The sequence below is a fragment of the Bombina bombina genome, chromosome 3 (assembly GCF_027579735.1).
Source record: "Bombina bombina isolate aBomBom1 chromosome 3, aBomBom1.pri, whole genome shotgun sequence".
Lineage (NCBI taxonomy): Eukaryota > Metazoa > Chordata > Amphibia > Anura > Bombinatoridae > Bombina > Bombina bombina.
The window spans coordinates 527,617,708-527,751,119 of NC_069501.1; the positions used below are offsets into that span (position 1 = coordinate 527,617,708).

The 133,412-nt window shown below is 38.4% G+C and overlaps 3 protein-coding genes and 1 long non-coding RNA gene across 5 annotated transcripts; 2 read left to right on the forward strand and 2 right to left on the reverse strand.

Moving 5' to 3' along the window:
- Nucleotides 1–9,128: 9,128 nt before the first annotated feature.
- FAM110D (family with sequence similarity 110 member D) lies at nucleotides 9,129–12,078 on the forward strand. Its single transcript, XM_053706962.1, has 2 exons — nucleotides 9,129–9,460; nucleotides 10,680–12,078. The coding sequence occupies exon 2, from the start codon at nucleotides 10,800–10,802 to the stop codon at nucleotides 11,955–11,957; it is 1,158 nt and encodes a 385-aa protein (XP_053562937.1). The 5' UTR covers nucleotides 9,129–9,460; nucleotides 10,680–10,799; the 3' UTR covers nucleotides 11,958–12,078.
- Nucleotides 12,079–12,323: 245 nt separating this feature from the next.
- C3H1orf232 (chromosome 3 C1orf232 homolog) lies at nucleotides 12,324–27,232 on the reverse strand. Of its 2 annotated transcripts, XM_053706963.1 has the most exons (4): nucleotides 15,321–27,232; nucleotides 14,166–14,246; nucleotides 13,196–13,290; nucleotides 12,324–13,109 (listed from the first exon to the last, which is right to left on the reverse strand). In XM_053706963.1, the coding sequence occupies exons 1-4, from the start codon at nucleotides 15,402–15,404 to the stop codon at nucleotides 12,878–12,880; spliced, it is 492 nt and encodes a 163-aa protein (XP_053562938.1). In that variant the 5' UTR covers nucleotides 15,405–27,232; the 3' UTR covers nucleotides 12,324–12,877. The 2 variants fall into 2 exon arrangements, 1 of the variants encoding a protein (XP_053562938.1); XR_008401365.1 differs by having other exon boundaries at nucleotides 13,056–13,109; nucleotides 13,196–13,322; nucleotides 14,166–27,232.
- Nucleotides 27,233–46,253: 19,021 nt separating this feature from the next.
- Nucleotides 46,254–75,138, forward strand: ZNF593 (zinc finger protein 593). Its single transcript, XM_053706964.1, has 4 exons — nucleotides 46,254–46,381; nucleotides 53,901–54,102; nucleotides 74,076–74,138; nucleotides 74,306–75,138. The coding sequence occupies exons 2-4, from the start codon at nucleotides 53,903–53,905 to the stop codon at nucleotides 74,424–74,426; spliced, it is 384 nt and encodes a 127-aa protein (XP_053562939.1). The 5' UTR covers nucleotides 46,254–46,381; nucleotides 53,901–53,902; the 3' UTR covers nucleotides 74,427–75,138.
- Nucleotides 73,007–112,675, reverse strand: LOC128653583 (uncharacterized). Its single transcript, XR_008401366.1, has 3 exons — nucleotides 112,394–112,675; nucleotides 77,246–77,341; nucleotides 73,007–77,066 (listed from the first exon to the last, which is right to left on the reverse strand). It is a non-coding gene; the product is annotated as an uncharacterized LOC128653583 (long non-coding RNA).
- Nucleotides 112,676–133,412: the final 20,737 nt, after the last annotated feature.

A 133,412-nucleotide genomic window follows, 5' to 3' on the forward strand; every position in this document is an offset into this window, starting at 1 on the left:
CTCACTGAAATTATTTACAAACGGCTTGTGCAATTATGGCACAATTTGTTGTAAATGCTTCTCTGGGATCCCCTTTGTTCAGAAATAGCAGAAATATATGGCTTTAGCGTTGCTTTTTGGCAATTAGGCCGCTAAATGCTGCTGCGTACCACACTTATTATTCCCAGCAGTGAAGGGGTTAATTAGGGAGCTTGCAGGGTTAATTTTAGCTTTAGTGTAGAGCTCAGCCTCCCACCTGACACATACCACCCCGTGATCCCTCCCAAACAGCTCTCTTCCCCACACCTCAATTGTACCCGCCATCTTAAAGGGCCATTATACACTAATTTTTTCTTTGCATAAATGTTTTGTAGATGATCTATTTATAAAGCCCATAAAGTTTTTTTTTTTTTTTTAAATTTATAATTTTGCTTATTTTTAAATAACAGACTCCTAACCAAGCCCCAAAGTTTTATTTGAATACTGTCGGCTACCTTCTTCAGCTTGCTCCTATTTGTGTAAAGTGTCTTTTCATATGCAAAAGAAGGGGGAGGGGGGAGGGTCTTATTTCCCACTTGCAGTGGGCTTTCCAACTACCTTTTCAACAGAGCTAAACTGAAAGCTTCTAAATACGTTTTTAAACCATTTTATACTGGATTTTTATATCAGTATCTGTGCATCTTATTCTTTATAGTAGTGTCTATTACATGCAGTTATATGAAAATGAGTGTATACTGTCCCTTTAAGTACTAGCAGAAAGTTTTTTTAAAAATAATTATGTAGCTCTGATGGACCCCAACCTCCCTGATCTCCCCCAAACAGCTCTCTATTTGTCGCCATCTTGGGTACTTGCAGCTTTCTGCCAGTACCCATTTTGCCCCCGCCCCAAAAAAGAGTTTTCTTTTGTTTTTTTAACCCCTTAATGACCGGACCATTTTTCAATTTTCTTACCCTTAATGACAATGGCTATTTTTACATTTCTGCAGTGTTTGTGTTCAGCTGTAATTTTTCTCTTACTCATTTACTGTACCCACACATATTATATACCGTTTTTCTCGCCATTAAATGGACTTTCTAAGGATACCATTATTTTCATTATATCTTATAATTTACTATAAAAAATTTTATAAAATATGAGGAAAAAATGGAAAAAAACACACTTTTTCTAACTTTGACCACCAAAATCTGTTACACATCTACAACCACTAAAAAACACCCATGCTAAATAGTTTCTAAATTTTGTCCTGAGTTTAGAAATACCCAATGTTTACATGTTCTTTGCTTTTTTTGTAAGTTATAGGGCCATAAATACAAGTAGCACTTCGCTATTTCCAAACCACTTTTTTTTCAAAATTAGCACTAGTTACATTGGAACACTGATATCTGTAAGGAATACCTGAATATCCATTGACATGTATATATTTTTTTTTAGAAGACATCCCAAAGTATTGATCTAGGCCCATTTTGGTATATTTCATGCCACCGTTTCACCGCCAAATGCGATCAAATTAAAAAAAATGTTCACTTTTTCACACATTTTGTCACAAACTTTAGGTTTCCCACTGAAATTATTTACAAACAGCTTCTGCAATTATGGCACAAATGGTTGTAAATGCTTCTCTGGGATCACCTTTGTTCAGAAATAGCAGACTTATATGGCTTTGGGGTTGCTTTTTGGTAATTAGAAGGCCGCTAAATGCCGCTGCGCACCACACGTGTTTTATGCCCAGCAGTTAAGGGGTTAATTAGGGAGCTTGTAGGGTTAATTTTAGCTTTAGTTTAGTGTAGTAGACAACTCCAAGTATTGATCTAGGCCAATTTTGGTATATTTCATGCCACCATTTCACCGCCAAATGCGAGCAAATAAAAAAAACCTTTAAATTTTTCACAATTTTAGGTTTCTCACTGAAATTATTTACAAACAGTTTGTGCAATTATGGCACAAATGGTTGTAAAAGCTTCTCTGGGATCCCCTTTGTTCAGAAATAGCAGACATATATGGCTTTGGCGTTGCTTTTTGTTAATTAGAAGGCCGCTAAATGCTGCTGCGCACAACACGTGAATTATGCCCAGCAGTGAAGGAGTTAATTAGGTAGCTTGTAGGGCGCTGGCAGGGTTAATTTTAGCTTTAGTGTAGAGATCAGCCTCCCACCTGACACATCCCACCCCCTGATCCCTCCCAAACAGCTGTCTTCCCTCCCCCACCCCACAATTGTCCCCGCCATCTTAAGTACTGGCAGAAAGTCTGCCAGTACTAAATAAAAGGAGTTTTTTTTATTTTATTTTTTTTTAAAATGTATTCTGCTGTAATGGAGCCCTGCCTTAGCCCCCAACCTCCCTGATCCCCCACCAAACAGCTCTATAACCCTCCCTGCTACTTAATTGCCGCCATCTTGGGTACTGGCAGCTGTCTGCCAGTACCCAATTTGCCCCCAAAAATATTTATAAATATTGCCCCCAAAAATATTTATAAACTTTTCTGTAGTGTAGCAGCCCCCCCCCCCCAGATCCTTTTATATATATATATATATATTTTTTTTTATGTTTTGAACTTTTTTTTTTTTCATTGGTGTCAGTGGCTAATATGCGCGCGCGCCCCACGTGCATGCGCGCGCCCGCACGCTGCCGCCTCTTTGCTTCCGTTCCCCCCGGAACACTGCACCATTGATACCGGTGCAGAGAGGGCCACAGAGTGGCTCTCTCTGCATCGGAGGCTTGTTAAAAGGTATTGCAGGATGCCTCCATATCGAGGCATCACTGCAATACCCTGAGAGCTGCTGGAAGCAATTGCGATCGCTTCCAGCACTCTCTTAAACAACTGACGTACCAGGTACGTCCATTGTCACTAACTGCTAGTTTTTGCAGGACGTACCTGGTACGTCAGTTGTCATTAAGGGGTTAAAGAAATATAATTTTTCTGTAGTGTAGCTGCCCCCCTCCCAGATCCTAAGATCTTTATTTCCCCCCTCCCTCTCCCTCCTTCCCACGCTGGAACCAGATGCCGGGTAGCGATGGGCTGCCTCCCTGCTAATGCTCCCACCCACCAATGATCGGCACCATCGCTACCGGTGCAGAGAGGGCCACAGAGTGGCTCTCTTCTACATCGGTTTGTAAAAAAATGGTATTGCAGGATGCCTCAGTATCGAGGCATCACTGCAATACCATAAAAGCGGCTGGAAGGTATCAGGATCGCTTCCACTGCTTGAAACACTAGTGGACGTGCCAGTCGTTAAGGGTATTTTTTTTGTAGGACATTCCTGGCACGTCCTTGGTCGTTAAGGGGTAGGAAAGTAAAAAATTAACTTGCAGGATTCAGATAGAGCATGTCATTTAAAGACTTTTTAAATTCACTTCTATTTTCAAATGTGCTTCATTTTCTTGGTATCCCTTGTGGAAAAACAATGCACACATATCCTACACTAGTGGGAGCTAGCTGCTGATGCTTCTTGTGATTGGTTAACTAAATGTGTTTAACTAGCTGCCAGTAGTGCTGTTCTTTCAGTTAAGAATAACAGGATAATGAAGCAAATCTGATAATAGAAGTAAATTGGAAAGTTGTTTAAATTGGTATGTTCTATCCAAATCATGAAAGAAAATGTTGGGGTTTCCTGTAGCTTCAAGGGCATAACGACCAGCGTCGTACAGGGGTTAAAGGGACAATGTACACTAGATTTTTCGTTGCATAAATGTTTTGTAGATGATCCATTTATATAGCACATTCGGGAGTGTGTTTGTAACAATGTATAGTTTTGCTGAGTTTTAATAACATTGTGCTGATTTTCAGACTCCTAACCAAGCCCCAAAGTGTCAGATGTATACATGTGTTTACAGACTACTGCTGGCCCCTGTTTGTCTAATCTGTCTTTTCGTATGCAGGGAGGGGGAGAGTGCCTGCTCCCAGTCCCTTTCACGGGGGGGTTCCAGCTAACCTTATCAACCGTGCTAAACTGGGAGCTTCTAAGTAAGTTGTTAAAAGGTTTTATACTGGATTTTTAGATCAGCATCTGTGGATATTCTTCTTTATAGTAGTGTCTATTACATGCAGTTGTAAGAAAATTGGTGTATACTGTCCTTTTAACAAGATAGATAATCCCTTTATTACCGATCCCCAGTTTTGCATAACCAACACTGTTAAATTAACACACATTTTACCCCTGTGATAACCTGTATCTAATCCTCTGCTTAGATGCTCTTAGACTGCCCCTTATCTCAGTGAGTTTTACAAACTTGCATTTTAGCCAATTAGTACTGGTTCCTGCATAACTCCACAGGAGTGAGCACAATGCTTCTATATGGTACTCATGAACTAACGCTGTCTGGTTGTAAACAGCTAAAAGAAAACAATGAGATAAGAGGCAGCCTGAAGGGGTTTAGAATCAGGCAGAGATTTAGAGGTTTTAAAGTATATAAATATAATAATGTTATGCAAAGCTGGTGAATGGGTAGTAAATGTGTCATCTAACTTTTTAAACAAATAAAAAAATTAAGTGGACTTTTCCGTTAAGGCCTAACCCATGTTTCTGTGTATATGAAATACATATTTGGTTTACACCTACATTTCCTGTTCCCAAACTGAAAAGTTTCTTAGCAAACAAGATCTTATACTCGGTCAGTGACTTTAAAATCTCCAGGCTTATAGTTATTTGTAACAAATTTGTTATTTTAAACTCCCCAGAAAAGGAGCATGTCACACACCACAGTTTGTTCTGTTTTCCTGTTTTTACAGTCAACTTGTCATTTATTTATATACGTGTGTGTGTGTGTGTGTATATATATATATATATATATATACACATACACAGCAATACTTTTTCTTTTACTGAAGTAAGTTGGCATGCTTAATAAAAGAATGCCTGAACATGCCTTGACAGCCTGCAGGCAGGCGTTCACCTATTAGAAAACCAGATAACCGTAGGTGAGTAATTTATTGTACATGAACTGGCACTGTTTTAATAATCTGAAACTACCTTCAACAAAAATGCATCTGTGTTCAGGTAACTGTGCAAAAATAAAGTTCATAAGGCAGTGCTACTAAATTGATATTGCCCTACATTTGTATAAAGAGCAGTATATTTAAACCTACCCTGATAATCTGTAGTGAATAGATCCCTTTCCTAAGAAAGCCAATAGTGTCTGTGCAGCTGAACATCCAGAGGAAGGTCATGCTACTTTATCAGCTTAGATCTGTTATACAAACAGTGGGGCCCATTTATCAACCCATCAATGGGGCCGAATGTATCTGTTTCCGCGTGAGCCTTTAGGCTCACTGGAAACAGGAGTTAAGAAGCAGTGGTCTTAAGACCTCTGCTCCTTAACTTCTCTGCCACCTCTGAGGTGGTGGACAGCAATCATCCCGATCAAATACGATCGGGTTGATTGACACCCCCTGCTAGCGGCTGCTTGGCCGCAAATCTGCAGGGGGCGGTATTGCACAAGCATTTAATGAGAAATGCTTGTACAATGATAAACGCAGACAGCGTATGCTGACGGCATTTATCGATGTCCACCCGCACGATAATAAATCATCCCCATTGTCTTGATAATATGCAGTACATAATGCAGAAATCAAGTGCTGACTGGGACTGACCCTAAAAGTGTGCTGTCTTGAGGTCAGCTTATAAGACAACACACAAGAATGATCTAATTGCAGTCTGTTTATTCACCTGTTTTACTTGGTCTGCAGACACCGCAATCTGATACCGCACGAACACTTCTGAGTTTCATAACAAGGTCTGTTAACCCTTTCGCTAAAGTATAAGCAACATACCTGAAACACTGAGTCTTTCCATATTTCTTTCTGAAGTGTAGATGTATTAGGATAGCTGTATCCCAGGCATTCTTGAATTGTATCTTACATAATTTGTCCTTACCACATCTGTTGGAAGCTTGTGCCATGAATTAACCGCCTTTTCTGCAAAAACGTTATTTGGCAAAAGATTCCTGAATCTGATACGTTCTTAAAGGGCCACTAAACCCAAAATCTTTCTTTCATGATTCAGATAGAGAATAGAAATTTAAACAACATTACAATTTACTTCCATTATTTATTTTGCTTCATTTTTTCAATTTTTTTAGTTGAAAAAAAAGCAATGCACATGGTGAGCCAATCACACAAGGCTTCTATGTGCAGCAACCAATCAGCATCTAGTGAGCATATCTAGATATGCTTTTCATCAAAGAATATCAAGAGAATAAAACAAATTAGATAATATAAGTAAATTAGAAAGATGTTTAAAATTGCATTCTCTTTCTAAATCATAAAAGAAAAAATGTGGGTGGCATGTCCCTTTAACTTTAATGCTTAAAGGGATATTAAACACCTCTATTTTAATATCAATTGTTTAATTACATGTAGTAAAACAACTTTGCAATATATTATTTATTTTGCTCCACTTTCCTGTAATTTAATTCTGAATATTGCTGTCTTTCCAATTCATGTTAAAAATGGAGGAGTGCAGACACAGTTGTATTCCAAACGTTTATTGGTTGCACACTCTAGTAAGCCATTTATAAGTAATTGGCCTCAGTAGAAAAGGTAACCTAAGTTACAATATGGCGGTGCCCACTGCTTTATGGACATTAACTTTAACCTTATTTTTCCAATATTTAACCACTTAACCCATTATGACGTACTGTGTATATATATATATATATATATATATATATATATATATACATTGTACGGTACTTTGCTTATTGTACCGCACAACGTATATATATGTCGGAGTTGCAGAAAGCTCCAGCAGTCTCTGCTGTTAAGTTACAGCCGAGAGCGGAAGTTCCTGAGTTTCAGGCATTTGCCTGCATATGGAACCAGAGTGCGATCAGTGCTCCGCTTCCATATGAACGGAGATGTCAGATCGTTACAGGCGTGACATTGTGTGAGTCACAGTCTGTAACGATCATCTGTTAGTGCTGATGGGAAGGAACGCGGGTGGGCGGTCCAGCACCGGAGGGAGAGCCCTACACTGTGTGTGTGTGTGGGGGATTAAAGGGAGGGATGGGGAGCTAAACTACAGAAAAAGGTGGGGTGGGGATCCCTAACTAACGATCGTGGGAGTACCACAACACTACACAAAGTTTAAAAAAAAACATAAAAAGAGCATGTTATAGGTACTGGCAGACAGCTGCCAATACCTAAGATGGTGGACCCTAGTAAGAGGGGGGTTAGAGAGCTGTTTGGGAGGGAGCTGTCAGGGAGGTTGGATGGTAAGGGGATCCTACACTGCAGATTTTTTTTTATATAAACTATTGGCAGAATGGCAGTACCTAAGATGGTGGTGACGAGTGTGTGTGTGTGTGTGGGGAGAGAGCTGTTTGGGAAGGATCAGGGGGTGGTGGGAAGTGTCAGGTGGGAGGGTAATCTCTACACTAAAGCTAAAATTCAATTTACAAGCTAACTGATTACCTTCTTCACTGCCAGGAAATTAGCAGCCTTCTAATTACCAAAGGGTAATGGCAAAGCCATTCATGTCTGCTATTTCTAAACAAAGGGGATCCCGGAGAAGCTTTTACAACGATTTATGTCATGATTGCACAAGTGGTATGTAAATAGATTCAGTGAGAAACCCAAAGTTTGTGAAAAAGTTAAAGGGATAGTAAAGTTCAAATTAAACTTTCATGATTCAGATAAGGCATGTAATTTTAAACAACTCTTTAATGCACTTTTATAATCAAATGTGCTTTGTTCTCTTGTTCTTAGTTGAAAACTACACCTAGGTAGGCTCATATGCTAATTTCTAAGCCCGCCTCTTATTTGAATGAATTAGACAATTTTCACAGCGTAAGGGCGTTAGTTCACGTGTTTTATATATATATATATATAAAACATTGTGCTCATGCACGTGACGTTATTTAAGAGTCACACTAATTGCCTGCAATTGCAAGTCTAGAGGAGGAGGAGGCAGTCAACAGAAGAAGAACAGTGTTGTTTATGCAAAACTAGGGCATGGTAAATAAAAGGATTATCTGTCTTTTTAAACAATAAAAATGTTGGTGTTTACTATCCCTTTAACAATTTTTTATATGATTGCATTTGGCAGTGAAATGGTGGCATGAAATATACCAAAATGGGCTTAGATCAATACCTTGGGTTGTCTGCTTAAAGGGACACTGAACCCAAATGTTTTCTTTCATGATTCAGATAAAGCATTCAATTTTAAGCAACTTTCTAATTTACTCCTATTATTAAATTGTCTTTATTCTCTTGGTAACTTTATTTGAATTGCAAGAATGTAAGTTTAGATGCCGGCCCATTTTTGGTGAACAACCTGGGTTATCCTTGCTCACTGGTGGATAAATTCATCCACCAATAAAAAAGTGCTGTCAAGAGTCTGAACCAAGAAAAAAGCTTAGATGCCTTCTTTTTAAAATAAAGATAGCAAGAGAACATAGAAAAATTGATAATAGGAGTAAATTAGAAAGTTGCTTAAAATTGCATGCTCTATCTGAATCGCAAAAGAAAAAATTTGGGTTCAGTATCCCTTTAATAAAAAGATGTAGTTAAAAAAAGGCTCTATTTAAATGGTGTGATAGCAAAAATGCTAACAATTCTCTGGTAAATCCTGGTAGTAAAGGGGTTAAACAACTATTGTCATTTTTAAAAATACATGTACAAATTATTCTCAGGCTAATATGTGTGCTGAATTAATGCAATTATTTAGTGTTTAATATACCTTTAATCTGGTATTACCCTTTTTTGTGCCAAAAAAAAGTGGCTGTTAAAAACATTGCACCCACAAGAAACATTTAATTAAAATTTTTTTTTATCCTAGCATCTTTTTTTCATTGAGGGCAGAATATCAGATATAGTTGTTTATATATATATATATATATATATATATATATATATATATATATAATCACTACCTAAGCAAAGCCTAATATCTCATCTTCCCATCTATACAACTTACTTTTTAAGACTGACCTCTAATATCAAAAGTAAATTGGTAATACAGATATTACTATCAGTACTAAAGTAATGGAAAGCATAGATTATAAATGGATAATCATTTTCAGTCAAAGCATTATGGGTGTGTAATGGGTTAAGGTCTCGTTAGAGGACACAATCATAAAGGGAAGTGAGATTCCATCTGGACTGGGAGGAGATTTCCTTGTGTGACAAACTTATACTGACACTGGCTCTAGGATTCAAACACTGCATTCCGACAAACTTCTGACACTCGCATATACCTCCTCTTCAATATAGCATATATGTCAGCTCGTTCCATAACTAGCCACAAAAACTCACTTCTTACCTCTATAAAACATACATTTCTTTCCTCTAATATCCTCATATGCAACATTTTTGTCTTGTCACACTAGCTATACCTTCATGCATATTCTATAACACATACACAATTTTTAGTTTAACTTTTAGTCATTCCTCTACTGGCAGCATATACTCCAAAGAATATTTGTGATACCACCTTTGTCACCGTCCTAATACCTAGGCTCTTCTATGTTGCCCTCTGGACTCAAGGTGAGTATTATGAGCTACCAATTTTGCCACTTTGGCTAAAGTGATTACTGTGATTTTTTTATTATAACTTCCTTATTGGTCTGATGCATATTTTTCTCTTTGTTTTATCCTGTTTTGTTAACTTTTGTAGTGTGTTAAAAAAAATTGCAAGCCGTATTTTGATATTTGCAGGTTGCGTTAACATATAGGGTACTTCATGTATTTAGATTAAAAAGATTAAAACACCTTACTCTGAAATATAAAAATATCAAAATATTTAGTAGGCTGTCCTTTTTTTTTTTAAGCCTTAGTGTCTCTGTATTCTAACAGTGTCATTAGTATTTATTGACTCAGCTCTGGTTTGTAATTCTGTTTCATATCTTTTCTAGTATTTACTTGTTCTGTGCAGTGGTGGTCACACCTAGTGGTTTACTTCTCTCTTCATGACTCTAGATTTCCTGCCATTGTTGTCTAGTGCTAGCCCCGGTCCCCCTTATTCAGGGAAGTCTTGCTTTGTTGTAACACAGGTTATCTATCCATGGTTTTGGTCTAAGTAGTGCACAGCTCTGGTTCCTGCACCTGGTTCAAGTTCCCCCCTCCTTGTAGATTCCTAGCTATTCATGGATGCCCTCAGCTGTTTATATTTTTAGATCCCTCTGCTGTGAAATGGGGTGTCTGCATAATGGTTTAGGTTGGGGGAAGGACAGTGCTTGGTTTGACAGAAATGGATTATTTGTGTCTGATTTTGAGGAGTAGGGAGTTGTCCCATCTTGAACACTATATTTTGATAGCATGCATGTACACCTGTTACCCAGAGCAGTTTATATGCTTGTTTTATGTTTCATTCTCTATGCCACAGATGGGTGTCCAAATCATGTATCTGAGCACTGCAAGGACAGAGAGTTTAACAAAATTGTTATTTTAAAACTGACAATAATTCAGAAAAATCAGCCACTTGTATTTGGCTATTTATGTCCAAAAAGAGTGATCCATAATTCTAAGCCTCATTAGGACAACAATGAATGTAGTTTGAAACCCCTGCACTTCTCTCTCTGCAATTTCTTCCTTCTCCCACTTTTGTCACAATATTTATTTTTCCTTTCCTATACTATGAATCTCTTGTAATGTAGTTATCTGAAAATTGTCTTTAGAATATAAACTATGTTCCAGAATCCTGTGTTTCCTTGTTGATTTCTCCTCTGAATAAATTCCTGATACTGACACTACTTCTGTTTTGCAGTAATTGTGCCACTCTTGTCAATCCATACATTCCTAAGGATTTGCCGCTGCTTTTGAAATGACTTTCCAGAGTTTATTTTGAAGAAACTGTCACCACTGACTCTCCTATTAGGATATCTTAATGGCAACCATCTCTCCCCCTATATCCCCTCTCCTTTGTAGAAATATTGGAGGGGCCTCTGCTTTTGACCGTCTTGAGGCTGATAAAGCAAAATATGTGAAATCCCCACAGGTGATACATCGCAGGCAGAACCCAGCCCTTAATGCCACCCTTAGCCCTACAATTTCACGAAGACCCCAACTGGCATGTTACAAGAATGGGCAGCAGGAAGATCACTGTCTTAATGGAAGAGACGGTTCTAATACGCAGCAGCAAACACTCCCATTCTACTGTATTTCTAAGCAACAAACAAACCACTCTCATAGCATCCGTTACACTTCTACTATGCATTTCAATTCTCCATCACCATATGGATGCCCTGGGCCAAAGACAGAATGCTTACCTTGCAAGAGCCTAAGTCCTGCACAGCAGCAGAGACCACTTCAACCACATGGTATGAGTGAGCTACAAACTGATCACACTCCTAGACCCAGTTATGCTTCCACCTCACCTCAGTACCAACTCAGAACCAACCAAAGTAATAATGGAGTGCAGGCACCAAATTCTCCCATGGGTGTACCCCGTTGTGGAAGAAAAGTACGGCGACCAGACTCACTTATTATTTACAGGCAGAAAAGGGACAGAACACTGGATGAAAAAGAAAATAATGATGAAAGGGAAGGTTTCTTAGAACGGATACTCAATAGTACTCCACTTTTAAAAAGGAGGACCTCTTCTACTCAGGATCCACCCAAAATGTGTCTTCATTCTGTGTCTGTCTCTTCAGTTGAACAGAGTTTGATAGAGTCCTCTGTATGCAACATTCCCCTTACTGATAATTTCCGCTCACAGGATACAGGGAGTGGTGAGCTGGACAGCTTTCCACCATCTCATGCACATACATTTTTTGAAAGTTGTGGGCTGGAGGGGAGTCTTCTGAACTTGATTGATAAAAATTGTTACCACTTTGAGGGGGAAACGACACCATTAGGGAGCTTAGAATCTGTGGACAGACTGAGCAGTGGCCTTAAACTGCCTGAGGAGGAAAAGGAAGAAAAAACTGCAGTGTCTGTTGTGGAAAGGAATGCAAGAGTTATAAAGTGGATATACAGCTGCCACAATGCACAGAGCACAAAGAAACACACAGAGAACCAAACGCCACGTGAATCAGTTGTGTAAGTCAGGGACCAAAGTCTCCAAATATATCATGTCTATTAAAAATACATAAATGTCTCAAACAGATACTGTAATACAAAATAAGGATTTTTTGCAAATAAATATGAAAAGTTTAAACAGTGAACTTATTGTAGTAAGTCATGGTTTTGTGATAGTCAACACATTTTGGTTTCCTAAAAGAATACTTATCTGTGCTTAATATTTATTGTGTCTTATTTCAATATATATACCCAACTTCTCTTGTAATGTTAATTTACCTACTGGCATGTGTTTATTTCAATTTTTAAATTAATTACCAATTGTCCCCTCTTTCCCTACCCACTCTAGCTAAATGTTTTGTTTACCCATTCAAGACTCAGCACACAGGACTTCACATACATTACTTTACTTCAGAACCTGCAAACAAAACACAACACAAAATTTCAACATAATGGCTCTCACATGTACTGCCTAATGTCCCCATAAAAATATAGAAGGAAGGAGACAATGCTATAAAGGAAGTTTAGAACTTAAAAATTATGGAATAGATGTAGGAACCTTTGATCATGAATATGCTGTTCTGCTTTATAAAGATCCTTAAAGCATTTTCCCAATTAATAGAATGAATTTTAAGTAGTAACCTCAAGATGTCAGGAAATTAGTCAAACAATTCCTTGATGGTCATTTTTGGGGTCTATGGAAGGACTTATTAGAAACAGGCCACAAGATACCCTTGATACTTGACCGTTAGGTTACATGGTCTCTTGTAGTTTGAAGATCAGGTCATATGGCTCTTTGGGGTGTTGCAGGTTTAGTTGAGTGTGAGTTTTCATTATGCTACTACTCAGTTTGTTACATTATAAGGTTAAATAATTTCTGTTGAATAGGACTTAGGTTACACAACACCTAATGGGCAATGTGTCTGGTCTTTTTGTGTAGAGCCTTTAATCACTTTTGTTCCTCAACTCTGATAGCTTGCTTGTCAGGAACCCCCATTTGAACGTGGTTTCCTCATGGTGCTGAGTTTCATTCAGTTCTGCTGGAGGCTCTGCCAGCACTCCTCTCTCTTCTGTGCGCTGTGCAGCACTCTGACGCCACCGATTTGAGAAGACATCCCACAGTGCTGAAGATGAAGTCCTCTCTGGTGTTGTGTCTGAAGGTAGCTGAACAGGGGGCCTGTAGAATGAGGAACATAAGAGCCTTTCTTAGTTTTCCTATTGTCTGTTACCCACTTAACCCCTTTTTTATTCAATCATACTTACTGGTCTTCCTCATGCTCTTGTCTTTCCTCTGTTCTTTGATCCTCTTCTTTACTAAATAGGGATGTAACGCTTCTCCAGCCCAATGATCCTTGAACCTGGGGATAACAACACGTCACACACGATCACCCTGCACCGGAGACAATGATGTATCATATACCAACGTACCATCAGAGTAACACAAAACAACAATCAGTTGGATGGTAGTGATTAGGAATCCATCACAAACATTATAAAACAGAAGACAGGGACCATGTGGAGCACACCTAACTTTAGTTACTCACCGCACACTATCACCAGTAGATGCACATCACTTTACTAGAAAACATGCCTGTACATTGTATGCCATCCCTATAACTTTGGCTGATGATATGCACTAAAGCAATATCATAAACATACAAAAGTCAGCATTGTAACAGAAGTATGTGGCTTACTACATTTCACATAGCTTAAATTATCAAGAATTGTATGTGACTATAAATTTATATAATTTACTACTGTAAACATTTTGCACATATACTCCATACAACACTGTATGCATATAACTCTTTATTATTAAATAAAAAGTATAAACATTATAGTTTTCTAAATGATAGTAAATCTGGTATACGTACCCAAATAACTTTGGATTTGTTTACTCGTAATAACTTTCCACACATTCAGGTGTACATCACTATACTTATACATTAGTAAATTCAAAGTATCTCATCTCAACATACTGATGTATACCTTGACCTGCAGCTACACATAAATCTCTGAAAAAAGATACATAGAGGTGTACGTTGCTGTAAAACCTCTACATCTGTATTTACACTTTTCAACCACAAAAACCTTTTGAGGGCTTGCAATAGTATAAATAAATGCAGCAGGTGACCCTTGCCTAAGGGTTCCAGTAGTTAAAATTCAGTCCCACAGAAGCTATGGGGTGTATTTGCTATACCTATTGTTTACACAGCTGTAGGTTCTTGTGTACCTTACGTGCAAGTTGTGACATATTTAGCCCCTCATCTCCCACATCTGGATTTTCTGGCTCTATCATTTCTGCGGTGTCACTCTGTGGGAAAAATACAGTAGTATAATATAAATACATGATATCATATGTCCTTTAATGTGGTACTATCACAATACACCCCTTCTGTCACTAATCTAGCCTTATCCCATCTAAGCAAACCACCTAACTTTCAACTGCTTTGCTCAAAATATCAAACTCCTTTATTACTAGCTATCTTTTTTTACTATGTTCTCTACCTCCCCTAAAATGTCTTTAATCCTTATTGCATCTTCGTTTCACTTCCTTCTATACATTCTCTAGTTTGTAACCATACCCATTTCCTTCTCATTGCTACCCTTTGCTCTCATCTAAGGTTCCCCTATTATGAACACCACATGCTTATCTGTATCACTCTTCACCATGTATTACCCATTTGCTTTTCCATCCACATTCCATCTAAACCTCTTACTCAATGTCTCTTTGCTTATCTTCCTCTCTGTTCCTTTTTCTATGTGCATTCCACTTTTCACTCTCCTTTGTTAATTTTGCTATGGCTTATTTATACTTACCTTCTCTGTCTATTCTTTTACACTATATATGCGTATATATATATATATATATATATATATATATATATATATATATATATACACACACACACACCTCTCATATATAGGGGCTGATTAATCAAGCTCCGTATGGAGCTTGATGCCCCTGTTTCCGCACGAGCCTTCAGGCTCGCTGGAAACAGAAGTTATGAAGCAGCGGTCTAAAGACCACTGCTCCATAAGTTGTCCGCCTGCTCTGAGGCCGCGGACAGAAATCAACCCGATGGAATACGATCGGGTTGATTGACACCCCCTGCTAGCTGCTGCAATGATAAATGCCGACAGTGTATGCTGTTGGTATTTATCGATGTGTGGCGGACATGATGCGCTACATTGTATCATGTCCGTCTGCACTTTAATAAATATACCCCCTAGCCCCATCTTCCTTCATATGACTTCTTATGTCTTAGTATTAGCTTATTCTAGGTCTACATCTCATATATAGCCACATCTTCCTGTATAAAACTTCTGTCTATAAACCCTTGCCTAAAAGGTCTAAAATTTGATATTAACGTTTAATGCCACTTACCTCCTCTTGGTATTCTGTCTCCTGTTCTGTATTGAATGTCTGTAGAACTTTTGCTTTATAAACTCTCCAGAATCCCTGACTCATGGTGAAAAACAGTGGTGATCTCAAATGTAAAGGTAGAGAAGATGAGCTCAGGGGCTTAAGTTAGATGTTAAGTGTCTCCAGATAAGAAGAATATTACTCAATGTGCAAAGCAAAAAAAAAAACTGCCTCTCCCAATATCCAGTGGGTTTTAATGATGTATAAAGTGCCTTGGGTGTGCTCAGTTTCTCAGGTGCAGGGCTCCTTGGCACCCATTGGCTACTGCCTACATGTGTCGGGTGACCTCATTAAAGTTTCAGGGAGCTCTTTACAGAAGAGAAATGTGATAGTGGATATGTGACAAGACGAAGAACTTCAGGACTGATCTAATCCAAAGATATATTGTGGGAGGGCCTGCCTTTAACCAGTGTCTGTCAAATTAATTTGTTTGTCATTTACCTGTGTCTGTTCCAAACAATAAGCATTGTAATATTATACTCACTAAAGATCTTTTTAGCAGCTGCAGTAATAATTACTTGAGAAAATCTATCTAATTTCTTCTCTGTTGCTTTTTTTTATGTTTGCTATCCACTTGACCAGGCTGGTAGTTCCCAGACTTTGGTTTGTTTGCAATTCAACTCTTTATTGAAACCATTATTTAATATCCTTTCTTTCTATGAGAACATACCTAAGTAGTAGTATGTTGCAAACATAGCTCCCAAATAGTGCTCAAGACACATGCATGCACCTATTTTAAAAGGAAACACAAGTGAAAATTAAACTTTTATAATTCAATAACCAGTTTAAGTTTTTTTAAAATTGACTTCCATTATCAATTTTGCACAGACTTTTTATATGCATATTTTTTGAGTCACCAGCTACTACTGAGCATGTGCACAAGCTCACATGGTATACGCATACTAGTCTGTGATTGGCTGATGTCTGTTACATGGTACAGGGTGCTGGCAAATAGGAGAAAAAAAATTGTCAGAAGAAAAAAATATACTGCTTTTGTGAAATTCAGAGTAAGTGTTATTTCATTGGCTTTTTATTATGCACTTGTTAATTATGCAATTCCACTGTATTTAGTGCTCCTTTACTATGTTCTAATGGAAAGGAGCAACGTTTTAACAGAGGGTATCAAGAGAAATATATACATTTGCTAACAGAATTAAAATGTATTTCTGACGTTCATGTCTCTTTAATAACCCTTTCAGTTATATAGTACCATAGACAACAATCTAACGTGCTGACACTTTTTTTTTCCAGATCACTGACACTTTTTTCCCTCTTTACACTAATGCAATAGTTTATATCACATATAAATGTAACTCTTATCAACAACAAAGTTCTTTATAAACGTAAGTGCAGGCAACATTTTTAAAAACAGGCTATACGTTATGGAGACATTGGGCAAGGTTTGAGCATGTCAGACGTCATTATATTTAAGGGATTGCAGTAAGATATCAAGGCAGAGCTCCTATACTGTGACAATTGTACAAAATTGTGGTCCTTCTGGTTGGCAACTCTGGATTTTTTTGCATAATAACTATAAATGCACAAACACAGAGAAAATGAATGAGTATAGAGAAGTGGACCACTGTGTTGCCAATGGGCAAAGGTAGGTGAGCAAGGGTAGATAGCCAGATAAACAGCACCAGAGGGGACACAGGTGAACTCTGCTCTAGATGAAAAACTATTGAGAAAGATCTTCAAAGTAATTTTGCTGTCTCATACCTAATGTTAGAATGTTTTAGACTAAGTATATTGTATTCTACTACTGACAACCTGCATTATGTATAGCTATAAATAAAATGCATGTTCTGTCTTTCAAGCACCGCACATGGACCATTTCTCTAGAAAGAGAGTGAGAGGAAAAGAACTGCTAGCCAGGCAGAAACCTAACAAGCAGCATGCTCTGCATGACGTGAAAATAAGCATTACCAAGTGCCATCTCATCCCCTTGCTCTATGTGCTGTACAAAGGCAATATAAAAAAAAGTATTTTATATAAGCATATACAGGTGGCCCTTGTTTTACAACGGTTCAATTTACACCGTTTCAGAATACCAACCTTTTTTTCCAGTTATGTGACTGCTATTGAAAAGCATTGAGAAGCAGTGCATTTATTAAAATAGCCAGTAGGTGGAGCTGTCCGCTTGTGTTGCAGCAAAGCCAAGCAAGCTGAAATTAATCAGTTTAACCAGACCTGAGCTATCGAGCAGATTTCAAAGTAACAAGATCTTACGGTCTATAAATCAGTCCAGATTGGAATGCATAGAAAAAACTGTTTGCAGAAAAATGCAAGTGAAGTCTGTGTTGTGTGATTATTTTATTAGGTTTATAATGCTGTTTAGCATTTAAAGTCTTAATTTCAAAGCTTTAAAAATAAATGTATTAGGTGTTACTTCTGACAATTTTGAGAGGGGCCTGGAACCTATCTCCCTCGCTTCCCATTGACTTACATTATAAACTTTCAATATACAACAGTTTTGATTTACAACCATTCCTTCTGGAACCTAACCCCGGCGTAAACTGAGGGCTACCTGTATTTTAAAGTATACGCTATACAGGCATCTGTCTGAAATTCTGTTCAATTGAATACAAAACTTGCCAACTGTATCCAGTACTGCACAGTTCCCATACTCACTATATAACTGGGTACTATTCAGCTTTTTAATTTGGGTCTATTTTATTGTGTAACCCCTAATTACACAAAACACCCCAAAGAAGAACAGTTTGTGAAACACTGCACTAGACCACTACATCACACAAATAGATATATACTGAGTCACTAAGATATGATAATACTACATAAGATATCTGTCTTGCTCAGACTCAGCAGTTTTTTTTTCTGGCTATTTATTTTTTTAAATACATAGACATGAGAAAATAAATGTGCTTACATCAAACTATACAGCTAAAAATTACAAGTAGCATATTTGTTGACTGAAAAAAGTTAAATTAAAAATAAAGGACAATTTACTTTGTTCTTTTGTTACCCTTTGCTGAAAAGCAGGTAGGTAGGCTATGAAGCATGCATGTATCAAGAGCAATATATGGCAATAAGAACGCAAATGAAGGCACTGGTTTTCAAACCTGTAATTAGGTCTCCCCAACAGGCCAGATTTTTAGGATCACCTGATTATTTAACCTTTGCTCTAGATCACATATCCTCAAAATCTGGCCTGTTAGTGAGACCTAAGGACAGGTTTGAAAACCAGTGAACTAAAGAGACCATGAGAATGAAGTAAATTATATAACCAAACTAAGGGTCAAATTACAAGTGGAGCGCTAAATATCCCGTTATGTGAAACGTAGCGCAGCGATGGGCAGCAGATTGTAAATATATACAGTATGCATATGATTATATACATATATATATATTTATGTGTTAATATGCGTATATACACATATTAACACATAAATGTCTGTGCATATAAGCGATATATATATATATATATATATATATATTTAAAGGGAACACACGGTTCCCATAGATCGCAATGTAAAGACACTTTTCAGTGCCGTTCTTTTTCTAACAACCCACACCTGCCAACTTTAGTCCCCAAAAACTGTCTGGTGCAGTTATTTTATTAAAAAATAAAAATGCTACAATTTTTATTTTTAATATAATACACACCACTGTATTTTGGGGGCATTTAGGGCACATTTATAAAGTTAACCAGAGATCTGAGCTTGCGGTAGCAATAACCAGCCAATTGTATTGGCGCACAATAAATTACACTCCACTTGTAATCTAGCCCTAAATTGAAAAGTTGTTTCAAATGAAATAAAAAAAATGGGTTTTGTGTCCCTTGAAATGTGGAACTGCAAAAACATTTTTTAAAAAAAATCGACATACAAAAATAAATGTTTTACAAATTGTGCACATTGTGTAAACAATGCTTGGAAACCTTGGTGAGTTAAAGTTATAGTAAAGTGTGGCACATGGCTTTGTAGCATAATAAAGTATTTACATATTAAATGTGCTCTGTAATTTTTAACTCTTTCAAACATTGCAATAAGTCTTCAGCACTAGGTAATGGGAAAAAATATGTACTAAATTACTACCCAGGTGCCAAATCCGGCTGGCAGCTGTTTTTGTACGGCCACTAGCTAGGAATGTTTTTTACATTTTTAACTGCATGGGAAAAAATATTCATGAAAATTATATGAAATTCACATTTAGTAGGTTTTATTGGAGCACAACCACTCTTAGAGGTCAATTTATTAATGTGCGAGCGGACATGATACGATGTAGTGTATCATGTCCGCTGCACATCGATAAATGCCGACAGCATACGCTGTCAGCATTTATCATTGCACCAGCAGTTCTGCTAAACTGCTGGTGCAATACGCCCCTGCAGATTAGGGGGTGTCAATCAACCCGATCATATTTGATTTCTGTCCGCCACCTCAGAGCAGGCGGACACGAAATGGAGCAGCGGTCTTTAGAAGGCTTGCCGGAAACATGAGGCATCAAGCTCCGTACGGAGCTTGATAAATTGACCCCTTATTCACTTTTGTATGGTCTATGGCTGCTTTTGTGCTGCAACAGCAGAGTTGAGTAGACGCAATAAAGACCTATGTGGCGCTCTCATTGTTTTTGCACTACTGCTCGTGCACTACAATATACATCTGCACAATATTCCAAACTCAAAGGAAACAAACGGAAAAGGAATCCCATCACAGAAAAATTTCTTCACAAAAATAAAAAAATGAAAATGAGGCTGCAACCAAACTAATTTTCTGCGTGGCTCATTTGCTTGTTATATTTATTTAGATTTTTGGCTTTAAAAAAAAATGATAAAAATGTGTTATAAAGTACCTACGTAAATATTATGGGAATTTGCTCCTTGGCATACTAAGCCTAAATATGGCCCTGTACTGAAAAGGTTTGACACCACCTGTTCAAAGCAGTCAGCTGGTTCCCCAATTAGCAGAACAATAGGTTGCAGAATTTCTTTAGGAAGCTTGGAACAAGCACAATTTTTACAGCAAAGGTAATATTTTGCACCCAAATCAAACTAAATGTAAAAATAAAATAATAATGTATTTTATTTAAATAATGTTTAATTTAAAGGGACATGTAAGTCATGCTTATACATTCATTGCACAGACAGAGCAAAATCAAAAGACTTTTCAATTTACTTCTATTATTTTTACTTAGTTCTCTTGGTATCCCTTGTTAAAAAAACACACACCTAAATAGGCTTAGGAGAAACAATGCACGACTGGGACCTAGTTAGTGATTGGTGGCTACACAAATGTGTCTATTGTCATTGGCTCACCAGCTGTGTTAGCTAGCTCCCAGTATTACACTGCGACTCTGTAGCTGACTTTACCTATGTGTTTAACCCATTTGCAGGTGTTGTATGCAAGCAATAGTGTAATAAAATACTATATAACATTATAGCGCATTCTTTTTGAACTTTTCCAGTAATTTAAATTATTTTTTAGGTAAAGACACTGAGTTTGATGTCCCTTTAAACTTTAGTTCTCTATTTCCAGTTGATTTGTCAAAGCACTGATTAGCTTTACTTGCCACAGTCTCCTTACTTCCCATAGCGTCTTTTAAACCCTAGCTGTGGTTCTTCCCGTCTCTGTGGGCCTTTATTATCTCCTGTTCTTTCTGTAACTGATACCTGTGCACAGGAGATTAGACTTTGTCTGAAAATAGAATCAGCAGATAAATAATTCCTCACAGATCACCATGCATGTTTAGAACTCATTACAACCGATACTTAATATGATACAAAAGGTGATACTTTGCTATAGATGAAAACATTAAAAAAAATGGATTTGTAATACCTGCATTAGTCAGTCTGTAGTAAATTATAGTCATTTTTTACAGTTTTCATTCTGTGTAAAAGACTAAATCAAAATTCAATACTTTGTAACATAGTAACATAGTAGATGAGGTTGAAAAAATGACTGAAGTCCATCGAGTTCAAACTTTAAAAATCTAATATACTTACAAAAAAGCTCCAGTTAATCTTAAATTAATCCCATTAAAATGTGACCCATTTAACACAAGCAATCATATCCCTGAATTCTGTTTCAGCCAGAAATGTATCTACGGTATTGGCATTCACTACCTTCTTTGGTAACGAGTTCCACAATTTTATTGCTCTTACAGTGGAAAAACAGAGCTTCTGCCATTTCTGTATATGGAAAATGTAAGGTTATTGTGTGTAGTAGCACAGGATTCCTATATTAGATCCACAAAAAGAGGATTGTGGAGGGTGCTTAGTGCTGGTCAACAGTATTATATCAAATTATAAAAGGAAGCACCAATAGAAGCACTCACTTGCGGGTGAATTATGTGGAGGGGTAGGAAAAAAGTATATTCAAATTTAACTTTTATTCAGTTATAATATAAAACTGTGAGTGACGGAAATATACATAAATCAAAAATAAACATACAATATTAAAAACTGCACAGACCTGTGTGAGACTGCTAACAAAAGCAATGTACAAAATATAGGTGCGCATTTCACCGTAGCTTTTTCAAAGGCCAACCAAAAGTGTTCCCCTTTGAAAAAGCTACGGCGAAATGCGCATCAGGCGACCTCTACCTGATGTGAGCTGCTTGTATGTGTGAAATTTGTTCCACATACTGTTTATAACTATCTTTATAGATTTAATGGAGCTCCCTGTCCTAATATATTACATAACTGTGGCATAAATTTTCTGGGACTGTGTCCCCTTTTGATATGATACGTTCAACAGTTTATATGTAATACAGGTAGCTTTTATATGTGTGAAAGTTGTTCCACATATAATTGCAGCTAGCTATAGTAATTCATACAGGGAACTCTACTGTAGTAATACTTGGTGACATTTGGGACTGTGTCTCTGACTTCTATGAAGCTGAAGTATTCTTACTACTGTATTGTGGGTCTTTCTATCTTACTTTATACCTATATTTCGTACATTGCTTTTGTATGGCAGTCTCACACAGGTCTGATCTTAACACAAAAGTTAAACTTTAATATACTTTTTTCCTACCCCTCCAGCTAATAGGCTCGGAAAAGAGAGTTCTTGTATTGGAGCTTCCTTTTCTTTCTTTTGATATAATCTCTGTATATGGGCCTTGAATATATTTATATAAAGTAATGATGTCACCTCTCAAGCGCCTTTGTAAACACATTAAACATATTACATAATAACACACACATATGATGGCATTTTACATATAAAACCTAAGACTATTTCCTGTATCCTAGACAGCATCCAGCAAATCAATTACTGTACAAAAACTTTTTCTTGTGCAAGTGGCCTCTATTGCATACACAGGTAAGCTTTATGCCCTTGCACCCAGTACTCTACATATTCAAAGTTCCAATGACATCATGCACCACTCTAAACAAGCACGTGACTTACCTGTGTTTGCCAGAGGAGCAGTTTGTATGAGACAACCTATGTACTAACTTTTCTCAGAAGCATTTTTCGTATAGTTATCTAAAACCAATGTGTAAACAACGCTACATACAATGCATAATACTTGATGATCTATATGCATGTATACTGCAAAATACACATGCCACTTGTCTCCCTATTTATATGTGTGCTACAGAAACGATAGATAGATAGATAGATAGATAGATAGAAAAAAAGGCACTGCAGAACAGATACTCTTCTTGTTTCTTTTTAAACACATGCATACTGCAGTACACTCTCCTGACCCCCCTCCCTGTATACATCTAACATGACACAACCTTTGCGTGTGTGTTACCTGTGTTCTTTTGGAATTCAAAAGGTGTAAGCGTGGCAATAATCACACAGTCATTTAAGTATTTTATAATGGTATATTAAGAGATAATTAGACATTTAGATGATAGCATAGATTATCAGATAATTAACAGGCAAACAATATTTAGCTTTAATTTTTAACCCATTTTAATAGGCTGTGGGTTAAAAGCACAACACCAGCTAATTTATATACACAAATAAACCTGAAAATGCAATTTCTCATACCTTTAATACTCTGCAGCTGGTATAACAAGTCATTGGAAATACATTAATGGAAAAACAATTTTACATGTACTGTCCCTTAGAGCAGTGTTTCTCAACCGCGGTCCTCAAGTACCCCCAACAGGTCTTGTTTTCATTATAGCTGAACTAAAGCACAGGTGAAATATTCAGCTGATCAGTAACCATGGTTACTATCCTGCTCTCATCCATCACCTGATTATTGCACCTGTGCTCTAGTTTGGCAATAATAAAAATCTGGTCTGTTAGGGATACTTGAGGACTGTCTTAAAGTATCAACAAAAACCCCTTAGAACATAATTTCATATATTGTAGAACAGATATACTCCAGACCTTAGCTCCATTTCATGACAACATACATAGGTAGGCTTAGAAATATGCACGCCTACAGGGCCGTCTTTAACACAGGGCAAAAGGGGCAGCTGCCCAGGGCCCAGTTTCTGTTGAGGGGCCCAAGAGTCCTAAAAAAAAATAAAAATGGTTCATACCATGTGACATGGGGAACACACACATTCAGTCCTAATACTGTCACAGTCAAAATTACTCTGTTTATATATTATTATTTTTTTTAAAACTGTGCCAGACCGCGCCGGTGTCATGTGACATGCCAAGCTAGTGCCATGTGCTGTTTTAGATGTGCACTGTGCAGCACTGAATGCAAAGCCCTAACTCAGCATCCAGCCATTCCCACTGCATCAGAAAGGGTCCTGCTGGGGTTACCACTGTTACCAGGTCACTGCTCTGGTGGTGGGGATTGTTTCTGGGTAGGGCTGACTGTAGGCGCATGCAGCAGAAACCTGGAGCTGCAAGGACATGAGGATTTGAGCATCTGTGCAGCTGCATACACTGCTCTCTTCAGTCTTGAGGCTGTGTAACTCATCTCACACTGTATCCATGCAGTCTTGGACAGACAGCATCCAGTCTGCTGGTCCCCTTAGCCCTGCTCTTTCTGCTATGGCCACTAAGATCAACTAAATGAAGTTTGTTATGGGAACAGTGCTTTGTAGAAAGGTGTCAGTGGGAAGAATAAGTGAGTGCACACACACCCCTCCCCATGCAGCATTGTCTAGTGCAGGGTGAGAGGGAACTTGTTCCTAGCAAAGAAGTGACATGTACTGCTGTGGCTGATGTATAGTGTCATGCTGATACTTCACACATTATTGTAAGGTTTATTTTTTATAGTTTTTGTTTTCTCTCTGTCTCAGATTTTACAGCTTCCCATAGTAGTTCTGCTGTTCCAGTTAGTAAACTTATATTTGTCTGCACCTCTATGCTTCCTCCTCAGTCTTTACCTTGCTTTGTTCCTGTTGGCTGCCCTAAATCTCTTTAACCAGCTAACCTCACACCAGAATCACATTCAAAAGAATATTAAATTAATCCACAGTGGAGGAATTTATATATTTCTTTACTTATTAGTACTGCTTAGGTCCAGTTTCACATATTGCAATTTATTTAATTTTTTTAAAATGATTAGCCCAGCAGTGGATGATTTAGTTGTTTTTTTGGATGTTGGGGTGGAGAGCGAAATTGCATGGGGGGGGGGCCAAGAAATTTTTTGCCCAGGGTCCAATCAATATTAAAGACGGCCCTGCACGCCTATTAACCCCTTAACGACCAAGGACGTACAGGGTACGTCCTACAAAAAACAAAGCCATATATGTCAGCTATTTCTGAACAAAGGGGATCCCAGAGTAGCATTTACAACCATTTGTGCTATAATTGCACAAGCTGTAAATAATTTCAGTGAGAAACCTATTTTTTTATTTTTTTTTATTATTTTATTTGATCGCATTTGGCGGTGAAATGGTGGCATGAAATATACCAAAATGGGCCTAGATAAATACTTTGGGTTGTCTAATATATATATATATATATATATATATATATATATATATATATATATAAAAATATATATATATATGTGTGTGTGTGTGTGTGAAGGGTTATTCAGGGATTCCTGACAGATATCAGTGTTACAATGTAACGCACTAATTGTGAAAATAAAAATGGTTTGGAAATAGCAAAGTGCTACTTGTACTTATTGCCTTATAACTTGCAAAAAAAAAAAGAAAGAAAATGTAAACATTGGGTATTTCTAAACTCAGGACAAAATTTAGAAACTATTTAGCATGGGTGTTTTTTGGTGGTTGTAGACGTGTAACAGATTTTGGGGGTCAAATTTAGAAAAAGTGTGTTTTTTCAATTTTTTCATCATATTTTATAAAAAAAAAATATAGTAAATTATATGATATGATAAAAATAATGGTATCTTTAGAAAGTCCATTTAATGGCGAGAAAAACGGTATAAAATATGTGTGGTTACAGTAAATGAGTAAGAGGTAAATTACAGCTAAACACAAACACAGCAGAAATGTAAAAATAGTCCTGGTCCCCAACAGTAAGAAAATTGAAAAATGGTCTGGTAACTAAGGGGTTAAAGCAGTGCTTGCAACAATGTTTTACAACCTACTTAGCCAATCTAAGTATGCTCTGATGGGAAGGTGGAGAGTTTCATTAAAGAATACTAAAGATAAATAGGTACATGTGATAACAGAAATCGAATAAAAAAAGATTATTTCAACCTCTCTACCTGAATAATCATAAATGTTTAATTATGACTGTCATGTACTTCTGAAAGATATTCATCTAGTGTAAAAATAAAATGCTTTTCTCACTGTATTTAACCCCTTTCACATCAGCACAACTGGACATAGTGCACTGCTACTCGAGAAAAGATCTGTAATTAATGTATCCTCCAATGATCGACATATTAAGCTTTACATGAATGCAATAGGTTTGTCACTTTATTTTTAGTTTCTATAGTAGAGATTTATTGGCCATTATAATGCAAAACTAACGTGCTTTAACATGATATATAAGCATTACTGACCCTGCAAGTCTGTGTGTTTAACCCCTACGAAGGGATTAAACACAAAGCTAAAGCACTCCTTTAGAGCCACAGAAAAATGCAAGTCCCAAGTGGACATGGCCAGTGAGCAAATCAGCAGAAATCATACATTTGGGTCACATCACAGTTCTCTGTGGCTTCTGAAATATGTGTTTAACAGTTTTGTCGGGTTAAATAGACTTGCAGAAGTTGGTGCTCAGTGTCTGATTCAACGCTGTGATTGGAGGAAGCCGGATTCCTCATTTTAGACCCAGGAAGAGGATTTGCGATGGGTGGAGGGAGCTGAAGCTGCTGTCAAGATTAAAAGGTAAGTTTTTTTCACAACACGAGTGAAATGTAAATTTTGATGAATTAAAGTGCCCCTGTTTTTAAAGGGACAGTCTACACCAGAATTGTTATTGTTTTAAAAGATAGATAATCCCTTTGTTACCTATTCCCCAGTTTTGCATAACTAACACTTTTATAATAATATACTTTTAACCTCTGTGATTATCTTGTATCTAAGCCTCTGCAAACTGCCCCCTTTTTTCAGTTCTTTTGACAGACTTGCAGTTTAGCCAATCACTGCCTGCTCCCAGATAACTTCACGTGCACGAGCACAGTGTTATCTATATGAAATATGTGAACTAACACCCTCTAGTGGTGAAAAACTGTTCAAATGCATTCTGAAAAGAGGTTGCCTTCAAGGTCTAAGAAATTAGCATATGAACCTCCTAGATTAAGCTTTCAACTAAGAATACCAAAAGAACAAAGCAAAATTGGTGATAAAAGTAAATTGGAAAATTGTTTAAAATTGCATGCTCTATCTGAATCATGAAAGTTTATTTTGGCCTAGACTGTCCCTTTAATCGAATTTTTAAAAACCGGGCACTTTAGCATCAAAATTGACATTCTCTTTAATTATTCATGGAAGTTGGTTTATTATTCAAATTTTTTTGTCAGACTGCTTTAAATTGACTTTAAAATAAAAATATAGGTTTTATTTAAAATTACAATATGATTCATATAATGTAGTTACACAGAGGTGAATTCCCTTTCTACAACAATTGGATATACAAACTGGAAAAAAAAGAGCATACGTTGTCACCAATACAAATATTACAATTTTGAATAAGTAACTGATATTTTCAACGGATTAATAACCATTGGGCCATTGATTTCACTATGAATATATACAGGGTAGATCCCTCTCCATGACTTGCAATTGTTTTTAGCCTGGCCCAATGGTGTTTTGGGCACAGAAATTGATGCCAACCCTGGCATAGGTGCTGCAATTCTCATTTTTTAATAAGTAACTGATATTTTCAGAGGGTTAATAACTATTGGGCCACTGATTTCACTATGAATATATACAGGGTAGATACCCCTCCATGACATGCAATTGTTTTTAGCCTGGCCCAATGGTGTTTTTGGCACAGAAATCGATGCCAACCCTGGCTTAGGTGCTGAAATTCTCATTTTTGAATAAGTAACTGATATTTTCAAAGGGTTAATGACCATTGGGTCACTGATTCCACTATGAATATATACTGTCATGCCGCTGCTGCGCTCTTTCTGCCGTGGCGGCCTCTGCCTGTTGCTATGGCCGTTGCCATGGACGCTGCGGTGGCTTCAGGCGCCGGCGATGACGTCATCATCTGCACACCCCTCTTCTGATGCCGGTTCCGGATTTCTCCTGTGGTGTGAGGACTCCCTATGTAAGTGCCTCAGTCCCTCTCACCTATGCCCAAGTATAGGTGTTACTGTGTGTGCTCCTGGGTGCTATTTTCTGTGTATTGCTGGACTGTTATTTTGTTACTGAACTCTGCCTGTCTGACTACTCTGCTTGCTTAACCCCTAAAGTGCTGGATTACCATAACGTTACTGAACTCTGCCTGTCTGACTACTCTGCTTGCGTAACCCCTAAAGTACTGGACTGCCATAACGTTGCTGAACCCTGCCTGTCTGACTACTCTGCCTGCTTAACCCCTAAATTGCTGGATTGTTATACTGTTTCTGAATTCTGCTTGTCTGACCACCCTCCCTGCTTAACTCCTAAACTGCTGGATTGCTACACTGTTGCTGAACTCTGCCTGTCTGACCATTCTATTGGTTTACCCCTGAACTGTTATACTGCTAAATTTCCTTTGGCTGCCGACTCCTGCGTGTTCCTGGTCCTTCTATTGTTTATCCCTAAACTGCTATACTGCTGGATTTCCTTCCTGCTGCCACTAAGAACTACCCTGCCTAATGTGAGTACTGCTTACCTCATTCTACAAACTTTCTCTGCTCTGGGATATTTCCTATCATTCCACTTGACGCCGGGATAAGAAGACTACTGGCCAAGTTTGGTTTGATAGAGGAATAACCCACGAGCATTACATATACAGGGTAGATCCCCCTCCATGGCATGCAATTGTTTTTAGCCTGGCCCAATAGTGTTTTGGGCACAGAAACTGATGCCAACCCTGGCATAGGTGCTGTAATTCTCATTTTTGAATAAGTAACTGATATTTTCAAAGGGTTAATAACCATTGGGTCACTGATTTCACTATAAATATATACAGGGTAGATCCCCCTCCATGACATGCAATTGTTTGTAGCCTGGCCCAATGGTGTTTTGGGCACAGAAATTGATGCTAACCCTGGCATAGATGCTGTAATTATAACTCAAACAGTACCTGTTGTAGCCAATTAGAACAGTAACATTAATACATGGCATGAGCAATACATTACAACTTCTTGAACTCATAGTGCGGTTGCATAGTGCAGCAGGATAACTAACTTATCGAGAACATTAAGAAAACATATCAATACAGCTTACTCCTATGGCATAAATTACATTCCAGGTGCAAACACCAGATAACCTGGTGATCGCTAATCAATTCTAACCGAGAACTTAAAACATATCTTTAGTGCAGAAGTGAAGGCGGACCCATCTGCTCCAGATTGGTCCAGGACCTGCAAAAAAAATGTATCTTGCCTCTGTAGTTTCTTTTAGAAAGTTCTCTTTAGAAGGCATAATATTTGGGGCTATACTACAGCAAAAGTATTTTGTATTATGTGAATGATAATACAAAGAGGAAACAGAATCTCTCTGTGGGGGAAAGAGAAGCACTAGCTTCATTGAGCAACAATTCAACTTTGGTGATCAGGGCCGCGGACAAAGGTGGGTCTGTGGTACTGATGAACAAGGAGGACTTCATTAGTGAAGTCCACAGACAACTCCACAACCCCAGCGATTATAGGGTTTTAAACTCAGACCCGACTGTGCTTTTTAAAAAAAAGCTCATGAGCCTGGTGGATGATGGTGTTGAGGGAGGTTTCATAGATGAGGATACTGCTGATTATCTCCTAGTAACTAACCCCACCATTCCAGTTTTCAATCTTTTGCCCAAGGTTCACAAGTCCTTGGACAATGTAACTGGCCGACCAATTGTCAGCGGCATAGGTTCGCTCCTTGAACATACCTCAGAGTGGTTAGATAAAATTCTACAACCGATGGTATTAGAACTTTGGAGCTACCTAAGGGACACTATGCATGTCCTAAAATTGCTGGAAAACTTAGAGTGGAAGGAGGAATATACTTGGCTCACGGTAGACGTGAAATCATTATACTCATCTATACCCCATAACAAAGGGTTACAAGCAGTAAGATACTATTTAAATAAATACTTTGGTAAAGATCCAGATTACTGCGAGTATGTGACACAAGTGACCGAGTTCTTGCTTTCACATAACTATTTCGAGTTTGAGGGGGTGTTCTACCTCCAGATTTGTGGGACTGCAATGGGGGCCAAGTTTGCCCCCTCCTACGCAAACCTTTTCATGGGCTGGTGGGAGCAGGACCACATATTTGGAGGTGGAAGCCCTCTCTGCTCGAATATAGTTTTTTACAGGAGGTTTATTGATGACCTCCTGTTCATTTGGAGGGGCACTGACAGTGAACTGTTGGCCTTCGTGGAGCTTCTGAACACCAATGATTTGGGACTGAGTTTTACTTCAGAATCCAATCGGACAACCATTAACTATCTGGATGTTACTCTTTCAGGTGTTGCGGGGGAGAGGGTGTGTACCACGGTATACAGAAAGCCAATTTCAGGCAACACCCTGTTACATGCCAACAGTTGCCACCCCAAAGCCGTATTTAGAGGCATCATCAAGGGTCAATTCATTCGTTTAAAACGAAACTGTTCAGAACCGGCACTCTTTGAGAAGGAAGCTGCTCAACTCTCTCAAAGACTCTTATGCAGGGGGTATAAGAAAGATCTGATAGCCTCAGCATTTGAAGAAGTAAAAACCATCGATAGAAAAAATCTTTTGAAACCAAAAGATAAAAATAAATGCAACAACAAGGAAGCAATAAAAGATGATCTTTTTTTTGTTACTGATCATTCGGAACAATACCCGCAGGTGTGTGAAATTATCAAAAAACATTTTGAAATGCTGAGAGCGGATGAGGATTTAGCCAATCTATCCGTGAAATCATGCCATTTCACATACCGGCGCAGTAAAACCATAGGGAATATGGTAGCTCCTACCAGAATTTCCACTAGCAGGGTTTCAGAGACGTCTTCCTGGCTGACCCAGAAAGGCATGTTTAAATGTCATTTCAGAGACTGTGTGGCTTGTGAAAAGGTGGAGCTGGGGAGCACTTTTTGCTCCACGGTAACAGGACAGGTATTCACGAAAAACATGTGTCTTAACTGTAGGTCCACCTATACCATCTACCTTGCCACTTGCACTTCATGTGCAAAACAATACGTAGGCCTCACGACCAGAGAGGTCAGGTCAAGAATTAGGGAGCATCTCTCTAATATCAGGACAGGCATAGCTACCACCCCCTTGATCCAACATTTTACCAATTTACATGGTAAAAGTTCTGATACTTTTCGTTGGACCTGCATTGAACAAATTACCAAACCACCTAGAGGGGTGGACAGGGACACAATTTTGTCCAAACGTGAGATCTTTTGGATATTTAAATTGCGAACTAGATACCCCTCAGGTCTTAACTCCATGTATGATTTAATTAACCATTGGGAGTAAATTGGACCTGATAAACACCCTCTCCCACCCTTCCATTTGTACATTCCCCTCACATAATTATATAAATATAAATTTACCAAGCACACTATTTGTGCTTATCATAGAGGGACTCTGTATTTTAGCATTTCTTCTCCAAAATTAATTTTCCATTCGAATATTTAAAATTTAGTACATACTCCAATTTATTTTTTCCCATATCACATAAAATTTTTTTCTTGTCTGTAAATATTTTGGATATAAATGCAATGGATACTTTTTCTATTTGAAATTGCAGTTTACCTTTAATTATCATTCAGTTGTCTGAAACTTCAGTCTCTTTCTGCTCTGCAATATCAGCAAGAGTTAAAAACAAGGAATTAAAAACAAGAAACAAAAGGCTCTTTGCTGCACATTTCTGCTTGGGGTTTTTTGTCACTGCCAAATAGATGCACACATAGTGTTTCCACATTTTATCTTCAGGGACATGTTTAACTCATGAGTATGTGGAATCTTTCCCAGTTATTGATGCTTACTATCACCTCTATATTTATTTTTATATGTTTAATATTTGGTTTCTTTGCACTCTCTCAGACCTGTGTCAGTATATCATAGAAGTCTCATAGAGCACATTGTACATTTACATATTTGCAATATTTAACACCTAATGTTCTCTTTCCATTATGCTTATTTAGAGATTTATGCACTTATAGGTAGCATTTATATATTTTGTTTAGACCTATCTTAGTCACAGGGCATTATTATTGTCAGTATATCCTGAAGTAAGGAAATGGTTAAAGTTTAAATGTGCAATTAACCATTATCCAATAGTAGTCGTTGTTCATTTCTTTTAAAGGGCAGGATTACACCTGCACAGACAAGCAGCTTTGATAACGGCAACAGCCGAAACATGTCAGCAGCTGTAGGAGCTGACTCCTTTTGGATAATGGCACCCTGTTGTTTTTCTGTTTTATCTTGATTTCCAATAAAGATTATTTTTATTTTACTACATTGGATTGGTGCTCCGCTACCCTTTTTTGCTACTTTTGTTCTAATTGACCCTCCAGCGTGGTAGCACCTCCAGAGGAGAATAATCCTCACTTTCCCTGTCTAACTGCTGCACCGGCAATCACCCGCAGCTACAATCAAGTTACATCACTTCCTGTCCAGAGAGGACGTGTACAAGGATCGCGCTCCCCTCACTCTCGAGTACGTCTGAGGATGGTTTGTTTGGGCACTGCAGCCTTTTGCCAGGACCGGAGTAGCAGACACTGGGACTTGTAGCTTTCATCTACCCGGAGAACAAGAGGGCAGGCTTTAAGTTCCCACACCCCAGGACCGGACGACTACGGCAGTGAGTGAGGGGAGACAGCATACTCCACTTGGTGGAGACCAACACTGAGGAGCGGGTGAGTCCGGTAGCAAAAAAAGTTGTTGCTTATGTTGAACTTTCTACTAATAACCGTCCATGCACACTGTGGGTAACACTAGAGAGAATACCTTTTGCATTCACTATACTACAGCACCCTAGTGACTCAGAGGACGTAACCCTGTGTGGGCCGTCGCAGAAGTTCCTCCTGGAGCCTCTATTTCTACATCGTCAGATGAGGGCAAGGTGGTTTGTCTACGTTTGTGTTGCAGAGCTGGCAGCTCCGGGCCTTGGCGCCTTTGAGGTCTTGGGTTGTTTTGCCCGCCCGAAGGATCACTTTTATCAGGCAGAGAAATGTTTAACAGATTGCAGAATTTCCCCACGTCAGACATAGATGTGCATTCAATATTTTTCCCATTCTTTGTGGTGATTATTGATGTAGGAAATCCCCATATCTGTAAGGGATATGTAAGGCACGTAAGTGAGTAGTCAGAATCAGAAAGTCTCTCCTCTTTTGAAGGGTTCTTATAGATAGATCTTGATAGACCTGTATCCTATGGCCTCTAAATGACAATGCTTGCTGCTTTCTAGCGATGTTATACAGTTCCTCCTTTTGCTTGTAATGTTGGAAGTGAACTATAATGTCTCTAGGAGGAGCATCATCGGATGGTCTAGGGCGTAACGCCCTGTGGGCTCTATCAAGTGGTATAACCAGGCTCTCTTCTTCAGGGCTTTCCATCATCTCTGCAAAAAGGGCTTGCAAGTATTCTTGAAGTTCATTGTTCAGCACCGTCTCAGGGATTCCCCTGAATCGGAGATTGCCTCGCCTAGAACAATTCTCCAAGTCATCAATCTTATCTTCTAGCGCCATCACCAGTTGATTCTGCTGAGATTGCTTGGATGACAGACTTGCTACTTTTTGTGACATAACATATTCATGCTCCTCAATGGAGTCAACTCTGCGCCCCAGGTCATTAATCTCTTTCTTTAAGTCTGCGCACTCGTCCTTAATGCAGGATTTAACCTGCTCTATGAGCGCTTCCATTGCCTTGTAGGTAATCGGGGAGTCCTCCCTGCTCATCTGTGCTGGGGGAGAAGGGCAGCTGGAATTATCAATCATGTCACATTGACTCTCCTCTATATGTACCTGCTGGGTTCCTGAGTCTCTTTTGTTTATAGCCTGATCTGTGTGCCTAAAAAAGGTGTTAACAGTGCTCTGGGTATTTGACGGCAGCTTTTGTACTTTTTCACTCTTTTGAGCTCTCCTTTGAGACATCATAAAAGATAAGCCACAGACACAGAGTTAACAGAGGTATTTTATCACAAGTCCTGCAAATATAGTTGGTAAGTGTGCCTCTGGAACACCACAGCCCCCGGGGAGTTTACCCTCACAGGGTGATCACGGCAAAGGGAATAGATGATATGACCTGCTGTTATCTAGAGCAGCAGGAAAGGGGAGAGGGCTATGTGTTCCAGGGGAGTAGCAAGCAATGCCGTTTGAATAATCCAGAGTTTTAATCCAGAGCTGCAGACTCAGTGGACAATATTTTATGTATTAGAGGATGCAGAAAAAATATATGTGAAGTCTTAAACAGCTGCACAGACTATAGATCAGTGGTCTTGTATTTATGTGCTCCAGGTCTGCAGAGATTGAAGCTGTTCTGTGTCCCTCAGGGTTTTCTCTACTTGCACTGTCTCAGGTTAGGGGTGAAGTTTTTACTGACCCTGTGTAGGTGATAGCAAGCTGAATAGATGTTGTCGCCCCTATAAGTCAGACCTGGGAAATACTATAGCCCATTTAGATAGAATACATGTGGGCAGTGGGGTTTATATGGCACCGTTGTACTCACATTATGAAGCTCCACGTGGCAATCCGTTCTCAAAAGCCCTCAGTCCAGCAAAGGATGTATTGCATCATATTTCTCCTATGTGAGGTGTCCCATCCTCTATTATTGATGGTCAGTGTTAATCTGCAGCCCCAGATACGACAGCCGGTGGCCCGCGGTAAGTGCCCGCTGCTTTAGAATGGGCCTGGTCAGGAGAGTGGGTGCAATAGCATAGGCGCCTTTCTGTGTAGGCCTCAGATCTGGATACTGGCACTAACGATGTTCCGATCAGGTAGGCGATCTGGAGGCAGCTCAAATTGTTTGACGGAGCTTTGCGACCGCTTCACATGTCTTAAGGAGAGGTCTTGGGAGGAATTAGGCAGCTTTTGCTGATTTATACACCCAACTTGTTCACAGAGCCTCAGTGTGTTGCGACCATCTTGGTCGGTCGCTCGCTCCGCCCCCCCGGCATAGATGCTGTAATTACCATTTTGAATAAGTAACTGATATTTTCACAGGGTTAATAACCATTGGGCCACTGATTTCACTATGAATATATACAGGGTAGATCCCCCTCCATGACATGCAATTGTTTTCAGCCTGGCCCAATGGTGTTTTGGGCACAGAAATTGATGCCAACACTGGCATATGTGCTCTAATTCTCATTTTTGAATAAGTAACTGATATTTTCAAAGGGTTAATAACCATTGAGAATTGCAGCACCTATGTCAGGGTTGGCATCAATTTCTGTGCCCAAAACACCATTGGGCCAGGCTAAAAACAATTGCATATCATGGAGGTGGATCTACCCTGTGTATATTCATAGTGAAATCAGTGGCTCAATGGTTATTAACCCTTTGAAAATATCAGTTACTTATTAAAAAATGAGAATTACAGCACCTATGCCAGGATTGGCATTTATTTTTGTGCCCAAAACACCATTGGGCCAGGCTAAAAACAATTGCATGTCATGGAGGGGAATCTACCCTACATATATTAACATTAAAATCAGTGGCCCAATGGTCATTAACCCTTTGAAAATATCAGTTACTTATTAAAAAATGAGAATTACAGCACCTATACCAGGGTTGGCATCAATTTATGTCACCAAAACACCATTTGGCCAGGCTAAAAACAATTGAATATCATGGAGGGGGATCTACCCTACATATATTAACAGTAAAATCAATGGCTCAATGGTCATTAACCCTTTGAAAATATCAGTTACTTATTCAAAAATGAAAATTACAGCACCTATGTCAGGGTTGGCATCAATTTATGTGCCCAAAACACCATTGAGCCAGGCTAAAAACAATTGCATGTCATGGAGGGGAATGTACCCTACATATATTAACAGTAAAATCAGTGGCCCAATGGTCATTAACCCTTTGAAAATATAAGTTACTAATTCAAAGATGAGAATTACAGCACCTATGCCAGGGTTGGCATCAATTTCTGTGCCCAAAACACCATTGGGCCAGGCTAAAAACAATTGCATGTCTTGGAGGGGGATCTACCCTGTATATATTCATAGTGAAATCAGTGGCCCAATGGTTATTAAGCCTTTGAAAATATCAGTTACTTATTAAAAAATGAGAATTACAGCACCTTGCCAGGGTTGGCATCAATTGCTGTGCCCAAAACACCATGGGCCAGGCTAAAAACAATGGCATGCCATGGAGGGGGGTCTACCCTGTATATATTCATAGTTAAATCAGTGGCCAATGGTTATTAACCCTGTGAAAATATCAGTTACTTATTCAAAAATGGTAATTACAGCACCTATACAAGGGTTGGATTCAATTTCTGTGCCCAAAACACCATTGGGCAGGCTAAAAACAATTGCATGTCATGGAGAGTTATCTACCCTGTGTATATTCATAGTGAAATCAATGGCCCAATGGGTATTAACCCTTTGAAACTATCAGTTACTTATTAAAAAATGAGAATTACAGCACCTATGCCAGGGTTGGCATCAATTTCTGTGCCCAAAACACCATTGGGCCAGGCTAAAAAAAATTGCATGTCATGGAGGGGGATCTACCCTACATATATTAACAGTAAAATCAGTGGCCCAATTGTCATTAACCCTTTGAAAATATCAGTTACTTATTCAAAAATGAGAATTACAGCACCTATGCCAGGGTTGGCATCAATTTCTGTGCCCAAAACACCATTGGGCCAAGCAAAAAACAATTGCATGTCATGGAGGGTGATCTACCCTGTATATATTCATAGTGAAATCAGTGACCCAATGGTTATTAACCCTTTGAAAATATCAGTTACTTATTCAAAAATGAAAATTACGGCACCTATGCCAGGGTTGGCATCAATTTCTGTGCCCAAAACACCACTGGGTCAGGCTAAAAACAATTGAATGTCATGCAGGGGGATCTACCCTACATATATTAACAGTAAAATCAGTGGCTCAATGGTCATTAACCCTTTGAAAATATCAGTTACGTATTCAAAAATGAAAATTACAGCACCTATGCCAGGGTTGGCATCAATTTATGTGCCCAAAACACCATTGGGCCAGGCTAAAAACAATTGCATGTCATGGAGGGGAATCTACCCTACATATATTAACAGTAAAATCAGTGGCCCAATGATCATTAACCCTTTGACAATATGAGTTACTTATTCAAAAATGAGAATTACAGCCCCTATGCCAGGGTTGGCATCAATTTCTGTGCCCAAAACACCATTGGGCAAAGCTAAAAATAATTGCATGTCATGGAGGGGAATCTACCCTACATATATTAACAGTAAAATCAGTGGCCCAATAGTCATTAACCCTTTGACAATATCAGTTACTTATTCAAAAATGAGAATTACAGCACCTATGCCAGGGTTGGCATCAATTTCTGTGCCCAAAACACCATTGGGCCAAGCTAAAAACAATTGCATGTCATAAAGGGCGATCTACCCTGTATATATTCATAGTGAAATCAGTGGCCCAATGGTTATTAACCCTTTGAAAATATCAGTTACTATTTCAAAGATGAGAATTGCAGCACCTATGCCAGGGTTGGCATCAATTTCTGTTCCCAAAACACCATTGGGCCAGGCTAAAAACAATTGCATGTCATGGAGGGGGGTCTACCCTGTATATATTCATAGTGAAATCAGTGGCCCAATGGTTATTAACCCTGTGAAAATATCAGTTATTTATTCCAAAATGGTAATTACAGCACCTATGCCAGGGTTGGCTTTAATTTGTGTGCCCAAAACACCATTGGGCCAGGCTAAAAACAATTGCATGTCATGGAGAGTTATCTACCCTGTGTATATTAATAGTGAAATCAATGGCCCAATGGTTATTAACCCTTTGAAAATATCAGTTACTTATTAAAAAAACAAAATGTATGCTTACCTGATAAATTCATTTCTCCTGTAGTGTGGTCAGTCCACGGGTCATCATTACTTCTGGGATATTATCTCCTCCCCTACAGGAAGTGCAAGAGGATTCACCCAGCAGAGCTGCTATATAGCTCCTCCCCTCTACGTCACCTCCAGTCATTCGACCAAAGGACCAACGAGAAAGGAGAAGCCCAAGGGTGTAGTGGTGACTGGAGTATAATCCAAAAAATTTTTTTAGTCTGCCATAAAAAACAGGGCGGGCCGTGGACTGACCACACTACAGGAGAAATGAATTTATCAGGTAAGCATAAATTTTGTTTTCTCCTGTTAAGTGTGGTCAGTCCACGGGTCATCATTACTTCTGGGATACCAATACCAAAGCAAAAGTACACGGATGACGGGAGGGACAGGCAGGCTCTTTATACGGAGGGAACCACTGCCTGAAGAACCTTTCTCCCAAAAACAGCCTCCGAAGAAGCAAAAGTGTCAAATTTGTAAAATTTGGAAAAAGTATGAAGAGAAGACCAAGTTGCAGCCTTGCAAATCTGTTCAACAGAAGCCTCATTCTTAAAGGCCCAAGTGGAAGCCACAGCTCTAGTAGAATGAGCTGTAATTCTTTCAGGAGGCTGCTGTCCAGCAGTCTCATAGGCTAATCGTATTATGCTACGAAGCCAAAAAGAGAGAGAGGTAGCCGAAGCTTTTTGACCTCTCCTCTGGCCAGAATAAACGACAAACAGGGAAGACGTTTGACGAAACTCCTTAGTTGCCTGTAGATAAAATTTCAGGGCACGGACTACATCTAGATTGTGTAGCAGACGTTCCTTCTTCGAGGAAGGATTAGGACACAAGGATGGAACAACAATCTCTTGATTGATATTCCTGTTAGTGACCACCTTAGGTAGGAACCCAGGTTTAGTACGCAGAACTACCTTGTCTGAATGAAAAATCAGATAAGGAGAATCACAATGTAAGGCAGATAACTCAGAGACTCTTCGAGCCGAGGAAATAGCCATTAAAAACAGAACTTTCCAAGATAACAACTTGATATCAATGGAATGAAGGGGTTCAAACGGAACACCCTGTAAAACATTAAGAACTAAGTTCAAACTCCATGGCGGAGCAACAGTTTTAAACACAGGCTTGATCCTAGCTAAAGCCTGACAAAAAGCTTGAACGTCCGGAACTTCTGACAGACGTTTGTGTAAAAGAATGGACAGAGCTGAAATCTGTCCCTTTAAAGAACTAGCGGATAACCCCTTTTCTAAACCTTCTTGTAGAAAAGACAATATCCTTGGAATCCTAACCTTACTCCATGAGTAACTCTTGGATTCGCACCAATATAAGTATTTACGCCATATTTTATGGTAAATCCTTCTGGTAACAGGCTTCCTAGCCTGTATTAAGGTATCAATAACTGGCTCAGAAAACCCACGTTTTGATAAAATCAAGCGTTCAATTTCCAAGCAGTCAGCTTCAGAGAAGCTAGATTTTGATGTTTGAATGGACCCTGGATCAGAAGGTCCTGTTTCAGAGGTAGAGACCAAGGCGGACAGGATGACATGTCCACTAGATCTGCATACCAAGTCCTGCGTGGCCATGCAGGTGCTATTAGAATCACTGATGCTCTCTCCTGTTTGATTCTGGCAATCAATCGAGGAAGCATCGGGAAGGGTGGAAACACATAAGCCATCCCGAAGGTCCAAGGTGCTGTCAAAGCATCTATCAGAACCGCTCCCGGATCCCTGGATCTGGACCCGTAGCGAGGAAGCTTGGCGTTCTGACGAGACGCCATGAGATCTATCTCTGGTTTGCCCCAACGTCGAAGTATCTGGGCAAAGACCTCCGGATGAAGTTCCCACTCCCCCGGATGAAAAGTCTGACGACTTAAGAAATCCGCCTCCCAGTTCTCCACTCCCGGGATGTGGATTGCAGACAGGTGGCAAGAGTGAGACTCTGCCCAGCGAATTATCTTTGATACTTCCATCATTGCTAGGGAGCTTCTTGTCCCTCCCTGATGGTTGATGTAAGCTACAGTCGTGATGTTGTCCGACTGAAACCTGATGAACCCCTGAGTTGTTAACTGGGGCCAAGCCAGAAGGGCATTGAGAACTGCTCTCAATTCCAGAATGTTTATTGGAAGGAGACTCTCCTCCTGATTCCATAGTCCCTGAGCCTTCAGAGAATTCCAGACAGCGCCCCAACCTAGTAGGCTGGCGTCTGTTGTTACAATTGTCCAGTCTGGCCTGCTGAATGGCATCCCCCTGGACAGGTGTGGTCGATAAAGCCACCATAGAAGAGAATTTCTGGTCTCTTGATTCAGATTCAGAGTGGGGGACAAATCTGAGTAATCCCCATTCCACTGACTTAACATGCACAATTGCAGCGGTCTGAGATGTAGGCGTGCAAAAGGTACTACGTCCATTGCCGCTACCATTAAGCCGATCACCTCCATGCATTGAGCTACCGACGGGTGTTGAATGGAATGAAGGACACGGCATGCATTTTGAAGCTTTGTTAACCTGTCTTCTGTCAGGTAAATCTTCATTTCTACAGAATCTATCAGAGTCCCCAAGAAGGGAACTCTTGTGAGTGGAAAGAGAGAACTCTTCTTTTCGTTCACCTTCCATCCATGCGACCTTAGAAATGCCAGTACTAATTCTGTATGAGACTTGGCAGTTTGAAAGCTTGAAGCTTGTATCAGAATGTCGTCTAGGTACGGAGCTACCGAAATTCCTCGCGGTCTTAGTACCGCCAGAAGAGTACCCAGAACCTTTGTGAAGATTCTTGGAGCCGTAGCCAGTCCGAATGGAAGAGCTACAAACTGGTAATGCCTGTCTAGAAAGGCAAACCTTAGATACCGGTAATGATTTCTGTGAATCGGTATGTGAAGGTAAGCATCCTTTAAATCCACTGTGGTCATGTACTGACCCTCTTGGATCATGGGCAAAATTGTTTGAATCGTTTCCATCTTGAACGATGGAACTCTTAGGAATTTGTTTAGGATCTTTAAATCCAAGATTGGCCTGAAAGTTCCCTCTTTTTTGGGAACTACAAACAGATTTGAGTAAAACCCTTGTCCTTGTTCCGACCGCGGAACTGGATGGATCACTCCCATTAATAAAAGATCTTGTACGCAGCGTAGGAACGCTTCTTTCTTTATTTGGTTTGTTGATAACCTTGACAGATGAAATCTCCCTCTTGGGGGAGAGGATTTGAAGTCCAGAAGGTATCCCTGAGATATGATCTCTAACGCCCAGGGATCCTGAACATCTCTTGCCCAAGCCTGGGCGAAGAGAGAAAGTCTGCCCCCTACTAGATCCGGTCCCGGATCGGGGGCCCTCGATTCATGCTGTCTTAGGGGCAGCAGCAGGTTTCCTGGCCTGCTTGCCCTTGTTCCAGGACTGGTTAGGTTTCCAGCCTTGTCTGTAGCGAGCAACAGCTCCTTCCTGTTTTGGTGCAGAGGAGGTTGATGCTGTTCCTGCTTTGAAATTACGAAAGGAACGAAAATTAGACTGTCTAGCCCTAGGTTTGGCTTTGTCCTGAGGCAGGGCATGGCCTTTACCTCCTGTAATGTCAGCGATAATCTCCTTCAACCCGGGCCCGAACAAGGTTTGCCCTTTGAAAGGTATATTAAGCAATTTAGATTTAGAAGTAACATCAGCTGACCAGGATTTTAGCCACAGTGCTCTGCGTGCCTGAATGGCAAATCCGGAATTCTTAGCCATAAGTTTAGTTAAATGTACTACGGCATCTGAAATAAATGAGTTAGCTAACTTAAGGGCTTTAAGTTTGTCTGTAATCTCATCTAGTGTAGATGATTGAAGTGTCTCTTCCAGAGACTCAAACCAAAATGCTGCTGCAGCCGTGACAGGCGCAATTCATGCAAGAGGTTGCAATATAAAACCTTGTTGAACAAACATTTTCTTAAGGTAACCCTCTAATTTTTTATCCATTGGATCTGAAAAGGCACAGCTATCCTCCACCGGGATAGTGGTACGCTTAGCTAAAGTAGAAACTGCTCCCTCCACCTTAGGGACCGTTTGCCATAAGTCCCGTGTGGTGGCGTCTATTGGAAACATTTTTCTAAATATCGGAGTGGGTGAGAACGGTACACCGGGCCTATCCCACTCCTTAGTAACAATTTCAGTAAGTCTCTTAGGTATAGGAAAAACATCAGTACTCGCCGGTACCGCAAAATATTTATCCAACCTACACATTTTCTCTGGTATTGCAACTGTGTTACAATCATTCAGAGCCGCTAACACCTCCCCTAGTAATACACGGAGGTTTTCCAGCTTAAATTTAAAATTTGAAATATCTGAATCCAATCTATTTGGATCAGAACCGTCACCCACAGAATGAAGTTCTCCGTCCTCATGTTCTGCCGCCAGTGTCTGACATGGCCCTAATATTATCAGCGCACTCTGTTCTCACCCCAGAGTGATCACGCTTGCCTCTAAGTTCTGGTAATTTAGCCAAAACTTCAGTCATAACAGTAGCCATATCCTGTAATGTGATTTGAAATGGCCGCCCAGATGTACTCGGCGCTACAATATCACGCACCTCCCGAGCGGGAGATGTAGGTACTGACACGTGAGCCGAGTTAGTCGGCATAACTCTCCCCTCGTTGTCTGGTGAAATATGTTCAATTTGTACAGATTGACTTTTATTTAAAGTAGCATCAATACAGTTAGTACATAAACTTCTATTGGGCTCCACTTTGGCATTAGCACATATAGCACATGTATCTTCCTCTGAATCAGACATGTTTAACACACTAGCAATTAACTAGCAACTTGGAAATGCTTTTTTAAGTAATTTACAATAATATGAAAACGAACTGTGCCTATAAGAAGCACAGAAAAAATTATGACAGTTGAAAATAATTAAGTTATAGCATCAATCTTTGTCAGAAATATACAATTTTAGCAAAGGATTGTTCCCATTAGCAAGGGATAACTAACCCAGGCAGCAGAAAAAAATACACAAATAAACGTTTTTTATCACAGTCAACTACAATCTTCACAGCTCTGCTGTGATGATTACCTCCCTCAAAAAAGGCTTTGGAGATCCCTGAGTTCTGTAGAGATGAACCGGATCATGCAGGAAGAAAATGAACCTCTGACTGAGTTTTTTGATGCGTAGTAAAAGCGCCAAAAATGGCCCCTCCCCCTCACACATAACAGTGAGAGAGATCATGCTTTAATTTAAACAAAAACTATTGCCAAGTGGAAAAAATAGTGCCCAAAACATTTTTTCACCCAGTACCTCAGAGAAATAAACGTTTTTACATGCCAGCAAAAAAACGTTTAACCTCAATAAATTAATTGTTATTTAAAACCTATTGCAAGTCCCTGCAAATTAGGTTAAGTCTATGCATACAGTATAAATCCAGTGAAGTACCATTCCCCAGAATACTGAAGTGTAAAATATACATACATGACAGCCTGATACCAGCTACATCTACTGCATTTAAGGCTGAGTTTACATTATAACGGTATGGCAGGATTTTCTCATCAATTCCATGTCAGAAAATAACAAACTGCTACATACCTCTTTGCAGATTAATCTGCCCGCTGTCCCCTGATCTGAAGTTTACCTCTCCTCAGATGGCCGAGAAACAGCAATATGATCTTAACTACTCCGGCTAAAATCATAGAAAAAACTCCGGTAGATTCTTCTTCAAATTCTACCAGAGAATGAATAACACACTCCGGTGCTATTATAAAATAACAAACTTTTGATTGAAGTTAATAAACTAATTAAATCACCACAGTCCTCTCACACATCCTATCTATTCGTTGGGTGCAAGAGAATGACTGGAGGTGACGTAGAGGGGAGGAGCTATATAGCAGCTCTGCTGGGTGAATCCTCTTGCACTTCCTGTAGGGGAGGAGATAATATCCCAGAAGTAATGATGACCCGTGGACTGACCACACAACAGGAGAAATGAGAATTACAGCACCTATGCCAAGGTTGGCATCAATTTATGCATACCCCCCAACTATCCCGATTTTCGCGGGACAGTCCCGATTTTAGGGGTCTGTCCCGAGTTGCTAGCCATCTATCCCGATTTGCCCCAGGCATAAAAAAAAAAAAATTTTTTTTTTTAATTCTGTTGGGCCCATACTAAGAAGCAGCTGGCTTTGCTTTCACAGGGTTAGATACCTGTTTCCCTGTGGAAAAGGAATGGTGTGTGGGTTAAGCAGAAGTAAGAAGGCTGTATACACTCTGACCATGGTTAATGGTGACCTCTCTAACCTACCTCTGGTAGTGATGATGTCAAACCCCTGGGGATAATACTAGCATGCCTTCAGTTTTATACAATGAGCAGTGCTAATAACAGGGTAACGAACAGTGGCAGCCGCAGACTGCCAGCTAATGTGCTTGCCAACCCCAGGACCCCATACAATGAATGTAGTGCGTGTGTCTATCTGTATCCATAACTGTGTGTGTGTATCTGTATGTATAAGTTTATGCTATGTAGTGTGTGTGTGTCCTCATGTATAAGTGTATACTATGTAGTGTCTGTGTATCTGCATGTATAAGTGTATGCTGCCTGTATAAGTGTATGCTATGTAATGTGTGTGTGCATCTGCATGTATAAGTGTATGCTATGTAGTGTGTGTGTATCTGTATGTATAAGTGTATGCTATGTAGTGTGTGTGTGTATCTTCACGTTTAAGTGTATGCTATGTAGTGTGTGTGTATCTTCATGTGTAAGTGTATGCTATGTAGTGTGTGTGTATCTGCATGTATAAGTGTATGCTATGTATTGTTTGTGTGTATCTGCATGTGTAAGTGTATATGTAGTGTGTGTCTGCATGTGTAAGTGTATGCTATGTAGTGTGTGTGTATGTGCATGTGTATGCTATGTAGTGTGTGTGTATCTGCATGTATAAGTGTATGCTATGTAGTGTGTGTGTATCTGCATGTATAAGTGTATGCTATGTAGTGTGTGTGTATCTGCATGTGTAAGTGTATGCTATGTAGTGTGCTACTGTGCATTTTTGCTGACTTTAAAGGCCAGAATTTAGAATATTAATGGGGAATGCAGAGAGCAGTTTTAAAGAATTTATTATTAAATGACCAATTAAGATAAAAATATTTAGCAATGTCTTTGCAAAGGCTAATTAAATACAGCGCTCACATAGCCATACCAGTGGTTTGAGCTTGTGTTTGATATGCTGCCTAAGTGTATTAAAATCTATAACTTTAATTAGAATTTTATTTATATTACTTTGGTCTTATGATTTTTTAAGCCCCGCCCACCACATTTCAATTTTTTGCTGCGGGGTGGGGGGGGGGTGTCCCTCTTTTGAAATGTTGGGAGGTATGATTTATGTGCTCAAAATACCACTGGGCCAGGCTAAAAGAAAATGTATGTCATGGAGGGGGATCTACCCTACATATATTAACAGTAAAATCGGTGGCCCAATTGTCATTAACCCTTTGAAAATATCAGTTACTTATTCAAAATGAGAATTACAGCACCTATGCCTGGATTGGCATCAATTTATGTGCCCAAAACAACATTGGGCCAGGCTAAAAACAATTGCATGTCATGGAAAGTTATCTACCCTGTGTATAGTTATAGTGAAATCAGTGGCCCTTGTCATTAACCCTTTAAAAATATCAGTTACTTATTCAAAATTGTAATATTTGTATTGGCGCCAATGTATGCCCTTTTTTTTCCAGTTTGTATATCCAATTGTTGTAGAAAGGGAATTCACCTCTGTGTAACTACATTATATGAATCATATTGTTATTTAAATCAAACCTATATTTTTATTTGAAAGTCAATTTAAAGCAGTCTGACAAAAAAAAAATGAATAAGAAACCAACTCCCTTGTCTTAAATTTACATGCTCTATCGGAATCATGCACGTTTAATTTTGATTTTTTTTTAATACAATGTTGTAAATAAAGTGTGTTTAATTATTTAACCATAATAACTCTATAACTACCATTATATAGGCCAAAAGAGATATACTGTTATCATAAAGAATGGGAAAGCTATATTAGTGACATTAAACAGAAAAGTGTCCTTTTTTTCATACATATATAGTTTAACTGGTGTCTGTGTATCACATTCGAATGCTCATAACCCCCCAAAATAATAACATGGGACTGGATACGGCTACAAGAATATAGAGTAATAGGAAACATGACGGGGCAATTCGTGGTACAAGTAGCTGTTGTTACAACTGTTATTATCACTAGGAAAACATTTCAAAAGTCGTCGCAGTCGCACATTCCACAATCTTCTCCCCATGGTAACGATTCCTTCCCATGAGACACTACATTTTATTTCTCCTTCCTCCATTCTCTATGGTATAATTTGCATTATTTTCTATGTGCCGCTCCTTATAAAGTTTAATCTTCTCTGTGGTAACAATACAGCCTCATATACAGAGCGCTCCTCCCTTCGCTTCTAATCTTTATTGTCTATAGTAATAACACCACCATCCTCTAGGGGGCAGTATACGCAATTCATTGCTAAAATCTCACGAGAAGTTGTTTTTACTTCCGGTCTCTCTTTTACTTCCTGAAGCCTGGCATAGATACGTATTGGTGAGTTAGGGTAGCGTGACATGCGGTTGTATACGTTTGTTATATGCTATGAGAACGTTATTTTAGTCTTCTGTGTGGTTCGGTCTGACATATAAGACGTTTATTAAATAAATGGATTCTATTGATGTATACTGTTTCCGTACTTTTATGCCCAGTACATACATATAGGGGGCCAACATGTTTGAGCCTTCAGCGACTTCGTTTCATACAGCTTTCAAAAAAACGTTCAATAAAAGTATTAACATTTGTATTAGAGCTTTGATTAAATCTATCAGTAACAAAACAGGGTCCGAACTCCAATCACCGTTTTCCATATTTGGAAGAGCCAATCTGGGCTTTAGTCCACAGTCAGCAAGGTTACCCACTGTCTTAAATTTAGTATAATTGTTTTGCAGTTGGTATCTGATAAAGCCAAGTAGGGATATACAGGTAGTAGAGTTAGCCATGATAAGCTAGCAGTGTGCATTTTCATTTCTCAGAATTAGAAATCGCTAATTTTAAGAGCTAAATTACATGAAAGGGGAGCAAAATAAAGAAAATATATTTCATAGCAGGACCTTTTATATCATAATCTCAAGGTGTTAACTGTTTCTTTAAACCCATTCTGGCTAAAACGTTTATTAATAATATATTTCTCTCTTTATGAGCTGATATTACTACCTCAAATATCGCCAGCTGTCTGGCCATATTTTTTTTTTTTTTTATAAAAACATCTTAACAAATAGTTAAATAAATACATGTAAGAGTTTGTACTGCTACTAAGTTAAAATATTTTGATTAAAATACTTAAAGTTGTTTATACCAACTATTTGATTTGCAGCATTTTCAGAATATGCTTTTCGGTCTTAGACCTACACATTTTACTCTAAATCTGTGTAATTTAATTACCTTTTATATTAAATGTAAAATATATCAGAACTGTGTTGGCAACAAGACTAGCTTCTCTTTTTTTTTTTTTTTAGAATCCATCTCCCATACATAGACATAGGAGCTAGGTGATTGAAGGGGCTCTTCCATGGGTAGTTAAAGGGACAGTCTAGTGAAAAAAAAACTTTCATGATTTAGATAGAGCATGTAAATTTAAACAATTTTCCAATTTACTTTTATCACCAATTTTTCTTTGTTCTCTTGGTATTCTTAGCTGAAAGCTTAACTTAGGAGGTTCATATGCTAATTTCTTAGACCTTGAAGGCCGCCTCTTAAGAATGCATTTTAACAGGGTTTTCACCACTAGAGGGTGTTAGTTCATGTTTTTCATATAGATAACACTGGGCTCGTGCACGTGAAGTTACCTGGGAGCCATCACTGATTGGCTAAACTGCAAGTCTGTCAAAAGAACAAATAAAGGGGCAGTCTGATACAAGATAATCACAGAGGAAAAAAATATATAAATATAACTGTGTTGGTTAGGCAAAACTAGGGAATGATTAAACAAGGGATTATCTATCTTTTAAAACAATAACAATTCTGGTGTAGACTGTCCCTTTAAAAGGACAGATATGTTTTGTTTTTTACTGTAGGGACAGTAAACACATTGAAATTGTAATATAAATGGGCTATGTGTAGTAAAACAATTTTTAAATACACATTCATTATTTTACCCCCTGTTGATGTAATTTTGCTCTGAAATACTCCGAAATGAAAAAGTGCACTGAAGGCATATCAAGACTAATCCTGCTACATATATTTCCCTGAATTGCTTTAACAGTTAAAGGGATATGAAACCCACATTTTTCTTTCATAATTCAGATAGAGCATGCAATTTTAAGCAACTTTCTAATTTACTCCTATTATCAATTTTTATTCATATCTTTATTTGGAAAGCAGGTTGGTTCAGAACCTGGGTAGCACTTGCTGATGATTGGTGGCTAAATGTAGCCGGAGCATTGAAGCATTCGAATACAGGTGGATTGATTTTCCCAATTTGCACGGCGGACCCCGGCTGAGACCTTTCCTAGGGCTTATACAGCCCATACATACATATAGCGATATGGGGGGGGATTACGATTTAATTGCAATTTTCACATCAGCACCCCCATAAGCCCCCCTCTGTAACCTACATAAGCCCCATCAGCTCCCATTGTAACCCCCGTAAGCCCCCCTCTGTAACCTACATAAGCCCCATCAGCTCCCATTGTAACCCCCGTAAGCCCCCCTCTGTAACCTACATAAGTCCCATCAGCTCCGATTGTAACCCCCCCTTTAACATCATAAGCACCGACTGTAACCACCATCAGCCCCCAACCCACATAAGTCCCAACGCACCCCCTCCCTGTAACCCGCATCAGCCACAGCGCACCCCCCTCCCTGCAACCCGCATCAGCCACAGTGCTCCCTGGTAAGTCGGCCCCCTCCCTGTAACCCGCATCAGCCACAGTGCACCCCGGTAAGTCAGCCCCCCCCCCCCGCCTGTAACTCGCATCAGCCACAGCGCATCCACCTCCCTGTAACCCGCATCAGCCACAGTGCTCCCCGGTAAGTCGTCTCAATGTCGTAAGACAGGCACGGCAAGTCGGCGGCCCTCCTGTACATTATAGTTGACGTCAAATGGTGCAGGGCTAAAAATCGCATACTCTCGCAGTTTTAAAACCGCGGCGATTAATCGCGGTTTAAAATTGCATCCGCGATCGTGCAGCCCATATATATATAGATATATAGATAGATAGATATATAGATAGATAGATAGATATATTTATATATATATATATATATATATATATATATATAAGTCCAAGAAAGAGCACTCTCACCTTAATGTTCAGCTGCCAGGGTGCCAGCGGTTCAATATATGGGACATAAGAACATAGTAACATAGTAGATAAGGTTGAAAAAAGACTGAAGTCCATCGAGTTCAACCTATACAAATCTAAAATACTTTCAAAAAGCTCCAGTTAAGCTTAAATAACCCCATTGAAATGTGACCCATTTAATACTAGCAATCATATCCATGAATTTTGTTTATATACAGAAATTTATCCAGACTATTTTTAAATGTATCTATGGTATTGGCATTCACTACCTCCTTTGGTAATGAGTTCCACAATTTTATTGCTCTTACAGTGAAAAAATGTTTCCGTTGCAGGAGATTAAATCTCCTTTCCTCCAACCTTAAATTATGACCTCTTGTCAGAAACAATTTTCTTGGAATAAACAGAGCTTCTGCCATCTCTGTATATGGGCCTTGAATATATTTATATAAAGTAATCATGTCACCTCTCAAGCGCCTTTTTTCTAAAGAAAACAGACCCAGTTTGGCTAGCCTCTCCTCATAGGTTAATTTCTCCAATCCCCTTATTAGCTTTGTGGCCCTTCTCTGAACTTTTTCTAGTTCTGCAATATCTTTTTTAGCAATCGGTCCCCAGAACTGCACTCCAAACTCAAGGTGAGGTCTTACCAGGGCTTTAGATAATGACAGAATTATGCTTTCCTCCCTTGAATCAATGCCTCTTTTAATACATGCTAGTATCTTATTAGCCTTTGAAGCCGCTGCCCTGCATTGTGCACCCATCTTTAGCTTGTTATCTATTACTACTCCCAAATCCCTTTCCTCCTGTGTTTGGCTAAGTCTTGTCCCATTTAAAAAATACGTAGCCTGCTTATTTTTACTTCCAAAATGTAGAACCTTGCATTTTTCCGTATTAAATCTCATTTTCCATTCACTTGCCAATAGTTCTAATTTTAGCAAATCCCTTTGTAGAGAAGACACTCTCTGGTCTTTTTATCAAGTGTAATTTAATATATCAAGCGTGACGTTTCGGGGACACACTCAGAGTGCCTTCTTATGATATATACTATATATATATATATATATATATATATATATATATATATATATACACACTCACTATCTAACAAAAGCGAGTATACCCCTCACATTTTTGTAAATATATTATTATATCTTTTCATGTGACAACACTGAAGAAATGACACTTTGCTACAATGTAAAGTAGTGAGTGTACAGCCTGTATAACAGTGTAAATTTGCTGTCCCCTCAAAATAACTCAATACACAGCCATTAATGTCTAAACCATTGGCAACAAAAGTGAGTACACCCCTAAGGGAAAATGTCCAAATTGGGCCCAAAGTGTCAATATTTTATGTGGCCACCATTATTTTCCAGAACTGCCTTAACCCTCTTGGGAATGGAGTTCACTAGAGCTTTACATGTTGATGAGAGAAAACTGGGTATGGGTGTACGTAGGTACACACAAGCCCAAAAGGGGGCGCTTACCAATACTAAATCTAAAAACAATCGCTAAAATACAAATAGAAATATAAAATATAATATTAAAATGTATATATAAAAACCATACACCAACAGAACACAAAAGTCCAATATAATCCAAAAGGCGGCACACGCCTCTGTTCTTTTTTCTATAGCTTTACGTGTTGCCACTGGAGCTGATGTATGTTAGAGACCTTGCGCTCCCCCACCTTCCATTTGAGGATGCTCCACAGATGCTCAATAGGGTTTAGGTTTGGAGCCATTTTTGGCCAGTCTATCACCTTTACCCTCAGCTTCTTTAGCAAGGCAGTGGTCATTATCATGTTGGAATACTGCCATTTGGCCCAGTCTCCAAAGGGAGGGGATCATGTTCTGCTTCAGTATGTCACAGTACATGTTGGCATTCATGGTTCCCTCAATGAACTGTAGCTCGCCAGTTCCGGCAGCACTCTTGTCTTTGTATTCCTCACCTGGTTGCCGCCACACACACGCTTGACACCATCTGAACCAAATACGTTTATCTTGGTCTCATCGGACCACAGGACGTAGTTCCAGTAATCCATGCCCTTAGTCTGCTTGTCTTCAGCAAACTGTTTTCAGGCTTTCTTGTGCATCATCTTTAGAAGAGGCTTCCTTCTGGGACGACAGCCATGCAGACCAATTTGATGCAGTGTGTGGCATATGGTCTGAGCACTGACAGGCTGACTCCCCCACCCCTTCAACCTCTGCAGCAATGCTGGCAACACTCATATGTCTATTTCCCAAAGACAACCTCTAGATATGACCCCAGAGGCAGAACTTTTCTTCACTTTCTGCGATGAGATTTTTTTTAGTGAAAATTTTTCTACAGGTCATTTTTAAATAAAATTATATTTTAAATTAGACAGTTACACTAAGGCACCAGTTCAACTGCAATGTGTTGGTTAACTGAAGAATAAAGCACTTTTTAATGCTTTATAATATAATTGCATTGCAAATTAGCTGCATACAAAAAAATAAATTTTAAAATTCAGAATAAACAACTTTGCAGACTGGGAAAGGCTAGGGGGCAGGTTTGAAAAAAATCTCTGAGTGCCAGTAAACAAGCAATGTGCTGCTGCTGCTTTGCAGCGCTACTGCATATTTGACTGCTCACTTCAAACAACACTTTGCTCTGGATGCACTGTGTTAAGAAAAACTTATACACTGCAACTAGAGCACAGCTCTGTTTGAAGAGAACTGTCTCATGTGGAGCAGCACTACAAAGTTCAAGCCCTAACGGTTCCTGCATGTGTCCTGTTCTTTCTGCAGACATGCTGCATTTTCTGTGATGACATCTCAGATCACTGTATGTTCTGCCTTGGGGGATATGACACTGAGCACGTGCACTCAACTTCTTTGGTCGACCATGGCGAGGACGGTTCTGAGTGGAACCTGTCCTGTGAAACCGCTATATGGTCTTGCCCACCGTGCTGCAGCTCAGTTTCAGGGTCTTGGCAATCTTCTTATAGCCTAGGCCATCTTTATGTAGAGCAACAATTCTTTTTTTCAGATCCTCAGAGAGTTCTTTGCCATGAGATGCCATGTTGAACGACCAGTATGAGAGAGTTTGAGAGAGATAACATCAAATTTAACACACCTGATCCCCATTCACACCTGAGACCTTGTAACATTAACGAGTCACATGACACCGGAGAGGGAAAATGGCTAATTGGGCCCAAATTGGACATTTCCACTTAGGGGTGTACTCACTTTTTTGTTGCCAACAGTTTAGACATTAAATGGCTGTGTGTTGAGTTATTTGAGGGGACTGCAAATTAACACTGTTATACAGGCTGTACACTCACTACTTTACATTGTAGCAAAGTGTCATTTCTTCAGTGTTGCCACATGAAAATATATAATAAAATATTTACAAAAATGTGAGGGGTGTACTCACTTTTGTGAGATACTGTATGTGTGTGTGTGTGTGTGTGTGTGTATATATATATATGGCATGGCAGATGTATTTGCAATCTGTAACTCAGGCAGTTAGCCCCACTGATACACACGGCTAGACTAAAAGCATAAACGTTAAGTTTGTTACAGCATTTGGCCGGACAGTGATAAGCCAAGGAACCACTTAGAAACATAGATATTGACGGCAGATAAGAGCCATAGGCCCAGCAAGTCTGCCCGATATTACCTAACAGTATAAACTTATCTAGTTTGTAGGATAGCCTTATGCTTGCCCCATGCATTTTTTAAGTCCCCCACAGTGTTTGTCGCTACTACCTCTTGAGGAAGTTTATTCCATAAATCAATCACTCTTTCTGTAAAGAAGTGCTTCCTCAAATTTCTCCTGAATCTACTACCCTTTCTTGAATTTTCCATTTTATGTAAAATACCCACATCCTCAGTTTTACTAAGCCCTTTAACGTACTTGAAAGTTGCTACCATATCACCTCTTTTCCCTATACTGGTAAGTTTTATTTTTTAGACCATGTACCATTTTGGTAGCCCTCCTTTCCACAGATTCAAGTCCTAACCTACAGCCGATGCTTGTTGGCTTTCAGCAATACATACTAATGGGCCGATTTATCAAATGCATGGCGGACATGATTTACTGTGCAATGCCGCCCCCTGCACATTTGCGGCCATCAGGGGGGGTCAATCATCCCGATCGTATCTGATCAGGATGATTGCAGGCTGCCACCTCAGAGGTGGCGGGCGAGTTAAGGAGCAGCCATCTTAAGACCGCTGCTTCTTAACTCCTGTTTCCGGCGAGCCAGAAGGCATGTGTGGTATAAGCAGCATTGGCTGCTTGATAAATCAGCCCCTACGAATGGTGTGACAACAAGTAAGAAGATACCGTGAAGTGATTCATGGGTTTATAACGGTTTGGCCAAATGCTGAAATAAAATCTTCACTTTTATGCCCCTACGTGCACATAAAATTTATATAATTATAGCCAAAGGCCATAATTTATATGAATATAATTCCTTTAACTATATTGTTTAGAGAAAAAAACAACAATATATAATGTGTGGGTTTCTCATAAAAATTTGTTCTAAAGTAGGACTTAAATGTGAGCAGCATCTAAAAAATTAAAAACAGCTTAGCACAAGGGTAGAAATGGCTCAGCAGTTAAGATGTCAAACCTCAGTAAATTCCCATGCTACAATTCAGAAGAAAACATAGTAAGATTCAATGAGATGACTTTTTGCATATTTGCTGTTTTAGTCTCTACATTTTTACCAACTCCACTTCTGACTCCACAGCTTTATGATTTGACATGTGCATGTAACTGTTATGTTCTGCTCTTTCCCCTCTTAGACATGACACGTTCCAAGCAGATTGGCAATCACAAGAATGATAAGAAGAAAAACATTGCCAAGCAATGGAAAACCAAGCGCAGGTTCAAGGATCTAGATCAGATCCATGTGGATATGCTGCCAGGGAACGCACAGAAACTGCTGAACCAGGAAGTGGACTACACCTTGCCTGGCAACGCTCAGAACTACTGTCTCCACTGCGCGTGAGTGTATAGTTCATCCGGAATATCCATTTTAAAAGGACGTTTTGTCCCATCTACTCAGAATACTGAGGAGTCACCCTATATATATATATTTTTAGGAGACGGTGAATATATGTTGAAGAATCCAAAAACATAGGAGTTAGTAGTAGCATTTTAGGATACTTGTTTCTAGACATAAACATATTTGAGAAGCCTGCAGTTAAGGGGCATGCCATTTTAAACAACTTTCTAATTTACTTCTATTGTCTAATTTGCTTGAATCTCTTAATATCATTTGTTGAAAATCATATCTAAATAGGTTCAGTAGCTGCTGATTGGTGGCTGCACATAGATGCCTTGTGTGATTGGTTCACCCATGTGCATTGCTATTTCTTCAACAAAGGATATCCAAAGAATGAAGCAAATTAGATAATGGAAGTAAATTGGAATGTTGTTTAAAATTGTGTTCTCTGTCTGAATAATGAAATAAATGTTTTGGGTTTCATGTTTCTTTAAGATTGTTTGCACAACCCTCTCAGAGACTGTATTCTGAAGTATTTTAAATAATGACCCTCTAACCTTCTACAGAATGATTGCTTGATCAGTGCAGGAGCTCATTTATGTATGTCCCTAACTACTGTAGACACAGCAAATCAATTAATACTTTAGATGTTTTTCAAGGATTCTGCTTTTGGACTGAAAAACTCAGAAAAATTGGCTACTAAAATGGCAGTTTTAAATGCTTTTAAAAGATTATTTTTGCAATACAGTTCTTGTGTCAAATGTAATTATTTATAATGCATTCATAAAATAAATATCAGTAATGTCTCCATTATGTGGTAAAAAAAAACAACAATGTGCATGAGTTTAGGATTATAAGAACCTCTATAACGTTTGATAGTTATAGAAAACCAGTGTCCTAGAGCAGTGGTCGCCAACCAGTGGTCCATGAGAAGATGTTAGTGGTCCTTGACACCATCAAGCAGGAATTAGTCTCCTCTGATGGTGTCATCCTGTCGTGCCGCAACTCCCTACAGTGCCTGGCTGGGCATCAGTGAAAATGGAGGAGGAGTTAAATTACAATCTCCCTACGCAATCTCCCTACTCATTAGGAAGTATTCTCTGTTTTGTCATTCAGTTAGTTAATTCCAAAAAAATATTCTTAAACATGTAAATATATACACAATGTAAACTTAGCTATGGTTATACTAGTTATGTACAGTATGTGTGTGCTTGTGTGTGTGTGTGTGTATATATATATATATATATATCACAATTATTATTATGTTAGTGGTCCACAGGATTAAAAATTGTGAGTTTAGTGGTCCCTGAGGTCCGAAAGGTTGGCGACCACTGTCCTAGAGTAATTAATGGGACACTGAACCCAAATTTTTTCTTTTGTGATTCAGATAGAGCATGCAATTTTGCACATTTTGTTAATGGAAGTAAATTGGAAAGTTGTTTAAAATTGCATGTTCTATCTGAATCATTAAAGTTTAATTTGATCTGAGTGTCCCTTTAAATTGGAAACCATCCCAGAAATGGCCCACAGTTACCTGACAAGTAAAGACAGCATGTTCCTATTTATACACCCATATAATTAGCAAGAACAAAGTACATCAGGCTGCAGTTATAAGAATAGGAACACATTGGATAGGCATATGAAGTCATGTGCTTATTTATTTAAGTACCTGGAATTACCCTGATTGAAAGAAATGATTATAAGGTATTAATTCAGGGTGTGTTTAACTCATGTATAACTCAGAGTAGTAGAACTGAGACACTAATACAATTAGTACAAAAAAAAGAAATGAAAGCAGATCAGCACTTCAGGTAGATGTACATAAATTAGTATTTATAAAAATTACATTTTATTACAAATGCTTGTTAAAAAAGCAAGCAGATATACTGAAATATGACAGCAACCCGGGAGTTTGGTAAGATCTGCCAATAAATGAAAAAACACTACACTATTGTTAGGTGAACACTAGATTCTGAAAACATATTTCGAATAGTATATTGAAAATAATCTTTTTAATATAAATAAATGGGAAAACCTAGACTATAGTAATATTGTCAAATGGGTTTGGATTTGTTAAAGGACCAGTAAATAAAGTAGATTTGCATAATCAACAAATGCAAGATAAAAAGATAATGCAATAGCACTTAGAAAAATATCTACTACTAATTTAAAGTTCAGCCTAACAAATTTCAAAGTTATGTCTTTTTCCACTCCCCCTATATCATGTGACAGCCATCAGCCAATCACAAATACATATTATACATATATTCTGTGAATGCTCAGTAGGAGCTGGTGACTCAAAAAGTGTAAATATAAAAAGACTGTACACATTTTGTTAATGGAAGTAAATTGGAAAGTTATTTAAAATTGCATGTTCTATCTGATTCATGAAAGTATACTTTTGACGTGAGTGTCCCTTTAAGTATGATAGGGTTTCCTTGGGTATTTATAACACTGAATTTTTTTCTTGTTGCTATTCATGATATTTCTATCGTAAATCATGTTTAGTCCCTTTTGTTGACAATAATATTAGGTCAAATAACCCCACCAGCTTTTCCACGCCCTGTATTCAGGGTTCCCACAAGAACGATCTAGAGTAAAGGGAAAAAAAATAACAAGTGTGTCATTAAAAGGGAGCAAATTAAAACCAAAAGCCCCTGATGTGGTCGCATTTCACTATTTCCTCAGGGAGGGAAGCGGATAGTGAAATGCAACACATTAGGGGCTTTTGTCTTTAAATAGTAAAATAACTTTTCAATACACACATCATTTGTTTAGTCCCACTTTCCTGTAATTTAAATTAAAAGGATATTGTAGTATAAAAATGACATGCTAAATTTTAATTTTAGCTCTATTGACCCTGCAAGTGTTTTTAACTGCTCAGGAGCTGCAGAGAACTGCTGGCTATGAATGGACATTGCTGTACAGCTGCCACTGCTGACTGGCTTACCATTTGTTTCTTCTTGAGATCCTTAGTTCTTTACGGCTGCACTTTAACTATGTGTTTAACCCCTTTTCTGGTTGTAAACACACAGACTTACAAAGGCCTATAGTACAAGTGGAGCGCTATTGATAGCGCAGGGTGATTTAACTATAGCAGTGTTAGCTCTCAATAGAGCTAATATTTTCATTCTCCACTTGTAATCTAGCCAAAGTAGTGTTAACATTTTTGAATGAGGATTAGACGTGCACATAGCAGGCCTCAGAAGCCTAACTTTGCCATATGTTTGTCCTTAAAGGGATACTAAACACATTTTTTTTCTTTCACGATTCAGATAGAGCATGCTATTTTAAGCAACTTTCTAATTTACTCCCGTTTTCTTCGTTCTCTTGGTATATTTATTTGAAAAGCATAAGTGTAAGCTTAGGAGCCAGCTCATTTTTGGTAAATTAGCGCATGCAATTTTATGCAACTTTCTATCTGACATCCTCAAATTTGGCCCTCCAGAGGTTTTAGAACTATATTTCCCATGATGCTCAGCCAGCATATCAGCATCATGGGAAATGTAGTTCTAAAACATCTGGAGGGCCAAGTTTGAGGATGTCTGCTCTATCTGAATCATGAAAGAAAAAAATTGGGTTTAGTATCCCTTTAATTAGCCTCAGCAGAGATGATCAAATAACAAACTGCAAAACAATGGAGCGTTTTTCTAACAAAATGACCATGGCTAGCTGTGTCTGCATCAGTAACAAGTCCTTATCCGATTTTCAAATAAGGCAAGTGGTAGGCGAAGTATATATATATGTATGAATGTGTATATATATATATATATATATATATATATATATAAAATTAAATATGTATTTATGAATATATAGAACATATTCTGCTATGTGAAGAACATTGGAATGTTAAATAATAATATTTCATGTCGGGTTAGTGCACTTGGTTAAACGTGATCAGATTTTGCATGCACTATATTCATAGTTTTGCTTTTTGCACGTGTCAGGTTAGTGCTCGTGCAAATACTTTTTCCTTTTAACCTTTAATACACACACTACCCGGCGCACATAAAAAGTTTACTTCTAGCATATTATCTAATTTTCTTAGTTCTCTTGGTATCATTTGTTGTAAAGGATACCTAGGTAGGTTAGCTGTGAGCTAGCTGCTGATTTGTGGCTGCATATATATGTCTCTGGTCATTGGCCTTCATTCACCAAGCTCCCAGTAGTGTATTGCTGCCCCTTCAATAAAGGTTACTAAGAGAATGTAGCAAAACTAATAAAATAAGTAAATTGGAAAGTTGTTTAAAAATGTATGCTCTATTGACAAGCGATAGTCTTCATAAAATAGGTATTAGAGCTTCAATATCTGAAATTTGTATCTCGGACCATGCCCCTATAATGCCCGATATTCCAGGTGAGAAAGCCAGTGCACGAATGCCACGCTTTTTCTATCCAAAATACCTGAACAAAAATGTAAAATTTAAAAATTGGTTAAAAATTAAGCTTGAAGAATATTTTCAACTCAATATTGGATCAGTTCCTAGTGTCTCGACTATATGGGAGACCGCAAAAGCAGTGTTAAGGGGAGAAATTATTGCTTATATGACTAAAGGCAAACGGGACTCTAGATTAAAAGAAAGAGAGGTAACAGCCGCGGTAACTAACGCTATAACAGATATTTGGGCTCTACCTCGGAGGATAATTGGAGAAGATACATCAGGGCAAAGAGAGATTGCAATATTTTTCTAACCTCCCATACATCACGTACAGATTTAAAATATCAAGCAAATCTATATAAATATGGCAATAAATCAGGCAAACTACTTTCTAAGCTAGTAAAAAATTCCAGACAATCCTCGATAATTGAATCTATACAAGATAACGAGAATCTATTTACTTCACCCATAGAAATCTCTGAGTCTATCAGTATTACAAAACAATTTATTCTCCCTCCTTTTCTGAAATTGCAACACTCGTAAAATTTTGGGAGGACACGGCTGTTACAAGCTGTAGTTCTGAATTTATTCTTAAATTAAACTCCTCAATTTCAGAACTAGAAGTGAACCAAGCCATCCAGCCATTCAAATCGGATAAAGCTCCAGGTCTGGATGCGTTGCCAAACGAGTTTTATAAAAATTTGGCGCTGTCACTTACTCCTCACCTAACTAAACTCTTTAACTATTATTATACTGAAAGCTCTCAAATCCAGCTAATTTCGTAGCATCACAGACAACTCTCATATTAAAGGCTGGGAAAGATCCTTGTAGAAGAGAATCTTATAGGCCTATTGCCCTCCTAAATACTGATTACAAGCTATTCACCTCCATTTTGGCTAAGAGACTTCTAGAAGGGCTATCGGAAATTATCCACAGAGATCAAGCAGGATTTCTTCCTAACCGCACCTCGACTTCCAAAATTAGACAATTACTTTTACTCACTGATTACTTCAAGAATTCCAAGAGTAGTCTGTTGAAAGATTACCCTGATGCCGCGGTCCTAGCGATCGACGCTGAGAAAGCGTTAGACCGCGTGTGTCATGATTACTTGTTGGACACATTATACTGGTTTGGGTTTAGTAATAACTTCCTAAATCTAATTAAAAATATTTGTACTCAGGCTTCTACCAGGTTACTTATAAACAAGTTGGAGTCGAATATAATTAGATTGGAAAAAGGCACTCTGCAAGGTTGCCCGCTTTCGCCATTATTGTTCGATCTCGCAATTGAACCCCTAGCCATTAAAATTAGGCAACAAATTGAAGGCATAAAAATTAATAATAAAAAAAAGAGGTGAAGCTGGCCTTATATGCAGACGACTTACTGATTTACATGTCTAATACCTCTTCAATTATCCCAAAGCTTAAGAAGCATAATGGAGTTATTTGGCCAATTTTCAGGCTATAAAGTGAATAAGCTGAAGTCCGAATTGCTCTGGCTAAGAAAAACAAAAAACTCCTTGGTAGATAATCCTTTTAAGACAGTCTCTAATTCCTTCATATATCTCGGGGTTATTGGTATGCCTTGAACATTCCCCAATTTTGGCACAAACTATCACTTATATGAAGAATTGTCAGAATCTTCCCCTCTCGATATCAGGTCGCATTGCGCTTTTTAAGATGGTGATCCTGCCTAAAATTCTTTATATATTACATTATATTACTCTGCAGTCCGCCGCTTTATTTGGCAGTCAAAAAAAACTAGAATATCTTTACATAAATTGTCTTTTCCTAAACAACTTGCTGGTCTTGCCTTTCTGGATTTATATCTTACAATCTAGTCTTTCTTGGCCGTATTGTAGTTGACTGGATTACAGAGTCGGATCACTTCACAGATAATGGGTTAATATATAGCATGATTTACCCATTTTCGCCTCTATCTCTGATCTATGTTCTTTTTAATTCAATTCCTAAACAGGTGAAATTATACAAAACAATTTACACGATAATCCAGGCTTGGAGCAGGATTAGAGCGCAAGCTGAATTAAATACTAATATTCCCAGATTTCAAACCTTTCTAGGCAACCCAGAGTTTCAAAAAGGCACACAATCCCTACTACTGCAGAATTGGCACAGGAAAGGGCTTTATCTGGTTTCACAGCTTATTAATTCAGAGGCACAAGTTATTAAATCCTTTGAAGAGCTGAAACAAGAATTTGACCTTAATAATCACGATTTTTATGGATATTTGCAAGCTAGACACTATACTCTGCAATTAGTTAGTAAATTTTCCTGGAAATGGTCATGGGGCAAACTTGATAATTGGAAAATGCAAGAAGGAAAAGAGGGCGCCACAATAGCGTGATATTGTTTGGTAATGTGAGTAACAATATAAGAACAGGTAATATGCTTACCAGAACAAGAGGCACTGTACTGTGACCAGTGCGTGACAGCTTGCTAGCACTTAACAGTGGCTAGTACACTGGGGGGAATACGTTCCTTGGAGTCTTTTCAGGTACCCCCTGGGCAAACTTTTCTTGGTGCTTGTAATTTCAAATAGAGAATCGGACTTGGCGTGTTGTTGTATTATGATAGAATACCACAAAGCACGGACAACTTCTTAATTAAAATTGCTTTAATATGACGCGTTTCTCAACCCCAACTGGGTCGTTTCCTCAGATAAAAGCGAATGCAAGTAGTTACATTTGTTAGCATTATATACACATTGTATCTTAAAAAACAGGAAGTTGTCATAAAATATTTGTCCAATGGGAGTGCATTTCAATTGTGAGAACCCAATCTTAAACATCAGCTGTTACAAATTAAGATATATAAAAATTATACATAGAAAAATGATAAAAAAATAATAATATATAGAAAAATAATATAGATAGAGAGATAAACAAATCCTTTATAGGGACTTTCTATATTTTTCCATAAAACTATTAAAACCTAACTAATGACCGGCATGCTAGAAACATGCATCTATTTGTTTCATTAGTATTGATACTAAAATTCCTTGATGTGTGTTCGAGACCTAAGGCACTGCAGAAAAAAACTATTCCTATATGGCCAATATAGGATTTCATATAGTTGTGTGTGTGTGATAAAAAAATCTTGTATGATGGCCCCGTTGATATCCTGTAAATTTGTAAATCTGTAGTAAATATTCCAAACTAGCCTGACTAAAGTGTAATATTTGTTAAGCTATTATAAGATATTCTTACACTTTATTTCCTGAAAAGAATAAACCTGTTTGATCTTTGAATTAGTCGCTGTATTCAATATCCACAATTGTCTGCTGAGTGTGATGTGATATTCAATGTTTGAAAAACTCCAATTTTCTATTGGATCCAATATGGTATAGCTGTTTATTTAATAGTCTGTATGTGAACTTATACTAAATAGTGGAGTATCTGCTCAAATGTAAAAGGATATATATAATATAAATGATAATTGAAATATATGTATGTGTATGGGGAGGTATATAAGTGACTTGTATTGTATGATAAGGATGATAAGGATATTGGAATTCATGGAATGCCTATGAAATCAGATCCCATTGTAACAGTGTGAATACCATTGTTAAAAATAAATCATAGCCTATACACTAAATTCACCATGACAGTGGAACTACCAATTGTGTGTGAAAGCAATGATGTTGCTGTGAGAGAATAATGTAGATACGAGGTAGAAAAGGGGAATTGAATCTAAAATGAGTGAAAACAAATTCATGGATATATAGATAGGTGTACAATGATATTTGAGTGTATGTGATGAATGGAGTATTGTGTAAGACCTGTATATGAGGTGGTGTTGGGGTAATAGTGTGGATGGATAAAAGTTTGGTAAAGGAGAGTGTGAAAAAGTCGGTGGGTTGTGAGGATCCATTAATTGAAGGCTGCCAAATCCAAATTTGCATTAAGCCCATAAGGATGTAGTGTCTTCAATCGATAGATCAAATATGTCTCATGTTGTCTGAGTCTATTGAGTCTGTTATAATCCGAACTTTTGGGAACAAAATCAATGGGAATATATTTGTAAATATATGGATTCCCATTGTGTTGGGTTAAACAATGGTTGTGTATACTATGTTTGATTTTGGTTTTTTTAGAATTTTTGCAGTTGCGATGGTGTTCTCCCCATCGATTTCTCAGCTTCCTGGAGGTGCGGCCTACATATTGGAGGCCACATACACACTCCATGAGGTAGACTGTGAAAGATGAATTGCAATTAAAAAAGATGGGGATCTGAAATAACTCACCCGTTACTGTGGACTTAAATTTTTTTATACCAGATCTTTTTATACCAGATCTTATAATTGTACATGATCCACAACCTGTCTTGCCACATTTATAAATTCCATAACACACAGGAGAAACCAACCAGTGAGCCGACACGATCACCCTGGACGACTTAACCAGTGAGCCGGCACGACCACTCAGGTCTCATGGTCATAACATTGATAATACATTGATTTTTTAAACAGTGCGTTTCGATGTCAGGCTAATATAGAACAACAGCAGACAGAGAGCACTTTTTCAGTTTTACGACAATAGATATATTTTATTGTTTTTAAGTCAGAGATATTAATTTCAAATACAACAGTAGATATATTCTTTTTGAAAGCAAGCAACACAATACACAATCACACATATTTTTGTTTTTAAGTCAGAGCTATTAATTTCAAATACAACAGTAGATATATTCTTTTTGAAAGCAAACAACACAATACACAATCACACATATTTTACACTATCAACACAATATATTATTTTTTCAATTATACTCAATACCAAAAATACATTGAGACGTTCCACATTCTTTTGGACCAATTAATTACTATTCTAACATGCAGTCCAAGGAAGAAAGAAATTCCAAGCGCATGGGCTTCAATTTGTCCAAAGAGATTTCTATTGTAGAAATATTATCTGAAACTCATGATATCAAACCTATTTTACTTACTAGAAGAGGAAATTAACAAAGAAAATAGACATTGGTGGGATCTTACCACCTTAGAGAAATATTTAGAAATTAAACACATACCCAGAGGACTTAGACTGCTGAAACACTGTTCATTCAAGGATAACGCTGAAACCATCAAAAGATGGTATGAAGCCTTGGATGAATGCTCTTTCAGCTTAATTAAAATCCTAATAGACCATAGGAGACAAATGTACAACCAGAGTAGTATTAACATAGAAAAAATCCAGACAGACCTCAAGGTATATCAACAAAATCCAGAATACAATAAAATTAACAAAGACATCAATGATAGAACTGACAGATATCAAGAGAATCTAGTTAATAACAAAAATAAGAAATTACAAAGGGACCACGAAGATTATATCAATGATTGTGTATATACATACAACCGTAAGAATGACTCACAAGAGAACACAGTGAACTATAGTAATGAGAATCAGAACGAATGGACTAGGGTCCAACATAGGGGGAACAAGAACAACAAACAGAAGGCTCCATTTATCCAAACTGACACCAACAATTCACATATACAGACTAACCAATCACATATCACAAACACCTGGTCTCATAACAGAACACTTTACAACAGACCACAACAATACACACACCACAATTACAAAAATGGATTCCAAAGGAATCAATATCAAAATCATCACAGAAACAATTATTACAAAAACTCTTACCAACCAACACCAATTCAGCACCAACACCCATATAACCCACATTCATATCAATACAATCAAGCACAACACAATTCCAACAAATCTTTTCAATCACAACACACACACGAATTGGGAGAAACATCATCTTCCCACAAAGATTTATATTATGGAAGACCAAATTATAGTCACCAACACCAACATATAGACTACGTCCCACCCATTAAACAATCCATATTGGGACCAAGGATCAATGGTCACAATTCACATCAAAATATTACACAACACACATCACAACATGACACATTTGAACATCCCAACAGATTCAGAGCATTGTCTATTGAACACCGAGGACCCTACTCTGACTTAGAGAGCCCTAGTACCAGCAATAGCCCATCACCTTTTTTAGGGATAGGCCCCCAAACGAGAATGGAAAGTCCTCAAATAAGACTAGGCAAAAGACCTCATACCCTAGAAAACGAGGCTCAAGAGGCAGAGCCCTTGCCGCCAAGGAAAAGGAATTATCCAGATTAGATCAAGGGATTTTTAATCTTTCCACATACAAATTATCTATCCCAGAAAAAAAGAGTATTGAAGCGAGGGCTATCTTTATGTCCACCAAATACGCCAAAAATGTTTGACATTTTTGTTGATCTAAATAATTTTACACGCAAACTGACCCTACAGAAGTATTTTGCGAATAAAAAACTAAAAAATAAGCAAATAGAATCTTCCCAAGCACAATTAATTTTGACTGATTCCATGTCATCCAACAAAAATCTAATTTGCTTATATTCAGACACTAACGAGCTCACCACTCACCTTTTTGATGGTTATATACACATCGATGTTAAAAATAAATCTAATTTTAATCCTACTAATGTAGGGAAGGAATACATAGAGTTATATCAAAACATGGTCTTGGAGGACTTTGATAAGTATTTGAAGTCCAAAAAGAAAAAGAATAATTTCTGTCTTTTGAGTCACCAAAGGGCTATCTCCAGTCTCAAGAACAATCCTAATATCATTATCCGCGACGCCAACAAAGGCGGCGGAATTGTGATTCAAGACATAGCCAATTACATTAGAGAAGCAGATAGAATTCTGGGAGACTCAAATTATTATCAAATTTTACATGCTGATCCTACTGGCAAATATTTACATTCTTATACTGAACTCATAGAAAAAGGTGTGTCTTTGAATATATTAAACAAAAATGAAAGAGATTTTTTAAAAATACAAAATCCGGGCATTGCCCATTATTATCATTTACCAAAAATTCATAAAAATAAAATTAACCCTCCAGGACGTCCCATCATTGCCGGCATCGGTAATCTCACTTACAACCTGTCATATTTTATAGACCAATATTTGCAAAAATATGTGGTAACACTACCATCATACATTAAAGACAGTACCCATTTATTACAGCATTTACACAAAATCAACATTGGAAATAGAAATCTCATTTGGATTACATGTGACGTTAGTTCGTTATATTCAAACATCTCACACAATTTAGGTCTAGCAGCCATTTCTCATTTTTTGAAAAAATATATTTTTTTACCTAGTACACAATGTGATTTCATTTTAGAAAGTATTCTTTTTATTTTACAGCACAATTATTTTATCTATCAAGACAGGTATTACTTACAAACCAAAGGGACGGCCATGGGGACCAGGTTTGCCCCAAGCTTTGCCAACCTTTTCATGTGTTATTTTGAGGAGAGGTACATCTACCCTACAGAGTTTGGGGCAAGCCTGGTCTTCTATGGCTGTTATATAGACAATCTAATCTTTCTATGGGAGGGAGATATCACCAGGGCCAACCAATTCATAGAACATCTGAACTGTAATGACATGGGTTTAGACTTCACGGCAAATATACAAACCAAAAATATTGAATATCTAGATCTTATATTAAGTATGGATAAATCCAACATTACCTCCAAAACTTATTTTAAAGATGTTGATAGCAAAAGCTTTTTAAATTACCATAGTAATCATCATAAAAATTGGTTATGCAATGTACCATACAGTCAGTTTCGTAGGATACGACGCAATTGTAGTGATTATAATACCTTCTTGGAACAGAGCCAAATATTGTATAATAGGTTTATAGAAAAAGAATACCCCCCAAGTTTACTTGATAAAGCTTTAACAAGAGCCAAAAACCTAAATAGAGAAGATATTTTATCAGACAAAAAAACCACCAATACAGAAAATACATTTGGAAAAGAAACTATTTTCATAACACAATACAACTTTGATTTCTATCAAATCAAAAACATACTACATAAACATTGGCATATAATACAAAGAGATCCTGTTCTTAAACATCTAGTTAAGGATATACCAAAAATTGTCTATAGGAGAGCGCCCACACTCAGAAATCAGCTAGCTCCCAGTAAGAAAGTCAAACACAAATTAACTAACAAAACATTACACTACTCGAACAGAAACAAAGGGCTTTTTGGCATGTATGGAATTTATAAATGTGGCAAGACAGGTTGTGGATCATGTAAAATTATAAGATCTGGTATAAAAAAATTTAAGTCCACAGTAACGGGTGAGTTATTTCAGATCCCCATCTTTTTTAATTGCAATTCATCTTTCACAGTCTACCTCATGGAGTGTGTATGTGGCCTCCAATATGTAGGCCGCACCTCCCAGGAAGCTGAGAAATCGATGGGGAGAACACCATCGCAACTGCAAAAATTCTAAAAAAAACAAAATCAAACATAGTATACCCAACCATTGTTTAACCCAACACAATGGGAATCCATATATTTACAAATATATTCCCATTGATTTTGTTCCCAAAAGTTCGGATTATAACAGACTCAATAGACTCAGACAACGTGAGACATATTTGATCTATCGATTGAAGACACTACATCCTTATGGGCTTAATGCAAATTTGGATTTGGCAGCCTTCAATTAATGGATCCTCACAACCCACCGACTTTTTCACACTCTCCTTTACCAAACTTTTATCCATCCACACTATTACCCCAACACCACCTCATATACAGGTCTTACACAATACTCCATTCATCACATACACTCAAATATCATTGTACACCTATCTATATATCCATGAATTTGTTTTCACTCATTTTAGATTCAATTCCCCTTTTCTACCTCGTATCTACATTATTCTCTCACAGCAACATCATTGCTTTCACACACAATTGGTAGTTCCACTGTCATGGTGAATTTAGTGTATAGGCTATGATTTATTTTTAACAATGGTATTCACACTGTTACAATGGGATCTGATTTCATAGGCATTCCATGAATTCCAATATCCTTATCATCCTTATCATACAATACAAGTCACTTATATACCTCCCCATACACATACATATATTTCAATTATCATTTATATTATATATATCCTTTTACATTTGAGCAGATACTCCACTATTTAGTATAAGTTCACATACAGACTATTAAATAAACAGCTATACCATATTGGATCCAATAGAAAATTGGAGTTTTTCAAACATTGAATATCACATCACACTCAGCAGACAATTGTGGATATCGAATACAGCGACTAATTCAAAGATCAAACAGGTTTATTCTTTTCAGGAAATAAAGTGTAAGAATATCTTATAATAGCTTAACAAATATTACACTTTAGTCAGGCTAGTTTGGAATATTTACTACAGATTTACAAATTTACAGGATATCAATGGGGCCATCATACAAGATTTTTTTATCACACACACAACTATATGAAATCCTATATTGGCCATATAGGAATAGTTTTTTCTGCAGTGCCTTAGGTCTCGAACACACATCAAGGAATTTTAGTATCAATACTAATGAAACAAATAGATGCATGTTTCTAGCATGCCGGTCGTTAGTTAGGTTTTAATAGTTTTATGGAAAAATATAGAAAGTCCCTATAAAGGGTTTGTTTATCTCTCTATCTATATTATTTTTCTATATATTATTATTTTTTTATCATTTTCTATGTATAATTTTTATATATCTTAATTTGTAACAGCTGATGTTTAAGATTGGGTTCTCACAATTGAAATGCACTCCCATTGGACAAATATTTTATGACAACTTCCTGTTTTTTAAGATACAATGTGTATATAATGCTAACAAATGTAACTACTTGCATTCGCTTTTATCTGAGGAAACGACCCAGTTGGGGTTGAGAAACGCGTCATATTAAAGCAATTTTAATTAAGAAGTTGTCCGTGTTTTGTGGTATTCTATCATAATACAACAACACGCCAAGTCCGATTCTCTATTTGAAATTACAAGCACCAAGAAAAGTTTGCCCAGGGGGTACCTGAAAAGACTCCAAGGAACGTATTCCCCCCAGTGTACTAGCCACTGTTAAGTGCTAGCAAGCTGTCACGCACTGGTCACAGTACAGTGCCTCTTGTTCTGGTAAACATATTACCTGTTCTTATATTGTTACTCACATTACCAAATAATATCACGCTATTGTGGCGCCCTCTTTTCCTTCTTGCATTTTCCAGCTTTTTTCCCTACTCTCTGGGACCAAGAGGAGCTGCCTGCCTTCACGCCATTATCGTATCTAAGAAGAAAAACACCTACACGGATTCACAGAAACTTTTTATTTTAAGGACACACTCACAAGCCGATTCCTGGTAGAGTTGTACACTGACTTTGTTCGTCAATTTTTTATGATTTTTGTTTGTATTTTATCAGCGCGCTTTTTTTATCCCTACCTGGGATATCCTAACCTTGATAATTGGCCTATTTTGGTCAAAGCAGGTCACTTCTCTATCTCCTTATGGTATTCATACCTGGTCTCATATAAGGGAGAGTCCAATTTGGGTAACTTAGCCCAAAAATGGACAAATCTTATCTCCGACAATATTGATCAAGATCTACATGTAACATGCTCCTTATCCTTGCTTTTCTGCGCCACAATTGCGGAGACCTGGAGAGACTCCTATATAAAATTAATATACCAAACTTATTATACTCCAGATAAAGGCTACAGATGGTATAATTAGAACTTAAACAAATGCCCAAAATGTAGCTTACCACCTGCAAATCTAATTCATATGATCTGGGCTTGTCCCAAATTACAGCAGTTTTGGAATAAAATAGAATTTTGGCTGCTTAAAGTGCTGAAAGTAACTCCCCTTAAACTTACCTTGATAGACATTATTTTCCTGATAGTTAAGAATTTACCTTCAGATGAATCTAAGCTAGTAAATTTGGTCATTCCTGCAGCCAGAAATTTAATTTGCAAGAAATGGAAGAGCAAATTCTCGCCGTCAATCACGGAAGCAAAGAATTGTCTTAAAAAACAATATTTAATCGAGCTACAGACTTGAATTTGGACCGAGAAATAGCTTCCTTCTTCAAAAAAATGGTCTAAATTCATCAAAATATTTCCACCCAGAGAAATTGATCACCTGATATTCCCATTCAGAAATACGGAACTAGTCTTGCTAGGTATTTGGTACAAGGAAGGATAGGACAGAGAGATATATATGTAAATATTTCCCTAATTTTAAGTTATAATATACATTTATTTATTTATTTTTTGCGGAGGGGGTTTCTGAGTGAGGAATTAGGAGGCATTTAAGGGTAGTCAGTACTCCGTTTATTATCGGGTTAAAATTAGATGATAGGTTAACTGTGTTGTAAACAACCAGCTATGTTGCTATTAGATTATAATTTTAAAATTCCCATCAATGTACCAAGAAAAGTTTATTAGAAGGGAAGTTTAGGACCATCACTTAATTGATAAAATTGTGATGTTGATCTACTGTTTTTGCTTCAATTGACATTGACTGTAAGAAAATAACATTGTATTGCATTATTTTTTTTTCTACCTTTTTAAAAAAAAAAAAATTCTGACTATGTTTTACTGCTTTTCATGATACACTGTTGATATAAACATTAATAATAAAAATAAAAAAATAAAATAAAAAAAATGTATGCTCTATCTGAACCATAAAAAAAAAATATTTTGAGTTTCATGTCCCATTAAGGCACGTTATTGAAATATTACATATAAAATATTTTTAAAAATGAATAAAAATTATTACATACTGTAAAATATTCTAAATAATCTGTAGAATATATCTATGTATTTTACAGTATGTTTAATTATTTTTATAATTTTTTAAAAATATTTTATGTGTAATATTTAAATAACGTGCCTTAAAGTGAAGGTAAACTTTTTTTAAAAAATACTATTAAAAACAGGGGCACTTTCATTCATCAAAGTTTACAAAGCAGCCGTTTTGATTAAAAACTTGCCTTTTTTCTTATCACAGCCAGAGCAGCTTCCCCCTCCTGGAAATCCTCTCTTCACACGTCAACAATGACTAATCCGGCTTCCTCCAATCACAGCTTTCCCCCCAGGGTAGTCATTGCCTGAGGCCATGCTGTGATTGGAGGAAGCCGGATTGGTCATTGTTGACGTGTAAAGAGAGGATTTCCAGGAGGGTGAAGCTGCTCTGACTGTGAAAAAAAAAAAAGGGTAAGTTTTTAAACAAAACGGCTGCTTTGTAAACTTTGATGAAAGTGCCCCTGCTTTTAATAGTATTTTTAAAAAATGGGCTTTCATTCATCAAAGTTTACCTTCACTTTAACCCCTTGAGTTTTAACGACGGCTCTGAGCCGTCACAGAGTTTCCCACTCAGGTGCTAACGACGGCTCAGAGCTGTCGCTAGCACTCTCCCACCTTGAGGGAGATCTGGGGGCTCCCACCCGCTGCTACCCTGGTGATCGGGCCTGTATAGTGACAGGCATCATCGGGGCTTCACGTTTTGTGCGGTGACGTCACACACAATGACGTGATGACTTCACCATGCAACTTTATTTAAAAATTACAATAACAAGTATAGGGAAAGGGGGCATGCTGCTATCTCAGGCATCTAAACAGCTACAGACCCCCAAGACCCACCGTTGGAAAGGTAATCGCCTAACCTTTCCAACAGTGTAAGTATTGGGGATCTGAAAAAAAAAAGAAAAAAGTAAAAAAATATATATATTTATATATATTTCAAAAAATAAAACAATTAAATCAGCTTAGCACCCAGGTGGGAAAGTGCTTTGCACTCAAAGAGTTAAAGGGACATGAAACCAAAAAAAATATTAATGATTCAGACAGAACATGTAATTTTAAACAACTTTCCAATTTGCTTCTATTATCTAAATTGCTTCATTCACTTGCTATCCTTAGTTGAAAAGCATATCTAGATAGGCTCAGGAGCAGCAATGCATTAGCTGCTTATTGGTGGCTGCACAAAAATGTTTCTTTTCATTGGTTACCTGATGTCTTCAGATAGATTCCAGTAGTGTATAGCTGATCCTTTAAAGTGAAGGTCAATTTCGAGTTGCTGCACATGAGCAAACACACCAGTAAAGGAGCAGCAATGCTCTACTGGGAGCTAGCTAAACATATTGGTAAGCCAGTAACAAGAGGCATATGTGTGCAGTTACCAATAAGTAGCTAGTCTCCAGCTCCTGAGCCTACCCTAGGTATGCTTTTCAACAAATTATGCCAAGAGAATGAAGCAAAGTTCAATTTTGACTATAGTGTCCCTTTAAATGGAAGCTAGTACAGGTATGCTTATCCCCATCTGTCTAGGCACTGGGTATAACAGAGATATCTAACTTCAGTCCTCAGTGGCTTATGAGTCAGATAAAAATGTAATTTGTCCTGATGTGTTTGGTGACTTTAAAAATAGAGCTGGGCATTATTAAATGGACATTAAACTGCTGTGCACATCTACAAAAGAATAGTTACTACTCACTATGTTATTGCATTTAATCCTGTTCCTGCAGCTCTCTACAAATCAGTTCTCCTGTTTTAATAGCTTCTCTTTGTTCTGGGGGCTGCCATCTTGGAGCACAGGTTGTCTCACAACCTGTGACAGAAGCTGCGCACACTCACAAATCAGTAATATTGCCCACTTTGTTTACAGCTGTATCCTTTGTTTGGAATTAGCGTGCAGGATACATCCTGTGAGCTTTACAGTTTTGCATTTTTTTACAGTTTTACAGTTAGACAAATAACATTTATAAAATCACTCAACGTTATTTTATAGTAATGCAGCCACTGCACAAATGTATAGCTCCTTTGTATCATGCATCCTAACCTGAAGCACATTTATACAGCATAAAAAAAAATGAGGCAGTTACTGATCTGTGAGTGTGCACAGCTTTTGTCATAGACTGTAAGTATACCTGAGCTCCAAGATGGCAGCCCCCAGTTCAAAGAGGCGGAGCTTCAGTATCTGGCACCTTTAAAGTGATAGTAAATCCTAGCGTTTGTTAAACGCTAGGATTTACCAGTGCAGCAAATAAAGGGGACTTTTATTCATGAAATATAAAATACTTTATGCTGAAAGTTCCTTTATTTGTCTGTGGCGTTCGCCGCACTGAGCGTCTCAGGCCACCTGCAACAGAACACTATTTTTTTAATGAGGTGACGTTTACACCTCTTAGCCAATAGCTGTGCACCCCAGCTGGCATAATGCCAGATAGCTAGCACACGATTGGCTAAGAACTTCTCAGTGATAAAATAGCGTTTTGCTGTGGGTGTCCTGAGGCGCTCAGTGCGGCGAACGCTATAGACAAAGAAACGTTCAGCATGAAGTATTTTATACTTCATAATTGAAAGTCCCCTTTATTTGTTCCACTGGTAAATCCTAGCATTTCACAAACACTAGGATTTACAGTCACTAAGCTATTAAACAGGAGAACGGATTTGAAAAGAGCTGCAGGAACAGGATGAAATGCAATAACACAGCGTGTAGTAACTATTCTAAGATAGTTGTGCCCAGCAGGCTAATGTCTCTATAACAGCTATGTAAATGTAACATTCATGGACATATGGAATGATGCAATACACACTTTTTTCTTTTTTAAATACATTTATTCACTAAATTGCAATATTATTTAGTTACTGAGAGACAAATCTATCATTGTGTATTTGAACAGAATTTGAAGCCTTTACATAAAAATATTTATAAACAATTAATAGATATACAAATAATACATGAAGTAATACAAATATAATGTTGTTGCTGTTGAGAGATGGGTTAATCCACAACATATTGATACAGATGGTAAAATTGTTATCAAGAGTTTATTTTGAGTACAGGGATGTCCATAAGAAAACAAAAGATAAAACATTAATGCTGCTATTTTGTAAAAACCCTGTGATCATTTTGTACATGCTTCATTCATGTGTATTTACTTACGAACAAAAATGGAGTAGCTGTCAACTCAATTCAGCATTTGCTTTAAACCTGCACTGATCTTGTAAATGAATTATTAATTTATAGGAGTGGTGCATCTGCCTCTTTTACCTCTTGGTTATCAAATAGGACTGTATTACATTGCTACATAATGTTTTTTTCCCCATGATTTCCAAGGGCCTAACAAGTTAATTTAAAAACATTAAAGGGATATTAAACCCAATTTTTTTCTTTCATGATTCAGATAGAGCATACAATTGTAGGCAACTTTTTAACTTACAGCTATTATCAATTTTTCTTTGTTCTCTTGGCATCCTTATTTGAAAAGCAGGCATGTAAAGCTTAGGAGCGGCCCATATTTGGTTTTTCATCTGGGTAGCGCTTGCTGATTGGTGGCTACATTTAGTTACCAATCATCAAGCGCTACCCAGGGTACTGAACCAAAAATGGGCCAGCTTCTACGTTTATATTCCCACTTTTTCAATAAAGATACCAAGAGAATGAAGAAACATTGATAATAGGAATAAATTAGAAAGTTGCTTAAAATTGCATGCTCTACCTGAATCACGAAAGAAAAAATGTGGGTTTCATTTCCCTTTAATTAGACTTTAATGCAGTAACTGTCGCCTGATGTGTTAGCAAGGTAAGGCATGTCTATGCACATTGATCTGATAAAAACACATGCCACAAATTTACAGTCGTTTTTGTCTTTATTGTTCCAGGAGATATTTTGTTGATCTGAAGACATTAAAAGAACACTTCAAAACAAAGGTTCACAAGCGCAGGTAAAGGTCCTCTTGCTACCATGTTTAGGTTATGTGTGCAGGTATGCGTAGGTTATTATAGGATTCTTTGCCAAACCCTTAAACAATGGCCCTATGGGCTTTTAAACAGGTTTTTTGCTTTTGTGGTGTTTTGTGTTGTCAGCGTTTGACTTGCTCATTCTTTTCAGACTCAAACACCTGAGAGATGAACCTTACACCCAAGAAGAAGCGGAACGGGCAGCAGGAATGGGATCCTTCATTGCCCCCAAAAAGATAGAGGTTAAAACACAGGATGTGCAGATGAGCTAGTAGAGTTTTGTGTCTACCAGTTCTGAATGGACTCTGGCAGTGAATGGGCAGGTACCAGAATAGAAGAAGACCGAACAATTGCTGCTGCCTTTAAGTCACTTGGTTATGCAATGTGTCATATAAAAGCTTAACCCAGGTAACTCCGCCCACTTCTCTTGTACATGACTTACTCCTGACAATTACTTAAAGGGAAACTAAACCCAAATGTTTTCTTTCATGATTCAGACAGAGCATGCACTTTTAAGCAACTTTCTCATTTACTCCTATTATCACATTTTCTTCGTTCTCTTGCTATCTTTATTTGAAAAAAGCAGGAATCTAAACTTAGGAGTCGGCCCATTTTTGGTAAGCACACTGGTTAGCGCTTGCTGGTTGGTGGCTACATTTATCATCGATCAGCAAGCACTACCCAAGTGCTGAACCAAAAATGGCCCGTCTCGTAAGCTTACATTCCTGCTTTTTAAGTAAAGATAGCAAGAGAACAAAGAAAATTTGATAATAGAAGTAAATTACAAAGTTGCTTAAAATTGTTAGCTGTATCTGAATCATGAAAGAAACAAATTTGAGTTTAGTATCCCTTTAAGATCTATCTTCTATATACATCTGCTAATGGAGAAATAACTTCCAAAAAGAATAGGCAAGCTATCCATCTAACATACATGGTTAATGTAAAGACAATTTCTCAACTGTTGAATAAACTTGTGTGCAAACAGTTTTCCTAGTCAATTGTTTATTTTGCAGTCTTATACTAAATGTCAAATTCGTAGTGCTATCATCCTGCTGTATTACAATATGTGAGATTGCACTGTAGCCCCTAAATCTAAATGCTCTCCTCCCTTTCCAGTGACTGGTTTGTTTGATATGAATTTGTTGGCTTTAACAGTTACATAAGGGATAGCCCTGTTGGTGGGTGTAGCTCGCTCATCAGTCCCTAAGCACGTCTGCCTGTCATCCCTAATCACGTCTGCATTCTATCCTCGCACGGATGCACAATCATAACTGTGGAGTTTAACATCTGATCTTCCGGCAAAGACTGCCGTATAAAGGCATTGAAAAATACAATGTGTACATAAAATTAAATCATGCAACTGAGAGAATGCATAGAGATTATGAAGTAAATTAATAACTGAATATAATATTTATCAATGTATGAAAGTTATTTTGTAGATCTTTTTTTTATGAACGTGTATGTGTGCATCGCCATAAAGCCTTGACCTCGTTAAAGTACGTTGTGTTCTTTCGAAGTGCACTCTAAAGTCTACTTTGAAACCTCTGATCATACTTAGCACTCAGGTCTTTCTTTTATGAAAGGTAGCATTTTATGTTTATTTTTTAGGTCATGGTACTTCCCTTTTAAGCCTCTATATTTATTAAAAATACCTCATTCAAGGATTCTACTCAGTGCATCGATCCTTTGTATTCTGTTTTTTGACTAATATTTATATTGAGCTTTGACCTTGTTGATATCGGTTAAGTTACACTAATTGTGTAATTTTAGCACTGTTAATCTGCCAACCTAGTGCTTGCTTGGGTTTGTGCTGGGTTTTACAACAACTAATCTATCCACACCTGGTTGATTTAAAGCCTGTAGATTTGTAATTGTCCAGATGTCAGGAACGGTGGCCATTGTGTTTTTAAGCAGTTTACAGAGTCTAATCATTTATATGTACAAAAAAACACAGTCTGACATTTAGAAAATGTAATCTCTGATTAACCCTTGCCTTGATAGAAAAATCTGGGGAAAACTGGGGAACTTATACAACAGTTATATTACAAAGATGTAAAATGATGAAATATTACCATGTCCACATTCTGTTATTTTATAAAACTGTTCTTTTAACAATTAATATTAATGCAAATGACTGGGAAACCACCGTTTTCTATGCACCAATTACTAAACCAGGGCACAACGTGAACTGTGTTTCTCTGATGATTGCTAATGTAGGTTATTGGAAAATCAGGCTACGACTGAATGTGGGTCAGTAGCCAGATGTGAACGAGCTGGATTTGCATGTTTTGAACTAGTTTCTTTACTCAGACACTAGACCATTATGTGGGCTGCATTTAGCTCAGTGATTATTATGGATTATTTACATCACTGTTGTTAAAGATACTGGGATGAGTCTCCAGAATCCAGTTGTATGGCCTCTTAACATGCCGTTGCTCAGTGAGGGATATTGTGATTTACATTTGTTATATTAAAAAGTGATCATAGTTTGTATAAAGTACAACCTTTCCTATTTTCGTAGATATCTGAAACACACAGTTGCACTGTGGCTAATCAATTCTAGATCTTCAGAGTACAGGTTTTATATCATACTGAGTCCCTATGTCTTCTTAATATCCTTCCTAATATTCTTTCTTACCATATCTTGAGAATCTCCTTAAGTATATCACTTCAACTCTAAATATTTTTTACCCCTGAGCATATCCCTCTCTTGTGTTTACCCCATTTTGTTACTCTCTTTTCTTAGTATCATCAGTTTCAGAAGCATCTTTTGGAAGGTGGTGAGCTGGACTTCTGTCCATCTGTCGAACACTGTAATAGGACAGTCCCAGGCCCATGAGGGCTAGAAGGAAAGCCAAAGGATTTACCAGCCGATCCTTGGGCTCGGAAGCTAATTTTCCAGAGACCTGCAACTGAAAGTACATCACTTTACTGTGATAGTTTTGTATTTGTGGCATCATCCCGCTTCTTTATGTGTGGAATTAATGTCACTGTAATACTTTTTTTAAAGCAGTGAAGGTCATACAATGCGTGACATTTAGATTGTACAAGTGTAATGTGTTGGCACCACCACTATTCCCAATTCCTGTACCTGCAACAGTCGGAAGTATCCCGGTGTTAGGCGACCCAATCGAATGATCATTTCTCATGTACGGTTGAGACAAGTAGATTTCAGGTCAGTTTCCAGCTGTGGGGACAGAGTGACAGCACCTTTTAACACAATAATGGTATGCAATGACCTTTAGTTAGAAGGATACATCTAAATCTCTTGTTTAACTTAACATCTTTGCCAAGATATTCAACATACAATATTCTTGTTCTCAAAATGTCTCTTTACACCGTAGATAATCTCACTGCTAGTCTCCATCCACATTGGGTTTTACTCCACATTTACTCTCATTTATCCACGAGTTGGGGTTCCTTAAATATTTACCTTGCTTCCAGTCCAGCAAAAATAAAATCTCCTCTTCTCAGAGATTTTTTATTCCAAATGAAGCAAAAATGAGCCAGAGCTGATAAAATTCAAAACGCCTCCTTTTACCATATACACTCCCCTATAAACACTAGTACCATCCCTTTCCAACAGCTGTCATAAGAGATCAGAGCAGTGGAGTCTCAAAACACAGCCAGAGGAAAAAGAGAACAAATGTGTGTGTGTGTGTGGGGGGGGGGGGTGGTTAGGAAGGGCACAGCAGTGATGTCTTTCTGTATTGGTGTATGTGTGTGTATGTATATATATATATATATATATATATATATGTATGTGTGTGTGTATATGTATGTATGTGTGTATATATATATGTGTGTGTGTGTGTATATATATATATATATGTGTGTGTGTGTGTATATATATATATATATGTGTGTGTGTGTGTATATATATATATATATATATATATATATATATATATGTGTGTGTGTATATATATATATATATATATATGTGTGTGTGTGTGTATATATATATATATATATGTGTGTGTGTGTGTGTATGTATATATATATATATATATATATATATATATATATATATATATATATATTCATATATGTGTATGTATATATATATATAATGAAGTTAAATTAAAATATACTACTTCTCTACTAGAGCTAATTGAATTACTCTGTAGACTATAAAATCAAAATAAAATACATAATTTAATAAACTAACAAACAGAGTAGAGGTCTTTTATCTTACAAATGTTTAACTACAAGGGAGAAAAATATAAAGATTTATAAAAGTTGAAAATCAATTGTTCTATATTATATGAATTGATCTACAAGTAGAAGGTAGATGTATTCTATCATATTTGTGTGCTTAACTTTATAATCAAGGTCATCCTCATCAAACAGTTTTTAGAAAACATGCTTTGAAAGAAAATGCCACATCGGCTGAAGTTGCTTCTGCAACAAAGCACTGAAACAAAACAAAAAAAAAATCCAGTTTGTTTTTATAAACTAGAAATTTGTCATATTGCATTAATGTAAAGAAGAGAGCATAAGGAATCCTATTGCTCCTGTTCTTTATGCATAGCTTTAGGATGAGCCTCCGCCTAGCAGTTACTTGATATTGGTCAAAGACTAATGAAGAGTGGAAGTTAAAGGGACAGTCTGGATAATCCCTTTATTACCCATTCCCCAGTTTTGCATAACCAGCGCTGTTATATGAATACACTTTTTACATCTGTAATTACTTTATGTCTAAGCCTCTGCAGACTGCCCCCTTATCTCAGTTCCTTTTGACAGACTTACATTTTAGCCAATCAGTAAATAATGTCACGGGAGTGAACACAATGTTATCTATATGACAGACATGATCTAGCGCTGTATAGCTGTGAAAAACTACACTGAGATAATAGGCGGCCTTCAAGGGCTTAGACATCCGTTTATGAGCCTACCTAGGTTTAGCTTTCAACAAAGAATACCAAGAGAACAAAGCAAATTTGATGACAGTTGTTTAAAATTGCATATCCCATCTCAATCATGCAAGTTTAATTTTGACTTGACTGTCCCTTTAATACAGTGTGATTATACAGAATACAAATCTGTTTTTTCTTATCCTCACTCTATATCCTCTTAAACTGTACAATTATCTCATTAAACCAATCTGGATTGTTTCCTAGAAAACCTTTCCTATAACCTTCACTGTTATCTGGGCCACACTAGAATCCATCTCCCACGCAGATGTTTCAGCTTTACTTGCCTCACCTTACTATCCATTATATCGCTCACATTATTCTCCACACTTGTCACTTTACCAGTACTACATGCACTATTGAATTAACATTGCTACCCCTGAACCTCTGACATTACAGTTGTATCTTTATTATCCGTATTGCTAAGAAGATGCCAAGAGATACCAAGTTTACAAAATATATATAGAGATAGTATGTAAGAAAAAGAGATGGTAGAATAAAGACTACATGCTAAAGAGACATACACATGCAAACAGAAAATGCGCTAATATGTTAAAGGGACACTCAATCAAAATTAAACTTTTATTATTCAAATAGAGCATGCCATTTTAAACAAATTTCCAATTTACTTCCATTAACTAAATGTGCACAGTCTTTTTATATTTAAACTTGTTGAGTCACCAGCTCATACTGAGCATGTGCATGAATAAGTGTGTATGCATTTGTGAATGGCTGATGGCTGTCACATGGTACGTGTATGCATTTGTGATTGGCTGATGGCTGTCACATGGTACAGGGGGAGTGGAAAAAGACATAACTTTTAAAATTGTCAGAAAAAAAATCTACTACTCATGTGAAGTTCAGACTAAGTGCTATTGCATTGTCTTGTTATCTTGCATTTGTTGATTATGCAAATCTACTGTGTTGACTGGTCCTTTAAATGCAAGATATAGTGTAATAAGAAAATTAAAGGGACAGTCTACTCCAGAATGTTTGTTTAAAAATATAGATAATCCCTTTATTACCCATTCCCTAGTTTTGCATTACCAGCACTGCTATATTAATATTTGTTTTACCTCTGTGATTACCTTGTATCCAAGCCTCTGCTGACTGCCCCCTTATTTCAGTTCTTTTGACAGACTTGCATTTTAGCCAATCATTACTCACTCCTAGGTCACGTCACATGCATGAGCTCAATGTTATCTATATTAAACACATGAACTAATGCCCTCTTGTGGTCAAAATGCATTCAGGTTAGAGGCAGTCTTCAAGGTCTAAGAAATTAAATTAATATGTGCCATATAGGTAACATTGTGCTCATACACGTGGAGTTACCTAGGAGTCAGCAATGATTGACTAAAATGGATGTCTGTCAAAAGAACTTAAATAAGGGGGCAGTTTGCAGAGGCTTAGATAGAAGGTAATCACAGAGGTAATAAGTATATTAATATAACTATGTCGGTTATGCAAAACTGGGGCATGGGTAATAAAGGGATTATCTATCTTTTTAAACAATATAGATTCTGGGGTAGACTGTCCCTTTAAGAACACGTACCATTTAAGTAGCCGTCCTTTGGACAGATTCTAGTTTATATTTATCCTTCTGGAGATATGATCTCTAGAACTCTACACAATATTCAAGATGAGGCCTAAGTTGTGATCTGTAAAGTGGTATAGGAACTAATTCTACTATTTGCACTCAAATGTATTGCAAAGAAACATCAACTAATACATTGCTACTCGCACATCTATTTATAAGAGAGTATCCAAATGATGGAGAGACTGATACAAAGAGGATGCAGTCAAATCAGCCAGGATGTTAGCCCAACATCTAAATCAAGACAAATTATTAAGGCCTAAGATTAAAAACAAGAATGAAACATGTCCAAGATTTATCACTACATACAATCCTCAAATGAAACAAGTGATTGGGATCCTGAATACAAATTGGCATATACTACAAAAAGACTCCACTTTAGCCCCAATGACAGGCCACATAACAACAACTGGATATAAAAGACCAAGAAATCTAAACGATCAGTTAGTCCAAAGCCATTATATCCACAAGATCCAGGTATGCCCTGTTGCACCTGCTCAGCATGTACATAAGTAACAAAAAACAAATCACAGATACAATGGGAAAAGTGCACAACATTTAACAAGATACATGTCGATCTACAGGAATGATCTATATCCTGTCATGTTCATGTAAAAAGACATACTGTATGTAGACATGACGACCCGAGAGGACAGGGTGAGGATCCTAAAGCATGCCAACAATATCAAAAATTCTAAAAAAGATTAATCAAGAGGTAAAACTACTGTAGCAAGACACTTTCAAACGGCACATTCAAGTTCACCTGTTGAACTCAAATATGCAGTAATACAAAAAAAATCTCCTTAGTCATAAAGAGGAGCAAATTTAGAACAAGCACTCCTACATACAAAGTGTAGATGGATATATCTATTATACACTCTGAAACTAACTTATGTCCATCTATAAACATCACAAATACTAACATTCTCTAAGTAAATCATAAAATCTTAATCAGTCCTTATTAATCTTAATCCAACTATATGTTTTTCTTTTATAAACAGATAATATATCCAAAGACTGCTAGGTACTATTTCAATACACAGTGTATTACACTTTACTTTATCAACTCAAATACACTTCTTTTTTCTCTTGTTAAGTGTATTCAGTCCACGGGTCATCCATTACTTATGGGATATATTCCCTTCCCAACAGGAAGTTGCAAGAGAATCACCCAAGCAGAGCTGCTACATAGCTCCTCCCCTCACATGTCATATCCAGTCATTCTCTTGCAACTCAACTAGATAGGAGGTTGTGAGAGCTCTGTGGTGTTTTTATACTTAGTTTATTTCTTCAATCAAAAGTTTGTTATTTTAAATGGCACCGGAGTGTGCTGTTTGTTCTCAGGCAGTATTTGGAAGAAGAATCTGCCTGCGTTTTCTATGATCTTAGCAGAAGTAACTAAGATCCACTGGCTGTTCTCACACATTCTGAGGAGTGGGGTAACTTTCAGAAAGGGAATAGCGTGCGGGGTACCCTGCAAACAAGGTATGTGCAGTAGATTATTTTTCTAAGGAATGGAATTGACTAAGAAAATACTGCTGATACCGATGTAATGTAAGTAAAGCCTTTAATACAGTGAGAGCGACTGTTAGCAGGGTGATTTAATTATATACAGTAAAAGTAATTTTCTAAGGAATGGAATTTGACTGAGAAAATGCTATTAATACTGAAGTGATGTTATAAGCCTTAAATGCAGCAGGAAGTCTGGTATCAGGCTTATCAATAAAGATACATATTCCTTAAAAAAAAAAAAAGGACGTTTAAAACGATTTTGCTGGCATGTTTAATCGTTTTGTGAGGTACACTGGTGATAAAACTTCTTGGGGCATAAATTTTTTCCACATGGCTGACCGGTATTTCTGTATAGAAACAGTTAACTGAAACTCCCAATGTTGTAATATTGAGTAGGAGGGGCCTATTTTAGCGCTTTTTTGACGCAGTAAAAATTCAGGCTCAGTCTTCCTGCTTCCTCCTGCATGACCCAGGTCGTCTCCAGAGAGCTTAAGGGACTTCAAAAGTCATTTTGAGGGAGGTAATCAGTCACAGCAGACCTGTGACAGTGGTTTTGACTGTATTTAAAAAACGTTTTTTTCTTTACTGCTTATAAAAAACCGTTTTGGATATTAAGGGGTTAATCATCCATTTGCAAGTGGGTGCAATGCTCTGCTAGCTTATTACATACACTGTGAAAATTTGGTTGCTATAACTGATTGGGTTCATTGTTATTTCAACTGTGACAGTTTGTTGTGCTTCTTAAAGGCACAGTAACGTTTTTCTATATTGCTTGTAAAATTATTTACAGTGTTTTCCAAGTCTGCTAGTCTTATTGCTAGTCTGTTTAAACATGTCTGACACAGATGAATCTGTTTGTTCACTATGTTTGAAGGCCAGTGTGGAGCCCCATAGAAATATGTGTACTAAATGTATTGATTTCACTTTAAATAATAAAGGTCAGTCTTTATCTATAAAGGAATTATCACCAGACAACGAGGGGGAAGTTATGCCGACTAACTCTCCTCACGTGTCAGTACCTTCGCCTCCCGCTCAGCAGGCGCGTGATATTGTGGCGCCAAGTGCATCAGAGAGGCCCATACAAATCACTTTACAAGACATGGCTACTATTATGAATAATACCCTGACAGAAGTATTATCTAAATTGCCAGAATTAAGAGGCAAGTGCGATTGTTCGGGGATAAGAACAGAGCGCACTGGTGCTATGAGAGCCATGTCCGATACTGCATCACAGTTTGCAGAACATGAGGACGGCGAGCTTCATTCTGTGGGTGACGGATCTGATCCAGGGAAACCGGATTCAGAAATCTCTAATTTTAAATTTAAGCTTGAGAACCTCCGTGTATTGCTAGGGGAGGTTTTAGCGGCTCTGAATGACTGTAACACAGTTGCAATTCCAGAGAAATTATGTAGGCTGGATAGATACTATGCAGTACCGGTGTGTACTGACATTTTTCCTATACCTAAAAGGCTTACAGAAATTATTAGCAAGGAGTGGGATAGACCCGGTGTGCCCTTTTCCCCACCTCCTATATTTAGGAAAATGTTTCCAATAGACGCCACTACACGGGACTTATGGCAGACGGTCCCTAAGGTGGAGGGAGCAGTTTCTACTTTAGCTAAGCGTACCACTATTTCGGTGGAGGATAGTTGTGCTTTTTTTGGATCCAATGGATAAAAAATTAGGCTACCTCAAGAAAATGTTTGTTCAACAAGGTTTTATCTTACAGCCCCTTGCATGCATTGCGCCTGTCACTGCTGCTGCGGCATTCTGGTTTGAGTCTCTAGAAGAGGCCATTCACTCAGCTCCATTGGATGAAATTATGGACAAGCTTAAAGCACTTAAGCTAGCTAATGCATTTGTTTCTGATGCCATTGTACATTTAACCAAACTAACGGCTAAGAACTCCGGATTCGCCATCCAGGCGCTTAGAGCGCTGTGGCTTAAATCCTGGTCAGCTGACGTGACTTCTAAATCTAAATTGCTGAATATTCCTTTCAAGGGGCAAACCTTATTCGGGCCCGGCTTGAAAGAAATTATCGCTGACATTACTGGAGGTAAGGGTCATACTCTTCCTCAGGACAGGGCCAAATCAAAGGCCAAACAGTCTAATTTTCGTGCCTCTCGAAACTTCAAGGCAGGAGCAACGTCAACTTCCTCCGCTCCAAAACAGGAAGGAACTGTTGCTCGTTACAGACAGGCCTGGAAAACTAACCAGTCCTGGAACAAGGGCAAGCAGGCCAGAAAACCTGCTACTGCCCCTAAGACAGCATGAAGGGATGGCCCTCTATCCGGAAACGGATCTAGTGGGGGGCAGACTTTCTCTCTTCGCCCAGGCGTGGGCAAGAGATGTCCAGGATCCCTGGGCGTTGGAGATCATATCTCAGGGATATCTTCTGGACTTCAAGGCTTCTCCTCCTCAAGGGAGATTTCATCTTTCAAGGTTATCAGAAAACCAGATAAAGAAAGAGGCATTCCTACGCTGCGTACAAGACCTCCTAGTAATGGGAGTGATCCATCCAGTTCCGCGGACGGAACAAGGACAGGGATTTTATTCAAATCTGTTCGTGGTTCCCAAGAAAGAGGGAACCTTCAGACCAATCTTGGATCTAAAGATCTTAAACAAGTTCCTCAGAGTTCCATCTTTCAAATGGAAACTATTCGGACCATCCTACCCATGATCCAGGAGGGTCAGTACATGACCACAGTGGACTTAAAGGATGCCTACCTTCACATACCGATTCACAAAGATCATCATCGGTTCCTAAGATTTGCCTTTCTAGACAGGCATTACCAATTTGTAGCTCTTCCCTTCGGATTGGCTACGGCCCCGAGAATCTTTACAAAGGTTCTGGGCTCTCTTCTGGCGGTTCTAAGACCGCGAGGCATAGCGGTGGCTCCGTATCTAGATGACATCCTGATACAGGCGTCAAACTTTCAAATTGCCACGTCTCATACAGAGATAGTCCTGGCTTTTCTAAGGTCGCATGGGTGGAAGGTGAACGTGGAAAAAAGTTCTCTATCACCACTCACAAGAGTCTCCTTCCTAGGGACTCTGATAGATTCTGTAGAGATGAAAATTTACCTGACGGAGGCCAGGTTATCAAAACTTCTAAATGCTTGCCGTGTCCTTCATTCTGTTCCACGCCCGTCAGTGGCTCAGTGCATGGAAGTAATCGGCCTAATGGTAGCGGCAATGGACATAGTGCCATTTGCGCGCCTGCATCTCAGACCGCTGCAATTGTGCATGCTGGGTCAGTGGAATGGGGATTACTCAGATTTGTCCCCCCTACTAAATCTGGATCAAGAGACCAGAGATTCTCTTCTCTGGTGGCTATCTCGGGTCCATCTGTCAAAGGGTATGATCTTTCGCAGGCCAGATTGGACGATTGTAACAACAGATGCCAGCCTTCTAGGCTGGGGCGCAGTCTGGAACTCCCTGAAGGCTCAGGGATCGTGGACTCAGGAGGAGAAACTCCTCCCAATAAATATTCTGGAGTTAAGAGCAATATTAAATGCTCTTCTAGCTTGGCCTCAGTTAGCAACACTGAGGTTCATCAGATTTCAGTCGGACAACATCACGACTGTGGCTTACATCAACCATCAGGGGGAACAAGGAGTTCCCTAGCGATGTTAGAAGTCTCAAAGATAATTCGCTGGGCAGAGTCTCACTCTTGCCACTTGTCAGCGATCCACATCCCAGGCGTGGAGAACTGGGAGGCGGATTTTCTAAGTCGTCAGACTTTTCATCCGGGGGAGTGGGAACTCCATCCGGAGGTGTTTGCTCAACTGGTCCATCGTTGGGGCAAACCAGAACTGGATCTCATGGCGTCTCGCCAGAACGCCAAGCTTCCTCGTTACGGATCCAGGTCCAGGGACCCGGGAGCGACGCTGATAGATGCTCTAACAGCTCCTTGGTTCTTCAACCTGGCTTATGTGTTTCCACCATTTCCTCTGCTCCCTCGACTGATTGCCAAGATCAAACAGGAGAGAGCATCTGTGATTCTGATAGCGCCTGCGTGGCCATGCAGGACCTGGTATGCAGACCTAGTGGACATGTCGTCCTGTCCACCATGGACGCTACCTTTGAGGCAAGACCTTCTAATACAAGGTCCTTTCAATCATCCAAATCTAATTTCTCTGAGACTGACTGCATGGAGATTGAACGCTTGATCCTATCAAAGCGTGGTTTCCCCGAGTCAGTTATTGATACCTTAATACAGGCACGAAAGCCTGTTACCAGGAAAATCTACCATAAGATATGGCGTAAATACCTGTATTGGTGCGAATCCAAGAGTTACTCATGGAGTAAGGTTAGGATTCCTAGGATATTGTCCTTTCTCCAAGAGGGTTTGGAAAAAGGCTTATCAGCTAGTTCTTTAAAGGGACAGATCTCTGCTCTGTCTATCCTTTTGCACAAGTGTCTGGCAGAAGTTCCAGACGTCCAGGCTTTTTGTCAGGCTCTGGTTAGGATTAAGCCTGTGTTTAAAACTGTTGCTCCTCCGTGGAGCTTAAACTTGGTTCTGAAAGTTCTTCAAGGACTTCCGTTTGAACCCCTTCATTCCATTGATATTAAACTTTTATCTTGGAAAGTTCTGTTTTTGATGGCTATCTCCTCGGCTCGAAGAGTCTCGGAGTTATCCGCCTTACATTGTGATTCTCCTTATCTGATTTTCCATTCAGACAAGGTAGTTCTGCGTACTAAACCTGGGTTTTTACCTAAGGTAGTCTCTAACAGGAATATCAATCAGGAGATTGTTGTTCCATCCTTATGTCCTAATCCTTCTTCAAAGAAGGAACGACTTTTGCATAATCTGGACGTAGTCCGTGCCCTAAAATTCTATTTACAGGCAACTAAAGATTTTCGTCAAACTTCTTCCCTGTTTGTCGTTTACTCTGGACAGAGGAGAGGTCAGAAGGCTTCGGCAACCTCTCTCTCCTTTTGGCTTCGTAGCATAATACGTTTAGCCTATGAGACTGCTGGACAGCAGCCCCCTGAAAAAATTACAGCTCATTCCACTAGAGCTGTGGCTTCCACCTGGGCCTTTAAGAATGAGGCCTCTATTGAACAGATTTGCAAGGCTGCGACTTGGTCTTCGCTTCACACCTTTTCAAAATTTTACAAATTTGACACTTTTGCTTCTTCGGAGGCTGTTTTTGGGAGAAAGGTTCTACAGGCAGTGGTTCCTTCCGTTTAAGTTCCTGCCTTGTCCCTCCCATCATCCGTGTACTTTAGCTTTAGTATTGGTATCCCATAAGTAATGGATGACCCGTGGACTGAATACACTTAACAAGAGAAAACATAATTTATGCTTACCTGATAAATTTATTTCTCTTGTAGTGTATTCAGTCCACGGCCCGCCCTGTCTTTTTTAAGGCAGATCTAAATTTTAAGTAAAACTACAGTCACCACTGCACCCTATGGTTTCTCCATTCTCGTCTTGTTTCGGTCGAATGACTGGATATGACATGTGAGGGGAGGAGCTATGTAGCAGCTCTGCTTGGGTGATCCTCTTGCAACTTCCTGTTGGGAAGGGAATATATCCCATAAGTAATGGATGACCCGTGGACTGAATACACTACAAGAGAAATAAATTTATCAGGTAAGCATAAATTATGTTTTTATTTTATTTTTATATTTTCCAAAATGATTCTAATCTTTATTATATATATATATACACACACACGCACACGCACCAAACAAATAGTTATTACCAGATAACAACACAGCAATATATGACAGAATTTTTGTTTTCACTATTTTATTTTTCTAAAGTAAAACATCAATTACATTAAGCACATTTTTTATCTATAACAAGTCAATTCCCTTTGAATATAAGTCTCTTCTACACTATCACAGTGTTTATCATGTTTATTATGATGACAAAAAGCGCTATATTAGCGAAGCGCTGTAAAGTGAAGGGCTGTAAAGTGAGGTATACCTGTATGTCCAAAAATATGTGCAATGTAACAATTATTGATAAACAAATACACTTTTTTGAAATTATGTAGTATATTCCATTTGGTAACAGTGAACAGGAAAACACCTCTCTATTGGATGCGTCAATATGATTGATGCCTAATATCAACCTATCACAGAGGACCCAACTCCTCATGACACCCTATCCCAATCAAGGGGTAGGAATTGTGAAATGATAAAGAGACCGAACAAACGGCTGGCGCGTACCCCCTCTGAGGAAGCGTGAGCGAAACACGTGTCAGGGGTCCGGTTCTAGAGAGCATGTCTCATTTTTTAACTTGCTTGCTCGAGCAGATAATTTGGTCTGACGTTTGCAATAATTTAGTGAGAATGGTATGCAAATGCTATAACACAAGGAAGGTAAAGCTTAAAGGGACACTGTAGTCAAAAAGATATCCATCATAGATCTAAAATATGAATGAAAATAAAGACATTTACAATGCCCATCACGTTTCCAAAACGTACCGTTTCTAAGCGAACTGTCTTGAAAAATTTAAATTTTTCCAAACCCACTACCTTTTTCTCTGTTACCGCTTTCCAATCCGCACGGCCAACTCCAGTTGGAAAATGGCGACAGTTCTGCGCGATGCACTTGCACGATATAGGTAAACATCATCAAATACGCCTAACCGATTAGAAATTAAAATGTGCATGCATTATAGGAAATCCAGTGTGGGTAATGTCGGCATCTGTGCTGCATTCTACGCAAGCGCAAATAGACCAATCAAATTGCACATGCGTAGTTTTAGGTAATCTTATTCTAAATACATGCAAAAACTAGACATTGGATTGGTCATTGTGTGATACCGTGTACGGCCCATTTTTGAGGGCTGGATGTAGTGATGTCATGCGGGCAATATCAAAATGTATTTTCTAAAGAAATGGAGCTTAGTTTCTAGATATCATAAGATAGATTGAATTTGTTGGAGAAATGTGATTGAAAATATGTGAGCCGTTTTTTAGGTACAAAGCTAAAGTTAGTAATCCTTTAACACAGCGCACAGAAGGCATCTAAGCTAAGGAGACAGCAATTTTTGGTTCAGTACCATGGACAGCACTTGCTTATTGGTGCTCTCCAATCAGCAAGGACAACCCAGGTTGTTCACCAGAAATGGGCCGGCATCTAAACTTACATTCTTGCTTTTCAAAGAAACATACCAAGAGAATGAAGTATATTTGATAATAGGAGTAAATTAGAACGTTGCTTAAAATTGCATGCTCTATCTGAATCACGAAAGAAAAAAATTGGGTTCAGTGTCCCTTTAAGTTTCAATTAATAAACTTCAACTAGAGATATTAACCCAGGGCAAGCACTCTCTTTTTGGTTACATATGCTGTAACTCATTTCTTAGTGAGTCTTCTCAGTGCAGTCACCCCTCTAAGAGTGCTAAAACTTGATTTGAATAATTAAAGCACTTTTAGCAAAATAAGATATTTACACAACCTTGTCAAACCTTCCATATTAAGTGGTATAAGAACCCTGCTAATTCTGCTGCTAATACCTCTTCCAATGCAACCAAGTATTTAACTGGCCTTACCGGCTGCACTACTACATTGTCTACCAAATTTTAAATCATCAGAAAACAAGCACACCTTCATCTGGAGCCCACTACCAATATCACTGATGAACATTAAACAAAACAGGCCCAAGAAGTAACCCTTGGTGAACACCACTAGTTACTGACCCCTTGTTTAAATGCACTCCATTAATTAAAATCTTCTGCCTTCTAGTCTTAAGCCAGAATTCTACCCACTTAAAGGAATACTAAACCCAAATTTTGTCTTTGATGATTTAGATAGAGCATGCAATTTTAAGCAACTTTCTAATTTACTCCTATTATCAATTTTTCTTTGTTCTCTTGGTATCTTTATTTGAAAAGCAAGCTTAGAAACTGGCCCATTTTTGGTTCAGCACTTGGGTAGCACCTGCTGATTGGCGGGTAAATGTAGCCACCAATCAGCAAGCGCTACCCAGGGTGCTGAACAAAAAAATGGCCGTCTCGTAAGCTTACATTCATGCTTTTTCAAATAAGGATACCAAGAGAACAAAGAAAAATTGATTATAGCAGTAAATTAGAAAGTTGCTTCAAATTGCTATCTGAATCATGAAAGAAAGAATGAGAGTTTAGTATCTCTTTAACAATCTTAGCATCTACTCCAACACAATATATTTTGTGAATACATTTGTTGTGTGGAACAGTGTCAAATGCTTGGCTAAAGTCTAGCTACATCTATGGCTCCTCCCTGGTCTATTAATTTACTTACGCTGTCAAATGTTTTGTACAATCTAATCCTCAAAGGGACATGAAACCCCATTTTTTTATTTCATGATTCAGATAGAGAATACAATTTAAAACAAGTTTCCAATTTACTTTTATTATTAAATTTACTTTGTTCTCATGTTATTCTTTGCTGAATAGATATCTAGATAGGTAGCGTGCTAACGTCTGGAGCACTACATGACAGGAAATAGCGCTGACATCTAGTGCTCTTGCTAATGTATTACATTGTTGCAAAACTGCAGCCATATAGTTCTACAGATACGTGCACGCTCCAGAACTTACCTTCCTGATTTTCAACAAAGGATAACAAGAAAACAAAGAACATTTTGATAATAGAAGTTGTTTAAAATGATATGCTCTATCTGAATCGTTAATGAAAAAACATTTGTATGTCCTTTAGCATCCGCACATGTGCAGCTAGTGGCAAATTTAGATTTTATGTTTCCCCCTGTTTTGTTTTTTATATATTAATAGTTATCATAACTGCACATATACAGCAGATATTAACCATGCGAGGTGTGCATATCAGTTTTAAATAGAAGCATATTTGTAAAATACATGTATTAGCAAAAGTGCTTCTAGTAAAAGATGTAGCTGTTTGAAGAGTGTATTTACATATGCTCTGTGCACCAGCGTTTTAAACTCAGCACTTGCTCAGAGAGCCTAAGGTACTTGTATCATCTGGTAATGACTTATAAGGGACAGTCTAGTCCAAAATAAACTTACATCATTCAGATAGAGCATGTCATTTTAAACAACTTTCCAATTTTCTTTTATCACCAATTTTGCTTTGTTCTCTTGGTATTCTTAGTTGAAAGCTAAACCTAGGTAGGCTCATATGCTAATTTCTTAGACCTTGAAGGCCGCCTCTTATCTGAATGCATTTTGACAGGTTTTCACCACTAGAGGGCATTAGTTCATGTGTGTCATAGATAACATTGTGCGCATGCATGTGGAGTTACCTAGAAGTCAGCACTGATTGGCTAAAATGCAAGTCTGTCAAAAGAACTGAGATAAGGGACAGTCTACAGAGGCATAGATACAAGGTAATCAGAGAGGTAAAAAGTGTATTATTATAACTGTTGGTTATGCAAAACTAGGGAATGGGTAATTTTCCAAGGGACTTAAATTTGGCAACATCACTCTTTTCAACCAACACATAGGAGGAAATTTAATTGATCAAGCTGCATTTGTAGTTCACAAATTCTATTACATAAGGGTGAAATATTTCATGACCCTACAAGAGGTGACGGAGATAAATAACCCCAAACTCACTTTTGTTCTGATTTTGTGCAACCAATCAGGGGAGGTCCTTAAATGTTGCAATGTAAAAACTGAGTAATGTTATTATCTAAGCTGCATATTTCCACAGCTGGAATTCAATACTTTTAAAGGGACATGAAACCCCAAAAATGTATTTCATGATTCAGATAGATACAATTGTAAATAACTTTCTAATTTACTTCAATTATCTAATTTGTTTCATTCTCTTGGTATCATTTGTTAAAGGAGCAGCAATGCACTACTGGTTTCTAACTGAACAAATGGGTGAGCCAATGACAATTAGTATATATATGCAGCTACCAATCAGCAGATAGAACCTAGGTTATTTGCTGCTCCTGAACTTACCTAGATAAACCTTTCAGCAAAGGATAACAAGAGAAGGAAGCAAATGAAATAAAATAAGTAAATTGGAAAGTTGTTTAAAATTGTATTCTCTATCTGAATCATGAAAGAAATTTTTTGGGTTTCATGTCTCTTTAAATTAATCAATTACATTTTATTTATTGTCAAATAATGGAGTCTTATATTTATATTAAACACATTAACACTGGGTTTTTTTTACCTTATATAAGTTCTTGTTGAAAGATTCAACATTACCCAGATGTTTATATGTACCCAACAATAAAATGCATATATTTGTACCCAGTGCTACGGAGTTTTACAGCGTGATACAAATAAATGATGATGATAATAATCTCATAATAATCCATACAGTTTATAAAATCATGTTATCTTTCCAGACTTGTGTGAGCGAGCATTGTATATTTCAGAAACCATGCCCTGCACTGCAAAACATCTGCACAGAAAACAAATGTTTAAATAAATGTCTCTGTGTGAAGAATATTGTAGGTAATAGTTTTGTAAACATTTTGAGAGGTAAACTACTGAAAAAGCATGCAACATAAATAGAGTACATTTCAAAGTTATTTTTTTTTATATTCCGTTTAACATGTTGTGAGGAATTACAAAATGAGTTTAATATGCCTTAAATGCATTTCTTCTGTAAGGAGAAAAGTCAGTCTATAGGAAAATATAAAATTAAAAACGGAATATAAATTGTGGTAAATGGGTGAAGGGGGCAGGGATAATTTAGAGGGAAATGGGACAGTGAGTAAGTGCAGTAGGTAAAAACAAAGCAAGTTAAAGGGATAGTCTACTTGAAAATTGTTATTGTTTAAAAAAATAGATAATTATCCATTCCCCAGTTTTGCATACCCAACAATGTTATATTAATATACTTTTTCCTCTATAATTACATTGTATCTAAGCCTCTGCAGACTGCCCTCTTATTTTTTTTTTAAGTTTTCAAAAGCTTTATTGGTGTACAATGAAAGTTACATAAAGAAAGATGTCAATTGAAGGCATCAAGTGCCTAGGGCCCAACAATACAGAAATACAATGCTGGGCATAATAATTCAATGTACAGATAACAAAATTCTTTCTAACAAACAATAAAATTTACAAATTTAAAATGCTGCCAAGGACTGATAGCCCCTGGCATATCTAGGATGATAAATAGGGGTATAGGAGGGGGAGAAGGAAAAGGGAAGGGGGGAGGGGTTTTACAGGCGCGAGATTTACAAAATAGGTCAGGGCCATATATTTTATAGAAATGAACTGGGAAGCCATCTGGGCCAGGGGATTTAAAGGACTTTGAGTTCTTGATAACTTGCTGTATTTCAGCAATGGAAAAAGGGGAGCTTAAAAGGTCACGCTGTTCTGAAGAGAGTGCGGGGAGATTTAAAGACTTTAAATATGTGCGCATGCGTTCCGGGGATGTCGATTGAGGCTTTTCGGAACTGTTTATGTTATAGAGATTTGAGTAATATTTAGCGAATTCTTCGCCAATTTGAGATGGAATTTTAAGGAGGGAGTGTGCAGAACGTATACTGTGGATACGCGAGGCACATTTTCTGTTTCTGAGTTTGTTAGCCAGAAGGGTATCCACCTTATTACTTTTTTAATAGAACAGTTGTTTTAATTTGGTTACATTAATTTGGGTCCTTTTAAGTTCGATTTGGGAGATATGATTTTTGATATTAACAATTTGAAATGCTAGGGCAGTTGATGGGGCGGTTCTATTTTTAATTTCAAGTTCTCTCAGCTTGATGTGGGCCTGCAACAAGGTTAGTCCCGCTTGCTTTCTAAGGCTCGCCTGTTTGCTTATTATGATCCCCCTGAGGGTCGCTTTTGTGGCACCCCACTAGTGCATTATCATTAGTTTGTATAAAATGGTTGAGTTCTTTACGAAATTCCTCTCTAAACGGGACATCACTTAGAAGGTGGTGGGGCATGCACCAAGGAGATCTAGTGTGCGGTATGTTTGTCAAATGAATGTCGGCCAGGACATGATCATGGTCCAACCAAGCGCAAAGGGAGATATTGGCATGTGTGATAAGGTCTTAAGAGTCTGCTGTGGAGAAAATGCAGTCTAGTCTGGAATATTGCTTGTGCGGTTGTGAGAAATGCGTGAGGTCTTTATCTTTAGGGTGGGTAGCTCTCCACACATCAAAGTAGCCTGAACAGGACATTAAATTGCGGAACTTACTGGCTAGAAGTTCAACCGCTGAGTGTTTCTTAGGAGATAGTTGCGGCTGCACAGCTCCCGGAGTTCTCTGCCGGAGTCTGTCCCGGGTATATGACGTCACCCGCTGTAGCGGACGCGAATGTCTCCGTGGTAAGTCTTCGATTCAGGAAAAGGTGCAAAGCTCAAAGGTGCGGGAACCAACCGCACATACTAGTACAAAAAAAACGGAAGAGCTGCACAAAAGTTCAAATATCATAAAGTCTAGACACCTTTTTGCTATGTTTGTTTCGTTCATCTGTATGCAATAAATTTGCTTTATGATATTTGAACTTTTGTGCAGCTCTTCCGTTTTTTTTGCTGAGTGTTTCTTGTTTGTGTCAACAGATTTCCTATCCAATCTGGGGTCCCAGACCATATTAAACTCCCCAGCAACAATGACTCTACCCTGCGTAACCTGGTCAATTGTATGAAGGATATGTTTCAAATATTTGGGTAGACAGAGGCCAGTGTGTAGAGCATGTGGTTCAGTTTACAGATCAAAATGACGTATCTAGATTGGGGGTCCTTAATAGCCTGGATAGGCTCAAAAGCAAGGCGCTTGTGGAGTAGAATGGCAGTACCTCTAGCTTTTTTAATGAAAGGGGCATATCCGATGTGAGTGTATGACTTGGAGGAGAATCTGAGAGGTTAATTCGCTAGCCAGTGCGTTTCCTGTAGGAATACAATGTCAGCGTTATGATGCTTCAGTAGGAGGCTACGTTTATGGGGAGAGTTGAGACACCTCTGACATTGTGAGTAAAAATTCTTAGAGTGGACCGGGCCATGCATTAAAGTGCAGAGGTAACCAAAGTGAGATACAATGGCCTCTTAGTATGGGGCAGGAGATGGAGGGGGAGAAGAGAGAGGGGAGGGAGGAAGGGTGGGAAAGACACTGAGAAAGTGTCTAAAGTGCGGTGGAAGTAGTCCACCTCAAAGGAACCCTAGAGTGGGCTTCTAGGTGGGGGGGAGAACCTAATGCTCGAGAGCAAATGGAGAAGGGCCAGAACGCCAGCCCCGCTCTAATATAAATAACTACATGTCAATAAGTAATAAACATAAAATTCAAAATTAAAGACTGGAAAATAGTGCAAAAAACATAAATATTGGTGCATTTCTTAATACATAACTGTAACAACACTGACATCCGACCAGGCATGTATGCCTGGTTATAAAGGCCTAGTAATGAGGTAGGAAGAAAGATCCTGAAGGCCCATTAACTTGTACTACAGATCAAGCGGTAGACCCAGGATACCCAAGAGAGTCTCATGACTGCTGTAACTTGAGTCGCTTCAGTCTTTGATCCTTTGCAGACCACTCTGGAGGTGAGGCTCATAATATAGGGTGCGAAGGAGCTTGTATGGTTGGGGTTTCTGAAGGAGGCCCCAGGACATGAGGAAACACAGACCCTGAGAGACAGTGGAGGCCACAAATGTTTGGTTGTCCTTAGTAATAATAAGTCTAGTTGGATAGCCCCATCTGTACCTGATGTTAGCTTTGTGTAATGTAGCAGTAACAGGTTGGAACTGTCGTCGTCGTTGGAGGGTGTGAACGGGGACAGGTCATGGAGAAGCTGGACTTCGCCAAATCTATCACTCAGACTTGGCTTTTTAAAGGCGGCTTGCATCAGCTGATCCTTATATAGGAAGCTATGAAAGCACACTATAACATCTCTGGGCTTGTCCGGGGCCACCATCCTGGAACGGAGGGCCCTGTGTGCTCGCTCCATAGTGCCCGTTAACCCTTCAGGGGAGCCAAATAGTTCCTGGAAAAGAGCCTGCAGGTATTCTTGTAGATCAGACAGTAAAACAGATTCTGGAATGCCTCGGAACCTTATATTGTTGCGCCTGGACTTATCCTCAATGCCTGCAAGTTTGAACTCCAATTGTGAGATTTGTTCAGCAAGGTTTTCAGAATAAGCCAGTAGGCTGGATTGATCTACAACAATATCATCCTGTTTGCGCTCCAACGCATCCACTCTGTCACCAATTTCAGAAATCTCCTTCTTCAACTCTGCCGAGCTTCGTTGGATCTCTTAGGTAATAGAGCGGGTCTGAGTGGCCAGTAGTTTCTTGTGTGGATTCCGTAATGAAGTGCTGTGAAGCAGCGATAGAGTGTGTACTAGACAGGGACTCCTCATCTTGAGAATCCGGGTCGCTCAAAAGCCGACTCTTTGGCCACCTGCAAAAAGTGATCTAAAACAGTTTTTTTGGATTTAGAATTGGGCTTGGGGTGCTTCCTGGCGGAATGAGGCATTGTAGATAGTGCTCAGTCACCCATACAGGAAGCTGGTAGCAGGCCGTTATGCAACCAAAAGATATACACACCACTGTTGAGGAATAAGCGGGTTAAGTGCACATATGTATTGACATTTCTAGTAATACACAAATACCTTTAGAGCGGGGCTGGACAGTTTGTCACAATAAGAACTACATCACAGTGTTAATAGTCTACCATTTCCCTGCAGAAAACACATAAGGTAAAGGGGCTTGGTGAGTGAGCCGATACGGGACTGGTATAGATGGGCTGCCAAGGGTACTATGATCCTGACCCCTATCAGCACACAGAACATTTCACTCAACAAGGGCCAAGAGGTTCCCTCTCGACTCGGGGAACAGGGGATATGACCCAAAGGAACGGAAAAAGGGAGGTGGAAGTAACCAGCACAGACTAGCTGGGCCAGAAAGGGAGGTCTCAAGGGGATCACACTAAGTACAGTACATCAAGAGAAATTACAGTTTAAAGCACAGCGTAAACAAGGCACATGAGAACCAGCTTATGGTAGTATTATAATAATCCAGGAGGCCTGTAAAAGCAAGGTGTTAGATCAAATGAAGAAATGATACTACACTTTGGATTGACGACCCAAAGACAATAAAGCTGACGCAGCAGCAATAATCAGGAAAAACAAATATGAGTGCAGCTCAAAAGAGCAAAAATAAGTCCAGGTCAGCCTTCGTGGAAGTTGCTACTGGCAACTCTGTGGGGAGGGCTCAGTCTTGTTTGACCAAAACGTGTGTGATTACTGTAGATGATCACTCTAGTTTCTAGTGAAAAGAGTCTCATGTATGAGGGCCTTGAGTGGACCCACTTGTGAGTAGAGGGGGTCTGTATTATTAGCAAGAGTGAGTGCCCCAATCCTATGGGAGGTCCTGTATAGTTTCCAAGTGGTAAGGTTTGATGAATGGGAGAAAAAGGTGATGGTCCCAATAAGGTCCCTAGAGATAACAAAGGATCAATTGGAGTGCCCCACTGTAGGTGCTATGGGTTAGAGATAGCCAAAGCCCCAAGTGGACTGTGATAAAGGCTTATTTTGAGCTTTGACAAGAGGTCCACTGTGTATGAATATAGCTGGGGAGGGAGGGATAGGCCCGGGTATGAGTGAAGCTCTGTAGGTTATGGATGCCTGTGGTGGCTACAATCACGATGTGATGCAGTTAAAGTGCATAACTGTGGGGCTGTGCCTGGTGGCTACTATACTGAAATAACGTTAGGGATCAGCATAAGGAGTAAAAAAAGAAGCTGCCAAAGGCATAGCTCTCAACCAATTTCTCTCGGATGCCAACTTCCCAAGGACAGCAGCTCACATTGTATTTATGGCCTAAACAGGCCTACTCAGGCAGCAACAGGCACCTCCGGAACCCTCATCAACAACTCCGACAGCTCTTTGGATGTTTCCAGTACAGACAGCTTCTTGAAGATCATAGGGGTGGTGGATTATCAATCACCTTACCGACACCCTGTTTCCTCCTGACTACGTCTCCTGCCCTCACTAAAGGCCGCAAAAAGGCCAGTAGTGAGTGGTAGGGCCCCCACCTGCAGACTACGCTCCCAGGGCTCTTCTGTTAGTCCTTGTGGGCTATTGCTGCTCCTCTGATGCTCCGTGTAGGGCTGCATGGCCTCTCCAACCTCCGGTAAGGGCCGGTGCTGTAAGGTGTCCCTCGAGAACAAGTGAGGCCCCTGCAGTTACACCGGGTGTGCGATCTGCTGCTCCCCTGACAGGAATAGCTGCGCTGCATAGATGGGCCAATTCTTCAGCTCCGGAGCGGATCTCCAACCCTCCGGAGCATGGAGGATGATACCTCCTCAATGTGAGCAGCTAGAGTGTCCTCGCAGCGGCCAGGCTTAAGGTCCTCAGATGAGGTAGTCGAATAGTGCCTAATTGCCTTTTAAATAACGCCTTTTAGTCTCCCAAGGCAAAGGTGCAGGCTGTAGGTAGACTATATACCTCCCTTCAAGGAAATTTGTAAAATTTAAAGCGATTTTGTAGATTTTCTATAAGTAGAAAGCCCGGAGCTCTGTTAGTGAGTTTCTGCTCAGCACAGCGGTTAGCACCGCCCCCTGCCCTCTTATTTTAGTTCTTTTGACAAACATTAATTTCTCTTGTTAAGTGTATTCAGTCCACGGGTCATCCATTACTTATGGGATATATTCCCTTCCCAACAGGAAGTTGCAAGAGAATCACCCAAGCAGAGCTGCTATATAGCTCCTCCCCTCACATGTCATATCCAGTCATTCTCTTGCAACTCAACTAGTTAGGAGGTTGTGAGAAGTCTGTGGTGTTTTTATACTTAGTTTATTTCTTCAATCAAAAGTTTGTTATTTTAAATGGCACCGGAGTGTGCTGTTTATTTCTCAGGCAGTGTTTGGAAGAAGAATCTGCCTGCGTTTTCTATGATCTTAGCAGAAGTAACTAAGATCCACTGGCTGTTCTCGCACATTCTGAGGAGTGGGGTAACTTCAGAAAGGGAATAGCATGCGGGGTCACCTGCAGATGAGGTATGTGCAGTAGAATATTTTTCTAAGGAATGGAATTGACTAAGAAAATCCTGCTGATACCGATGTAATGTAAGTACAGCCTTAAATGCAGTAGCGACTGGTATCAGGCTGATGAATGTATGTACAATAAGTAATTTTCTAAGGAATGGAATTTGACTAAGAAAATACTGTTAATACTGAAGTAATGTATGAGCCTTAACTGCAGTAGAAACGACTGGTAGCACGCTTATTAATAACACTACCTAACTTTTAAAGTTCATGTTTAAAACGTTTACTGGCATGTTATTCGTTTTTTGTGAGGTACTTTGGTGATAAATCTTTTGGGGCATGATTTTCCACATGGCTGTCGTTTATTTCTGCATAGAAACGTTTATCTGAGGTTTCCCACTGTTGTAATATGAGTGGGAGGGGCCTATTTTAGCGCTTTTTTTGCGCAGTAAAAATTCAGTTACAGTCTTCCTGCTTCTTCCTCCTTGATTGTGATATACCTTTAAGGTATATCCCGCCTACCTTTCCTCCACCCTATATCAAGCACACCTGAACCATCATTCCTTGCCTGAAAATTGTTTTCTCTTTGGAGCTTATCTGATCGCATCCCTCAAGCTGTGATTCTACTTTTGATATTTCCTAACTTGCTTCATTGTTTCTTTCTCTCTGAAGCAGCAGTAGTAAGTGAGGATCTTTTGCTGTACACTTTACTTTTAAAAGTATTTCATTATTTCTCCAATTCTACCGGAATCCTATTATTTCATCAAACCGGATCAAGGAGCCACAGGATCTACTTGCAGCGTCCCGGAAGCCGCACTCACACCAACGCAGTATACCGGTCACAGAGGTAAAACCGTTCTCCTCAAACCTAAGGTAATATTTAATCCATTTACGAAGGATCCGTTCTTACCTTGTCACTATCTGGAAAACATCCGCATTACCATGCTAAATCTACCGGTTACTACCATAGTCTGACTGTGCTGTATATATTTTATGTATGATTGTGTGAGTGCGTGAAGACATTCCTGAGAATTGTTACAATAAGGATACAACTACTGATGTTTTACTAAGTGTAACTAAATACACATTTTCTCTATCATATCTCTGAACTGTTTGCTTTATGTTCCTTACCTATATTGCAACAATTGTTTCTACTCAAGTATTCCTTGCTTCTGCTTGGCATCTACGAAGTTTTCTTTCAGTAAAAGTCTCACCAGAGATTTAACAGGTAGTTCAAACCATACTGCCTGTTTTATTCATTAAAAGAGCAACAAACCCTTAACTTAAAACACTGCATAAGTTCCTGCATAAAACAGGACATCACATAATTTTCAGGCCACAGTGTTCTAAGGGTTTGTTACTGGTAAACAAAACTTTGTTATTATGGATGCAAATGAAATTAAAACTGAGTTCTCTAACATAAAAAGAAAATTAGATTATCTTGCACAAGGCTTAACAGAAGTACAAGCAGATAATACCGCATTAAAAGCTATTGTTAAAGAATATATGTCTCACAAAAGTACTGATGTACCTGAACCCCATATTCAATACCCTCAACCTTTCACTGGTAAAAGACATGAATTCAGAGATTTCAAGACTGCTTGCAAACTTCTTTTTACCATGAGACCCCGCACATATTACTCAGACCGCATCAGGGTTTGCACCACTATTTCATTTCTACAGGGAGAGCCCAGAACCTGGGCTAACAGGTTTTATGAAAATAATGACCCAATTTTGGATTCACTACAGGATTTCTTTCAAGCTATGTCTAATCTATATGAAGATACAGATACGCAAATAACTGCAGACTCTAAACTACGCACACTCAAACAGGGTAAGCGCACGGTGGAGGAGTACACAACTGAATTTCAAATGTGGGCAACAGACTCACTATGGAACCAAGTTAGCCTTAAGAATCAGTTTAGGCTGGGCCTATCTGAAAACCTTAAGGATGAACTGTCTCGCCAGGAAATGCCTGATTCTCTTCCAGCACTTATTAAATTAAGCACATCCATAGATAGAAGACTCAGGGAACGGCGAGCAGAGAGATCCACTTCAGACACAATACCCAGACGTCAGGTCACTTATCCTACAACATCTGAGAAATCTCAAGGTAGTGTAACACCTATGGAGATAGGCACTATCAAGGGGCCACTAAGTAATGAGGAAAAAATAAGAAGAAGGTTAGAAAACTTGTGTTTATACTGTGGACAAAAGGAACACACTGTCTCAAGCTGTCCTTCATTACAAAGACAAAAGAAGGGTAAGAAAACCGGTTATAAAAACATATATCATATCTCAGATACAATGCAATTGACTTTACCTCTCTCTTTGCAATGGGATCAGGAAAATATACACTCCAAGGCATTGATTGACTCAGGTGCATCTGGGAACTACATTGATTCTGTATATATTGTAAATAATAAAATTCCTCTGGTGTGCAAGCAGAACCCTGTGTTTGTTAAATCAATTGATGGTACTTTAATAAATAAGGGACCCATTACACACCAGACAATACCTTTGCTTATAATGATAAACAATGGGCACACAGAATATATTACATTTGATGTGATCCCTATATCACTGCATACTATCATTTTAGGATATAGTTGGTTGCAAAAACATAATCCCAAAATAGATTGGGAACATTCAAAACTTACACTAGACTCAACATATTGTCTAAACACCTGTTACCCTCATAGTATTTTAACATCATCTGAGACAGGGATACCAGGGATATATCAGGATTTGGCAGAGGTCTTCAATTTGAAAGAAGCAGAGAATTTACCACCCCACAGAAGCTTTGATTGCCCTATAGATATAATTCCAGGGTCACCAATACCACATGGGAAGATCTATCCTTTATCACAAGATGAGTTAGTGTATTTAAGGTCCTATTTGGATGACAACCTGAGAAAGGGATTCATATCCCACTCTACATCCCCAGCTGCAGCAGGCATGTTTTTGGTAAAAAATAAAGATGGCACTCTAAGGCCTATAATTGATTATAGGGCTTTAAACTCCATCACCATAAAAAACAGGTATCCATTACCACTAATACCAGAGATAATAGAACGGTTAAAAGGAGCACAAATATTTACTAAACTAGATTTAAAAGGGGCATATAACCTTATCAGAATGAAGAAAGGTGACGAATGGAAGACCGCTTTTCGGACTCAATATGGGTTATATCAATATAACGTCATGCCTTTTGGATTGAGCAATGCCCCAGCTACTTTCCAACACTTTATTAATGAAATCTTCCGAGATCTAATGGATATCTGTGTTATAGTGTATCTAGATGACATTCTAATTTATTCCAAGACAGAACAGGAACACGAAAGACATGTACGTTGGGTCTTAATGCGCTTGAAGGAACACAAGTTATATGCCAAACATGAAAATTGTTTATTTCATGTGAACAAAATCAAATTCCTGGGATACATAATAACTCCTAACAGGATCCAAATGGATCCAGATAAAGTTTCATCTGTACTAGAATGGCCCACACCAAAATCGGTTCGTGCCCTACAACGTTTTATTGGCTTTGCCAATTACTATCGAAAGTTTATAAAAAACTTTTCTGATATAGTAAAGCCCTTAACTCAGTTGACTAGTAAGAAACAAAGATATAAATGGACCGAACAGGCCCAATTAGCTTTTGACTACTTAAAGGGGCAATTCTCCAAAGCCCCCATTTTACACATGCCAGATCCTAAGCTACAATATGTGTTAGAGGTAGACGCCTCAAGTTCAGGTATAGGAGCAGTTCTATCTCAACAAGTAGACACAAATCAGAATTATTTCCTGTAGCTTATTATTCAAGAAGATTCACACCTGCAGAAAATAATTATAGTATAGGAGATAAAGAACTCCTTGCTATCAAAGTATCCCTTGAACAATGGAGGCACTTACTGGAAGGTACACAAAAACCATTTAAAATCTTCACAGATCATAAGAATCTGGAATATTTGAAGAAAAGCAAAACTCTAACTTCCAGACAAGTAAGGTGGTCATTATTCTTAGATAGGTTCAATTTCTTGATCACTTATCGACCAGGAAGCCTGAATACCAAGGCTGATGCATTATCCAGAGTACAGGAAATGACACCTCAAGAGACCCTGACTCCAATAGTACCAATCGAAAAATTTATTGGAGTCCTAACACCTTTAGAGGAAGAGATTAAAAGGGCACAAGAAAAAGAAACCAATACACCTAAATCCTGTCACAAAAACCTAAATACTGGTTTAATAAACCATAAAGATCAATTGTATATACCCTGTTCATTAAGAAAACAAATATTGAAACACACTCATGATGAACCTTTATCCGGTCATACCGGAATACAAAAAACCATTGAAAAAACAAGAAGAAACTTTTGGTGGCCCCAAATGAATCAAACCATCCAAGATTATGTCAATTCCTGTGACACTTGTGCTAGAAATAAAATAGATCATAAAGGGCCCATCGGATTGTTGACCCCATTGCCAGTTCCGGATAAACCCTGGTCCATGATCTCGATGGACTTTATTGTAGAGCTACCAAAATCAAGGAACTTTAACACTATATTAGTTGTCATAGATCATCTAACAAAATTGGGACATTTTATACCCCTAAAAAGGTTACCCTCAGCTTTTACTACAGCAAATGTTTTCCTTAACCACATAGTGAAACTCCACGGACTACCCACTGATATAATAACAGATAGAGGTACACAATTCACCTCATCCTTTTGGAGATCATTATGCAAATTGTTAAAAATAACACCAAGATATTCAACAGCCTTCCATCCCCAAACCAATGGGATGACTGAGAAACTAAATCAAACATTAGAACAATATCTTCGTTGTTACATTTCCCATTTGCAGGATGATTGGATAGATTATTTATCAATGGCGGAATTCTCTTACAACAATTCGGTATCATCCTCAACAAAAATGACACCGTTCTATGTAACCTATGGCTATCATCCGACAAATTTGACATTATCTAAAACTTACGTAAACTCACCAGCTGCTAAAGACTATTCTTTACAACTTGAAGCAAGACTAGCCCTAGTCAAAAAACACTTATCTGATGCAAAGAATTATCAGAAAGCTTATTATGATAAACGTCACAGACCCAGTCCAGTCTATAAAGTGGGTGACAAAGTGTTATTATCTGTAAAGAATCTAAAACTACATGTACCCTCTAAGAAATTGGCGAACCAATACATTGGACCTTTTGTAATCAATAAAATTTTGAACCCTATGACGGTATGTTTAACCCTTCCTGCAGCTTATAGGATTCATCCCACTATACATGTGTCTCTGATAAAACCTTATAATTCTACTGTACAAACCAGTCTTCAGACTCCAACTGCGTTACAAATAGATGACCACGACGAATTTGAGGTGGACCGTATTCTAGATTCTAGGATCAAGAATCGTCACCTAGAGTACTTGTTAAAATGGAAAGGTTTTGGTCCTGAGGACAATTCTTGGCATTGTAGCACTGACATTTCTGCTCCCCGTCTGATTAGATCCTTTCATCGCAGGTATCCTTTGAAGCCATCCCTCTCATCAATTGGGGGACCCCTTAGCGGGGGGAGTGTGTGATATACCTTTAAGGTATATCCCGCCTACCTTTCCTCCACCCTATATCAAGCACACCTGAACCATCATTCCTTGCCTGAAAATTGTTTTCTCTTTGGAGCTTATCTGATCGCATCCCTCAAGCTGTGATTCTACTTTTGATATTTCCTAACTTGCTTCATTGTTTCTTTCTCTCTGAAACAGCAGTAGTAAGTGAGGATCTTTTGCTGTACACTTTACTTTTAAAAGTATTTCATTATTTCTCCAATTCTACCGGAATCCTATTATTTCATCAAACCGGATCAAGGAGCCACCGGATCTACTTGCAGCGTCCCGGAAGCCGCACTCACACCAACGCAGTATACCGGTCACAGAGGTAAAACCGTTCTCCTCAAACCTAAGGTAATATTTAATCCATTTACGAAGGATCCGTTCTTACCTTGTCACTATCTGGAAAACATCCGCATTACCATGCTAAATCTACCGGTTACTACCATAGTCTGACTGTGCTGTATATATTTTATGTATGATTGTGTGAGTGCGTGAAGACATTCCTGAGAATTGTTACAATAAGGATACAACTACTGATGTTTTACTAAGTGTAACTAAATACACATTTTCTCTATCATATCTCTGAACTGTTTGCTTTATGTTCCTTACCTATATTGCAACAATTGTTTCTACTCAAGTATTCCTTGCTTCTGCTTGGCATCTACGAAGTTTTCTTTCAGTAAAAGTCTCACCAGAGATTTAACAGGTAGTTCAAACCATACTGCCTGTTTTATTTATTAAAAGAGCAACAAACCCTTAACTTAAAACACTGCATAAGTTCCTGCATAAAACAGGACATCACATTGATCCAGGACGTCTCTAGAGAGCTCAGGGGTCTTCAAAATTCATTTTGAGGGAGGTAATCAGTCACAGCAGACCTGTGACAGTGTGTTTGACTGTGATAAAAATGTTAATTGTTAAATTGATTATCCTTTTTGGGTATTAAGGGGTTAATCATCCATTTGCTAGTGGGTGCAATGCTTTGCTAACTTAATACATTTACTGTGAAAATTTGGTTGCTATAACTGATTTGGTTCATTGTTATTTCAACTGTGACGATTTTTTGTGCTTCTTAAAGGCGCAGTAGCGTTTTTTATATTGCTTGTAAACTTATTTGAAAGGATTTTCCAAGCTTGCTAGTCTCATTGCTAGTCTGTTTAAACATGTCTGACACAGATGAATCTGTTTGTTCACTATGTTTGAAGGCCAATGTGGAGCCCCACAGAAATATGTGTACTAAATGTATTGATGTCACTTTGAATAAAAGTCAATTTTTATCTGTAAAGAAATTATCACCAGACAATGATGGGGAAGTTATGCCGACTAACTCTCCTCACGTGTCAGTACCTTTGCCTCCCGCTCAGGAGGCGCGTGATATTGTGGCGCCAAGTACATCAGAGAGGCCCATACAAATCACTTTGCAAGACATGGCTGCTGTAATGACAGAGGTATTATCTAAATTGCCAGAATTAAGAGGCAAGCGCGATAGCTCTGGGTTAAGGACAGAGCGCGCTGATGATGTGAGAGCCATGTCCGATACTGCGTCACAATTTGCAGAACATGAGGACGGAGAGCTTCATTCTGTGGGTGACGGATCTGATCCAGGGAGACCGGATTCAGAGATTTCTAATTTTAAATTTAAGCTTGAGAACCTCCGTGTATTGCTAGGGGAGGTATTAGCGGCTCTGAATGATTGTAACACGGTTGCAATTCCAGAGAAAATATGTAGGTTGGATAGATACTTTGCGGTACCGGTGTGTACTGTCGTTTTTCCTATACCTAAAAGGCTTACAGAAATTATTAGCAAGGAGTGGGATAGACCCGGTGTGCCCTTTTCCCCTCCTCCGATATTTAGAAAAATGTTTCCAATAGACGCCACCACACGAGACTTATGGCAGACGGTCCCTAAGGTGGAGGGAGCAGTTTCTACTTTAGCTAAACGTACCACTATCCCGGTGGAGGATAGTTGTGCTTTTTCGGATCCAATGGATAAAAAATTAGAAGGTTACCTTAAGAAAATGTTTGTTCAACAAGGTTTTATCTTACAGCCCCTTGCATGCATTGCGCCTGTCACTGCTGCTGCGGCATTCTGGTTTGAGTCTCTGGAAGAGGCCATTCGCACAACTCCATTGGATGAGATTATGGCCAAGCTTAAAGCACTTAAGCTAGCTAATGCATTTGTTTCTGATGCAATTGTACATTTAACCAAACTAACGGCTAAGAACTCCGGATTCGCCATCCAGGCGCGCAGAGCGCTATGGCTTAAATCCTGGTCAGCTGACGTGACTTCTAAATCTAAATTGCTTAATATTCCTTTCAAAGGGCAGACTTTATTCGGGCCCGGCTTGAAAGAAATTATTGCTGACATTACTGGAGGTAAGGGTCATACTCTTCCTCAGGACAGGGCCAAATCAGCCAAATTTTCGTGCCTTTCGTAACTTCAAGGCAGGAGCAGCATCAACTTCCTTCGCTCCAAAACAGGAAGGAACTGTTGTTCGTTACAGACAGGGCTGGAAAGCTAACCAGCCCTGGAACAAGGGCAAGCAGGCCAGAAAGCCTACTTCTGCCCCTAAGACTGCATGAAGAGAGGGTCCCCTATCCGGAAACGGATCTAGTGGGGGGCAGACTTTCTCTCTTCGCCCAGGCTTGGGCAAGAGATGTCCAGGATCCCTGGGCGTTGGAGATCATATCTCCGGGATATCTTCTGGACTTCAAAGCTTCTCCTCCACAAGGGAGATTTCATCTTTCAAGGTTATCAGCAAACCAAATAAAGAAAGAGGCATTTCTACGCTGTGTACAAGACCTCTTAGTAATGGGGGTGATCCACCCAGTTCCGCGGACGGAACAAGGGCAAGGGTTTTACTCAAATCTGTTTGTGGTTCCCAAGAAAGAGGGAACCTTCAGACCAATCTTGGACCTAAAAATCTTAAACAAATTCCTAAGAGTTCCATCATTCAAAATGGAAACTATTCGAACCATCCTACCCATGATCCAAGAGGGTCAATACATGACCACAGTAGACTTAAAGGATGCCTACCTTCATATACCAATTCACAAAGATCATTATTGGTACCTAAGATTTGCCTTTCTAGACAGGCATTACCAGTTTGTAGCTCTTCCCTTCGGGTTAGCTACGGCCCCGAGAATTTTTACAAAGGTTCTGGGCTCACTTCTAGCGGTGCTAAGACCGCGAGGCATAGCGGTGGCTCCGTACCTAGACGACATTCTGATACAAGCGTCAAGTTTTCAAATTGCCAAGTCTCATACAGAGATAGTTCTGGCATTTCTGAGGTTGCATGGGTGGAAGGTGAACGTGGAAAAGAGTTCTCTATCACCACTCACAAGAGTCTCCTTCCTAGGGACTCTGATAGATTCTGTAGAAATGAAAATTTACCTGACGGAGGCCAGGTTATCAAAACTTTTAAATGCTTGCCATGTCCTTCATTCCATTCCACGCCCGTCAGTAGCTCAGTGCATGGAAGTAATCGGCTTAATGGTAGCGGCAATGGACATAGTACCATTTGCGCGCCTGCATCCCAGACCTCTGCAATTATGCATGCTAAGTCAGTGGAATGGGGATTACTCAAATTTGTCCCCTCTACTAAATCTGGATCAAGAGACCAGAGATTCTCTTCTCTGGTGGCTTTCTCGGGTCCATCTGTCCAAGGGGATGACCTTTCGCAGGCCAGATTGGACAATTGTAACAACAGATGCCAGCCTTCTAGGTTGGGGCGCAGTCTGGAACTCCCTGAAGGCTCAGGGATTATGGACTCAGGAGGAGAAACTCCTCCCAATAAATATTCTGGAATTGAGAGCAATATTCAATGCTCTTCTAGCTTGGCCTCAGTTAGCAACACTGAGGTTCATCAGATTTCAGTCGGACAACATCACGACTGTGGCTTATGTCAACCATCAAGGGGGAACCAGGAGTTCCCTAGCGATGTTGGAAGTCTCAAAGATAATTCGCTGGGCAGAGTCTCACTCTTGCCACCTGTCAGCGATCTACATCCCAGGCGTGGAGAACTGGGAGGCGGATTTTCTAAGTCGCCAGACTTTTCATCCGGGGGAGTGGGAACTTCATCCGGAGGTCTTCGCTCAACTGATTCATCGTTGGGGCAAACCAGATCTGGATCTCATGGCGTCTTGCCAGAACGCCAAGCTTCCTTGTTACGGATCCAGGTCCAGGGACCCGGAAGCGGCGCTGATAGATGCTCTGACAGCCCCTTGGGTCTTCAACATGGCTTATGTGTTTCCACCATTTCCGATGCTACCTCGACTGATTTCCAAGATCAAACAGGAGAGAGCATCAGTGATTCTGATAGCGCCTGCGTGGCCACGCAGGACCTGGTATGCAGACCTAGTGGACATGTCGTCCTGTCCACCATGGTCTCTACCTCTGAGGCAGGACCTTCTAATACAAGGTCCTTTCAAACATCCAAATCTAATTTCTCTGAGGCTGACTGCATGGAGATTGAACGCTTGATCCTATCAAAGCGTGGCTTCTCTGAGTCAGTTATTGATACCTTAATACAGGCACGGAAGCCTGTTACCAGAAAAATTTACCATAAGATATGGCGTAAATATTTATATTGGTGCGAATCCAAGGGTTACTCATGGAGTAAGGTTAGGATTCCTAGGATATTGTCCTTTCTACAAGAGGGTTTAGAAAAGGGCTTATCTGCTAGTTCGTTAAAGGGACAGATTTCTGCTCTGTCTATTCTCTTACACAAACGTCTGGCAGAAGTTCCAGACGTCCAGGCTTTTTGTCAGGCTTTGGCTAGGATTAAGCCTGTGTTTAAGACTGTTGCTCCTCCGTGGAGCTTAAACTTGGTTCTTAAAGTTCTTCAAGGGGTTCCGTTTGAACCCCTTCATTCCATTGATATTAAGCTTTTATCTTGGAAAGTTCTGTTTTTGATGGCTATTTCCTCGGCTCGAAGAGTCTCTGAGTTATCGGCCTTACATTGTGATTCTCCTTATCTGATTTTCCATTCAGACAAGGTAGTTCTGCGTACTAAACCTGGGTTTTTACCTAAAGTAGTTTCTAACAGAAATATCAATCAGGAGATTGTTGTTCCATCATTATGTCCTAATCCTTCTTCAAAGAAGGAACGACTTTTGCATAATCTGGACGTAGTCCGTGCCCTGAAGTTCTATTTACAGGCAACTAAAGATTTTCGTCAAACTTCTTCCCTGTTTGTCGTGTACTCTGGTCAGAGGAGAGGTCAAAAAGCTTCAGCAACCTCTCTCTCCTTTTGGCTTCGTAGCATAATACTACGTTTAGCCTATGAGACTGCTGGACATCAGCCCCCTGAAATAATTACAGCTCATTCCACTAGAGCTGTGGCTTCCACCTGTGCCTTTAAGAATGAGGCCTCTGTTGAACAGATTTGCAAGGCTGCAACTTGGTCTTTGCTTCACACTTTTTCAAAATTTTACTAATTTGACACTTTTGCTTCTTCGGAGGCTGTTTTTGGGAGAAAGGTTCTACAGGCAGTGGTTCCTTCCGTTTAAGTTCCTGCCTTGTCCCTCCCATCATCCGTGTACTTTGGCTTTGGTATTGGTATCCCATAAGTAATGGATGACCCGTGGACTGAATACACTTAACAAGAGAAAACATAATTTATGCTTACCTGATAAATTTATTTCTCTTGCAGTGTATTCAGTCCACGGCCCTGTCTTTTTAAGGCAGATCTAAATTTTAATTAAAACTCCAGTCACCACTGCACCCTATGGTTTCTCCTTTCTTGTCTTGTTTCCGTCGAATGACTGGATATGACATGTGAGGGGAGGAGCTATATAGCAGCTCTGCTTGGGTGATCCTCTTGCAACTTCCTGTTGGGAAGGGAATATATCCCATAAGTAATGGATGACCCGTGGACTGAATACACTACAAGAGAAATAAATTTATCAGGTAAGCATAAATTATGTTTTTAGCCAATCAGTGCTGACTCAAAAAACTCTGCGGGAGTGCGCATGTTATCTATATGACACACATGAACTAGCACTATCTAACTGTAAAAACTTTCAAAATGCACTGAGATAAGATGTGGCCTTTAAGGGCTTAGAAATCAGCCTACCTAGGTTTAGCTTTCAGCAAAGAATACCAAGAGAACAAAACAAATATGATGACAAAAGTAAATTTGAAAGTTGCTTAAAATGGCATGTCCTATCTGAATCATAAAAGTTTAATTTTTATTTGACTGTCCCACTAAACAAATACAATTAGAAAAGAAAAAAAAAATGGAATGAGAATTAGCTGGGTTAAAGAATGAGAGATGAAGCCTTGGGGAGTCCTACACGTAGAACAGGTTTTCACACTGCATATTAATTTGCGATAAGTGCACGTAGATAATAAATCTCTCAGATCCTCAAGGCAATCTGCAGTATTCACAAATGTGCATCAAAATAAACAGAAAGGATAAAGAATTTGGACTAACAATCAAAGAGCTTTCCTTAAAAGGAGCAATTTTCTTACTGAAGTACAGTATATGCAGATTATTTACACAGAGTAATATATGCAGAGATGCAGATTATTTACACAGAGTAGTACAGAGAGCAGGGTATAAACTCAGAACAATATATAATTTCTGAAAAGTGTTTGCCTTTATTTAGGTAACAGATCTCATTGAGATGCACACCAATTGAACTCTGATATTTTACATGAAGAGAGGGGGGTATTTACACCGAGAAGTATATGCTCACATGAAAGCTGCAAGGTGTAGGTCAGTAAGAGGACAAAAGATTTTAATACAGAGGCATTGTGGACTTGGTTTGCAGAGCAAGGTGACACATAGGTGTTGTGAGTTTCTGATGCATAGACACTCTGAAACTGTTTGTATGTGAACCCCGTGTTTCCAGAGAGCATTATACTACATAAGGATTACCAGGAGGAACCTGAAACTATTTCTACAATATTTTATAATTAAATAGTGAGGCTGATGTGTAATAAAAAAACTAAATTGATTACAGCATGTAATTTTAACAATAGTTACACTTGTTTAACCCTTTGCAAATGGGTTACTACTAGACGTGTGCATTCAGGGGTTTCGGATACCTCCAAATGCAGAAGTAGGCAGCCTTTTGTCCCAGTTACACATATTTTAGTGTTAATTGTTGCTTTAAAGGGACATGAAACCCATTTTTTTTATTTCATGATTCAGATAGAGAATACAATTTTAAACAACTTTGCAATTTACCTCTATTATCTAATCTGTTTCATTCTCTTGGTATAATTTGTTAAAGGAGCAACAATGCACTAATGGTTTCTAACTGAACTCATGGGTGAGCCAATCACAATCAAGATATATATGCAGCCACCAATCAACAGTTAGGACCTAGGTTCTCTGCTGCTCATGAGCTTGCCTAGATTAACCTTTCAGCAAAGAAAAACAAGGGAAGGAAGCAAATTAAATAATAGAAGTAAATTGGATAGTTGCTTAAAATTGTTTTCTCTATCTGAATCATGAAAGAAAATGTTTGTGTTTCATGTCCCTTTAAAGCATTTCAGTAACTTCCGACCTTAAAAAATATTACATTTATACATACAAGCTGAATAATTACATATACATCATGATATTATATACTTTAACAGGCAGACTATCTTAAAATCTAAGGCATCTGTGATTACTATAGGATTACATGCAACTCTAAAGTTTGTAAAGAGAGCAGTCTATCCCAGTGTGCTGAGAGAGTTACAGTGAAGCGTGCACTCACCCCACAGATCCAGAAGACGATTGGTCAGCTGCTTTCAAGTTGCAAAGAAATAAGAGAAAGGATAAAGTTGAGATAATGCTGAGTGAGTGGGACAAATATTGTGAGTCTGAAAAGTAACTGTGCACAGAAATAATAGTGAGATTTGAATATTAATGTGCAAGAAGAAAGGTATATGCCAAGTAAAGATTTAGCAAGTAGAAAAGTGAGTGAGCTCAGTAAGTGAATTTGTGCTTGAGCATAGAAATGTGCATGTAACTGTGCTAAGGTGTTTGTTTGCAAACTCCCCTCCTCCACTTAGTATTTTTGGTATGTGCTGGGTGGAGCATAAATATATATAGTGCAGAATACCTATATATATATATATGGTTGTATACACTGTAAGGAACTCAGCTGTTGTGTCAAGGTCAAAATAATATTTATTTCCCTGCCACCTTGCAATCCCTCTACCCCAAATCTTGTCAACATTCATATTTCTGTTTGTCCTTTAATCTATATTCTATCAGGAAATAAGAGTCAATCATTCAGTTTCAGTTTGTTACAGATCAGCTCAAAGGGACATATTTGTTTGCAGGTCTGTCTGTCTGTCTCTCTGTCTATCTCTCTGTCTGTCTGTCAGTCAGCACACACAAAACATACACACAACACTTGCACAGAATGAACACATGCAAACTTGATAGGTCAGTATAAATCATTCTAAAATTTTCAGTGGATACTGCACATTAGCGCTGCGGAATCTGTTGGCGCTCTACAAATAACCGATAATAATTCAACAAATTATTTGCATGTCAGAGTCCAAATAAGTTTAACCCCCGTACGTCAAAGGGATGTTTATTTATTTCCAGTGGCACTTTGCTCTAAGTACTTCTGCAAGGTAGATAAATAGGTATGTAGTTTCAAGCCCATTTTACTGTTAACAGTGTGATGTTGCTAGATGGCACTGGAGAGGCAAGAAACTAATCATAGTTGACCACTGGAATATCCGATCAAAGTAAACACATAAAAAAACTAATAAATGAGTAAAAGTGTGATGTGGATGTATACTTGGTACAGTAGGTGAACCTGATCTCCTGAACCAGTTAATCTGTAGCTTCATTATTGGAATTTATGTTTCCAAAATGACATCACTTTAGTGCTAAAATTAACTTTATTGAGCAGTATATTGTGCAGACTAAAGTCTTGTTACTGTCATGTATAAATGTATAATTGCTAGTGGTTAATTTCCCTCTACATACAACAACTTACATAAATAAGCAATTGAACAAAGATACAAAATACTTTATTATCTATACTATAATCGCGTTTGTAATGCGTCCTTCAGTGTCGCAAGTTACGCACGCATCCTCAATGGAATGTTGGCAGCACAAGGCAAAATAATTCACTAAACACTAAACCCCAAATAGATACTCACGGTTTCAGAAGCCCGGCAGAGGTCTTCTTTCAGGCGGATACATCATCTTCAATAAAACGTTGGCAGCGCAAGGCAAAATAATTCACCTGGATGCAGCGAACGTGGATTCTTTCACCACCCTGCCATTTTTGGAATCCACCGGGATGCAGAGAAGGCAAACGGAGCATTACAAAAAAAACTAACCGCACGCAATAAGTATTTTAAAAATAAAAGATTAACCGCCCGCAATAACTATTAAAAAAAAAAAAACCTAACCGCCCGCAATAAGTATTAAAAAAAACAAATAAAAACAACAACTACCTTATACAATTATTAACCTCTAAATCCACCAACCCCAACATTGCAAACTACCTAATACATTTATTAACCCCTAAACTGCCATTACCCACATTGCTAATTAACCTAATAAATCTATTAACCCCTAAACCGCTAAACCCCACAACGCAAATAACTAATCACTAAGCCCCCTAACTTAACACCATTCCATAAATTTAAAAAATACTAAATTACAATTAACATAAAAAACTAACATTACTTTAAAAATAAAGAAAACTAAGTTTAAACTAATTTAAAATTACAGAAAATAAAAAAGGCTAACATTACACAAAATAAACAACCACATTATCCAAAATAAAAAAAAAATTAAACCTAATCCCTATAAAAATAAAAAAGCCCCCCAAAATAAAAACACCCCCTAATCTAAGAATACACTACCAATAGCCCTTAAAAGGCTTTTTGTAGGGCATTGCCCTAAAGAAATCAGCTCTTTTACATTACAAATAAACAAAGTCCCCACCAAACCCCCCAAAATAAAAAAAAACTAACATTAATAAACCTAAACTACCCATTGCTCCTAAAGGGCATTCAGCTCTTTTGAAAATTGTCCAATAAACCCTAATCTAAAAAAAAACAACCCCCCCCACAAAAAAAAACCTTACACTAAAGCCCCAAATAGGTACTCACGGTTTCAGAAGTCCAGCGGAAAAGGTCTTCTTCCTTGCGGATCCATCATCTTCATCCACAGCGAAGGCGGAGCGGAGGTCCGGAGCACAATTCTTAGATGTGGCGGTCTTCCCAGATGTGCGCGAAGCGAAGGTGGCGCAGATTGGTTTTCCCAGATGTGCCAATCATTGGCGGCGGTAATCCGTGGTCCTCTTCAAGCGATCGTCCGCCGCACACTGAAGATTGAATTCAAGGTACCCAATATTTATTGGGGTACATTGCATTCCTATAGGCTGAAATTTTCATAATCAGCCAATAGGATGAGAGCTACTGAAATCTTATTGGCTGATTTAAAAAGCCAATAGGATTTCAGTAGCTCTAATCCTATTGACTGTTTTGAAAAATTCAGCCAATAGGAATGCAGGGTACCCCTAATTGATTACGGTACCTTGCATTCAATATTCAGTATACAACGGACATCGGATAATGAGGAGCCTCCATGCCGCCGAGGACCACCGCCGCCGCGAGGTCTGCCACCGCCGAAGACTGCCAACGCCACCACAGATGACCACCGCTGAGGATTGCCACATCTGGGAAGGTCGCTCCGGACCTCCACTCCGCTCTGCCTTCGCTCTGGATGAAGATGATGGACCCGCCTGGAGGAAGACCTCCGCCGGATTTCTGAAACCGTGAGTACCTATTTCGGGCTTTAGTGTTAGTTTTTTTTTAATTTTTAAGGGATTTTTTTTTTAGATTAGGGTTTTTTGGGCAATTTCAAAAAGAGGGCAGTGAAAAAGAGCTGATTGCCCTTTTAAGGGCAATGCCCATACAAATGCCCCTTTAGGGGCATTAAGTAGTTTAGGTTTATTAGTATTAGTTTATTTTTTATTTTTAGGGGTTTGGGGGGTGGGGGGTTTTACTGTTAGGGGGGACTTTGTTTATTTCTAATGTAAAAAAGCTGATTTCTTTAGGGCAACGCCCTACAAAAAGCTCTTTTAAGGGCTAGTTTAGTATTAGATTAGGGAGTGTTTTTATTTTAGGGGGGATTTTTTATTTTTATAGGGGTATTAGTTTAGGTTTAATTTTATTATTTTGGATAGCATTGTTTATTTTTTTCTGTATTTTTACTTTTTTATTTTTTGTAGCTTGGGGGTTGCATTTTTAACAAATAGACTGCCCTCTGGGAAGGCTTATCAACTAGTTACATAAAAGTTTATTTATTAGAGTACAATAGTTACTACACTATTGTACCAGAGGTCAATACTTAAAGACACATGGAACCCAAAAACATTATAACATGATTGAGACAGAGAATATTATTTTAAACAATGTTTGTATTTATTTCTATTATCTAATTTGCTTAGTTCTCTTGGTATCCTTGTTAAAAAGAATAGATAGGTAGGCTCAGGAGTTTTGAGCTAGCAGCTGATTGGTGTCTGCACATATATGCCTCTTGTGATTGGCTTACGGATGTGTTCAACTAGCTCCTAGTAGTGCATTGCTGCTTTTTTCAATAAAGGATACCAAGAGAATCAGGGCAGGCCCTATCCATTGTGGGGCCCAAGGCAGGATGGTAAAATGGGGCACCCTGTCTCCCCGCCCCCAGCCATGCCCCAACCCGCCCTCACATTTTTTTTTTAAATGAAAAATAAATTGGAGAAAAACTATTTAAGGTAATGCACAACATTTTATTTTAAAAAATATACAAATCCACAAATGTGGAGCACTATAACATATATGGCAATACACCATTTGTACTATTGGAACAACAATATTTCTGTATGCTGACAATTAGGGACAGTTGAATTGAACTGGGCCTTATTTTTATGTGTTTATTTCTGGTGACAAGAAGGACATTACAGTGACCCAAACCTCAAGTTGCAACCTAAATAAACAGTCGTACATACTATGATAGAGAGGTCGTGAAAATTATTTAATCAAAAAGATGTAAACATACAAATAAAGCTTATACAATTTCAAGCATATTAAATTCATATCTAAGCCTTTTAATAATTAGGTTACATGAAACTCTTTAGTTTAATATTACACTTTAATGGAACCTTAATTAGCATAAGGGACTACTCTTGGACAATAAAATAGATAGATAGATAAAGATAATGGTATGAAGACTGACCAGTTTTTCAGCAAATTTCCTTAAAAGGGACCTCAATATATTAAACCACAAAGAACCTTTGATAGTGGAATTACTATTCCTACAATTTAAAGAGTACAAGAAGTATGCCCTCAGTCAACATTGAGAGCTAGGCAAGCACATGTACTTTACAGTTTACGAATAGATAATGGTTTGAAGACCACGTGACCAGTATTTCAGTAATCTCCCTTAAAAGGGACCTCAATGTATCTGAATATGTACACATGCTACATGAGTGGGAGCTAGCTGGTGATTGGTGCCTACACACATTTGTCTCTTGTGATTGACTGACTAGATGTGTTCAGCTGTCAGTAGTGCATTGTTGCTCCTTCAGCAAAGGATATCAATGTAATGAAGCAGATTTGATAATAGAAGTAAATTGGAAATTTGTATGTTCTATCTAAATCTTGAAATAAAGAAAAAAGTGGGTTTCATGTCACTTTAAAGGGACAGTATACACCAATTTTCATATAACTGCATGTAAATAGACACTACTATAAAGAATAATATGCACAGATACTGATATAAAGATCCAGTATAAAACCGTTTAAAAACTTAGAAGCTTCCAGTTTAGCTCTGTTTAAAGGTTACTGGAACACCCACTGCAAGTAGGAAATATCAGACACTCCCCCCTCCCCCTTTCTTTGCATATGAAAAGACCCTTTACACAAACAGAAGCAAACTGGAGTAGGTATACGTCGTTATTCTCCTAAAACTTTGGGCTTGGTTAGGAGTCTGAAAATCAGAGCAATGTTGTTTAAAAAATAAGCAAAACTATACATTAAAAAAAAAAAATCTTTATGGGCTATATAAATAGATCATCTACAAAACATTTATGCAAAGAAAAAACGAGTGTATAATGTCTCTTTAAGGAAGTTAATAGTGGTAGACGGACTGTCTTATCATGCAGGGAATTTAAAAGGAATAAAAAGGTCAACATGGAAATGTGCATGGGCGCTTTTCAACTTTTGAATAGAAGCATTTTTGCAATATACTTTCATTAGCTAAAACCCTTTTAGTAAAAGTGATTACTGTTTTTCAGCGATATACGCACATATGATGTGAGGACCTGTGCACCAGTATTCAGCACTACATCTTCTCAGAGAGTCAGCAGTGGCTTATATGACACAAATTAAGTATTTACAGGCACAATACACACTACCACCAGTGCTCTGAACTTGAACTCACGAGCCTTCCCAGGAAACTGTATTCACTTTTACTAGAAGCATTTTTGTTAATAGAAGTATATGGCAAAAATGCTTCTATTTCATACTGAAATGCACCCATGCATATTTTATTTTTGTCCTTTCTATTCTTTTAAAAAATCTGTATGGTAACTTTGCAGTGAAATATGTGTGCCTGGTTCACATACAGAATCTCTTCAAGTGATCTATCTTAGTCACCTGGATCACTTTCTTATTGCTTAGCATTTGTAAGGTAGGTATGGGTTTGGGGGGTTAAATCTTTGAAATCCTTTTCTCTTTTGCAGGTGTCGCTAGGTTAATGTTACATAATTCTGCGCATAGTGCAGAATTAGGTAACATTCATTTTAACGTTGACTGGCACTTAAGGTGTCGCAATGCATTTCTGGGAGTTATATGAACAGATTGGGTGAGCCAATGATAGGAGACATATGTGCAGCCACCAAGCAGCAGCAGTAGTGCATTGCTGCTCCTTATCTTACCTAGGTATGCTTTTCAACAAAATATACCAAAAGAACAAAGCAAACATTAGAATATAGAAGGAAACTGAAAAAGTACTATTCATGTCCCCCCTGCAAACCCTGCAGAATTTGTAACGCATAACTGTCCAGGTAAACATGGCTGAGATGGCAACCCTCCCGCTGTGACTCCTGCACTGTAGCTAGAATTATAATGTGCTGAATAAGAAGCACTATAGTGAGCGTGTCAGGTAGTAACATAACTGCACACAATCTGCACTTTAGGCAGCTCCAAAACTTGCTCTTCTATCATTGATTTAAAAAACTGTGTCACAAATGCTTAAACTTAAAAATGTTTACTATGTTAAAGCTGAAAAAAAAAGATAGATTGTTTTCCTCAACCTAGAATCTTACTGGGATGGGCTATTTAGTGAGATACTACGGGGTCGATTTATCAAAGGCTTGTTAAAGCCTTTCGCCAACTCAACAGTGGCAAAATTCAATCTCCGCGGTCTAGTCTGACCGAGGAGATTGACAGCTCCTGCCCGGGCGTGATTGGCTGTGTGCGGGCAGGGGGCGGGATTGCACGCGAGCGCAAAGTAGCGCTCGCGTGCAATAGTAAATTCCTCCGGGGAAATTCTCCCCGCCTCAGCTTTGATAAATCGACCCCTATGAGTGGAGAGAGGATTGACCTAATTACTGGAATACTTAAGTTTTAAATCCCATTTTGGCTTTGTGTTTGTCAACTTTTTGTTTTTCTTAAGCCCCATTTATTGATAACTTTCTTTAGGTCGATAAAAGGGGTGGGGAAAATGTCCATTGTCAGGGGTTAAAAGTTACTAGCCCAGAGGGCAAAAGTTTCTAACCCACTTAAGGCCAGATTACAAGTGTACTGCTAAATATTGCTCTTGTTAAAATTATATTTGTGCTCCACTGAGTAATACCAATCCACGATAATTTGCGCCGGTATTAAAAGTTGACAGCATTCGCATTGCTGGAAAGCATTGTGCTCAAGAGAGCGCACTACCATAAGCTCCAATGGGAGCCTCGTTCTCATGCCGTGAAAACTAGCACTTAAGTTTCGGGGCATTTGGAGGACATTTATAAAATTAACCAGAGATCTGATCTCTGGTTCATTTTATAAGCGCTAATTGCTACAGAGAGCCCTTAATGTTAATAAATGTAGGAAAAATTCATATTCTTTAGTCATCCAGGACTAGTCAACTAGTGGAAATTTAAAGCCCCCCGTGTGTATATGTATATATATATTGGCTAGGTAGGGTCAAGCACTCACATCACCTGTATTGGATCCTGTGCCCTGGGTGCAGTCCTGTCGGTGTATGTATAGCTTCAAAGAAAAAAAGTACACTCACAGGGACTTAAATAAATAGGGTTTTAATCCCACCAAGAGTAACGTTTCGTGGTCACCCCCATCTGGTAAATTTTTGTGGTCTGAAGACAAGGGCGACTCCAAAACGTTACTCTTGGTGGTATTAAAACCCTATTTATTTAAGTCCCTGTGAGTGTACCCTTTTTCTTTGAAGATATATATTTATATATATAGAGAGAGAGAGAGAGAGAGATATAGATATTATTAGTAGCACTGACAATTACTTTACGAATAGGATTTAAGCAGTTCTCATCCTATTGGCGGATTTGAAATTTTCAACCAATAGGAATGTAAGGTACCCCAGTATAAAACGGGTACCTTGTATTCAAACTTTAGTGTGCGACGGAGATGGCATTAAGAGGAGGCTCCGCGCTGGATATCGTCGTTACCACCAGTCCTGATCAGCTCCGTGCCGCCACAGCTCCGCGCCACCGGGACGAAGATAGAGGATGGCGGATTAGGAGTTAATAGTTTAAATAGGTACTTTGCATTGTGGGGTGATGGCGGTTTAGAGGTTAATACATTTTATTGTTAGTTGCAATATGGGGGATGGCGGTTTAGGGGTTAATGATTTTAATAGATACTTTGCAATATGGGGGTTGGCAGATTAGGGGTTAATACATTTATTAGTTATTGCGGTGGGGCGACGGCGGTTGAGAGATAGATATTGTGCATGCGTTAGGTGTTTTTCTTTTATCATAATAGCGAGCAAAATAGGGTAAAATATACACGCCTCACTTGTATGCGGCGCTGTATATGTGATCAAGTGTAGTGTAAGGTTGGGTTATCATAGTAACCAATTCATTTTCAAGAAATCCGGCATCGGGTGGAAGCGTTAACACAACACCTACACGAAAAGGGGCGACTGCACGCAATGTGCTATTTTAATGGAAACCTGGTACTAAAATGGAGCAATACCAGTGAGCGTATTCTGTTTATGGTGACATTATATTGGATTATTAGTGACATTCCTAATGCAAGTTCTTTAACCTGATTTCTGATATTTTCAAATATTGAGTGCCCCCTCTAGCTGCAATTTACAATATATTGGGCATAATTCAGCAGCAGAGATGTTAAACAGTAAGAAAAACAGATTAAGTAGAGAAGAGTCTCACCGTTTTGCTGCACTGCATTGTTGCTCATCAGCAGGACACTGGCCATGTCTTGCTCAGAACAGACTTGGGAGAATAAATGTGTTTTACTCCTTTCCGATGGATAAACACATTTATATCAAAATACATTCTTGCAAAAACAAAATGCTCTAAAGAATTCAAGCGTTTTGTTTAAGTTAAACTATTTTTGGAATATACTTCCATGAACAAAAATGCTTTTAGTAAAAGTTATACTGTTTTTCAGTGACATATTCACATATGCTATATGCAGTATATATATATATATATATATATATATATATATATACATACACACACACACAAAACACATTTATATCATAGACTAAATCTGCTAATATGATAAATATGGCATGATATTTAAAGGGACAGTCAAAACGTTCATGATTTAAATAAGGCATGTAATTTTAAACAACTTCCCAATTTACTTTTATCACCAATTTTGCTTTGTTCTCTTGGTATTCTTAGTTAAAGATAAAACTAGGAAGTTTATATGCTAATTTCTTAGACCTTGAAGACTGCCTCTAATCTGAATGCATTTTGACCACAAGAGGGCATTAGTTCATGTGTTTAATATAGATAACATTGAGCTCATGCACGTGACGTGACCTAGGAGTGAGTACTGATTGGCTAAAATGCAATTCTGTCAAAATTACTGAAATAAGGGGACAGTCAGCAGAGGCTTGGATACAAGGTAATCACAGAGGTAAAACAAATATTAATATAGCAGTGTTGGTTATGCAAAACTAGGGAATGGGTAATAAAGGGATTATCTTTCTTTTTAAACAACAAAAATTCTGGTGTTGATTGTCCCTTTAATGTATTTCTTACCATTGTAATGCACCCTAAGGCTATTTAACAAGTTCTGACTTGTGTAGTAAAAATATTATAAAAAATACTCCCAAATAGTATGAGGAATAGACGTAAATAATTTGAAATACAGCTACAAATCCCCAAATCCAGAATTCCAAAATCCAAATGATACATTTTTTTACAAATTTTCCCTGCCTATAGGTCAGAATCATCTCTGGTCTCTGACTGCGTCTCTGGTTTGGTTTTTGTGTACTAAAATGCAAATAACAGTCTATATTGTTTTAAAATCACCTTTAGGTTGCATGATAAGCTTATTATTCCATGTACTTATTTCCTAAATGACATAAGATGTTGATTACACTACAACAATAGTTAAATGCTATAGCGAATCATGTCCGCTCGACATCGCATCAGCATTTAACATAGCACAAGCATTTCTAGGGAAATGCTTGTGCAATGCCACCCCCTATTTACTGGCAGCCAATCGGCCGCTAGCAGGGGCTGTCAATCATCCCGATCAGATCTGATCAGTAAACACAGTAGATTTGCATAATCAACAAATGCAAGATAACAAGACAATACAGTAGCACTTAGTCTAAACTTCAAATGAGTAGTAGATTTTTTTTCTGACAATTTTAAAAGTTATGTCTAGTTCCACCCCCCGGTACCATGTGACAGCCATCAGCCAATCACAAATGCATACACGTACCATGTGACAGCCATCAGCCAATCACAAATGCATACACGCTTATTCTGTGAATTCTTGCACATGCTCAGTAGTAGCTGGTGAATCAAAAAGTTTAAATATAAAAAGACTGTGCACTTTTCGTTAATGGAAGTGAATTGGAAAGTTGTTTAAAATTGCATACTCTAACTATAGATTATTTTGCGAAAGGTGAAGGCCATGACCATCTACGGAAAGGAATTAGCTCGGATATGGCAATTTTAGCAATAGATGCTGAAAAGGCCTTCGATTGGGTTAAAAGGAAATTTTTATTAAGTTTGTTGAAAAATTATACCAGAAGGCCTCTACACGGCTGATAGTAAATTTGCAGCTATCTCACAATATAACCTTACATAGAGGAACTAGGCAAGGGTGCCCACTCTCTCCCCTTCTTTTCAATATTGCTATTGAACCCGTAGCCATATTTGTTAGACAATATTTGGATTGAATTAAAGTGGGTAGTAAGGAATTAAAAATTGCACTCTATGCGGATGATATTCTTATATATATATGTCTAATACTTCTGTTAATATACCTAGACTTCTTTCAATAGTACAACAGTTTGGATCCTTTGCGGGTTATAAAATAAATATAACAAAGTCAGAATTTCTTTGGATTAACCAGACAAGGGAATCGTGTACAAATATACCTTTTTCTGTAGTCTATGACTCTTTTAAATATCTAGGTATAGCTATATCTTTTAATCCGGATAGATGGTATTCCCTTAATATAAGTCCAATCCTAAATAAAGTTAAAGACACTTTAAAAAACTGGCATGGTTTACCCCTCTCTCTGTCTGGGCGTATAGCAGCATACAAAATGATTCTCTTACCTAAAATACTTTATATTCTTCAGAATATCCCTTTCCTCTTAAAGAGCAAGGAATTAAATTTGTTTAACTCTCAACTGAGCTCCTTTTTATGGCAAAATAGGAAGCCTAGAATTTCGCTTGCGAAACTTTCTCTTCCAGTACGATATGAAGGCCTTGCTTTACCTGATCTCAGGGCTTATAATTATGCTTTTCTTGCTCGTGTGGTGACCGATTGGTTGTTTCTTAGAGACTATGTTACAGATAACGATCTTGAAAATAATATCTTGAATCCTTTTCCCCTTGTTGCCCTTATTCATTCGGATATCCCTTTTATTCCATCTGAAGTAAAGAAATTGAGATCCTTATACAATCCAATACTAGCATGGAAAAATATCTGCAATATTTTAGTAATAGAACATCATTTATCTAGGTACATCCCATTTCTTGGGAACCCTCAATTTCAAGCAGGTCTTCTCTCCACCCTCTTTGCAAAATAGAAAGTGGAGGGTCTCTCCAAAGTATATCAAATATTAGATTTTGGGAGAAGTTGTATTAAGTCATTTGACACTCTTAGAATAGAATTTAATCTCCCACATAGAAATTTCTTTGCTTATTTGCAGGCTAGACATTATGCGTCGAAACTCATAAAAGATTACGGCTGGAATTGGTCCCTTGGGACCATTGAGAATTGGATTGTCCTCGTTAAGAAAGGACATATGTCAATCACTCCTTGCTATATGCTTCTGATCTCCAATAGAGGCACAATCAATCTTGATAGAATTTGCCTTAAGTGGTCCACACTACTGAATCAAGAGCTGGACTCTAAACTACCTCATCTCTCAATCCAAGAAGTCAGTTGAGTAACACTCTCTGCTACTTGGAGGGAGTCTCACTTGAAATTAATCTACATGTCTTATTTCACTCCGGAAAAGGGATTTAAATGTGGAAATGTAAATTTCAGTACCTGTCCTAAATGTTCCCTCCCACAAGCAAACCTCTTGCACATGATATGGACCTGCCCAAAAATTAGAAATATGTGGCTCAAAGTTCAATATTGGCTTCGTAAAATACTGAATGCTCCCCTTATAAGTCTGTCAGTTATGAATATAGTTTTCCTTTTCCTCACAAAATAAGCAGCCTAATAATAAAATTATTAACCTTGTTATACTGGCTGTTAGATATCGTATTCTAAAAAAATGGAAAATGCAGACAGTCCCTAGTATTATGGAAATTAAAAACTGTTTAAAAAAAACAATGTGTTCTTGAACAATTTGACATTCCTATGGATAACGAAGAAGCTGTTACTAGGTTTTTTCTTAAAGGGTCATTATTTATAAAATCACTCCCGTCTGCTGAAATTGAATACCTAACTTATCATTTCCGAAACTCCGATCTGGTGTTATTAGGAGTATGGTAAACAGCTTTTCTCTTCCCTTTCCCTCCCCCCCCCCTTTTTTTTTTGTTTTTTTTTTGTTCTCTTTTCTTTTGTTTTGTTTTGGTTCTTTTTTTGTCTTGTTTTGGTTGGTTGGCTGTCTGTTTGCTTGTCTTCTTTGTTCGTTTGTCGTTTGTTTTTCTTTTCCCGATATGATTTAGCATATAGGATAGTTTTTAAAAAATTGGAAAAAGAATTTCAACAATGCCTAACTGAATTTTAAAGACACAGATTTACAGTCTTTTTGGAATATGTTATCATTTATTGCCTGTCTTTTGCTCTTTTGTACCCCGTTTGGGGTTTAAATTTATTTTCTATATGTTCTATGCAATTGTTGTTTACAAATAAAGATTTAAAAAAAAAATAATTGCATACTCTATCTGAATAATGAAAGTTTAATTTTGACTTGAGTGTCCCTTTAATCTGCCAGCTAAAATGTGGCAGCAGGTTAAGGAGCATTGGTCTTATGACCGTTGCTTAAGGGCCATAATACCCAAATGTTTAAACACTTGAAAGTGATGCAGTATAGCTGTAAAAAGCTGACTAGAAAATATCACCTGAGCATCTCTATGTAAAAAAGAAAGATATTTTACCTCAAAAGTTCCTCAGTAGCCACCTCCCATTGTAAAGGATTTCTAAGCAGCATTTTAGTGTGTCTGTCCTGGGACAGCTGAAAGGATGAGCCTCGTGAACTCTCATATTATTTCACCAATCAGGTAAAGGAAGCTTACTATGAAATCTCATGAGAGTTAAGTGAAATCTCATGAGATCACAGTAAGAGTTCATGACCTCAGCACTGCTGATGCTGATTGGCTGCTGTTCATTTCTTAATTATTTTTTTTTTTTTTTACCTGCAGCTGGGATCAGCTGAGTATAAATTTTTACACATAACTTACTCTGCTGAGCTGAGGAGATTGTGAGGTAAAATATTTTCCTTTTTTACATAGAGATGCTCAGGTGATATTTTCCTGTCAGCTTTTTACAGTTATACTGCATCAGTTTCAAGTGATTTAGCATATGAGTATTATGTCCCTTTAACTTCTGTTTTCGGTGAGCCTGAAACGATGGAGCTCTGAAGCAACATTTGCTGCTTCATAAATGGAGCCCTTGGTCTCACCCACTCTCCAAACTGTCTCATTTTACAGATGCAAATATAAAAATATTCCAAAATCAAAACTATTCCTAAATCCAAACCTTTACTGGTCCCAGGCAATTTGGATAACGGCTTTTTTACCTGTAGTCCCATGGTAAAAATAATTTCATTAATGAAGGTTTTCCGGTTTGTGTCTTTGTATATGTTTCAAAACTTGACATTACAGTGACAGTAAAGCTAAAATAAAACTTTTATGGTTAGATAGAATATGCCATTTTAAACAATTTTGCTTTTTACATCCATTAGTAAATATGCCTTGTTCCTTGGGTATTCTTTGTTGAAAAGTAAGTTTAGGTAGGTTTATAGGAGCTGAGGGGTCTGCATTTGTCTTTACTAATCTATATCAGCAGTGATTGCAACAATTTAGAACACTACTACATACAATGTTGCAAAACACTGCTGCCAGTACTAAATACATGTGTACTCCCCTAATCCTACCTACATCTACTCTTTAACAAAGGATATAATGAGAACAAAGCAATTTTCACAATAGAAGTAAATTGGAAAGTTGTTACATACTGTAGCTGAATCACGAAAGTATAATTTTGACTTTAATGTCTCTTTAAAGGAAAAGGGGGGCAACATACATAAAGTTTATCTTTAAAACTTTTATATTATTCAGTATTTCTGTCCCTTTAAACTATTTTTAATATATGCATCAGAAATTAATTGCTGATTTGCAAATGATCTGTTTTCAAAATAAATGGTGTAAAAAGATTCAAAATAATAATTTTGTTTGCATCATTGTTTTGTAGTCCAGGCACACACTTCTTGAAAATCGTTTGCCTTAAAGGGACACTGAACCCAAATTTTTTTCTTTCATGATTCAGATAGCACATGTAATTTTAAGCAACTTTCTAATTTACTCCTATTATCAATTTTTCTTCGTTCTCTTGCTATCTTTATTTGAAAATCATTAATGTAAATCTTAGCAGCCATTCCATTTTAGGTTCAGCATCATGGATAGCGCTTGCTTATTGGAGGCTGACATTTACCCACCAATAAGCAAGCATAACCCAGGTTCTCAACCAAAAATGGGCCAACTCCTATGCATCACATTCCTGCTTTTTAAATAAAGATAGCAAGTGAACAAAGAAACATTTATAATAGGAGTAAATTAGAAAGTTGCTTAAAATTGCATGCTCTATCTGAATCATGAAAGAAAGAATTTGAGTTTAGTGTCCCTTTAACTCCATTGCTGTGAGCAATTAGGGACACGTATCACTCAGTGAGCTCCTTCACATTTTAATCAATCACTGCACAGTGAAAAAATAGCGGTTGCACTCCAATATTATGACAAAAAAGTGAAATCACTGCACAGCATGTAGGAGAGTAAGGGTTCTGAATTCCACAGCAGAAAAACTACAGTTTTCAGATATAATTGATATGAAAAGTAGTCAAAATAAATAAAAAAAAATGAATTACATTTGATGAGGAGCTGCATTTTAAATATAATGTCCCATTAAACCTAATAAAGTATATTCCACTGAGAAATATATAAAGTATCATAGACTGGGATCAATCCACACAGCCTGATGAAAATTTAAGAAGGAAGGCCTTGACCTCTGACTCTCCACGCTTACTAAATTCATTTTACTCGCTAAATCAAGAATATTTATGGTCCCATAAATCAATTTTAAAGGGCCATGAAACCCAATATTTTTCTTTTGTGATTTAGATAGATCATGCAATTTCTAATTTACTTCTATTATGACATTTACTGCGTTCTCTTGATATCCTTTTGTTAAAAAGCAAGGATGTAAACTCAAGAGTGTGCACATGTCTTTAACATTATATGGCAGCAGTTTTGAGAAAATGTCATTGCAAGAGCACTAGATGGCAGCACTATTTCCTGCCACGTAGTGCTCCAGACACCTACCTAGATACTTCTTCAACAAAGAATACCATTGAAACTGAGCAAATTTGATAATAGAAGTACATTGGAAACTTTATTTCAAATTGAAAATTTTGAGGTTTCATATTCCTTTAAGTCATACATACTTATTAGATCAACCAACTTACCTATATAACTGTAATATACAGTGAAAAGAATTAAAGGACCAGTCAACACAGTAGATGTGCATAATCAACAAATGCAAGATAACAAGACCATGCAATAGCACTTAGTCTAAACTTTAAATGAGTAGTAGATTTTTTTCTGACAATTTTAAGTTATGTCTATTTCCACTCCCCCTGTACCATGTGACAGTCATCAGCCATTCACAAATGCATACACACTTATTCTTGCACATGCTCAGTAGGAGCTGGTGACTCAAAAAGTTTAAATATAAAAAGACTGTGCACATTTTGTTAATGGAAGTAAATTGGAAAGTTGTTTAAAATTGCATGCTCTATCTGAAAAATGAAAGTTTAATTTTGACTTGTGTGTCCCTTTAATGAGATGGACCAATCAGAACAAGAAAAAGAGTGTGCATAAAAGTAGAAAAAAATATACATAATGTGGCAATAAAAAATACAATACTTAGGGTTTAAGGATGCATTGATATTTTTTATGTGAAATATCAATGTTCAAAATATAAACATCAGTTAGATATTTTGTTCTGGGTTAATTTACTACTTTTTAATTTTTTTACCAAGGGCATGAAAATAACCATAGTAATAATGCAATACAGGACAAAACTATAATAAAGACATTTCTGTTGTGCTGCCATAGAATAACATACCAGACAAGAATTCTTTTTTTTTTTTTCACCAATAGCCAAACTCCACCCACCTTATTTGGAGGAACCAATCTGGGCTTTAGTTCACAGATAACAAGGCTAGCTACTGTCATAAAATAAGTATAAAATGCCTTGGTTTATAGTGGTTACCTGATAAAGCTAATTATGGCTACATATGTAGCAGAGTTAGCCTTAAGAAGTCAGCAGGCTGCATTTTAAGTCCTGAGAAATAGAAATTGCTGAATTTTCTGAGCTAAATTACATGAAAAGGGGCAAAATAAATAATGAACATTTATTGCAAAGTTGTTTCATTATTCACAACAAAACATGTTAAATAAACATAGAGGTGTTTACTGTCCCTTTAATATAAGTATAACAGAACACATTGAGGACCTGATCAAAAAGCTGTTGGCATGGAGTGTAATCAAACTCTTTGGTGTTTGTTGTTTAGTATTATATCGCAATTTGTCTGTCTCTCCTTTACATCCAGGATCCTACATAGTGATGCTAAATAGCCCTCAATTTGGGCTTTCTAAAATTCTTTGAGGGACCTTGCAGTACAGACAAAATTCGTTAGATAATCTCGCCAGAGCGAAGAGCTTGAGATCATTGGGCTCTAAGGGCAAGATAATCAAAACTTCTCCAGCTTCAAAAGAAATCATCTTACAGACCTCACTGAAGAAAAGGCGCAGAACCTCGGAGACCCACTTAGCTGTAAGCTTTTCCTATAAAAAGGAATTAAGGGAAAATGAATCCCATTTCTCTTGTAAGGTGTATCCAGTCCACGGATTCATCCTTTACTTGTGGGATATTCTCCTTCCCTACAGGAAGTGGCAAAGAGAGCACACAGCAGAGCTGTCCATATAGCTCCCCCTCTAGCTCCACCCCCCAGTCATTCTCTTTGCCGGCTCTAAGCACTAGGGTCTCTCTCGGGAGGGTAAAGTGAATGTGGTGTTAGAATTATAGTTTTTATTATCTTCAATCAAAAGTTTGTTATTTTAAATGGTAACGGTTTGTACTATTTACTCTCTAGCAGAAAAGTGATGAAGATTTCTGCTGAGAGGAAGATGATTTTAGCATGTTGTAACTAAAATCGACTGCTGTTCCCACACAGGACTGAGGAGTACCAGAAAACTTCAGTTGGGGGGAACGGTTTGCAGGGTAGACTGCAATAAGGTATGTTCAGTCATTTATTTCTAGACAAGACTGAGATAATGCTAGAAGAGACTGACAATATCCCCATGAGGGGAGGGTAAGCTATGTCCAGAGACTTAGTAAGGAATTGAATGCTTACATAACAGGGCTAATTATGCTGGTTGACACTAATTCAGGGCAATCAATTGTTTTTTTTAGGAAAATATCGTTTGTAAGACACTTTGAAAGCCCTTTTGGGTTCTTTCTGGGGTTGCTACCCACATGGCTATATATTTTTCATTCACTTAGAAGTGGTTTCTTAGGCCTCACAGCTCCGGAGAGAGTGGGAGGGGCCTAATTTCGCTCCTCAGATGTGCATTTAGAATTGCATAGAAGTTCATGCTGCTTCACATAGAAGGTCCTGCTGCTGTTTGAGGGCCTAAAGGGCAAATCTGGTTCCTAAGGGCAGGTAGGGCCACAGCAGTGCTGTGGCAAGGTGCTGTAGTAATTTTAACCGGTTGTTGGCTTTAGACTGCTCCGGTTTGGGCATTAAGGGGTTAATCGTTTTGCTTGCTAGTGGTGCAATCTTACTGAGGTTTTAGGTACATACTGTGAAAATTTCAAAAACATTACTGCTTTTTTCGCTGTTTTGCAAAATTGTGTGCCTTTTTTATCTCTTAAAGGCAAAGTAACGTTTTTTTTCAAATTGTGTTTTTTAATTGATTAAAGTGATTTCCAAGCCTGTTTGTGTATACTACTAGTCTGTTAAACATGTTGAAAATCCTTGTTCAATGTGTTTAGAAGCAATGGTGGAACCCCCTCTCAGAATGTGTCCCACTTGTACTGATATGTCTATACACTTTAAAGATCATATTGTTGCACTTAAGAATTTGGCCCAAGATGATTCTCAGACTGAAGGTAATGAGGGTAGCCCGTCTACCTCTCCCCAAGTGTCACAACCAGTTACGCCCGCTCAAGCGATGCCTAGTACGTCTAGTGTGTCTAACCCTTTTACATTACAAGACTTAGCGGCAGTCATGGATAATTCTCTTGCAACTTTCTTATCTAAACTGCCCATGTTACCTGCAAAGCGTGATAGCTCTGTTTTAAGAACAGATTATGAGCATTCTGACACTTTGGTAGCCGTATCCGATATACCCCCACAACGCTCTGAAGTGGGGGCGAGGGATTTGATGTCTGAGAGAGAAGTCTCTGATTCAGGAAGGGTTCCTCCTCAGACAGATTCAGATACATTGGCTTTTAAATTTAAACTAGAACACCTCCGCGTTTTGCTCAGGGAGGTATTGGCTACTCTGGATGACTGCGACCCTTTGGTGGTCCCAGAGAAATTGTGTAAAATGGACAAGTACCTAGAGGTCCCTGTTTACACTGATGCGTTTCTGGTCCCTAAGAGGATTGCGGATATCGTTACTAGGGAGTGGGATAGACCAGGCATCCCCTTTGTTCCCCCTCCTGTTTTTAAGAAGATTTTCCCCATATCTGACCCCATGCGGGACTCGTGGCAGACGGTCCCTAAGGTGGAGGGGGCTGTTTCTTCACTTGCTAATAGCACAACCATACCAATTGAAGACAGTTGTGCTTTTAAAGACCTTATGGATAAAATGTTAGAGGGTTTACTTAAGAAAATTTTTGTTCAACAAGGTTTTCTTCTCCAACCTATTGCCTGCATTATTCCTGTAACTACTGCAGCTACTTTCTGATTTGAGGCGCTGGAAGACTCGCTCCAGACGGAGACCTCATATGAGGAAATTATGGATAGAATTAAGGCTCTAAAGCTAGCTAATTCTTTTATCACAGACGCCGCTTTCCAAATAGCTAAGTTAGGGGCAAAAAATTCAGGTTTCGCCATTTTGGCGCGCAGGGCGCTATGGCTAAAGTCCTGGTCGGTCGATGTATCGTCAAAATCCAAGCTTTTGAACATCCCTTTCAAAGAAAAGACCCTCTTCGGGCCTGAATTGAAAGAGATTATTTCAGAAATCACCGGGGGAAAAGGCCATGCTCTCCCTCAGGACAAGCCCTTTAAGACAAAGAAAAAAGCTAATTTTCGTTCCTTTCGCAATTTCAGGAGCGGCCCCGCTTCATCCTCTCCGACTGCAAAGCAAGAGGGTAACGCTTCACAGCCCAAGGCAACCTGGAAACCTTATCAGGGCTGGAATAAGGGTAAACAGGCCAAAAAGCCTGCAGCTGCCACCAAGACAGCATGAAGGGGTAGCCCCCGATCTGGGACCAGATCTAGTAGGGGGCAGACTCTCTCTCTTCGCTCAGGCCTGGGCAAGAGATGTACATGATCCTTGGGCATTAGAGATTGTATCCCAGGGATATCTTCTAGAATTTAAGGACTCTCCTCCAAGGGGAAGGTTCCACATTTCTCGTCTGTCTACAGATCAGACAAAGAAAGAGGCATTTTTACGCTGTGTAGAAGATCTACATACCATGGGAGTGATCCACCCAGTTCCAATTGCGGAACAAGGGTTGGGTTTTTACTCAAACCTGTTTGTGGTCCCCAAAAAAGAGGGTACTTTCAGACCCATCCTGGATCTAAAAATTCTAAACAGATTCCTCAGAGTCCCATCATTCAAAATGGAGACCATTCTGACAATCTTACCAATGATCCAGGAAGGTCAATATATGACTACCGTGGATCTAAAGGATGCATACCTACACATTCCTATCCACAAAGATCATCACCAGTTTCTCAGGTTTGCTTTTCTGGACAAGCATTACCAGTTTGTGGCTCCTCCCTTTGGCTTAGCCACTGCTCCCAGAATGTTCACAAAGGGGCTAGGGTCCCTTCTGGCGGTTCTAAGACCGTGGGGCATAGCAGTGGCGCCTTACCTAGACGACATCTTAATTCAGGCGCCGTCTTTCCAAAGAGCCAAGTCTCACACGGAGATGGTATTGGCCTTTCTGAGGTCTCATGGGTGGAAGGTGAACATCAAAAAGAGTTCTCTTTCCCCTCTCACAAGGGTTCCCTTCCTAGGGACTCTAATAGACTCGGTAGAAATGAAAATATTTCTGACGGAGGTCAGAAAGTTAAATCTCTTAACTACTTGCCGAGTTCTTCATTCCATTCACCGGCCATCTGTGGCTCAGTGCATGGAGACAATCGGATTAACCCCTTAATGACCGCAGCATTTTTCCATTTTCTGTCCGTTTGGGACCAAGGCTATTTTTACATTTCTGCAGTGTTTGTTTTTAGCTGTAATTCTCCTCTTACTCATTTACTGTACCCACACATATTATATACCGTTTTTCTCGCCATTAAGTGGACTTTCTAAAGATACCATTATTTTCATCATATCTTATAATTAACTATAAAAAAAAATTATATAATATGAGGAAAAAATGGAAAAAACCCACTTTTTCTAACTTTGACCCCCAAAATCTGTTACACATCTACAACCACCAAAAAACACCCATGCTAAATAGTTTCTAAATTTTGTCCTGAGTTAAGAAATACCCAATGTTTACATGTTCTTTGCTTTTTTTGCAAGTTATAGGGCCATAAGTACAAGTAGCACTTTGCTATTTCCAAACTCCTTTTTTTCAAAATTAGCACTAGTTACAT

What these genes read in the sequence shown, in the direction of transcription:
- FAM110D (XM_053706962.1), top strand. Translation starts at nt 10,800, where the DNA reads ATGGCAACCATCTCTCCCCCTATATCCCCTCTCCTTTGTAGAAATATT.
- C3H1orf232 (XM_053706963.1), bottom strand. Translation starts at nt 15,404, where the DNA reads ATGAGTCAGGGATTCTGGAGAGTTTATAAAGCAAAAGTTCTACAGACA. An exon ending in TGTCACAACTTGCACGTAAG is followed by an intron (nt 13,291 to 14,165) that starts GTACACAAGAAC and finishes TGTTATCCCCAG; the next exon opens with GTTCAAGGATCATTGGGCTG. An exon ending in CAAGAGCATGAGGAAGACCA is followed by an intron (nt 13,110 to 13,195) that starts GTAAGTATGATT and finishes CTCATTCTACAG; the next exon opens with GCCCCCTGTTCAGCTACCTT.
- ZNF593 (XM_053706964.1), top strand. Translation starts at nt 53,903, where the DNA reads ATGACACGTTCCAAGCAGATTGGCAATCACAAGAATGATAAGAAGAAA. An exon ending in AACTACTGTCTCCACTGCGC is followed by an intron (nt 54,103 to 74,075) that starts GTGAGTGTATAG and finishes TTATTGTTCCAG; the next exon opens with GAGATATTTTGTTGATCTGA. An exon ending in ACAAAGGTTCACAAGCGCAG is followed by an intron (nt 74,139 to 74,305) that starts GTAAAGGTCCTC and finishes CATTCTTTTCAG; the next exon opens with ACTCAAACACCTGAGAGATG.